Source organism: Leptodactylus fuscus, chromosome 7, assembly GCF_031893055.1.
Source record: "Leptodactylus fuscus isolate aLepFus1 chromosome 7, aLepFus1.hap2, whole genome shotgun sequence".
NCBI lineage: Eukaryota > Metazoa > Chordata > Amphibia > Anura > Leptodactylidae > Leptodactylus > Leptodactylus fuscus.
The window spans coordinates 100,745,853-100,890,031 of NC_134271.1; the positions used below are offsets into that span (position 1 = coordinate 100,745,853).

Here is a 144,179-nt window from a genome sequence, read left to right on the forward strand (position 1 = left end):
CCGACCTGGCCTGCGTAACATCTGGGACGTCACCAAACAGGAGCGTAAATAACTGTGTTTTTTTATGTTCCCTCACCTCCCCTGGCCCTCCGATCATTATACTCCAGGGTCTGAAAAGACACCAGAGTATAATGATAGCAGTCTTTGTGGAGTTCGCAGGCCTGCAGCCTCAGTTACAGATCCCCAATCCGGATCACACCCGCCTCCGCTTCCGAAGAAGGGGAAGCGCAGGCAGCTGTGAGCAGGATCAGGGATCGGTAAGTAAGTAGGGCCTGTTACCTGGTGTGGTTACTCCAGCAGGTAACGGCCTATTAAAAAAAAAAAAAAAATTGGAGGCCCACCAGCCCCCCTAATGACCCAGATCCAGTATTTACACCACCCGAGGTCACGTGGTAGCAGAAGGCAGAGGCAGAAGCGTAGTCAAGGAAGCTGGGTCATACACTGGAGGCAAACGGAGTAGCCAAAACAGAATCCAAAAGGGAGGTCAGGTGGAAGCCAAAGGTCATACACAGGAGGTCAGGAAGGTGCCAAGTCAGGATCATGAAGGAGATGTCTGTAAGGCAAGCTGGGTCATACACACCAGGGTAATCCAGGTACAGTGAAAGAGGCAGGAGGTAGCAGGACAGGAGACAGGGAACTGGAGAGAGGTTTGTCGCTAGGTGAGCTGATTTCGCAGGGAAACGAATAACTAGCAGCAAGCCAAAACCAAAATGAGGCCTAAATAGCTTCAGGTCCACCACTGACCCCCCTAACCCTGGAAGTGCTAGTCCTGGCGCTAGGGGGAAACCAGAACCCCCACACACTCAACCGGAGGCCTCCAGTCTACCCCAGCGCCGGAACCAGCAGTGATCCCGGCACTGGACAGGGATAGGTTCGGGCATCTCCGCAAATTTCCAAAAAAAAACTATGCTATGAAGGTAGCATAGTTTTATGAAGCTATGAAAGGTAGCCAGAAGTCAACAGACTTCTGCTCAAGCGGAACTGAGGAGGATTGAGCAAGCTAGACGTCAAGTGGCTCTTAGAACACCTGAAACGCTAGAGCAGACAGATCATCGACGCCAACAACACGCTCATTATTTGGCGTCCCAGCGAGCTGCTGACATGCCGCAACAATCAATGGCACGACGCAAGGAACAAGTTGAGTGGCAGGCCAGCTTGAGAGGAACAATTGCAGGAGCAATCGCGGCATTTTACAATAAGTGCAAAGTGGATGGGATTCTAGCGAATCCCATCCCCACTTTGCGGTGAAAACTGTCGTGCGGACACGCTGTGATTTCCGCAGTTTTTCTCACAGCACTTTTTTGCAGCAGGTCGTCCAGTGGGGCCTTAGCCTAAAAATGGAAAACTATATGCAGTGAGAGTGAGAGAAGAGAATACAGACAGGCAAGAGTCTTAATCCCAATCTGTGAAGTACATATTCTAAGAGGTTTTAAGTACTAGAGTACTCTATAATGACATGGATGGGAGTGGATTTAACAGAAGAGCCAAGTATAAATGTTTCATTTATATTTCTCATTAATGTTGAAACCGCTTAGCTTTGGCTAAAAAAAAAATAAAAAATCACGTGTGAAACAAAAACATAACTGTTCCACAATACGTAGCCTAAGGCTAAGGCCTCACGTTGTTAAAATGAAAAAGAAAAAAAATCCACAATCTGACATTGATGACCTATCCTAAGAATAAATGATCAAAAAAAAATTCTAGGAAAACTCTATTAATTTAAAAGTTAAGCAAATATATAACAAAAACAGAAAGCCCATGTTATTAAAATCCATATTGATGGTTTGTGAGAATGTAGCTAACAACATGGATATAAATACAAAATTAGCAACAAGGCTGAAGTACATTATTATGCCACAGAAGAACAATACAAAAAGAGAAATGCATAAAGAAACAATTATGGAAAAATAACCACAATTCAGTTAATGAGAAACAGAGTGGAAACTCATCAAAATAAGAACGCAATGACTCTAAATTTAGCACCAAACCCCCATACAAATTGTGGAAGAAGACAGTTTAGAAAATGTAAAGCAGATTTTCAGATATTGTTTCAAAGTTATTTTTTTTCCGCATTATTCATGAGAGTCTATCACCATCAAAGTTACTTCTAAACTACTAATATAGCGAACATATCTTTTTTTTGTTTCAAAGTGCACTCTTGCTGCAGAGGAAACCAACTTTAATTCTAGATGTTAGGCTCTGTTCCCACGGAGTAACTCGCCGCTCATTCTGACGCGTAAACACGTGTCAGAGTGAGGCGGTTCAAAACAGATCCCATTGACTTCAATGGGTGCCAGCTTACGTGCGCTACACATTGAACTCAATGGGAGGCTTTTTACGTGCATATCACATTTAAAGCAATAGGTAAAATAGCCTCCCATTGAGTTCAATGGGTAGCGTGCGTAAGACCCAACCCATTGAAGTCAATGGGATTCTGTTTTACTGTGCTCACGTGTTTACGTGTCAGAATGAGCAGCGCGTTACTCCGTGTGAAAGCAGTCTTAATGAGCTATTAGGTGCACCAGGGGCATGGTCACACAGGGCATTTTCTCCGGTGAGCTACTTCTCATTTTTTCTTTTTACATTGCACTGCGGGAAAAACTGTGGTGGCAACGCAACATGGTTCTTCCTGCAGCGCTTTAAACAGAAAATTTGCAGAGTTTTCCTCCGCGGACTTTCTGTTACCATTATATCTATGGGGAAACCACCAGTGTTTCCATAGGTATAATTGACATGCTGCGATTTCCAAAATTGCGCCAGTTTTGGAAATCGCTGCGTGTCCTCACAGCGGTTTTTACTGCAAAGTGGGCATGGAATCCCATCCACTTTGCCCGTACTGTAAAGTGCTGCGATTTTTCCCATGCCGTTTCCACCATGGGAAAAAAAATCGGCGTTTCCATCCCATGGGGCCCCGGCCTCAGACTAAGGCCCACATAGCAGGCTGCAGTACTTTTCACAGAAAGACTGCAGAGAATTCCGCTGCTGACTTTCTGCTTCTGTTCTAGGGAAACCGCCGGCGTTTCTGTAGGTATAGTTGAGATGCCGCGATTTCCAAAACCACAATGGTTTTGGAATTGCAGCGTTTTCGCTGCGCATATTTTTCTGCAATGTGTGGATGGGAATTGCTAGCAAATTGCATTTTCCTATATATTTTTGCTTTCCCTATTAAAGGGGCTTTATCGTTGGGAAAAGTCATTTTTAACTAATCACATCCTTGCATAGGCTTTAGAAATGCTACTTCACACCTACGTTTAGTATGTAGATTCCCTCAGTGGTTTCTGAATAAGTGAGTTTTTATTAATATGCTAATGAGCCTCCAGCCAGTACAGGAAGTTCCCAGCAGCCTCCTCCCTGCTATTATCTCCTATGTGTGTGTGCAAACAAGAAGCTGAGTCATCATCAGCAGCAGCAGCCTGTGCATAGGAAACAATAGCAAAGAGGAGTGCACGATGCATCGTGCACCAGTCTAATTAGCATATGAATAAAAACTGACTTATTCATAAACCACTGAGGCAATTTACATACTAAAGGTAGGTGTGAAATAGCCTTTCTAACGGTTATGCAAGGATGTGCTTAGTTAAAAATTACTTTTCCCAATGATAGAGCCCCTTTAAATCTATATGGAAAACACTTAAAAGTTTGCACCTAAAATTAAAATGCTGTGATTTTCAAGTTTTTCCACAACATTTCTTTCCCCAACAGTACATGAATCAGATTACATTAAAAAAAAAAGCAAAACAAACATTCACTTTGCTGGTACAGTAAAATACACCGTGTTTTTTTTTTCCTGCTATGTTTCCAAAGCAGCCAAACGTGGGGTCTTACCGAGTGGGTTCACATTACTGTTATTCAGTGTCCATTGCATTCATCCTGTGACATGAACTGACAGATGCTGATGGAGCCCCTCTGTTGGGTATCTGTCTGTATTCACCCCAATGTTAAAAAAAACTGCGGAAGAAGGCATCCGTCATCTTATTTAGATTAGAGTCAATGGGACTGGACACAGATGGAGGGGGTCCTGTCTGTGTCTGTTACTCTACCATTAATGTATGTTTTTGTCATCCTATGGTGGATGACAGCAATCCTACTAATGTGAAAGTTTGTGTGTTTGGATGTTTGCATGTTTGTGAGTTTGGATGTTTGTTCCTCAATCACGCTAAAACACCTGGACGGATTTGCGTGCAATTTTCCGCAAACATAGTTTTCCCTTGGGATTGAAACATAGGCTACTTTTGGTGCCACTAAACAACATGGCTTCCTAGCAGGAGACTCACAAAAGTAGGACTCCTAACCCCAGCTATAGACTCACACACACTGCACACTCCTTACTGTCGCCTCAGGAGTAGCCCTCACTCTACTCACTCACATTTACATATAGCTTTCCACTACACACGGAGGCCCGTTGCTCCTGCCTGCAATCAAAATAGACTGGGATTGCAGGCATTAACACTCGACCCCCCTCCCCCTCAAACACACCTTCCCCTTACCTTCAACGTTGCAGACCGGCTCCTGCCTGCTGACCTCGCATGAGCCGACCTGTTCCGTATTGAATGCTCCCACGCCTGTGTTTACAATCCTACTATCGCAGCTATGGACAGCCGCGATAGAAAAGCACACAATCTCTCATAGACGGCAATACACTTGGATTGCCGTCTATGGAGACTTGCAATCAAATGATTGCAGGTTCACACCCCTCAGTGGAACCAAGAAAAAAGTTAAAAAAAAGAAAACAATAAAAAGAAAAAAATCATCCAACAACACATATAAAACTCCAAACTACTGTGATGCATATACATATTAGTTACCATTCCACCCAAAAATGCCCCATCTACTGATAAAATATTTGCCCTACTCCCTCAACGTCACACTCACACGTAATAAACCACCATTTTGGTTCACACTTTGGACTATAATTTCAATAAAAGCTCATCTAACCAATACACATTCCCCAGAATGCTATATCTACCGTTAATCTGGACCCGCCATATTGTGGTTGCAAAAAAAAACCTTAGGGAGCCTTCACACGGCGTAAATGCGCGTGTATTTGGCCAAAATACACGTGTAAAAATACATATGTCAAAATAAGACTCCCATTCACTTCAATGATATTTTTTACACACCTGTAAAATGTCATTGAAGTCAATAGGAGTCTTATTTTTACATGTGTATTTTACACAAATACACACCTCATTTGCTCCGTGTCAAGGCTCCCATACACTCAGTTCACACCACCGTCTGCTCTCCGTTCTTGCGGTTCCATCTTCTGTTGTCACACAGTTCGCCCCTAAGCGCGGCTGATGCTGGGTTCACACTACCGTTCGGCACTCTGTATTAGGTTTCCATCTTCTACATACAGAAGCCGAAAACCTCTCAGACCGGGTCCGGCCATGAACGGCGGTGAGCATTTTATGCTTTTATGCTCTCCGCTGCAAACCCCTTTTTTTTTTTTTTTTTTTTTTTTTTTTTTTTAAATCAGACACAGAGTACTGCATGTCCGACTCTGTGTCTGCTTTACAAAAAAAGGTTTTGCAGTGGAGAGCATAAAAAAGGTCCAGTATGTACATGTCGACTTCACCATAGACCAGCTGAAAGTAAAAAAATAAAAAGCCTCTGAAAATAACAACAAATTGTCTGTATTACTACATGCACAATATAACAGATCACATTTGCTATCCCACCAAAATTTTTAAAGCACTTTCACATGTGTGTGTCCGCCCAATTCTCAAATCACCGCAGACGAAGTCGCGGGTAAAAGCTAGTGGACAATAAAAATGGTAATGTGAATGTAGCCTTAGTAGCCTCATGTATTTTGAATTTACCGTGTGCATAGAACTCTCTGCATCATTACTACTGTATTAAACTGACATAAGTCTCTAAGGCTTTAGTACAGTCATGATCAACTGCTCAGGAGCTCACTGTATCATAACTAACTATGATACAGTAAGTAATATGTATATGGCTGATTTCAGTCCAGTAAATATGGGCAACACATCGAACATGGTCATGTACATGGCCACTTAGACATTTTTTTTTAGTAACATAACCATCAAAAAAAGTAAAATAACACAATGGCCCAAACAATCATCTCAGCTTTCCATGACTCATTGCCTCTTCATAGACTGAATCTATATGTTTCCTCCTTCTATCTGCATGCAGCATAGATGATTATGAATAATTTACAGATACGCAGAGACAGGGGAGACACATATCATATGATCCTTCCTGTATCTGACAGAATAGGCCATCACTACAGTAAGAGATATCAGGGATGTTGGTTAGCAATATCTCAATGTATTACAACCTGGAAGATTCTTACAGTTATTTGTTGTTTATGATCATTTTTACTTTGAATAGTGCCAAGTATTACCTATTGCATTCCCAATAGGAAAAAAAGAGCACTGTGGTAAGCTGTAGCCAAATATATAATAATACAGAATATTACCACATGGCATACTGATTCTTCAGATATTGTAGTGAATTACAACATGTTCTGTTCGTACTATTTTTGTGTTCCCCACTCCTCAGGATAGGCCTCTTTACTTACTACTAAGCATAGTGCCAGGTATCGTGTGGTGGCTGTGCTTGGTATTGCAACTTAACACCATCCCATGTAACTGAGCTACCAATAGACCATAAAATGAATGAACAGGATATCACTGGTCAGTGAAGTTGAAGCGGCGCTCACCCAAGTGCTGCTCTTGTTTTGAGTAGCTGATACATAACCTATCGTAAAGACTTGATGACCTATGCTATGTAACTTTTAGAAAATCCCTTTAAACTTAGACCACAGAACTCACGTTCACAGCTAGGATATCACAAGTGCTTTCCTGTGCAGATAGCCATGGTTACATTGTGGAGATTGTAGAGAGTACCAGTTGCAAAAAACAGACAAAACGGTTATTTTTTTCAAAGCCATTTTATATCCATCTAGAACTGATCTTTTCAGTCTATAGAGCAGGGGTCCTCAAACTGTTCAAACAGGGGGCCAGTTCACTGTCCCTCAAACCATTGGATGGCCAAAATATAGTTTAAATTTTTTTTAAGATTACATGCTCCACAGCAGGCCCCCCACAGTATCATATGCTCCATTGTACACCCCCCACAGTATTATATGCTCCTCAGTACTCCCACCCACACAGTATTATATGCTCCTCAGTACACCCCCCACTGTATTATATGCTCCTCAGTATGCCCCCTCACACACACAGTATTATATGCTCCTCAGTACACCCCCCACAGTATTATATGCTCCTCAGTACGCCCCCACTGTATTATATGCTCCTCAGTATGCCCCCCAAACACACCGTATTATATGCTCCTCAGTACACACCTACACACACACTTACTTATACTTACCCATATAGAGTCGCCGCACATCCTCCTCCTTCAGACTGCAGGTGTGATGAGTTACGTCATCGCGTCTGCATCGGGGCAGAGGTCATACTCTGCAGTCAGTGTAGGCTGTCGTCCGCGGCCTTCATTGACAGTTTTCAGTTGTATGTGCATAGCACATGGATTAGGACCCTTAAAAAGAGCCACTCCCACTTTTGAGACCATTTTTGCTTGTGCATTACGGGGATGCCCATTGATTTCAATGGACTCCACCTAATGCCTCACATTCAAAAACAGTTGTAGGTCAAGGCCCCACGTTGCGGAAACGCAGCTTTTTTGTTGCAGATTTTGCTGTGGTTTTTTGAGCCAAAGGAAGGAGTGGATTGAGCAGACAGTAAAAGTATAAGGACTTCCTATTTATTTTCCATTCCTATTTTAGCCATTCTTGGTTTTGGCTTAAATAACCGCAGCAAAATCTGTAACAAAAAAAAAAAAAAAGCTGCATTTCTGCAACATGGGGCCTACACAGCAGCATCAGAAGAAGACCTGATCCGGTCCGTGGGTGCAAGTTCCAAGTGATCAGGCATATGATCACATGTAGATAATGCAGCAAATGAACAGCACTCCACAATGCCTCACATTGAGACTTCAAACTTGATCTAATGGCTAATGGTAAAGGAGGAAGGGGGGGAGCAGGAGAAGCAAAGAGATCAGCTACATGAAGAGTGACATAATCATGCCAAAATCTAGAACTAGGTTCTAACACTCTATAGTGACATCTATCATACTGGTGTACTCTAATGTGACATAGGGGTACCTTCAGACACTAGTGCTAGCATGTAGCTGTACCCCCTGTAGTTATACCCTGGGTCTCGTACAGTAGATTTCACCTTGACTACTATAGCTCTTTATGCTGTAGCTGTTTTACATTGCACCAGTCTCCTAGTAAAGGATCCCCCCTACAGTGACACTTGGGTAATCCTGTTACACTGGAAACACTATCCTACAGATATCCATTAACCATAGAAACTAATGGAACTGGTTTCACCCTGAAATCAGCCAGACAATTGTCCCATTATTAATAGCAGCTCCAGCCTAAGTGAGCGGCCACTACCCTGAATCATGTATTTTACATACAATACCTGCTAACTAACACTCAGTTACCTGTGTGTGATGTCATTTTTCAATAGTATGTTTCACCAAGAGGGAGGTGGGGAGTAACTTATTCATAAAATAGAGAGTTCACATATAGAAAGATGACCTCTCACTGTTCCCAGGAGAGGGTGAGGCCAGAAGACTAAATAGTATGCCAGTCATCTGTGCCAAGGTATTAATCACTCTGCCGGGCAGCATGGTATATAATTTATATATCACTACCATACTCTGACTCAGTGTGTCATGCTTAAAGAAGATCTTTCACCACCTCCAACAGAATCAATTCTTTACATTATTTAATAGAAATCAATCCACCGATTCTGGCACAGTTGGCATTTTGTCTGTTTGTTTTGATGCCTGGTGTCTCTGCATTGTCAGGAGGGGGGCATCAGACAGGAACAGGTAAGGGGTGTGATTCTGAGTTCTGACACTGTTTGCATCTGATTGGATCTCTAAGGGCTAGTTCACACGGGGTATATTGGGCCAGATTTTGATGTGGAATTTCCCGCTCGCGGAAAAAAGAAGCGACATGCTCTTTCTTCAGGCGGATTCCGCGGCTGATTCAGTTGCGGACATCCGCCTCATGACACCTCCCTCCCGACTAGGCCCATTCATTTGGGCCTAATCTGGAGCAGAATGGTGCGACTGGATGCCAATGCACTGTACCGGCATCCAGTCACGGCTAGCCATTTTTTGGACAGGAATCTGAGGCGGCCTCCACGTCAAATTCCGGTCCAAAAAACTCACGTGTGAACTAGCCCTTAATCACACCCCCTGCCTGCCATTACAGAAATTACATAGTGCATTGCACAGCAAAAGTAACTCTTCTTGTTGCTCGGAAATGGTGAGGGCTAGAGAAAAAATTCCAACTGCGCTGGAGTCAGTGGAGTGGTAAATATTTAAATTCCAGGGGAACCTAAGTATCAACACTAATATAAGTGATGAGGAGGAGGCTGCTGCTGACTCAGCAGCCTCCCTGCTCTCACCTCCCCCTGTGTATACACAGCACACAGTGCTCAGTGAACTTCCTGAGTGCTCCGTTCTGGCTAATTAGCATATAAATAAACGCGGGCTAATTCAAAAATGCCTGAGAGGATTAACAAATTAAAGGTATGTCTGGAATAGCCTTTCTAAAGGCTTTGTAAATATATGCTTAGTTAAAAATTACTTTTGCCAATGATAGAATATAGAGATGAGTGAACACTATTCGAAATAGCCGTTTTGAATAGCACGCTCCCATAGAAATGAATGGAAGCGGCTACGTCCATTCATTTCTATGGGAGCGTGCTGTTTGAAACAGCTGTTTCGAATAGTGTTTGCTCATCTCTAATAGATTCCCTTTAAACTGGGCCAATTTTCTAAAGGGTCTAATGCTGTTTGAAAATCTGGCGCACTTTTACGCTAAATTCACATTAGCCTCGGTAATCCATGGTTTCGTCACAGAACTATAACAACGAATAGGCAGACTACTAAAGTGGCAGTAGCCACATTGACAATAATGGGGTCTGTTGGGTGTCTGTCATTTTAAAAACTGAAACCAGTGTACAAAAAAGCTGTGCATCAAGGAGTTTTTGCGTCCACCAATTTCAGACTTCAATAAAGACTCCAGAGTAAATGTGAACATAGACTTAGCCTGTCTCATCTAACTTTACACCACTTATTAGGTGGCTTAGTTTCCGACACAATTTTGACTCAATATTAAAAAATTTGGATCATACTCCAGAATCATGGCATATTTTCTTGCTAACAGTTTTGCATATTTCCGCCCACTTTTCAACAAACCCAGCACACCTGTTGGGCACGGTGCAGAAACCATTTAAGGCCCCACGTTGCAAACACGCTGTGTTTTACATTAACTGCAAAGTGGATGGGATTCTGGCTAATCCCATCCACACATTGCGGAAAAAAAATCAGCAGCAGAAATGCTGCGATTTCCAAAACACTTGTGTTGTTGTATATTGCAGGATGCCAATTATGTCTACGGAAATGCTGGTGTTTTACGTATATCAGTGCCGCGGGGGGAGCGGGAGGGTGTGCAGCACTAATTTAAAACAATATCTAAGGGTGAATTCACACTGAGTAAACGCTAGCTTATTCTGAACGTAAAACACGTTCAGAATAAGCGGCGTCTAAAGCAGCTCCATTCATTTCTATGGGAGCGGGGATACGAGCGCTCCCCATAGAAATGAATGGGCTGCTTCTTTCACTCCGTGCAGTCCCATTGAAGTGAATAGGGAGTGCCGGCGTATACGGCAAGCTCTGCTCATGCCGGAGCGTACACGCCGGCACTCCCCATTCACTTCAATGGGACTGCACGGAGTGAAAGAAGCAGCCCATTCATTTCTATGGGGAGCGCTCGTATCCCCGCTCCCATAGAAATGAATGGAGCTGCTTTAGACGCCGCTTATTCTGAACGTGTTTTACGTTCAGAATAAGCTAGCGTTTACTCAGTGTGAATGCACCCTAAGACTAGGTCAGACACCTTTGCCGTTTTTGACAGTCTATGCCTCTGAAGATATGTCCGGTCATAGCTATAGAGACCGGAACATTGAAACGCGTCAGGCAAAAAATATATAAAACAACCTTGTTGACAGGCAATGAATATACAACTTTGTTGACTAAGGCAAAATATATAAAACAACTTTGTTGACAGGCAATGAATATACAACTTTGTTGACTATAGGCAAAGATTCTGTGTGTATATAATTGGCCAGTATTTGTTGATTGGTCTTAAGGTAGATTCAGACCATCAAGATATAGGGGTGATCAGTGGCAATATATTTGCTAGGGAACTATTAGCCATAATTTTATTCTTGGCGTTCTATCCCTGTATCATATGCTCCTGATAGGCATCCTTTATTTTTTGATCTGGCCAAATACTATCTAAGTGATAGTGAGGGAATTGTAATATAATAAGGACCCTCCATCCTTAGACTTTTTGCTAGTGATGAGTGGTTCACTATCTCTAGCGATTTTTTAGACTATCATAGTCTGTGTTTTGGTGTTTACACGATTTTATCTTTAATTATCCAATAAAGATTTATTTTTAGGGCTAGTTCACACGTGAGTATAAGAGGTTTTTGACAGCGGATTTTGCGTCCAAAACCTCCCCTTATAATGGTGGTCTATGGAGACCGCCGGACTTCTGTTCTCCGCTAGCGGCGAGCTGCTGCTAGCGGCGAAAAGAAAGGACATGTCCTTTCTTCAGGCGGAAGCCGCGCAGGCTCAGCCGCGCGGCTTCCGCCCTCGGCAGCTCCCTCCTATGTCGGCTCATTCATTTGAGCCGACAGCAGAGGGTTAAGCCGCGACAGCGATGGTCGCGGCGGGCGGGTTTTGACAAGAGAGAGACGTGGCTCGCCGCGTCTCTCTCTCTGTCAAAACCCGCGCGGGCAGTTCACGTGTGAACTAGCCCTTAAGCGTCCCTTGATAGATACTCACCTATCTTTTTTGTTTTACGTATAGGTATACTATATGACAGGGGTAGGCAACCTTCAGAACGCCAGCTGTTGAAAAACTACATCTTCCAGCATGCATGCTAGCTCTGCTGTTCTTGGAAATCCCTTGGAAGAGAATGCAGCATGTTGGGAGTTGTAGTTTCACAGCAGCTGGAGTGACCCCTGCTATATAATATAACAATATATCATTTTTCTTAATCACATATTTATTAGTCGGACTGCAGCATTATATGTGGCCTGTCCTGACAACCAAAGTGGTGTCACTTACAAGTACGCCTTGTCACCTATGCAGCGCCCCCTAGCTTTAGATATAAATATAGCTCTACTCAGGCCTCTATATGACAGCACAGGCCAACAATAACCCCTCGCCCCTCTCCACACAACCCCAGCTTCTATTCACAACACAGAGCCCGAGTCGCCCCTAGCAACAACAACCAGCCCCGTTCTCCAATCAATGCCGCAAACGGAGGCGACGTCACTTCCGGCGGCTGTAGCTGGGCTAGGCTATGAGGATCCGTCCGGAGGAAGCGGGGTGGCCATCTTGGATGGTGTAGTAGTAGCGGCACGGAGGGGGCAGAACGCTCTAGCTGGGGCGGATAACACACCACACGTCGCCCCCCTCCAAATGTCAATAGGAGTCCGGGAACGAGGAGGGGGCCGTACACAACGACAGCGGCGTCACCCGTGAACTCGCCCCTCTGTGTGCACGGCTTGGAGGGACCGTGAGCCTCGCCCCGGTGACATTACATCTCACTCGGGGCCTGTGGGACCGGGAGGTTCGGAGTCTGTATTATCTGCTCCACCCGGCTATGTGTACATAGAGGATAATGGAGAAAAGCGCTATCTGATCCCCTGTATAGAATGTGCCCACAGGAGCCTCCAGTGTCTGCGCTCTACAACTGACTAACCACTAGCCCTCATCTCCCCGGTACCAGACACGGCCTTTTCTCACATCACAGGGTGCTCACAAGGGAACCACATAATGTCCACTCGAACCCCTCTGCCCACCGTCAATGAACGGGACACGGAGAACGTAAGTAATTCAGACATCAACTGCAGACCCCCTCCCGAGATCTAGAGATGGTACATCCCGCTTTTATAGGCCTGTGATACTCTATAGTAGTCTATGGAATATACTATGTATATCATAAGTCAGCACTTACATTGTGTGTTCTATCTATTGTAGATAGTGCTTGTACCAAATTGTCACTTGCCCCTTTATTAAATTGAGTTGTCTACTTGGCTGTCTGTGTAGCTGATTTACTGCGATTTGTCCATATTAATTATTACGAACCTGCCATTTATAAATCTGTATCTATATTTGCATTATATCTCCCGTGTCCTCATGGAAGGGAAGAACAGACCCTGTGGGACCTGCAGACAGCTGGGACACCTTAACAAGTGGCTCATCTCCTATTTTATAGCCCCCTAAAATTATTATATATGTAATATAATATATGTATGTGTGTGTGTGTGTGTGTGTATATATATATATATTCGCAATGTGATTTTAGTTTCATGTGCTTAGTAGACGGGGGGATGTGTGACTTAGGGCTCTTTTAGATTGAGCTATTTACTACCGTTCAATGGAAAATGTGTCATTGGGTAAATGTGTTGTATTGAGTGAGGTCAGGGATTTATGACCTTATTCTGTATAGTGTTCAGGGCACTGAGAAGCCCCCATTAGGAGTAATGGCTATGGTGTGGATTTGCACAGATGTACAAGCCCGAATGTTATCCTGACAACAGACACAAAGGTCTCAGTACAGTATGAATCTTCCTCCACCTAGATAGTGGTGTCCATCTTATCCATGGTCTTGTAGCTATGGATTTTTGCATATGTGTCGTGTCTTATGTTCATAAAGTAGCAAGGGTGATGTTCTGGTCATATAACTGCTCTGAAATGCATCACATTGACCTTATGATAGGTTATGTTGAGGTTTCATGACTTGGCAGCGAGAATAGCATTACGTGTTGTACTATACTTGCTGTAAAACGTGGTTGAAACCTTGACGGGGCAAAAGTATATTTGGCCTAAACCCTATTCAGGTAAACTCTGCAGTCTCAGGCACAGTGTATGGACAGGAGGGATGAATTAACTTTCTTTGAAGGAAAGAAAAAAAACAGGTCTTTTGTCATGTTCCGCCTTAAGCAATAAAAATAGACAGATCAATGATGCAATCTAGAAACTGATTCTGACCATGGCTGGTGGTAGATGAAAGTTGACTGAACCCATTCACTTTTAGGTCGGCACAACTACCTTGTGTATGGATTGTCACTATACTCCCCTGATGGCAAAAATTGTAGGAAAGAAAGATTACACACGTTAGATTATAACATGCCTAAACCTATGTTGCTTATGCCCCTCACATGCGTGATCACCTGAGCCCAGTATTCCTGTATTTTGGGATGCATCTGGTTGGGGTAGCTGCTGGTCAGACAAGCTGAGAGCTATTGTATGTGTATAGTCTGCTTCCATTGTGGGCCACATTATTTTGGCACATGTGATTTCATTATAAAGTGTTCTGATTGGACATTGATACTTGTCAGAAGTTTTAATGTACTGTAATGTGGTATTATCGCGGCCATTGGGGCATCGCCATTTCCTACACGTCTTGGAGGTTTTCTTGTATAGAAATTTGTGTTAAGAGTAACCCTGTTGATTTAAGTCGCCGTGTTTTTTATATGCCATAAGGCATCATTAAAATAATATCCATATTGTGACGGACGTCCCACACATAGCAGTCACAGTATGTCCAAGATGCCGTTGCAGCTGAAAATTCTGACTATATGATGGTTTTAATCCAAATCGGTGAGAGAACTTTCATGGTTGATGGTAGAGAAGTTTTCTGATGTTCAGCAAAACCATGTGCCCTTTATCAATAAGTCTGAAAACAGGTTTATGTTAAATGATTTTCAGGGATGGGTCATCAATGTCACATTGGTGAGAGTCAGACACTGAGAACCTTAACAGACCACAGCACCTAACAAGCACTGTGGCCGCTTCCCTGTATACCAAGTGCTGTACGTTACGTAGGGACTGTGTGACATGTTGGGAGTATATCTAGACCCAACTCGCTTTGATATTATACAGTGTTCAGTTGGATTTTGTTCACACAAAACATTTTTGGATGCTGTTTGATATGCCAGAACCATGAATGGATTAAAGTGAAGTGTTATCTGTTCTTTCCCTCTTATCATCCACAGCTAGTTTGAACTTTAAAAAGCCTACTGAAAAAGCTTGTACATGTGAACGCACCCATGAGTAAGATTGCGTCCTGTAACAGTTTGCACCAACCTCCCTACATTTAGTGAGTTTGCTTTTTAAGGGTTAGGACACATGTTCAGTTTTTGTTTATGCAGTCTTGTAGCCATAACAATGAATTGTGAAATAACCTCCGTCATTTATAGGTTCTTATCCTTCATGATCTGCATCTGATTTTGGCCTTAAAAGCTTCAACAACAAAATCTGTCCTTAACTGACGGGTGCCATTAGGCCTCCTACACACGGGTGAATATGGGCTAGGAAATCCAGTTCAAACCCAACCAGGACTCGGACTCTTTGTATCATAGTGGCTTAGGCTAGAGCTGCATGGTGATTTTGTCAGAAAGAACCAAGATCAACATGTCTGCCTGCAGCTCCTTCACGAATTTAAGTGAATGATGTTGCAAAAAGATTGATCACTGCTGGATTTTTTTTTTTTTTGCAACTCTGTTGTATCGCCCTCAGGGTTGCAGTGTGGCTCCATAATCTTGCATTAGTGAGTCATTCTCAGGGTTATACTGTAATCTTTGGTTACTATGGGAAATGGGAGTCGTGGCCAAAATTGCCAATTAGTGGTAGTGTTATGATGGGGACAGTGGAATCTGAAAGAGGGCAGTATATTGTTTGGATTTTCTGGACCTTTTTTCTCTGGTTCATACTAACACTGACCACAAATGCAGTGCACACATGTGGGTTCAGAAAACACATGCAAGTAACTACAGCACATGTATTAGTGCCCTTAGGTGACATGCATACGACCATGTGCTTGTTGCCGAGCTGTGTTTGAAAGTCACACGCGACTGATGGATGTCATTTGTGTGTTGCCCATTCACCTGTTGTGCTTCCGCGGCCTAATTCATTGGGGCCAGTGAGCATGGTCTGCAAATTGGAAAGGAATAGGACCTATCCTGAGTGGTGTTCACGGCCCAATACACTGGACCAGGAAAATACACGGTCATATGTATAGGACCATAGAAATGAATGGGTCAGGGTGCTAGCTGTGAAAAACAGCTAGTGCATGAGGTCTTAGGCTAAGGCCCACTCTGTGGTAAGACTGCGTTTTTTTGTTTTTTTTTCTGCAGTTTTTTAAGCCACAAAAAGAATGTGAAATATAAAGGAGGCTCTTATACTTCTCCATTCAACTCAATCCACTTCTGGCTTTGGCTCAAAAAAAAAAAAAAGCTGCAAAATCTGCAACAAAAAAAAAGCTGCTTTTGTGCGAGGTGGGGCCTTAGCCTAGGAATCTGCTGGATTGATCAATATCCATAAATATCGCATATACAACTAACAATCAATTGTCTCTTGATTTATTGGCGTTATAATTGTATTGTTTCTAAAGGGAAGGCTGATCATGTTGGTTGTGACGCAGCATTCACACATGGCTGAGTATAAGGGGACATGTTAATGTGTATCCCACATCTGTGTCTTGTAGAGAGGCTGTGAAAAATGACCCTCACTCACTCAATAAGGTGTAAAGAGTTGTGCTCTTCTTAGCTTGGCATTTTGTGTGGACACTTGAGTTTTTACTCTTTACTTACAAATGCAGTAAACCCTTTTTGTGGCATTTGCAGAATTGCAGCTTGAGGTTTGTCTTCTCTAATAACATTGCCCTTGAGTAAAATACAAGTAAGAACTGAAAAATCTGTCAGTATGGGTAAGGGGGTGGTCTTTTGGAGAGGTGTCACTGTGTATACAAGATGTATAAGCTTTCTTATGAGGATTAGGGATGTGCTCCTTTGTGCTAACATTTCACTGTGAAGAGTCCTGTAAAAATTATCTCTGCATATTAAATCTGTCAGACTGGTGTGAGGTTTGCAGAGCTTCTCATTGGTGCTGGTTCTATGCCCATATAAAAATTAGGAGAGAAAAAAAGCCCCCTTGACTTTGCCAGTAGCAAGTAGTGGATTATATGTTTAGGTTGTTGTAGAATATCTGGTTACAAAGCCCCTGTCCTCTGAGCTGGCTGTCAGGAAATGCGTCAGTGCTTTGTGGGGAGAGCCCTGCAGATGACGATGTCAGTTATGCATCCCACAGACTGGCGGCTAGGCTCGGCTTTGATATGGCTTTGTTTCCTAAGCTGTATGTTACACACAGGCAGACAAGCAGCTGCTCTGCTCAGCTTACTGTACAACTGCATGTTTCAGACTGATGTAGACCTATATTTAGTCATTTGTGTTTACAGCTAAGGAATTTTTTTTTCTAATTTTTAATCTGGTTAGCTCTTCCGTTCCAGGTAGGGCTAGCTGTTCTTGGCAAACAGATAACAAGGTCATGCTGTGAATGCAGTTGCATTAAAACACTTGTGGCTGTGATATGGCAGTTGTAAATTGCAAAACACTAGTACAGAGATCGTCATGTTGAGTAACTTTATTTTATTTTGTTAGAGTGGTCCTAGACCTAAAGGACACTTAACTTGCAGCCCAATCACACACCCAAAATTTGTGACTTCAGTGTCACAGCATTTCACAGACAAATATTAAACTTTTTCAGCATAGCAGTTCAGTGGCACACTGTAGCCCTAGCCTAAAGATGTTAGAGAGACCTTAGAGATCAAGTGTTTGATCAGAAGGGTTCTGACTCTTGGGATACTTTACCGATCACAAGAAATGGGGTGCTGAATACCCCATTCCAAAGCAGTTATGCTTGCTATTCATCACTATGTGACGGGTAAAGATACCAGTGTGCTGTACTCTGCTTCTCCTCAGCGGTCCCATAGAGGTGATTGAAGTGCCAACATGCAGCAATCCAGCATCCCACTCATGTTTGCTTTTGCTCCCCCCCCCCAAATCGGACAAACACCCCCTGTCCTGTGATAGTCAAGCATGATGAAAGTAGGTTATTCTATGCATGGAAGATTGGTCCCTTATACAGCTGACCTAAGAGCCAGCCCTCAGTGGTGTAGTAAGAAGTGAGCTGGGCAGAGGAGGAATCGGGGTGCATGATTTAGACAAAATCCCTAGCAAAATTGGCAGTTGTAGGATAGACAGAGGTACTGAACACTCCTCATGTAATGTGGGGCAGCACAGCAAGATTCTCTAATCGCAGGCCAACAGTAGAAAAGCTGCGGTATTTGTTCATTAGATTTTTTATTATTGCAATATAATCCCTTCCATTACTCCTGAAGAGAGGGTGCTTGCACCCCGGCGTACACGGCTCCACTGCGGTCTATATCTTCTTCACATTACAGAGTGGGCCTGAGAAAGGTTGTTCTGGCAACTGAAACGTCACCGCCCAACGCTGCACAATCCTTTATTATGGATAACGTTATTGTATGTTGGCAGACAATTGGGCAAATTTGTTATATTGTAGCAGAATTCACAGATCTGTCACATAAGTCTGCTAGGTGTGAAAGGCCATAAAGTATAGCATAGCAGGTTGGGTGTGTCGTGCTTCCACCACTCATGGTATTATTTGTGCATCACTTTAGAATTAGTTTTCTATCCCGGTCTTTTGCAGGATGTGATAATAAATTCAGATCATTACACAGGAAATCTTCTTCTGGCGTCACTCCCTGTAGTGAGGTATACGAGTCCTGATGTGTGTGAGAACTTCCTGTTGATCATCCAGAAATACAAGCGTCTTTTCCCTCAGCACAGATCTATAGGTTTTTGCTGTAGAATTGTAGAGAAGAATCTTGATATTCTTTCTCTTATTTTTTTTTTAATAAAAGTAAATACAAAGTAGATTCAGATCTGTCCCCTACTTCTATAACTATTGCTTAGGAGTATATCTTTCACTCGGTAGATCTTAGAACACATGAACAAGCTGTGTGTTGAAGAGGCAGAAACCTAAAATAGCATGTTGGCCCTCCTGCCCCTTCTAATAACTGAAATTAAACTGAGTAAATATCCTTGCCTTCTATGAGGTGACTGCCATGTGGGACCACCTGCATCCTTAATATGTAGCCCTTGTTGGTGTTGTGATGACCAATGCTGATTCCCATTCATTGCACCAGTCAGTGCCCTACTATAAGATATGGAGCAGGCCACGTTAATCGATTTTTATAGCTGTAGAGGTCAGATCATATATTAATGTATTTTGGTTTTCTTTGTAGTGAACTTATTTCCTTTCTTCTTATTACAGCACACATCTCATGGAGATGCCCGACAAGATGTCCCAGCCCGTTCTAGCCGTTCCGGAGCTCGAAACAGGAACTCTATAGCCTCTTGTGCTGATGAGCAGCCGCACATTGGGAACTACAGACTTCTAAAAACAATCGGCAAAGGAAACTTTGCAAAAGTAAAACTGGCTCGGCATATCCTCACTGGCAGAGAGGTAAGTGTATGGGAGTACTGGTTTCATCCCTCCAGCCTGTTTCATTTACCATTCTCCCCAGTGCATAGTGTGTTACATAAGACTGAGTAGAGTACATGCATATTTCAATGTCAGTGTGTACTGGAATGTTATAAAAGCATGTCTATCGTTTGGAGACCTCATTGTGTATTCACTCCAGCACTTCGCTGTAAATCTGTGCTTTGTGCGCTCCAGTACACAATGAGCTTGTTTGCAGTAAAAGGTCACAGGAAGACTTTTTATGTAGATTCTTATAACTTTCATTTTTCTTACATTAGATACACATATAAGCGTGGAAAGACACTATCTAAGAGAATTCTTTGCTGTAAATGTGTTTTGATTTATGCATCTGGCCTAGTTTGTATGCATTTGTGCTCTGAATTCCTGTTGGTGTGTGTTCCTAGCTAAAAATGGGATTGGATACAAAGAGCGAGCACCTTCCAAAATTAAATTATGTATATGGATCACTCTTGGTCTATCACTGGGTAATGGGGAAACCCCAAGTTTGATTGTAATCCTATCCAACAAGATGGCGATGAATGGCAGTCATTTATCTCATGAACAGGCTACTGGATATCACTGAGGACAGGTAGAACAGTAAACATGCCTGGGGTCCTTCACCTGATCGATAGTGACCACTCAGGGAGATGGTAAAGGGGAGTGGCGGCGTTCAGTGTAGAGAGCTCTGAATGCTTCCTAAGGACCTAAGAGAACCGTGGCATTAGCTTGTGACTTTCTTGGTCATGCAGCCTGCTTGACCACCACCCCTGGTATGTATACACTGCTTTCTCTGGCCTTTATGTAGTGCTTAAAGGTTCCGAACTGCTGACAGACTCCCCTTTAAAAGATTTGCCTGTCTCTGAAAAGAAACTTCTTTTTCCAGTCACAGCTAGCGGTGAAGTGCAGGAAAGTATTCTGATACAGTATATATCTAAATATAGTTACCTACCTAAGACACTGGGGTGAAGGGAGACATTTCAGCTTCTGCATCTGTAAAGACTTGCCTGCCAGTATCCTTCAAAATTGTAATAAATGCTGACATTTTGTAAGGGTTTGACTAGTCCCAAGTGAAGGCACCTTACAACTCGTGTACTTACACTGAGGAAAGAGATTATTCTCACAAGGACTGTGGAGGTGAAGTCAAGAAACGTTTCCCACTCTGCTTTAAGATTATTTTTAATTGTAGGATTATTAATAGTGTAATTGGTTGCATAGTTGGTTACATATTTACTTTCAGGAAAATTGAATCATTAGCTTTTTAATGAGTGAGCAGGGGTTTACTGTTTCTTTCAAACCATTGCTGTCAGCCATTTATGAAGGAGTTGGAGCAGTAGTCAGGACAGGCTGTAACAAAATGTGAGGATTTTTTTTTTTTTGGTTTTCACAGTTGTCAAAAATATGCCTTTTCTAGTGGTATATGCAGCTTGCACATCACTAATTCTGGAGCTTGTGAAGCTGGCACACATCCCAAATGTTGGGCCCTTACTAGGCCTTCTCACATTTTGTACAATGTTATGTTAGGCCGTGTAGCACGAGATGCCAGACAGAATACCCCTTTGTTGGCCTTTTAAAGTGCTAAATAACACTTTTGGATATTGACTGGATGCAGCAGTGCTTGTCCCTCTGACCTCATTGCCAAAAAGGTGGCATCTTTCCACTATTGCCCGTTAAACCTCATATCTCCAAAATATTGAGCCTTACTGTTCCATAGAACCCACTTCTAGAAACGTGTAGAAGCGATCCCTCGTATTTTCATTTTGACACGAGATTTTCGGTGCATAGATCTCACAGCTTTAGGTGATGTAAGGCAGCATGTGGGACACAGTCAATGCCAGTGTTGGATAATCTCCAGCCGCTGAGTGTTTGGTGACTGTTTTCTTGGCCACTGGATTATTTTGTAGCGATCTAGGATTTCAGGGTAAGTATCTGTTCCCTTGTCAGAGTGGAATAGCAGAACAAGAGTGGTGAACGTGCTAGAGATTTATTATAGCAGTGTTTTTATCCTGTATATTCAGGAACTACTGTAATGTTTGCTTCCATTTATTACATACATGCGTTGAAAACCTGTCTTTTGCTGTGATTCTACATTTGTCAGGTCTGTTTATCGTATTAGTGTTTTTTTTTAATTCTATTTTTATGATCGTTAAATATTTGGGTATCAATCAGCAGTGTCTTTATGCCTTTGCTGTGGGGACCTCACTGGACTCCCAGCGGGTTTGACAGCTTATCTACCTTTCAGACACCCCCAGCCGTGCTCTCATGTGGCTGTAATCCACTGTCAGGCACTTTTGCTATAATTTAGCTTCTATATACGATGCTTTGAATAGCATCCAAGTAACTGTGTGTTCTGGGAAATATCATTGTGTGCCCTGTTAATTGATCCGGTGTCAGGTTACATTCCCATGAAATGTGCCAGTATTCAGGTGCACTGTGCGGAGAGAAGTGCAATCTCAGCACTGTATGAGCACATTTGCAAACTATTTTATCAAAGTTACTTTAAACCTTTTTTTTTTTTTTTTTTTCTCCTCCTCCTCTAGGTCGCAATAAAAATAATTGACAAAACCCAGTTAAATCCAACTAGTCTGCAAAAGGTAAGGTCCGGGCTTGTTACATATCATGGAATCAGTTTACAAGTTGGCACATGTGTTCTTTAGCTGCATTGTCTTATAATCCAGAACCGCAAGGTGACTTTTACACAGCAACTTCCTCCTGCATATTGAAGGGCACCTAATACTTATCATACGGAGGAGAAATCCACAGTGTAAACTGATTGTGGGGCAGATCTGGAAGATGTCAGCAGGTTCTTTGTCCACCCCCTCCCACCCTTACACCATGTTGTCAAGATGTATCAAGCTAAGCAGTGTCATGGCATTAACAATGTTGCCTTGTTTTTTTACAAAATATATTTCTGTGATCTTATACTGTAGTTATAATGTATTTATCTCTGAGTGCAAAAATACGCAGAAGCCATTAGAACAGCTCATTGGCCTATGTGAAGTTCCTGCTGTCCTCCTCTGTCATCATACTGCTCTGTATCTGATGCAATGCTAGTCTGACGCCAGAACTGGCCTTTGCAGTGCATTAGGGTATACTAGGTACTCAGCGTTTTCCGCACAGGCAGTATGGATTATTTAGCTGCACCCTCTCTTTATATTCCTGGAGACTATAGAAGATGTCAGCAAAGGCATTATACTGAGTTTTACTTGTAATAGAGTAGAGCAGAATAAAAGAGTTCCTAATTTGAGTGGGCCCTTAAGTTAGTGGTCAGTTAGGGTCTTGATTGGTCCTTTACTGATCCCAGTTAGTGTGTGTGTGTGCCCTAATATTGGGCTGTGTGGTGAGACGGTACACAAGGGAATTGCTCATATCCCTCTATAGGAGTGATCCATGTAATGCTTGGGCTATAGCACACATTATTCTATTAGCCCGGAGGGAGTGTGTTATACGTTTTCCTAGTACCTTGTTATCACACCACGCTATTTGTTTCAGCAATCACATTTAACTTCTTACCCCATCAATATACTTGGTTATCAAAGATTTTTCTATTAGCTTTTAACGATATTTAATAAGTTATATTTTAATGTACCCTACTTTAAGTTTTTTTTTATTGAATACTATTAGGGACATCTACCCATACTTATAATCAATCAGGTAGTTTTGTCCTAGACCTTAATCAGAGGGGGCTGCTTATTAAAAATGCCCAAATTGGATGAACTATTGGACACTCAAGTGCTGATTGTGTAGGCAGACGCTTAGGGGGCATTCACACTACCATTAGTAGCATCTGTTACTAACATCCATTGCAAAATGTTAACGGACACTAACAGTACTATCATAAATCCTTTAAAAATCCAATTATTTTTTTTTTGTCTCATGGTTGTTAAATATAACGGAAGGCAAGTGTCCATTTATTTCTTAACCTCATTGTCTGTGGGTAACTGACAGTAATGTATAAACGTCCGTTATACTGTCTATTACTTCCTGATCTTTTTTTTTTTTTTCTTCTGTGCATGTTCAGAAAGCAGAAGCAAAAAATGGAGACTAAGGGTCATTAAATGGGTCAGTTAAAGATGAACACACTAACATCAGTAAGTGTCCCTTGTGATAGGTGTCCTTTTTATTTTATGGACATTACAATGATAATCTAACGTTGGTGTGAATGCCCCCTTAGCACTAAATCCTTTTCAGTAATAGAACTTTTCACATGATGTTTTTCCTAGTTGACACTATAGCAACCACTGCTTTGATTATAAGATCACTTTGCACTTTGGCACATTGAGCATGCACTCATGGTTTATTAGACAGTAGGGTAGATAAATGAAAATACGCCAGAATTCTGGCATTATTTGCCCCCAAAAAATGGTTTACGATGTACACCTCCTTTGTTGAGTGTTTTAGAAACCCTCTAAGGCTACATGCACACAGGTAAGTATGCCATCCCAGTGGGTTCCGGTGCTCCCTGTATAGGCACACAGATGGCATCTGAAAACATTCAGCTATAAAATCTCCAAACAGACTTAAACTGTGCCAGATTTTCCAAAGTGCTTGATGTTTAGTCTACCTTTATAACACTTAGTTGTCTTTGTTTCTGATACAACTTTGAAGCACACTTCTGCATTTCAAGCCGTCCTCTTTCATTAAGCCCTTCTTACCAATTAGATGAGGCACAAACTGATAGAGAATGTTTCACACACATAGAAAAGGTGTAAAGCTTGTACGTCAGTTTGTTTTTAAATGAATTTTTTTCTTTATCTAACCATTTATGTCAAGTCTGTTTATACATTCTAAAAGTTAGGATGAGGCCACGTGACGTGGAAACGGACCCCCCCCCCCCTTCGGCTGCTTATCTTACTTTGATTTTTCAAGCCAAAGTCTCAAGAGTGGCTTGAAAAGGAATGGGAAATATAAAGAAAGCATATATATTTCTCCCTTTTGCTAAATCGATTCCTAACTGGCTCAAAAAATAGAAAAATCGTCAACCACAAAAAGCATCTTTTCTGCAGTACATGGCCTCCGCTTCAGACAGTATTCATTTATCTGCCCCAGTGTCAGTAACATCCTATTGATATGACGGCTGCAACTCGATCAATACTTGTTATAACTTTCTCCTCTATCATGCTATGGTGTCACTCGTGAGCTTTTCTCATGTTGTGCGGTTCCACACAAAGCAATGTAACGTGTGCTGACTTATTTTCAGTGTTAGTGTTTTTGGCCTGCAACTCGTGCATAGTTGAATTGTCCTTGTAAGTCCTTTACAAGAAAAGCATTTTTTGATTCATGTAGCGGTGCCCATTACAGTAGTCACATGTGGGGTCAACAGTCAGCTGTCTTTCCCATCCCCATAAAGGAAGGTAGGAAGAACAGTTCCCATAAGCACCAGTTTCCTCCCTGCTCCTGTTATCCTGCTGTCACATCAGCCAGAGAAATCTGTAAGAATGGGACAGAGGGGGAGGGGTGCAGGAATGCCATTCTCAGACAAAAGTCCTGTTCATGCCTTAGTGCCACAGACCCTGAGACATTTATCTTCTTTCTAGACTGCTGAATCTGAAGTTTCTCTCTACTAATATCATGCACGTTTAGCCCCTTTCTGATGCCAATATGCATCCTTGTGTTTTAAAGATAGCAGTTATCGACCATTTCAGGCCAGTATTGATGGAAAAACCAGTAACATTAATTTTTATATCCTGTGCTTTCTGGCCTAACCTCTATGGCCAATTTTATATATTTCTATGTATTTGTGTATTTTTCTGAATATTTTTTTAAATCTATTTAAGTTGTTCCAGGCCTGGCTCTCCAGGCACATCGGTTTTAGTGTATACCAGTATTTCTCATTAAGTTTTGCAGCCACAAACGTTCTAAATCCCCCCCCCCCCCCAAAAAAAAAAAAAAAAACCCAAAAAACCCCAAAAAACAAAAAAAAAAACCAAAAAAAAAAACCACACACACACACACACGTGACCTATCCATTGGATAATTTGTCGTCCTCTGATCTGTGAGAGTCCAACACCTGGACCCCCACATAGATCAGGTGGTCCGGCAGCCTCTGGAAATCTTTTATAGCAGACAAGAGCACGTGCAGTTTGCACCTATTCAGGTAATGGTAGTAACAGCTGATCTGTGGAGAGTCTGAGGTGTCAGATGATCACAGATAAAAACACTGGATAGGTCATCAGTGTAAAAAGTCAATGTGGGGCCCGGCAACCCAATGAATTCAAAATTCCTGAGCATCTATTCAAGGAAGTTTTGTGTTTTTCCAGTGCTGTTTAATCTGAATAATTTTTACGACTGAATGTTACTGTTACCCTTGCTAATGGGTTGCGCTCCTACAGTCTAACCATCCATGATACTTGGTCTGTGTTGGCTGGATTTACCCGCCTTAACAGTGTGCCAACTATAGCATGGTGCAGCGTGGCTGGGAGGCAGGGACTCCTAGCAGTAGCAGCTTAGATAGCTATACTGCTAGGAGTCCCTCTCCTAACATACTGTTCAGTCCAGTAAATACAGCTAACACATAGACTGCTTCACGACTGAAACTCAATCTTTGTGAATGTAGGATAAGGCTGCATTGTAAAATGGCAACAGCTGCATGCTCATGATACCACACCCGCATGCAACTTCCAATAGATAACCCAATCATATAGGTGACCTCGCACATAATCCTGCTGTCACTGGCGTCCGTATGTGAACCCCCCCCCCCCCAACTATCTGTAGAATTGTGGAAAACAGCAGTATATAGTAAAAGACCAGTGAAGAGAGCAGGCAGGTCCTCTTTAAGGCAGATAGGTTTCATATTGTGGTTGGTTAGGGATACCACTTCATTAGGTCTTGGATAATATTTAAGCTTTTCTTGGCAGGGCCAGAGATACGGAAGCAATGAACATAAAGGAGTCATAGATTTGTCAAGTGAAAATAAACCAAGCTTGCAATGCAAATGACGTGAATTGTTAGAGGCAGACATGTGTGGGCATATTAACCTGTAGCTTGCCAGGCGACCATCTGTTATGTCACCTGACTGCTGGCAGCGTTTGAGCTCTGCTATAGCCTAAAGTCACGTATCGTAGGTTTCTGTGAGTTGCTTTGAGCACCATGTTGCGTCTGCTCAGAGCTGCACACCCCCATGACTGGTTCCAGAAGGTTTGCAGATAATTAATGCTGCAGTGTTCTGCCCAGTCAGCAGTGCCCTGGATTAAGCTCATGTTTCTCTAGTGTTTGGTAAGGGCACAACCACTTCCTGTTGGAATTGTTCTAATTTACAAGTTTGATCCCGCATGTACCTTTCACTGAAGTTGAGGAAAGAGTGGCCTAAGTATGGTTTTGCAGCAAGCTGCTTGTGGCAGTTAAAGGGGCTCTATCACTAGGAAAAGTCATTTTTAACTAATCACATCCTTGCATAGCCTTTAGAAAGTCTATTCCACACCTACCTTTAGTATGTAGATTGCCTCAGTGGTTTCACTACAGACAAATTGGCACAAAAGTTGGATGTTGGCTTTTGATATGGGTTTTCACACAATTGCTGATTTCATCCTTTGCAATCCTCCCCAAGTAAGAAAATTTGTTGGCAGAAATTCTGGTACAAAAGAAGCGCCACCATGTTACTTTAAGTCTATTGGAGCTTCTCAAACCACAATGGAAGAGCAGGTTGCAATAAACGTGGAAAACACACACACCTCCCTCTTAAAGCTTTTTAGATTCCTTTCAGGAATAAAATTGCAGACAGTCATTTGCAGTCTTTATAGGCTTTAATATTTTATAAGTTCATCTAAAATTGCTTGACAGTGGATTTGCAGGAAGTAAGGGACTGTGGAAAATCAGGGTTAAAATCAATTATTCGGCATTGCTGGTCTTTGACGTCTAGTTTGTTAGCAGCTGTACCTCACTGATATACCGCTATTTAGTCCTATTCATGTAAATGAGACTAAGCTATATACAAGACTAAGCACAGCCGCTTAGGCTGGATTCACATTAGTGTTTGAACTCAGTTTGGGATTTTCGTCACCGAACCAGATTAAAAAATGCGGAGAGAAAAGCACCCTTTTTCGGACAGAAACCCGGCGGGCTCCATTATAGTCTATGGAGTCTGCGGGTAACTGCTTTTTTTTAAAACTGATTGATTAGGTTTCTGTTCGGGGGATCCAAGCGGACACCCCGAACAGGAACCCAAACGCAGGTGTGAACCTAGAGCGAGTGATGTTCAATCTGTTTGTCTTTGGGGTGCGATGAGTCCTACTGACACAAATCTGATATTGATCTGCATAGCCTATTGTTTGTAAAGTCCCAGAAAACCTATTAAGCTGAAGAATCCAATATATTCTATAAAGACCTCTGAACTTAGGTGACAACTGTTCCTGGTTAGATTAGTAATGGATATCCTACATAAAATGGCATCCCTATTATGGATGCTTAGATGTTTGTTTGCATTAGTGCCAATTTCGTGCTCCTAAGTTCTTCTAAAGCATTACTAAGCTTTCAGAAAATATTTGATTTTCCTGCATCATCTTTATCATTAAAGGGGTTGTCTGGCTTAGTTTTTCTTTATTAATAAAGCTGGGGGGGGAGGGGGGGGGTTAAAAAAAAAAAAAAAAAAAAATCAAAGACAATCATACTCTCCTTCCCTCAGTCCACTGGCGCCTCCCTGTCAGGCCGGTCCAGCAGTTCTGCTGTCCTTCGGTGGAAGTACCTGCACCCACGTGACAGCTGAGGCCAGTAAGCGACCTCGAGATCTTACTACGTGTGACGCCTGCAGTCATGAGACCACTAAGGCTAATCGACGGCCTTAGCAGAAGGAATCTTCTTGTCATAACCAGTGAGAAATTCCCTGGAGAATTTGAGGACGTGTGCGTGCGTTGAGCTGTAATCTGTACACTGCTTCTCACTAGGACATGGGCGTGCCACTTTTGTATAATGTATGGCATCCCTTGGTGTCATGAAGGATGAGTCTCATCACCAATTGTAAACTCTGACTATCTCATTTGTATTTCAACTGATATCATCTCGCAAAATAATGAGGTACCTTTTATATGATCTTGGTGTCATATGAAAGGCAACATGGTCATTTTTCACATGACACATAGAATGAAGTTCTACCTGTATTTCCAGTGGAAAACGCATTTAGGATTGGGAGCATCTGCATATAAATATGCCAAATTTTTGGCAGTTCTCTGTGCTCAACTGGTGATTTCCTCTGGAAATTTTACAGGTAGAACTGCAATTTTGTTGATATGAAAAATGAGAATCTGATGTTCTGCCTTTTTAAAATACCAGAGATATAACTGTTTAACCCCCCCAAAATCAGCCTCTGCTTCCCTCCAATGTACAACAGTCTGATCTCTGAACTCCAGCTCTCAATAGAGAAAAGGGGGCAAAAAGTGCAGACTTTCACAGAAAGGAAGCAAATGATTAATAAAGTGTGTTATATATTAGTGTCAGATATGCTACCGGTAAATCGAAAGTTGTTTGAAAGCTTAGTTACGCTTCAATGCTGAATGCGGTATTGTTTGTGCGAAATGACCATCACAGATCGGGACATCTGTCATGTGTAATGTGCCTAATGTGTATGGCAGGCTTTATTCTCCAGGATCCGTGCTTTTAATCATCAGAAGTGAGGGAACAGAAGGTGTTGTTTTGGTGAATACCAGTGAATCATCCCATCCTGCCCACACTGGTAAAGGTCTGGCAAGCAGAAACCATTCCTTCAAGCAGACACTAGATCATTGTTTTACACGAAAATGACGCCTTGGAATTAGTACTTGTGACAAACCTTAGCTCACAGTTTAGAGGTGAAGATCAACCAAGTGATTCAGAAGTGCTACTTTGTGAAAGTTACCGCTAAGACATGCAAAATGTTGTTATTCACCTTGAAGGTAGAAAGCTTGAAACTTTCCAAGTTGCTGTGTACTCCCTCGGGGATGGGCAAACTCAAACACTTCTATAAAGAGGTATTCCGATTTTCATGACTTCATTTATTTGTGTGGGTAACAGGATATCATACTTATACCGATCACACATCTTTATTGTATCAGTACAATAGCAGAACAAAAAATGGTATGGCTCCTTTTTAGTCTCATGAGCTAAACATGGGATTAACACTGCTCTTCCAAATTTTGGTATCACAAAGCTGCAAAATAGAGGTTTGCCACTTTTAGAGATTCTTCACGCAAATAAAAATTGTGACTTTTCACATTACACCACTTACTCCATTTTTAAGTGTTTGTAGAGACGGCACGGACGTAGAGCACATTATCGAGTATCAAAAAGTTGGAAAGATTGTCGCAGTACCGCCTGTGTCAGCTTTAGCATAAAGAAGGAAATCTAAAGCAAAAACTGCACTAATGGTCCTAGACTGGCAGTCTCTGGCTAGAAATACTTGTAATGTCACCATCACCAGGAATCTACAGGCTGTATATACTATAACCTGGAGGCAGAGGTGTCATAGATGGCTTCTTGGAGGTTTATTATTTATGTGGAATTAGGGAATGATTTGCTGCAAACTTTGGAGGGTTAATTTCAGGAAGATGCTGCACAGTGGGGTGAGAGGTGGAAAGGGGGAGACTATACCTGCTGTTGGGAGAGGGGACATTAGGTGGCAATGTAGCGACCAGTGATCCTAGACTGTGGTGTTTGGTGCTTTTGCTTATGGATTTGGTCATGGCAGTATTTGTTTGGCACTGCTAGGGTGAGATGTTTGGCTCTGGGAGGTATTTTCAGGTAGATGCTGGTGCTACTGGGGAGGTATTTTGTGGCATTTCGGGCATCATCTATGCTGTATCCTGCTATCTGGCTGCTATTCGTGAGGGTATTATGTACAAGACATTGGCACTCTGCGATGCCACAGAAGTGTTAAACAGATGAACTGACTAGTGAGTTTTGAGTCAAAGCAATGATCTATCCTAAGGATAGGTCATTATGTCAAAAGCCACTGAAACCCAGAAAAACCCTTTCCGTGTAATTTCTGAATATTGAGAATGGCAAGTTCTTTTTTTTTTTTTTTTTTATTTATGAATGAAGTAGAAATTTGGCTTAAAGCTTGAATATGTCATTCAAGAACAGCTGGCATGTTGCCACCTGCTCTAGAAATTGGCCATAAGGTGCTGAATATATTCACACTATATTTAAGATAATGCCGTCTGGTTTCCAGAGCGTGCAAATCAGTTTAGGAAATCTATTGAAGTGGATGCTGTGAGCTGATTCCAAAATGTATTCCACAAGGCCTGGCCTGATTTGCATCTTGGGTTAATCTGATGCCGCTGGGATCCCCACCCAGTACAAAGCTTTAATTGACCTGGTTTTTTTTAATATATTAATGAGAAGGACTTACTGACACGCTGAGATTAAACCTCCTGGTGACGGTTTCCTCAGCTTTTATTTACGTGTGCGCGGAAGAAAAGAAAATGTCTTGCCGCTCGCTTCCTCTGGTCTATCACAAGTCACTGTCTGCTCTCAGACAGCCTGGGTGGAGTAGGAAGCTCGGAATCTCATTTATAATTTAAGGCTTGCATCAATCAGCTGATGGCTAATGGAGATGATCATTTTTGTTCTAAATTTAGGAGCTAATTCAGTCCGGTTCTCCGCTTCTTTCACAATGTGAATGGCGTTTGTCCTTTATAATTACTGCAAAGAATGCAAGCCTCATGTCAGTTGTTGTAGGACTTGTTTCCTTCCAGCCTCAGATAATGCGCTTCTTGTTAGTCATGACCACAATAAGAGATTCAAGCAGAACCCAGTTTTCTTCGCTGGGTCAATCTGAAAGTTTTTAACTCGGACAAAACGTTGGCATTCATATACCTAATTTAAGCAATGGCTTGTTGGTATTTCCCCACATTAACAATCTCCCATTATCAACTTATTACAATGTAAAATAGGTGCTAGTCTGGTCACTGTAGTTAATAGCGGCACATATCTGCTGTATACAATGACTCCAGCTTTCTTTGGAAGGCGAATAATTGGCCCGTTATAATTTATAGCAAACTGTATGGCCAACCACACACTGAAAGGATAGAAAGAGGACCGGTCACCTCTTCTGACATGTCTATTAGCTTTACTATAACGAATCTGGAGCATCTTTTCTTGCCACTTTGTTGTACTGTTCCTCTGTTAATGAAGAAGTTGTCCATTGGTTTCTGCGTGTCTGTTACTGCTTTGCTAACCTTTCCGTATAGTGTTATGTTTTGCAGATTTGTAAGTTATATATTCTATTTTATTTGACAACCTATAATTGTAAAAACCCCAAAAAACTGTTACTAGGAAGGGATGATCCTACACACAATTTCTCTTCTATCATATAACAAATGAAAGAAAAGCATCTCCTTTTTCATATGACACTGAAAGCAAGTGTGTATGTTTTTATAATGTCTGAGATATAACTGAAGTGACCCTCCCCTCCCCTCATTTTCTGTACGTTTTACACTGCCTGTACTCCGTGCCTATATGTTATATCTAGTAACATTCAATGACAGGCAGGAACCCCTCTATACAGAAGCAAGGGAAAGAGTGGGGAAAAAAATCAGGATTTCACAGAAAGGAGTCATAAATGTTGTTATAAAATGTATTTATTAATGACTCAAATATTGACAAAGGTTGTCTGAAAGTTAAGTTATGCTTTAATCCAATTCTGTTATGTCTGCCTTTCTTCTCTTCTCTTACTCTAGGTTCACACCTGCATTTGGGGTTCCGATCGGGTGGTCCACTTGGGGACCCCTGAACGGAAACCTAATCCATTTAAAAAAAAAAAAAGTGGTTACCCTGCTTGCAGGTCCTTTCTCTCCACAATTTTAAAGCAGAATGGGGGAACAGAAATCCCCAGCCTTGAACCTAGCCTTAAATGGATGGGGGGTTGGAGGGGAGCAGTCACCATTCATAGCTGCAGCTCCACAGTGTTGAGTAGTATTGGAAATATCTAGAATGGCTTTTTTTTTAAGGAAATAGTTGCTCAGATGCAACACCAGTCATGCTCCCTTGCTGCAGGTATGCAATTTCCTGAAATGTCAGTGCTGGCTTACAATTGGGCTTTCTGTGTGATGCCTGTTGTGTCATTGTTAGCAGTTTTCAGTAATTTATTCTTTCTCCATTATGTCTCTTCAGCTCTTCAGGGAAGTACGGATAATGAAGATTCTGAATCATCCTAACATAGGTAAGGTTTGTTTGCCATATTGCTGAATACAGTTACAATGAATGTTATAGGAGCATCTAAGGCTCTGTTGCACTTAGCACATGCGGTTTTATATACGGCTAGAAAGCAGACAATACGCTGAAGTCAGCACACTATCTGCTTTCCTGTTATGTGTCCCTGGTGAAGTGCCATCAGTACCGTTACCGTAGCTCTTCACTGTCAGAAGGGCGTTTCTGACAGTCTGTGAGTAGAGTCCATAGCGCTGTACTGTCAGAGGGGGCGTTCCTTACCGCCAGCCATGACGCTGAGTGGTGAGGAACGCCCTCTTCTGTCAGTACTTGTCCATAGACGTCGCACGTCTGTTTGGCCTTTTTTCTGTGGCCGTTTACATGAGCGTACTGTGCCTGTAAGTGGCCACAGTAAAATGGCCAAACAGACATGCGCAGTTGGCTCTTCCCAAAGCTCGATGGCAGAGCCTACTGAGCATGCGTGGCATTTCCATCCCAAACGCACGTCGGTCTGGCGATGACGACACGGCAGAGGCATGCAGCTGAGGATGATGGAGGTTTTGCTGGAGAGTCTCCAGGCAGCACAGGGGATGCTCTCTGTGCTTTTTGCACACGGGGAACGCCCCCTTGTGCTTTCATTTGCATATGTTGAAAAACCAGGATATCAATGGAACGGCGGCGCAGAGCAGAATTATAAAGGTAGGGGAAGAATAACCTTTAAGGCTATTCCGATATGATATTACTTCAAAAAGAAATTCTAATGATAGAATCCCTTTAAGGAGGACCTGTCATCTCTCGTGATGTACTAGCAAATATTTATGAAGAGAGCACCCACAATTATTAGACTTAGTTCACATCTTCGTTAGTCCTTTCTACTTTCTATCTGAAGACCAGATGACTGTGCTGAACAGGACAGATCTGACTGACTCCAATGGATCCTAGGAGACCCCATTGATTATAATTAGGTCCATCTGATATCTGTTATGTTTAGTCATTTCAACAGCTAATGAAGTCCTGTGTGCAGGACATTGTCATCTGCAGTTTTAGGCAAACGCTGCTATCAGTGCTTCTAAATTATCCATGTGATAAATATTAAATTGGCAAAGGTCCCAGAAATCTGGTTACCACCAGTCAGCTGTTTGCTGGAACTGCTATGTACCAGAACTGTACAGCAACATACACTATAGTACTGCAAGTAACCCCATTCAGGTTGTCAGTTGTATACAACCCCTTTAAATCTGTATTAATTCCCATAACTAAGCCTTTCCACTGTTATTCCTCCTCCAAATTATTTAGGAAGAAGTTGACATCTGAGTGTTTTGCATGTCCCTACTCTGTAATATTGTCTATTCTAATTGGCTAGTGTCAGTGTGTAGGAACCTGTAGGAATTAAATAAAGAAAAAAAAAATAGACATGCACAGTACGCTCCTTTAGTTCTCCGTAGAACTACAGGAGTGTACTGCGCTGAACTACAGGAGTGTACTGCGCATGCATGCAAGAGTGGAGTGTGACCCCAGCCGGAAGAAAATGTGGTTGCTGTTGAAGATGGAGGCGTCGCTGGAGAGAGTTCTTTGGCAGCATTGGGGAAACCCCCAGTTCTGTCTTAGCTTTGGGGCCCGACCCCAGTGCTGGGAAAGAACTCATTTGCATACTGGTAAAAAACAGTATTTCTACAGAACGGTGGGCCGGAGGATAAAGGTAGGAGACAAATAGTTTTTCATAAGGCTATTCTGACGTGTCAACTAGAAAAAAAAGTGTTTAAATGATGGGATCCCTTTAAAGTATTGATGATATAGAGATGAGCAAACACTATTTGAAACAGCCGTTTCAAATAGCATGCTCCCATAGAAATGAATGGACATAGCCGGCACGCGGGGGGTTAAGCGGCCGGCTGCCGGCAAAGTTTGCGTGCCGGCCGCTTCCATTTATTTCTATGGGAGCGTGCTATTTGAAACGGCTGTTCCAAATAGCATTCGCTTATCTCTAATGATTAAGTGATTCACATATATTTGTATGGGCACATGGTCTAGTTGTCAGTCTGTTTGCTTCTAGATGACATTTCTAAGGGAGCGTTCACACTACCGTCGGTGTCCAACAGCTAGTGTCCGATGCTAATGTCCACGCCAAATCTTGCGCGGACATTAGCATCGGACACTAGCTGTATCCCTGACATTTTGCATTGAGTTAGTTCGTTCGAGTGCGTTCTTTTACAGTCTGTGTCTGTCCTTAAGTGTCCGTTCACAAAGATGTCCGATTTTTCAAGCGGACAGCAAAATCCTACATGTCCTGAGTGTGGGAACTGACTGATCAGATATTGATGTGTTTTAAGGATATACAGTATAACTCACAGAATCCAGCTAGTCTGTAGTCAGATTTCTTACAAACTCTTCATATATAGCATTTTGGTTTGTGGCTCCCCATTTCCAAAACACAGCATGCATTTTTTTTTCTGTTTTTTCTATTAGTATTTAGTAAAGCAGGCTTGTCGGGAGAGCTGACAGATTCTTTAATTCTGTTCAGAGTTTTTGGTTTCATATTCCGTGGTTTGAATTGCCTGCCTGTAGTCCGACTTGACAAAACCTGTAGCGTTCTGCTTTTATTATATTCCTGACCTCATATATGGTGTGTGTGTGTGTGTGTGTGTACAGCATTTCCTGGAAATCCCATTCTAGCAGCACAGGGGATTAATTAAACCCCTTACTCATAATTTCCTTTACTACTTGCTAAACCCCTGGATGTTGCAACATTTTGCTTTGGCTTCTGTCTTACTGTAGACAACATGCTTTTTTTTTTTTTTTTTTTTATATACACAGCCCTTGATGTACCGTAAGTTGTACTTTACAGTCTTTTTCTCTCTACAGCCTGCTATTTGAGAATTGTTTGCATTGTTAAATTATTAAATAATCAGAAAAACAGATTTACATACTTTTTTTTTTTTTTATTTCCCTGTAGTTAAATTATTTGAAGTCATTGAAACAGAAAAAACGCTCTACTTAATAATGGAATATGCAAGTGGAGGTAAGTGATCTCAATCCGCAAGCCGGCTGATCTCTTTTTAGAGAAGAGATCAGTACTCAAAAACAACAAAAAAGATATAATAGCAATTGGCATCTCAGCTAAAAAATAAATAGACAAAACACGTTGCCAAACCATATAATGCCTTGCATACAGTGGAGCAACACGGTGGCTCAGTGGTTAGCATTGCAGCACTGGAATCCTGGGTTTGTAGCCCACCAGGAACAACATCTGCAAGGAGTTTGTATGTTGTCCCCGTGTTTATGTGGATTTCCTCCCATTCTACAAAGACAAACTGATAAAGAAAAAAAAGTACATTGTGGTCCCTATATGGGGCTCACTATCTACATTTAAAAAAATAAAATAAAAAAATGCCCTGCATACAGTATTATCTCCAGTAGCATCAACACACCCTCACAGTATTATGCCTCCCAGTGGCCACACACAGTATTATGCTCCCCTGGTGCATGTTAACAATTTTGTTATATAAGGTTTAAAGTTTTTTTGTTTTTGTTTTTTTTTTAAATAAATGTTTAGTTTTAATAGCTTTTCTTTGAAGTCAGACAGTGAAGGCTCCATGCATGCAGTCATGCAGTACAGGGTAAAAGGTGACACTAGACAGAGCCATAGGGAAGCAGAGACTCGCTAACATTAATACTCCAAATTCTCACTAGTTACACACCATGACACGCGCTCTCCTGTACAAGTCAGTGGGGATCATTCAACTCTGCTGCTTTTTTTCAGTGACTCTGGCAGTATAAGTTTTGATTCAGTCCCTTGATGCAAATTGAGCAGCATAACCTGGCTCTTGCTGCAGTCGCATAAGCCTTGTACAATTTTGTAGGTAACGGTATACTAAGAAATGGTCTTAATTTTACCAAACTGCAAATGCCCAATAGAAGTGTACTTTTTTTTTTTTTAATGGGATTTTTGGAATTCCCGAATAATTCCCATATCCCCTGACAGCTACCTCCTCTTACATCCCCAGAAATGCTTTCTGATGTTAGCGCACATAAACACCAGACTGATTGCTTTCGCTATTCTCATTGTGTGTTTTAGAATTCATCAGTTTTACCCAGCTTTTTCCTTGTATGTGCAGCAATATGCAATAGTTGGAGGCGTATGTGACTAGTGGTTAATAGGTTGTTTCCTGTTCTTGTGAGAGGAAACTGCTCTGAGCATCCTCTTTGTATGAACTCAGATGTATTGTACCTAGAAGGATCAATAAATGGTGTGTAGTATACATCCATCTCCCTGTGCTTAGTACTGTTAGGGCCTATGGACGTCATTGAGCACTAATGTACTGTCCTGACCTTTTAGTACTTTTCCCCCGAGAGTTGTGATTTCTATGATGCTGCTGTTAAATTTTATAGGTTCCAACTTGGGTATGGCTAAATGCCATCTTTGGTAACAACGAAACATTGCCAGGTTGGCCTGTGACTCCTTCACTAATGTTAGTGAGTGGAGCGCGCTGCAACCGCAACTTCAAATCAAACATTGATCAACGTTTTTGTGACTAAAAGTAGCAGTCGTGGCACTGTGTGACTATTCACAAACATTAGTGAGGCAGTGACAAGGCAACCTAGCAGTGGTGGTGTGTTGTGTGGTGGTTGTTTTATTTTTATAATTTAATCTTGCAATAGGAGTCATCCTGTTTTGTATTGAAGCTGACAAGGTGAGAAACTTTTATTGCTGTTGGAAACTCCATCTTGTTTATTCCCTGTCGTTTAACATGATGGTCAGATTGAAGGCTGTTGCTTTTAGCAGCATGGTGCTATAGCTAAGAGAGGGGGTCCCGAGCAAGGCTTGCCTCTTCCCATGAGGTATATGCTCTAATAGAGGGGGCTATCCTGATTTTTCTCCTATGTACAGAGAGCCTGTCTTTGTAGTACCTGGAGGTTGCTGTCATCCTGTTAAGCCTAGTTTGTTGGCAGCAGTTCTGTCCAAGTGTGGTCAGCAGTGTTAATGAAGCACAGGGAAGGGAAGTTTATTTTACAGAGGAAAGTGCCAGATCAAGAGTTCATGTTCTGAAAGCCGAGCTTTTTAGGTGTAACCTCAATGTTCTTATTAAGGACTTGTTTTGTAAGAATGGTCTAAACCAGGGGTGGGCAATTAATTTACCCATGGGGCCGTATAAGAAATTGAAACTATGCTAGAGGGCCGTGCCACGACAAATTTAGCTCCACCCACTTCTACGTTGACTCCGCCCATTCCCAATCATCTTTCCATGTGCCCCCACACAGTATAATCCTCCTACAGTCACCCGTACATTATATGCCCCCACATTGTAATGTTCCCTTCCAACTGTCCCACAGTATTAGGTCCCTCTCCTGGTTCCCCAGTATAAACTGGTGGAAACTAGAGGGGACATGAAACTGGAGCAGCTGGAGGGGGACATTAAACAGTGGGGGTAGTTGGAGGGCGGCAATAAATTGACAGCTGGAGCGGGACATGAAACTGGGGGCAACTAGAGGGGGACATTAAAATCAGGAAGCAGACATTAAACCGTAGGGGTATCTGGAGGGTGACATTAAACTGGGGGCAACTAGAGGCAGACAGGTCCCCCTCCAGCTTCCTCCACGGTTTAATGTCCCCCCAGTCTGTGCCCTCTTCATCTACCCCCAGTTTCATGTCCCCCCCCTTCATTTCTCCCTCAGTTTCATATCCCCCTTTATTTTCCCCGTTTCATGTCCCCCCAGTTTCATGTCCCCCCCCTCCATCTGCCATCTCTGCCCTAGTATAACATTCCCCTTCCATCTCTGCCCCTAGGTTACTGAGACACACACACACACACACACACATATATAGACAGACAGACATAGACAGGCACACATGTATAGACAGGCACACATGTATAGACAGGCACACATGTATAGACAGGCACACATACACACTCTCTCTCTCCCCCCTGCAGCTCACCTTACATCTATCAGTACTTTATGACACGCTCCACATCTCCATCTTCGGCCGGCACTAAGACACGTCCCCATAGACACGCCTCCCTAGTCAAAGCTGTGCGGGCCGGACTGAATCAGTCAGAGGGCCGGATATGGCCCGCGGGCTGGACTTTGCCCAGGTCTGGTCTAAACTGTGCAAACCCAGTTATTCCTTCTATGAAGACTTCTGGGGAGCATTCCTGGTGGATCTTATGTAGCAGACCTGAATAGACTTCTGTGGACGTGTGCATGTAACAACTTTCCTGTTTAGACTCTTTGGCAATTTTTGTCTTCCTGTTAAGTGAAAATTGTTTGTTGTGTCGTGCTCATTACATTGCATGTTGCTTTGTATCTGGTTATTTTTATGTTTAGATTGTCGCGCAAGCTATCCACATTTAAGCTTTCTGGGAGATGGTGTGTGCAGGGACTTATTAGATCATACATGCCCTGCAATGAATTCTGGCAAATGAATGTGCAGATAAGCCTTTCTTGGTGGAAACAATGGAACTTGCTGTAGCACCACCTTTTGGAAGGAAGATCCCTATAGAGCAATGCCTGGTTTTCTTGACACCTAGTAGCATAATCTGGGAATAGCAGCCAAGCCAGAATAACTGTTGCAAATGAAAGACCCCAGCTTTTTTAGGGTTAGCTGGTTAAGGACCTCTCCAGCCAGGCAGTACACTGCTTTGCCCTGATGAGGGTTTGATGTATTTTTTTTATTTATTTAATTACTTTTTTTTTTGCACACAAGTTGTACCCACACCACTACAGCAAGCAGAGCTCAGAAATCCCACATGCATAAATCTACCCTAAAAGGGGTAGTAACATACACTATCTGCCTTCTTATATGCCAATTATTTTTGAAAGGTGCAGGTTCCAAATATGGGAACTGCATCTGTGTTGAAAATAGCCCCTGTTCTGAAGATGGGCGAGGCAGAGGTAGGGTATCCTGTGTCTATACCATGTCTGACATGGGTGTACTCAAGTTAAAACACCTAAATATGTCACTCTTAGGGTGCATGCACACTACGTAACGCCGGGCGTGTATGAGAGCCGTACACGCCGGCATTACGGCAGACTGCCGAACACTTCCCATTCACTTCAATGGGAGCGCTTGTAACAGCGGCGTTTACGAGCGCTCCCATTGAAGTGAATGGGAAGTGTTCGGCAGCCCTGCTGTAACGCCGGCGTGTACGGCTCTCATACACGCCCGGCGTTACTCAGTGTGCATGCACCCTTAGTCAAGACATTCTTGCCTACACTTTAACTTTGTTTTTTTGTTTTTTCGTCTGTATTTGAGCCAATTCAACATTAATTTAACCATTGCTGTCTTTACTCCATGTTTAATGAACAGTCAGGATGCAACTGAAAAAAATGGGGTACCTTTACTGAAGAGCTAATGTAATATAGTGGTATTCTATATTATCTGCATCTCATCTCTTCTCTTTACTCATTGTCTGCTCTGTAGGGGAAGTGTTTGACTATCTGGTTGCACATGGAAGAATGAAGGAAAAGGAAGCCAGAGCCAAATTCCGGCAGGTGTGTGATGTTATAGATTTCCTCTATTTTGTTTTTCCCTTGCACTGCGTCTGGGTTTGGGTTAGACATGTAAATTTACAAGTTATTTCAGGTCTCACGGCTGATTGAGACACTTGCTATGTTATTAGGGGCATTGGTTTGACTTATAGCAGTAGCAAGAGTCCCTGAATGGTCACCAAACGCTAGTGTGACTGCAGCCTAAGTGAGAGGTTTCAGTTTCATGGCTGTTGGCACTCTGCATTTGGCCTGTATAACATGTGCTACTCATTACTGCAATAAAAAACTGCATGCAGTTAAAGGGCACTGTGTAAACCCAGCCTAAGGGCAGACTCACACAGATTGTTCCCTTTTTTTTTCTCTCTTGCAGAGTGTTACTTTTTTTTTTTTTTTTGCTCCAAAGCCAAAAGTGGATTTATCAGAAGATATGCGACTCCTGTATACACGGTCTCCCAATAAGTATTTGGACACCCGTGGTAGAATAGAAAAAACATTTATTCATATTCAATAGTTGGTAGAACCCAGCAGATGCTTCATTCCAGGTGGTATTGATGGACACAATACTCCCGGATGCCTGTTGAAACTCCTGGTGTATGTGAGCCATTGGTTTGGTGCGGTTTCTCTGGTCAGCACCCGTCGGTCTCTATCTCCTAGTTTCGGGGGTCTGCCAACTCTGGGCACATTCCGACAATCAACGTTCGCCTTCCACTTCATAATCACATAGGCCACTGTTGATTTTGGATAATTCAATTCGATTGCTATGTCCCATAAGGATCGACCATTTCTGTGGTACCCCACATTTACCCCTTTTTTGAAATCGGGACAACTCTGCACTTCGTAGCATCTTCCATGCGACTAATGCCAATGCTGTTTCCTACACCATATTTAACGGTGGAAGGCGTGACACCGCAGATATCTTCATTAGTAGATGGTGTATTTCCCATTCCCTTTTTAGGCACTCTTGGCTTTTGCTCAAAAACTGTAAGAAAATTTGCAACAAGAAGCTACAAAAATACTACGGAGATTCATAGAGACTGGTGTGTTACTGGTGTTGATACCCTCTTCATCATCAGAGGGCACTCCTAATTCATGATGAGCCTGCACCTCGTGATGAATTAGGAGATTCCCATTGCTCCTATGCACAAATCTAGGGCAGCATCTTGACTGCTGTGGATTCTAAAGTCTCTTATGCCACAAAAGTGACTTAAATGAGAATTATGGTGAGAGTGGACGCTTTGGTAAGGCTGGCACACAAAAGGCCATTTGCTGCTAATTTAGTCACATGATATTAAATAGTTTCACTGACTTGTAAAAATTTGATATCCTCTCCCCCATTGTGTGACTCCAACCTAAGACCAGGACTTATATAAGTAGTTTACAATGAGGTTGGCCACATTTACAAAACAGTATGACTGTCCATTCAGCAGTTATTCAACCATCAGCACCTCTAATATGTTTAGCCACTTTAATATTTCTAGTGTTGGGGATCTTGCCATGGATATGCTCTATATGGTTTCCTGTGAGTTATGAAGAAACATCTGGAGGGCGGGTTACTGTTAATAACTTCACTTAGTCAAACTTTGCTGCCTATGATCATAGTTATGTTTGAGTGAGTTGTGTAATCTGCTCCACTAACATAGTTTATGATGAATTACATTGGAATATTCTGTGCAAAAATGAAAGTCCACCTTCACAGCACATTTATTTCCATTGCATCTAAGTTTGAACAAATGAAGCAATTTTGTTATTAGTCCTGAAAAAAGATCCTTCCATGTGTGTCTGTAGCTCTATGGGTGACCTGTAATGTGAACGTAGTTATCCATATGATGGCTGTTAGATACAATCTCTGTAAACAACTGAGGTATATCATAGCTAAAGAATCAGCAGAGAATGTTAATGTGTGAACATCATTTATAAATGGACGTCCACTTGATGATGCAAATCATGAGCTCATTTTACTGTTCTAGATTGTATCTGCGGTGCAGTACTGTCATCAGAAACACATTGTTCACAGAGACCTGAAGGTAAGTGGCATTTTTAAAAGTACTTTTTGTCTTCAGTCTCAGAACCTCTGCTGCTAACTTTGCAGGAACTTTAAGATAAAGCAGTGAGATTGAAAAAAAAAAAAAAAAAAAACAGTCTTGGACTGGATTCACATCTGTGTTGTAGTCTTGTAGTGTTGTGTTGTAGGAGACTCTGCCACAGATTCTGTAAACAGGACTTTACTCTCCGCCAGTTTCAATATAAAACTGGCGGAAACTCCGTGTACCCAATTATAGGCTATGGGGTGCACAGGTTTCCGCATTTAATCAATTCTTAAGCGGACAGGGTCTGTCTTTCGGGTCCCTATGTGGCCATGCACCATGAACAAAATAAATTACCGTATTTTTCAGACTATAAGACGCACCGGACCATAAGAAGGTTTTAGAGGAGGAAAATAGGGCAAAAAAAAATTTTAAGGAAAAAAAATTGGTGAAATATTTAATAACCTAATGTAATATTTCACCAATGTAAATAGAACCGGGGGCTTTCGGACACAGAGATACCAAATGTGTATGTTTCACAGTAATGTTTTTGTTTTATATGTATTCTAGGGATATGGGGGTGATTTGAACATTATCTATATCTATCTATCTATCTATCTATCTATCTATCTATCTATCTATCTATCTATCTATCTATTCTCATCCATGGATGGAAAGAGACACCCTGCAGTGAAGCTATGCAAGAAGAGAAAAAGGGGCGGGCCAGACGGGTGAAGGAGGTGTGGTTTTCTAAGCAAACTTGAAAACACGCCTCTTTCACCCATCTGGCTCGTCCCTCCTTCACTGCCTCTCAGATCTTGCTCCTGCAATGAAGCCACACAGGCAGGGAAGTAGGGGCGGGCCAGACGGGTGAAGGAGGCGTGGTTTCGAGCTTGCCGAGAAAACCACGCCTCCTCCTCCCGTTTGACCCGCCCCTCCTTCCCTGTCTGTGTGGCTTCATTGCAAGAGCCAGATCTGAGAGGCAGTGAAGGAGGGGCGGGCCAGACGGGAGAAGGAGGCGTGGTTTTCTCGGCAAGCTCGAAACCACGCCTCCTTCACCCGTCTGGCCCGCCCCTACTTCCCTGCCTCTCATATCTCGCTCCTGCAAACACGCGACACAGTCAGGGAAGGAGGGGCGGAGCAGGCAGGCACCGTGCTGCTCTCCTTTTGATTCTCATAGACAGGACACAGACGCTGCACACGCTGCATTCGGACTATAAGACGCACACACATTTTCCTCCCATATTGGGAGGAAAAAAAGTGCGTCTTATAGTCCGAAAAATACGGTAAATTTTTTTTATTTTTTTTTTTGCTTGCAGCAGCCTTTACATTTTTAAACTTTAATTCTAGTCTATGAATCATTCAGTGAAAATCGTAAATACAAATAAAAATTATTCTTAAATTGCTATTCTGCCATCCAAAAATACAATAAGCAGTTATATACTTCAGAATGGTACCATTAAAATGAGTCATTCTGGGGAAAAAAAAAAAAAAAAAGCCTCCACATAGCTTAGTGGCAAAATGTTTAGTCTTTTTTGCAACTTGTTTCCATTCACTTGACTGGGACAAAGCTGCAAGAAACTGTAAGGGCTAGTTAACACGGGGGCTCCGCGTGTGCACATTCCTTTGCGGCTTTCCACTCCAGATTAGGCTCTAATTAATGGGCCTAGGCCGGAGGGTGCTGTGGCGAGGAGAATACTGCGACTAAATCAGCCACAGAATCCGCCTGAAGAAAGGGCAGCTTGCTTCTTTTTTCCGCTAGTGGGAACAAACCGCTCGCGGAAAAAAGAACGCTAGCCATCTACATAGACCTCTATTGTGAGGGGGCGGATTTTGAGGAGCATTCCATGTCAAAATCCGCCCCTTCTTGCTCCGTGTGAACTAGCCCTAAAGCCCATCTACTCAAACTGTAATGGCTATCTGCCAGTCCAGTGAAAATGATCCAAGTAGTAGCATCTGTGCTTCAGCTACCAGTCTACTGAAACAATGGACAAGTAGATGGGAGATGAATTGTAGAATGGTGGAGCTCTGACTTGTGGGACTCCAGCAGATCTACAAATGATTACCTGTTTAGCGACTAGGAGAGGTCTTGAGTTTGGAATACCCCATTAAATGCACAAAGTGCCCAATGTATTTAGTAGGCTGTTAAGCATGTTTGTGTGACCTGACTGTACAGTTGCTGAGTAGTTTTGTTTTCTAATCTTACAGGCAGAAAACCTGTTACTGGATGCAGACATGAACATTAAAATAGCGGATTTTGGCTTTAGTAATGAGTTTACGGTTGGCAACAAATTGGACACTTTTTGTGGGAGTCCCCCGTACGCCGCTCCAGAACTCTTTCAGGGCAAAAAGTACGACGGGCCCGAGGTAGATGTCTGGAGCTTAGGAGTTATTCTGTACACTCTTGTCAGTGGTTCCTTGCCCTTCGATGGACAAAACTTAAAGGTATGTATACTGGTATTATAAGCTATATACTAAGGAGTAGCATCTAACAAGCAGTGACAGGAATATTGGCTGTACCTGAAGCTCAGGCTTTGTGGTGCCTTATATGTTCTGGTAGGGGATTGTGTTTATAATTTACTGTTTTGTATCTGTTACTCCATTTTAAAAGTGCGTTGAGACTGTAGGGTTGCTTAAAGAGGGCCTTTCATGTCCTCATACACATGTGGTTTTATATACCGGTAGAAAGACGAAAGTGGGCTGAATTCAGTGCGCTGTTGTGTCCTAGGGCTGGAGATATCAGAACAGTTACTGATGTCTGCCCACTGTCAGAAGGGTGTTCCTGTCAGTCTAGTTAGGCTGTGAGGAACGCCCCTCCCAACAGTACTCATCCATAGCCCTGTACTGTCGGAGGGGATGTTCCTTACTACCCAGCAGTGATCTTCACCCCTTCACAGCTTAGCATCATGGCTGGGTGGTAAGGAACACCCCCCATTTTTTTTTTTTTTTTTTTACTTATTAAAATGTATTTTAATGCATTTATTAGACCCCCTAGGGGTCTTGAACCTCAGTGGGTCTGACCACTAATGCAATGCACTGCAAAAAAAAAAAAAAAAAATTTTTTTTTTTTTTTTGTGTGTGTCAATTTTCAGTATTAGTTCAGTGATCTGGCCTCAGGAGGATGGAGTAGGATATGTTCTCTGCAGGATCCCTTGTCCTGCCACCAAAGTATATGACTTCAGTGATTTAACTAACAATCCTATCTGGTGGTGGGGGAAGGAAGCCTGCAGGGAATACTGTATATCAGACCACGCCATGTGTCATGTCACTGAACTTTACATACATTTATGTGAGTTTGGGGTTAAGTTTATTTACCATGTTCCAGTGTTGTGTAAAGCGCACTAGCAGTCTTTTCTATGTCTTGCTAGTACTAGGTTAATATTGAAACCCTGTTGTGTTTACTTAAAGGAAGCAGTATTATACTTCCTGATAAACCAGGCCAGTAGTGTTTTAGTGTGGAAGAGAACACAATGAGATACTGAAATAAGTGACATTTCATGCATACATGTGAGATAAGTAGATGGACAACTCAGCTTTACAGTAGTTGTTCTATAGGGTTTTAGGAACTGTTTGACAATTGCAATTGCAACACAGCATACCCTGAAAACTGCATGGTGTTCAGTTGCATTGTGTAAATGGGATTTTCCACATCCCTGTCATCTCAAAGGCGCATCATATCCGTGTTATTTGAAGAAAAAGATTATTTTATTCCGGTAGCAAAGCTACTTTTATCCGCATTGCAGTTAGCACTATTGAAGTACACACTAATTGGTTTTTCATGGAAGGATTTGTTTTTAATTTATTTTTTTCTTTTCTCCTAGGAATTAAGGGAAAGGGTGCTGAGGGGAAAATATAGAATTCCTTTCTATATGTCAACAGACTGTGAAAACCTTCTCAAACGTTTCCTGGTGCTAAACCCAACCAAAAGAGGCACTCTAGAGGTAACTCTCCCAAACTATGCAGATACCCCAGCATCAATTTTGTTGTCAGTTGTGTTTTTTTTGGACTCAAACACTCAGCTGTAGTTTTTGTGGCTATTTCCAGGCTGTAGTGAAGAGCTGAAAAATGTGGATTAGGTTTTATACCTGCCTGTATTTGCGAGACTGCCCACTAGACATAGATTGTAAACTCGGGCCCCGTTCACACGGGGGTTGGATGGTGTATTTTCGTCCTGATTCTGACTCGGGAAGCTTCCAACAGTCGTGGCTTCCCGCTCTGGAGTAGGCTCAAATGAATGGACCTAGTCCAGATGGTGCTGCCGCGAGGTGGAAGCCGCGGAATCCGCCTGAAGAAAGGGCAGCTCGCTTCTTTTTTCCGTGAGTGAAAGTAAGCTAGTGGTCTACATAGACCACCATTGTGAGGGGCGGATTATGATGTGGATTCCGCGCCAAAATCCGCCCCCTCTTGCCCCGTATAGCATAAACTGACTGAAGTGTCTTACCCAATACAATGCTTTATCTTGCTGCATTCATCAGATACTTCTGAATGTTTTCTTACTGGTTTTCAGACGTTTGATATCTAGCTCTAGCGGTCAGCCTGCTGATTATGTCTCTGTTCCTTGCCATCTATATTCTCTTTCTCCCTGCAAAGTGAGCCCTGATATGAACAAGAACACGGCTTGATCAGTATCTGTGTTATCTCTGTGTTCATCATGGAGCACAGTGCTGGTGTGTGAGGGGAGAGGAGACAGGAAAGCAGGAGAAACCCTGTAATGGGAATAACCCTTTAACTATCATATAGTCCCATTAACTACCATACCAAAGCTTTATACAGCCTTTCAGAATGTTACATGTTGCTCATAGAAATCAATGGACATTCCATGTAGTGTATACAGGTCCTGAGCATTGTTTATGGTGATTCTCCCCTATGGCTAACACATGGGAATCCTGAATAGGGGATCCTCCTTCCTTCACTTAGAATTCTCTAATGGAGTACTAACAGATGTCTCTGCACATTTCTCTACCATAGTAAAGAACAAAAGTACATTATGTTTTTGTTGACTAAAATGATTTATTACTACAGACATTCAGTTGCAATGATGCAAACATAGTGATTTTATCAGTTATAGTAATAAACAGCGGTGGAATGCTGGAACTGAATTTCATTTTTCATGCATGAGGTCATTTAAAAAAAAATATATATATATATATATAAATCTCAAAACATGAACCCATAGGTACTACAAATTTCTTAAGAATAAATAAATCTACAGTTAGTCCCATGAAGTCCCTAAATACCTTTGTTATAAAAATAAGTGTTTACGCTGATAGAACATTGCTGTAGTTTTTCTGCTGACCCAAAAATTCCTGTAGTATTTAATGCCAAAATTGTCCTTCATAGGGATGTTTCATAGGGATGTTTGCTACATACTTGTATGGTGTTGTTTTGTTGGCTTACCCACTGTACGGTTATAGGCAGATGTGAATATACAAAATTTGGCTCAGCAGATCTAAAGAGTATATTTGGTAAATAAGAACAGCAGGTATATCCTTGTTAAGCCGGTCACTGCTTCCCTGGATACCATCAAGTGCCGAGGACCCTACTCAGCAGGGTTGTTCTTGGAATAAGCCGCTGCATCCAGAAAATGTGGTTAATGAGCAGCGCACATTAACAATACCCCATTTGATGTCTACGTTATTTCTCTCCTTGTTAATATCTGGGTACAGGCATAATGAAGCAGAGATTGTGTAGCATTGAGAAATTGTTATAGGGTACTTTACCATTATCTTCATATTTATTTTCTCTTTTTCCCGTTAAGCAAATAATGAAGGACAGATGGATCAATGCAGGACATGAAGAGGATGAGCTAAAACCATTTGTTGAGCCAGAGCTTGATATAGCAGACCAGAAACGAATAGGTAATCTTTTATGTACATAAGGGCATCATCTTCCACTCCCGCCAACTTAGGGGTTGTGATATTAAGGCTACTTAGCCCCTTTCCACAGAATTAGGGAAAAAGTGTCAGATGAATGGGGCTGCAATCTTCCAGAGATAGCAGGAAGGATTCAGAGGGACTTTCTCTTCCCCCTTCTTCTGATTATTAGGGATCTCTGAGGTTGAGCACTGGACAATCTTATACCCTTCTTACAGAATTGGGAATAAGTGTAAGTGTCTCTAGTGCCACCACTTCCCACTTTTAATTAATATGTATTTCCTGCTTGTAGGTTACAGAGGAGAGGAAGGAGTTTTCTAGTTTTGTGCCTGTTCTCTTGGTATTCCAAATAAAAGTTAATTTTCGTGACACTTCCTAGCATTCCACTATCAGATGAAAAGCATATCTCCTCTTTGCTAGTCAGCAAACCTTGGTAACCAGGACTTGTCACCAGGTTTATAGCTCCTCATGGGCTTCAGAACCCCAAACCTAGTGACCCCAATCCTGTCTTCTGCTCTCACTGGTTTTCAGAAGTTTGATCCTGTCAGAGAAGAGTGTTGACTCAACTTGAGCAGCTCTTTGCACATGTGCAGTTAAAGAGGACCTTTCACCACTTTTGGGCACATGCAGTGTTATATACTGCCAGAAAGCCGACAGTGCGCTGAGTTCAGCGCACTGTCGGCTTTCCCGATCTGTGCCCGGTGTACAGAGCTTACGGTGCCGGTACCGTAGTGCTCTATGGTCAGAAGGGCGTTTCTGACCATTAGCCAGAGACGTCCTTCTGCCTCGCGGCGCCAATCGCGCTGTGCTGTGGAGCGAGGACGAACTCCCCCCTCCCTCTCCTGATAATTCTCGTCTATGGACGAGCGCTGTGAGCAGAGGGAGGGGGCGTTCCTCCCCGCTCCACAGCACAGCGCGATAGGCGCCGCGAGGCAGAAGGACGTCTCTGGCTAATGGTCAGCTCTTTACACCGGGCACAGATCGGGAAAGCCGACAGTGCGCTGAACTCAGCGCACTGTCAGCTTTCTGGCAGTATATAACACTGCATGTGCCCAAAAGTGGTGAAAGGTCCTCTTTAAGGCAAAGAGTATATCTGGCTTAGTTGCAGTGGTGCAATGAAGTGAGGAATACACTCTCTGGGCTCCTGTGACTTCCCATAGACTTTTAGCGTGAGATCCTGCCATACCATTGCAAGGTGGATTCATCAGAGGTTTCGGTTTAGGTGGGGGAGGAGGGCAGAAAGAGCCACATAAGTGGTGAAAGACACTTAGTTTTTATTTTTGCCTCTGATGACCTATATTACGATTTTGGTTTTTACTTGCTTATAAAGTAAAGCTTGACCAAAGGTTTGTGATCATTTGAGTTACCAGTTCACTAGTAGGCTGGGGGTTCTAGCACATAAAATATATTGATAAACTGACACCCTCAGTGCAGAGTCTAGGATAATTTTTATCGGCCTGATTCTGCAAGCTGTTAGGTTGTACTTTTACCGCTCAGTCATTGAAATATTCCCCTTAAGATTCCTACTAAGATCTTAGGAAGGGTTAATTATCTTTTTTTTTGTGATTTTCAGATATAATGGTTGGAATGGGTTATTCAAGAGAAGAGATTCAGGAATCTCTCAGCAAGATGAAATATGATGAAATCACTGCTACGTATTTGTTACTTGGAAGGAAATCCTCTGAGGTATTAAGCTATTGCTGTTGTAGACTTCAGCTTTAAGCAGATGTAGAGTATTTTCATTGTAAGAATGGTGCTGAAGTAATTTCTTCATATGTGGACGTGTATTTTATCGACAGTTGGATGCTAGTGACTCCAGCTCTAGCAGCAATTTGTCACTTGCTAAAGTCAGACCAAGCAGTGATCTGAACAATAGCACTGGACAGTCCCCTCTCCATAAGGTGCAGCGAAGCATCTCTTCCAGTCAGAAACAGAGACGGTACAGTGATCACGGTGAGTAGGCTCCACACCATTTACTCACTGCCTTTCAGAAAATATATACACGTACTTATAGTCATATACCTTTCATTTCTATGGGAAATTGTTGGCTAGTTCCAATATTAGAAATGTCAGATCTTCCTTCACTCCTATGAATAGATTCAGTCATAGGAATTTGCAGTGACTTGAGTGGGCCATAAAGCTGTTAATGCATTAGGGGTAGCTTGGCCTGACTCAGGTTTCCACTGGCTTGTGCTATCCTTTTGTAAATAGTGGGACGTTGAGGCAAGTGTGTGCTGAGACAACGGGTATATCCATGTTTTGCCTAATTTCCTGGTTTAGGCGTAAGGAATCAAATTGTTTCATAACTTAATCTTTTTCTTCTGGTTGTAGCTGGCCCTGCCATCCCTGCTGTTACAGTTTACCCAAAACGAAGCCAGACAAGCACCACAGATAATGATCTGAAGGAAGAGGTGCAGTCCCGGAAATCAAGTAGTAGTGCGGTTAGTGGGCGAGGAGTCACTCCTCCTAGCCCAATGCTTGGCAATGCAAACAACCCCAATAAAGCCGATATCCCTGAAAGGAAGAAGAGTTCAGTTGTTACCAGTGTAAGTGTCTTGTGAAATATTCCTCTGCTTGTAGTGATGGTGACGTTTATGTAACTTCAAGATTTTGACATATTTTAAGACGTAACTAAACTTTCCAACGACTTTTTTTATTTTTTGGGGGAATTTTTGTCATTAACTCCCCCTACAGTTTTGGATGAGCAGAATTCGGGACTTGAGTGAGGTGTATTCCTGTTCATGCAGAACACAGCTTATTCAGAGACACCAACTATAAACAACTCTAAACCGTTTTAAAATAAGACCAAGATCATGTCTTTACCTCCCATAGATTTAGAGCTATTGACTGGTTAAAATGGAGGTGCATATAACCGCACTTTCGTTTTAATCTGTTAGTAGGAGAACACGAACAGCTGAAAGTGCTGGGAGAGGAGAAAATAATTTTATTCTTTTTGTCACTTCAGATTCTCTTCTTTGCTTATATTATGTATTCCATTATATACTATCTGCAGTGCTATATAAGTTATTTCCAGAGATCTTTTTTTTTTTTTTTTTTCCTCTCATTTACTGTAATGGAGTCTGCGAAAAATCTTGGATGCCCGCTTCACCCTTTTTGCTGTGGGAAAATAGCTAGCTGGGCAGAGGAATAGAAATTTTAAACAGGATTAGATTGTTTGCTGCCACAAAATGCTCCAAACCATCCTGACAAGTTGTAAATGTTAAAGGTGGATGTGTAGGTCAGTTTACAAGAATTGAGTAGGGAGAGCATTTTCACAGCGTTTCCTTATGTATTGCTCTTTGTATGGTCAGTACAGTAAGCAACCGTGTTCTGTCTCCTGCAGAATAACTCTACGTCTAGTGGGATGACCCGTCGAAATACTTACGTGTGCAGCGAGCGCGCTTCCACCGATCGACATTCGGTCATTCAAAATGGCAAAGAAAACAGGTAAGTTTTATTTTTCATGGGGGGTGTCGAGTCAGTCCTAGTTAGTAGATGATTCCGGTTATACACCAGACAGGATGTTTGTAAACCTTTATAATGGTCCTTTCCTCTAGCGTTGGGTAAAGGTGGCTATGCTTAGAAATTTTTCTGTGGAAATTTGCATAATATCAATTGACATGGCACAGAGATGTCTGTGAATTGAAATCGGCAGCCGATTGCATATCCCATGGCAGTCAGTGCACAAGCAGAGGATTCTAGATTAAAGAAAAACTTTTTACATTTTTAGTGACATTTCCCTCTTTAAAGTTTCAGATGTATTTTTAGTGATGCCCAGAAGCCATAAAAGCTTGTATTTTGTAGCGTTTGCAGAAGAATGAAATAAGGGATCAGCAATGATGGACAAATGTAAATGTGTGGGAATTTCTGTAGTGGAAATGGAATTTCAGTTGTATGACTGTACTTTTGTATGGAAATATAAATTGTATTTTTTTTTTGTTTTTGTTTTTTAAAATATATCTTTAACCTTTTAGACGTTGGTGCTTTTTGCTATCATTTGCGCCTGTGTTATTGGTCCATTATACTTTTCTGTCTGCCCAAACCTATTCTACCCCCTTCCCATCACAGCCTGACAGGAATTTTCGCTTATGCAACTAGTCCTGCCTCAGTATGTGCCATATCTTCAATCTTTGCTCGGCTGCGGCATCCGAAATCGATGTCCATGTCAGCCTCCAGGCACTCCGAGATGTTACCAACAAATGCCAGTGAAGCAGATAACTTCGGGCCTGCGTAAGAATATTTAAAAAGAACACACAAAATACCCTTTCAAAAAGTATCTGTTCAACTAACATATTACCCATTGCCCTTAAGTGTCATACTGTCCCCCAGTCGTGATGCAAGGCCTCTGTTACATTTCCCATTTGGGTCCATTATCATTTTTTCCTTTCTCCTAGCTAAAGCTGTTGAATTTGTCCTTCATGGTAATAATGTCATCTGTGGAATCCCTTCTAAAATATATTTCTCTTGGTCCCTGCCTTAACCCTGGCACTGTTATCTATGTTGCGCTTTTAATAATGGTGATAATAAAGCGCAACAGGGTCATGCTGAATACAAAGCACGTCTGTAAATCTGTGACACATGACCAGTGGTGTTTATAACACTTGTAGTTAACGTCCTTGTGCATTCGGACTACATTCAGATGTTTTCCCATTATCTTCCCTTTGTTTTAATTCTAGTTCATCTGCCGTTTCTCTTCATTGCATTGTATTTACTTAAAGCGCACCTCCAATGAAAACTGAAAAATTCCTGTGGAAGTGAAATTTATCTTGTTCTTTGCTCCTCCAGCCATGTACTAGTCATAGTTCACCAGGAAGCAGAAATGTGGGATCCTTTATGGAGACACCTCACATTGGAGAGCCTATAGACCTGATATGGTGGAAGAAAGCTAGTGACCACAATACTAAATCAGTCCTTACAGTGCAAGGACCTTGCTTACAGTAAAGCTATGGACCCTTATCTATAATAGATGAAGGATATAGCGTTTAGTTCCTGTTAGACATTAGCTTTCTGGGTGGAGTTGTGCTTTAAGGTTCCAGTTCTGAATTTGTTTGCATTGCTCGAATAACTTAACGGGGTCATTCACACACACACAATTCAGCACATCATCTCCATTGCCCCAGTGGTCTAGCACAGATGCTTCAGCTTCCCCTTAAGTTCTTGTTTTTCCCTTCCTTTTTGTGGGCTGTGTACAGTACTACTTGTCACACTACTTGGTGATAGCAGTAAGGCTGTTGTCACACTGCATTTGTTGGCTGTGTTCAGCATATGCACTGTGTAAACATCCTGCATGTGCTGATCATAGCCTGCTAAAGGCTCGTTCACATCTGCGTCCCAGTCTCTGTTCTGCAGGTTTCTGTTTCCTGCATGCAACTGGGCAGGAGACGAAAACCTAGTCATGTTTCAAAACCATTCATTTGAATGGGTTTGAAAAGCGTCCAGCCGTGAGCACCAGTGAGCATTTTTATGCTCTCCACGGCGAAACAGAGTTTTTTTTTTTTTTTTTTTTTTTTTTTACCAGATACAAAGTGGGACATGCAGGACTTTGTGTCCGGTTAAAAAAAAACAAAAAACCTGTTGCTCCCCGGAGAGCATAAAACGCTCACTGCCATTCACGGTATGACAGGCCTCCGTCTTCTGTCTGCAGAAGACGGAAACCTCAGAACAGAGACCGAACGCTGGTATGAACCCAGTGAAAACCCAGTTGGGGGGGGGGGGGGGGGGGTCTTCTTTTGTCTGACTGGGAATCCTGGAGCATCTGCACTGGCAGGGGTTTGATGGTGTTCTTGCTATTCTTTTGTTTCAAGGCCATTCCTCATAGATGAAGATATTGATATCCATGTCTTGCATTTCTCATGCAGGTCCTATCCTTGTAAATACTGCTGTTATTCTTGTTATATGGAGACATTTCTATATTCAGACTAATCGAGCACTGCAATAATCTATATTTCATTAAAGACCCGATTGTAAGATTTAGTTCAACTGTCTCCTCTCATCACAGCACAATCCCCGAACAACGAACATCAGTGGCCTCAACGCACAGTATAACAAGCACCACTACTCCAGACCGCATGCGCTTCCCCCGAGGAACCGCCAGCCGAAGCACTTTCCACGGCCAGCTCCGTGAGCGACGCACTGCAACCTACAATGGACCACCCGCCTCCCCCAGTTTATCTCACGAAGCCACACCTCTGTCACAGACTCGAAGTAGAGGCTCCACTAATCTTTTTAGTAAATTAACTTCAAAATTAACTAGAAGGTAAGTTTATGGTGGTTTGGGAATTCTTTCACCCGTCACTCACTGCGTGTCATCACTCCCCAAAGATCCCAATGTCAGAGTTTGACTTCTGTTGTATGTTTTGTATCTATATGTATATTTTGTGCCATATTTATAGGTTTTTGTCCTGTGTTTGGTTTTCCCTTGTTATGTAAACTTTATAGACATATATGATATTTCTTTTGTTGGGCCAGTTTACATTCATCATGTAAGCGCTGACCATTTGTACATATATGTTCATGTACTTAAAGCACTGATAACTGGCAAAACCAGCTTCTGACCCATTCCATGTAAGATTCTACCAACCAGCAGCTTTTTTTTTTTTTTTTTTCTCTTATCATTTTCATGGACTGTGGATGGCATTCATTCACTCCACTCATGTCAAGAACTGTGGGGAAAAATGGCAAATCACGCTTTTTTGTGGGAAAGCTATGGTTACTTTGGTTACGGTGTTTAGTTTTATACATAAAGTGGTTGTGTGTAGGACAGTTAGCTATAAGGCCTATGCTTAACAAGCAGTAAATGGTTTTTTTTTTGTTGTTTTTTTTTTTTTAAGGTGGCCGTAGACCTGTAAATTACTGGTTGAACAATTGTCTGGTGATTGATTGTTCTTCCGACACTGCCTATCACGTTTTGGTCCATATTACATTAGTTGGTCACACATTGTTCAGCAGCACCTATGGTAGCTAAAAATAAACAATTGTCCTTTTTTTCATGAAAAGATTGTTCGGAAACTATCAAAGACAAACTTCAAACACTTTGTTCAAGGCGTTGAATTAGTGATTTGGTCATATTAAATGATCAGTTAATATTTTTTCTTATTGAAATCATCCTTTATGATCTAATTTAGATCATGTCTATGTCCGCCTTTTAAAAGGGACAGGCACCTTTTTAGCCTTTTGAATTTGCTCCAAGTCTTGTGAAAATGGAATTACTGGGAATAATCGCACTCACAAACTACCTTCTGACTAAAGTACAAGACAGGAGTTCCGTGGGTTCGAACACCTTCCACACTCATGAGGCAATGTGTTGCGATCTCTTATCAATTCTGCACAAAGTAGAGCAGTTTCTACAGTAGACTTTTTTTTAACCCCTAGGTTGGGAGGCACTTTATAGGGGTGAATTCCACCACTTATTTGTAAAAAGCTGTAATCTATAAATCATTTCTGCGCTCGTTGTTTTTCAACTTGTATTTCAGCTATCAGGTCTAGTAGAGGACGGTTGTTTTGCCCCTCTGGATCCCTTTGTTCCTATGGCCAGCACAGTGCTGAGTCAACCCCTATGTGACTCATCTCTGATCATTTTGCAATGAGAACTTTAGTATAAGCATCTTCCAGGAACATAGTGGCACGAGTGGAAAGATCACCCCCTCCCCTTCCCTTAATGATATATAGTTTTATTTACTGCTTGTTAAGTATTTTGCCATTGATGTGTATCGCAGTGCAATATTAAACCAGATGCCTTCTATTTCCTTTCAATCTGGACCAGGGATGAGAGCGCAGCCCGCTGAGCCATTGAGACACTGTAAAGTATCAATGTGTTGTCTCTGTTTTGTAGAGTAGAGTTTTTGCTAGCATAAAGTATTATTTAGAACATATAAATGCATTTAACACTTCCAATATCTTGGGCGGTGAAAGCTGCTCAAGCTTTAATACTACAGTGTCGTCTTGTTCATTCCTAGTAAACCTCTCACTTGTGTATCTACTTCTTGTAATAGTCTCTTGAATATGCAACAACTTTGACACAAATGTAACTTTAACACTAAATCTACCTCCAAGTTTTACTTGCTAGTGTAATCTGGTATTGCACATAAATTTGTTCATTTAAAGTTGTAGTGTTTTGAATTGAGGGGACAAAGTTTATTTTGGTCTTGAAGAGGAACATTTTTGAAGCTTACATCTAGATTGTTCACTTTTTTTACACACTGGTTGGTCTTTAAAAGCAGGCAAGGAGGGGAAGAAGCTGTACTCTGCGCATATATCTATAGTTTTATATTGTTTGGAACAGGATTCTTAAAGGATAAAAGTGCACTGTAAATCCAGACCTCCTAAGAAGGACGATGAGAGTCCAGTGCTTACACACAGCCTGACAGGTTTCCCTCGATCGGTGTATGGAGAAAGCTGTCAATCAATCATTGTTAGTTAAATCCTGCTTCAAATCATAAAATCCTATATATTTCAGAGCTCAGTTTTTCTCCCTCTCATATGCGACTTCAGATAGAGCACCCTAAGTCATGTGACAAGTTCTCTTTAAGTTTCCTTTGCACCCACACCATTATACGTCTATTAAAGAGGACCTTTCACCGATTTGGGCACAGGCAGTTCTATATACTGCTGGAAAGCTGACAGTGCACTGAATTCAGCGCACTGTCGTCTTTCCTGATTTGGACCCCGGGTGAAGAGCTATCGGTGCCAGTACCGTAGCTCTTCACAGACAGAAGGGTGTTCCTGACAGTCAGGTACATCCGTCTTCACAGCAGCACCTATTGCGCTGTACAGTGTGAGCGGGGAGGAACGCCCCCTCCTCTACTGATAATACTAGTCTATGGACAAGCACTGTGAGCAGAGGAAGGGGGCATTCCTCTCCGCTCACACTGTACAGCACGAAAGGCTCTGCTATGGAGGAGGATGTACCTGACTGACTGTCAGGAACGCCCTTCTGACTGTAAAGAGCTACGGTACCGAGACCGATGGCTCTTTACCCTGGGCACAGATCGGGAAAGCCGACAGTGCGCTGAATACAGTGCACTGTCAGCTTTCCAGCAGTATATAGAACTGCCTGTGCCCAATCTGATGAAAGGTCCTCTTTAATATAACATTTTGTGCAGCTTTACTTTGATTATCCTGTAAATACATCTCTAGAGTTTTCCATCTCTTCAGCAGCCCTTCCTGCTTGTTCAGTGTCTGTACAGAGCACACATTGTCATTTATTCTGCAACACGTAGCATTTGCACTGGGTACATGTAGAAAACCTTTAAATGTTAACTAGCTGAGTTTGTCAGTCATAAACTTTTGGTAGAATGGCCGGACCTGATGGATTGGTGAAAATACTTTACTCTGAAGTACCTTTTTAAGGCAACCCCAGTCCATACTGACTAATAGACCATATAGCCATAGAAGTGGGCCTCCCCTTTATTAGGCACATCTGAGAGTCCCTGCAAAGAGTATCTGTTGCTGTAGCTGGTCTTGGAGCAACAGCAGATTTTTTCCCTTGGGCTGGACTAAGCTTCGCTCATCACTGTGGTTCTGTCTATCAGCAGAGGTGTAAGCAAAGACTGGTATTGGGATGTAACACTGCTGAAAGTGTATGTTCACCCTGCTGAACCTTTTTGTGGTGGTGAATTTACAGCTTTTTTTTTTTGTGACAGCAGTAACTGGTAAAAATACATTTTAATATCTGCAGTTTACATTCTGCTTATGAGGCTGTAAAAGGGCCTATCTTCTCTGTAGGGAATATTATTGAAAGTCAAGAAGATCCAGAAATTCTGAAAGATGTGACATTATATGGCTTTATGCCCAAAAGCCATTTTGCAGGTGCAGTTGTGGACTAGATGAACTAGTTACTACATGATGGGCGTTTTCTTCCTACTTGATCACAGTTTCCAACATAGCTGCTTTCTTCATTACGTTATATTCACACATGATTTGTTGCAGAAATTTCTGCGCCTAGAAGTGAATTCTATACTTCTGAATGAGGTTGTTCTAGCAGGAAGCTCATACGCTTTCTGCACGCAGCTTCTGGGCCAATGCAGAGTATTTCGGCATTCTCAAATAAATGTGCTGCACCCTTAAAGAGGATCGGTCACCTCATGACACAGGACAGCTTTAATTTTTTTTTGTTGTTGTTGTTATGCATACCTCTCTAGGAGGAATGGTGCAAACTGTACAAGTGTCCGCTCAGGTCACCGTTTTAAGCTGATATGCTTTACACTGCAGCTTTGCTTGCTCAGATTGATTGTAGTATATATTCACAAACTTACCAGTGTAGTCTGAAATTTTGTGTACTTAAAACGTACCTCCAGTTATAACCAACTTTTCAGAAAACAATAGTACATGTTAGATCCCCCCTCCATATCCAGCATCACAACTCTCTGCAGAAGGGAGGGGTTGAGTAAGGGGCCGATTGTATACTTAGAGTTGTGAAGCTGGATATGGAGGGGGGAATCTTACATGTACTATAGTTTTGGTTTTTTTTTAAAAAAAAAAGTTGGTTATAATTGGAGGCACGCTTTAGTTGTACAACCTGTCCAATTGATAGCATCTAGTGACATTGGAGGCAAATGCAGAATACCTGTCTCCTCTGGCGACCAGTAGGTTTCATGAATGTTCCTCTTTATCTGATGGCTTCTGTCATGATCACTTTACCACAATTGTCATGTACTTTAGTGGAAAGAGTGATCAAATTTGTAGTCAGAGTATTTATTCCTAAAAGTTTATTTTTCATGTGCTGCTGGGTGTCCAGTCCTTGAACAAAGACTAACTTGTATTGTATTTTATGTCTGTACCTTTGAATTCTGAAAGTATTACTTGCTGCCTTAATGTTCACTTTATGCTTTCATTATTTTCCTTACAACCATGATAGAAAACTAACATTTTACCAGTTCTGAGAACATTTGAGGCCAATGATTGTTTTATTGTGTACTGTATATTACAATTTATCTTTTTCAAAGTAGTTTACACCAGTCTGTTAACAGTGATACATAATGTCAATGGTATGTGTGTTCTCAGCGATTTACATGAACTCTAACAGGAAAAAAAAAAAAAATTCTCAGGGCCAAATAATCAACTCTAAGTTACGTTCCAAATCCAACTTAAGACCCTTTCGTCAGAGAGCAGCCCGACATCTGGCAGGTCCAGAGGCTCTAACATTGAAGAATCTAATCCTTCTGCCGCGGCTTAGTTAACTATCTTGAATTAAGATGTCTGTAAAAACAACATTTTTGGACATATTTACATAGTTTCCAACCTAACCTGCTTGTAACAAAGTTTAATAAAACTTATAAGAAACACCCTGTTTGTGTGACACTTAGTTTTATAGTAAATTTAAGATGATTTTTTATATGCTTTACCATATATTGTTATAACAACACGTTAGAGTAAATGTAAAATTCCTGATAATCTGTTGCAAACTCACAAGATCAGAATGTGTGTGTGTATATAATATAATCTTAATTCAAAGATGTCTGTAAATAGAAAAAAAGAATTGCCTTATTTGCATGAAGCGGCTCCACGTCTGTATATGGGCACCGCCTGGTAATGTACCTCCACCTCATATAATGGAGTAAACTACAGTACCAGAGCAGCCCATAAATAGCAGTCCGTTTAATGTGGACTTGCCATCTCGCGTCTTTTGTAATAAATTATATCCCCCATAAAGGAACAGTCTCAAGTTTTTCCTCCTAGAAATTTGTGAATAAATTGAAAGTGGGTGTTACCAGTCAATTCTGACATTAAAAAGGAAGAATGGTAACCCCTAGTTGTCAATTTATTCACACATTTCTCACAGGATTAATGAGAACAGGATAACACAAATTGAAAAATTGCTCCAGCATTATGTGCAAGTATTTTCTAAAAATCATTTCATGAGTGCTGACAGGTCTACAGGTATCTGCCATGTACACGCCAAGTATAACCTATCAACATACACACATTGGGGGGCTAAGGTATAGAAACACTCTGGCCAAACAGATGCTTATATATACCTAATACAGGGCCTAAGGCAGGTGGTGTGTGACAAAAGGATACTAGCAAAGACAACATTGTGTCATGCGTTGTGCTGTGTACACCAGTACGTTTGTACAGGCTTCTCTTAGGGTGGGTGTACAGATGCAGGGAAGACAAACCTGAATGCGTATGGTGGTGTAGAGGGGTTTGGTAGGGTCTTTCTCCCCATTTAAGATTGTTTGAATGCTCAGTCGAGCATGCATTTGTAGAAGGATAGCAGGGATAGAAATTGAAAGTGTATATGAAGCTTAAAGCATAACTAAACTCTTGGACAACTTTTTTATTTTCTGGCAGTATTTGTCTCATTAATACATTTTGTCATAGACTTTAACACCTTTCGTTTCCCTTCTGTGAAATCCTGCATTTTTTCACTCTTCCCCCTTGCTTCTGTATTAAGATTTGTTTCTGCCTCTCACTGAATGTTACTGTGTAGTGGGGTAGGGGGCTGTGTAAAATGTTGGGAAAATGAGGGGAGGGTCACTTCAAACAGTTATATCTGACATTATAAAACATTGAACTTGATTGCGTTTTGTGTTGTCATATTTTTATAATGTCTGAGGTTTCACTGTTTGAAGTGACCCTCCCCTCATTTTCTCCACACTTTACACAGCCCCCTACTCCTGTACCCAGTAAAGTTATTTATTATTATTTATTTATATAGCACCATTAATTCCATGGTGCTTTACTTAAAAGCCGAAACGGCTCTAAAAATAAAAAAAAAATGAAAAAATGCAGGATTTCACTGAAAGGATCCAAAATCTGTTAAAGTACATTACAAAATGTATTAAAGGGGTTGTCCAGGAAAAACTCATAATTAACCTAATTAAACTAAACTCCCTCCCCCCGCCTAACTTCTAATTTACATCAATTGAAATAAAATGTACAATTACCCATATCCCTGGAGTGGTTATGTGATCGCTCCAGGGACACTTTCTGATAATTCAGTGACGTTTCATTTCACTGCTTCAAAAACGGAATGTAACTGTCATTCTTCCCCTATGCCCTGCAATACTTACCAAGCCTTCCTGTGTTCGGGGACTGCTCCTCCCTGTCTTCTACAGTGGGCAGAATAGATTAGCTAGGGAGAGTGGGAGGGGCTAGTAATGGGTGGGATTGCTAGTCATTGAGTAGGTGGGGCTAGGCTTTGTGAATGAGGGTGGAATTGGCTAAGCTAGTGAGAGGCAAGGTTGTTGTAATGGAGTAGGGGGGGGGGGGACAGAGGGGGTTAGTGCAGCAGCTACACAGGAAATTGCACAGCAGGAAGTAACACCATGTCAATAAACAGAGGATGCAGCAGCAACCAGAGACACTCAGAAATCACTCCAAACCCTGCTAAAGGTATATGGGTGTACTTATTAACCCATCACTGGCACTAACAGACCTTTTATTTAAAAAAATAAATAAATAATAAAAATATTGGCAGGAAAACCCCTCTGCTACACATAGTGGCAGAAAATCAACCTTATCTTAAAGTTACACTTTAAGTCTAAGGCCCCACGTGGAATCATGCAGCCAAAAAAAAACTCTGAGAAAAACCACGGCAGCAACGCATCGCAGTTCTTCCTGCAGTGCTTTGCACAGAAAGTTTGCAGTTTTCCTCTGCAGACTTTCTGCTTCCATTATACCTACAGGGAAACCATCAGCATTTCCATAGGTATAATTGACATGCTGCGATTTTTCCAAAAGTGCAACAGTTTTGGAAATTGCAGCATTTACACTGCGCGTGTCCTATCTCAAACTGGAGATGAGATTCACTAGGCTGGTGTGACTGTAAAATGCTGCTTTCCCAAACCCCCCCCCCCCCCCCCCCCCCGCTGCATTTATGCTACGTGGGGCCCCAGTTTCAAGGCGTTTTCCACCTTCAAAGCAAAGTTTCTTACTGATGACCTATCCACAGTATAGATGATCAGTATGTGGTCTGTGGGCTCCTGCAGGTAGTGGAGACTATAGAAGTGTATATGGGAGTGTGTTAGGAGTGGCAGTGTAATTTCCCAATACTGCTGCTCCTATTACTAGAATAGGAGATCCTTCATTCCTCGTCCATTGCTATATCTTCCAGTGCCCGGAAGCTGCCAGAACAGCTGATCTGTATGTGTACAGGTGTCCAGATGAAATACTGATGGCCTTTTCTGTGGATAAGTAAAAAATCAGTTTGGGACAGGAGAATGTTTCTATATGCTCTCTATATTGTATAGTCATTCATTAGCTAGAACACAGTTGATAAATTTTGCTTAGAGGTTTCCCTTTAATCTTGTAAAAGGTTGTACTTCTTCAGGTTATTTGTGAGTAAAGGCAACCAACGCTGCCCATAAGTGGAAGTGTATGAAAGTGTGAAAAAGACCCTTTTAAATGATTAGTTTTAAAAACTTTTATTTTTTCTAGTCTAACTAAAATGTTAAAAACAATTACTTTTTGACCTTCACCAATACTTTTAGGTCTCCTCACTCACTACATTTACTTATTCCAAATATGTCAATCTTATCCATTGATCAGCCTTGAGGGGTTGAGTTCCTTTCCTATATTTTATGCAGAGACCATACTATTTACATTTTACACATCCATTTTTTTTCTCATAAGTCATGTCACTTGGGCTGAAAGCAGCACAGAGTATCTTTACTGAGTAATGGCTACACTTTCTCTACCCCCGGCTCTAAACAGAGGGGTTTCACAATCTACTGTAGTATACATGATTGTAAATTAATGTTTTATGTTTTAGCTGTTTATTATATTTCTCCCATCCTCTAACTGTGTTCTCTTAAAGGGAACCCTGTCACATTGAGCATGCAATCTTGTCAGCCAGCAACATGCTGTTGAGCAGATTGTTAAATCAATAAAAAAATTTCCACTAAACTATATCAGACTACTGCTGCTATGCTCTTGTGGGCTGTCTTATTGAGATTGGCAGCCACCCACTGGACTCCTAAGCATAGATATCTCAGCTTTTTCCTGCTCTATAACTTGATGCATTTTCATGGTGGCAGGTTACCTTTAGTGGATTTTTGGGATAACAGAATATAGATAATGATCCATCGGTTACTCTTCACCCAGACTTCCTATTTGAAAGATCTGGTTACTAAATTTACCAGATTTACATTTAGGTGGAGAATCTGGAGCTCCCAAAAATCTAAGCAATATTTGATTAATCAAAAATGAACATTAGCAGTCTTTTTTTTTTTTTTTTTTTTTTATATAAAATCTCAGCATGCCTGTGTAACCCATCTTTTTCTCCGCTTATGTTCTCATCAGAATCAGTGACTCAGGAGGTATTAATTTCTGGATATAATAGTTACATAATACAAATAATCTGATTTTGCTTTTTTATTTTAATTTTTTTGCATTTTAATTTTTTTTTACTTTGATTTCTTGTTTTTTTTTTTTAGAAACATGTCATTCAGATTTATAAAAAGGTAGGATTTAAGTTGCTATGTATTTTTTTTTTTCCCTATATAACTTGTCTTCCTGGATCTGATTTTTCTGAATACTAAACTTTCTGCTGAAAAAACTAAATTTTATCGGGGCGGCGCTCTTCCTACTTTTTACTGGATGATATAACTTAATCAGCTGAGCATGTCCTGTGCACTTTGCAACCATTAGTCACGAGTGTCATAAACTTTCATGTTTCATTTTTACTAATATACACTTGGCATGCAAACAGCAGACGGTTTGTGGTGTAAATGTTAAAAATCCATTTACTGTAATAAGGTAAGTTTGTGGAATTTTTTTTTTAAGAATACAAATTGCTTCCCTTGTTCTAGTCTAGTTTAGCAGAAACATGCACACCTACACATTATACCAAGTTTAGGCAACAATGGGCACTCCAGCTGTTGTATAACTACAACTCCCAGCATGCATATTAGCTCTGCATTTCTTGGAACTTCCATGTAGGTGAATGGAGCATGATGGAAATTGTAGTTTCTCAGCAGCTGGAGTGCTGAAGGTTGCTGACCCCTATCACATGAAGAGAGAAGTAACAAATGGGCTTAAATGTCCATTACCTATAAATCAGGGGTTCCATGCTCAGAAGTGTGGTGCTTACATAGTATTTTCTTCTCTCTTATTCCTGATGTCTTAGCCGCTGCTGCAATGTAAATGTTGTGCTCGCTCTGACCCCTCTCTTCCCATCAATGCTAGATGTTAGGAGAAAAAAAAAAATTAATGCGTCTGATCTTTTCATGTCATGTGGGGACACCTGTAAAAGCCTTTAGGGTATATTCACACACAGGAATTTGTTGTGGGTTTAGGGGTGGATTCTGAACCCGAATCCGCAGCAAATTCTGACTTGAATCTGCCTCCCATTGAAAATAGTGGGAGGCAGAGATAGCAGTAGGATGCTGAGAAATAAGTGTCCTGCTTGATCTTGTTACGAATTCTGGGGTTGATTCAGCCACGGTGTCTGCGGCTCCAGGTTTCCTGCTGATTCATCTGGTGCTCATCCGTAGCGGCTATCCTGCAGCCAAATACAGCAGCAGAGGATGAAGAGGAATTTCTCTTCATTTTCCACCATGTAAACATACCCCAGGCCTTCAAAACACTATCAGTTTTATCTAATCTCAAATTGTCATATATTTTTACTAGTTTCATACAGATGCAACTTTTATCATTATAATCTGTAAGTAAAAAGCGCTTTGGTTCAAAACCCAATCCATCAGGAGCCGACTGCCCACAGCAACCGAGCACGTTCCAGGTCTTAAAGGAGCTCTATCAGCAAAATCATGCTGATAGAGCCCCACATATGCGTGAATAGCCTTTAAAAAGGCTATTCAGGCACCGCTAAAGTTATATTAAACTACCCCCCAGCTTTAAAATAATACCCTAAAAAAGAATGTGATCAACTTACCCATCGTGGACGGTGGGCGGGCATTCAGGGTCCGCCGTCGTCTTCATCCACGCCTCCTCTTCCTGCGATGTCCTCGGGTCCAGTCTTCCTCCGGCGCTCGCGAACTGACATTACTAAAAAAAAAATAATAAAAAAAAAATGGCGTGGGCGCATGCGCAGTAGCCGTAGTAGAAGCAGCATGCTACTGCGCATGCGCCCAGGCCATTTTTTTGTTTGTTTGTTTTTAGCAATGTCAGTTCGCGAGCGCCAGAGGAGGACGGGACCCGAGGACATGGCAGGAAAAGGAGGCATGGATGAAGAAGACGGCGCACCCTGAATGCCCGCCCAGTGTGCACGATGCGTAAGTTGATCACATTCTTTTTTAGGGTATTATTTTAAAACTGGGGGGTAGTTTAATATAACTTTAGTGGGGCCTGAATAGTCTTTTTAAAGGCTATTCAAACATATGTAGGGCTCTAAGTTTCCTTTGCCCATTGTATCTTGATTGCTTTGGTCAACTTCTCCCCTTTTTCCTTTGCACTAGCTTTAGAAGTCTGCCTTCCCCACCTCCATCTTTTAGGCCATAAGAACCCTGCAGTGTCACAGGTTAATTTAATAAGGTTACAAGCTTTAAAGGAATTGTAATAACCCACGGACCGTGGCCAGCGCTAATAACGTTGTTGGTGCTGAACTGCAATACCACGCTAAGTGTTTAGTTTTTTTTTCCCCAAAATGCAGCCGTTTATTCCTATTCTACCATTGTATTTTTGCTTTACAAGAGGAAATGAATGACTCCAGGACAACCCCGTTGAGGTGCCCCGCACACCTCTGCGCCTCCATTGTGTACACATGACAGCTACTTCATACTGTAAATGATTCTAGATCTCCTGTGATGTCTTCATTTTGATACCTTTGTTATAAATCTGATCAGCTGACTCGGTCTAAGCATATGAACACCAGTGTAAGATCTCTCTTCTCTTCTGCTTGTCTTTGCTTTTTGCACTGTTTTCAATAAGGCTCCCGACTGAATCTGAGAGAAACGGGAGATATGAGGGCTCCAGGTGAGGGCAATATATTTACTTTTTTTTTTTTTTTTTTTTTTTTTACTTTAACATCACCCATAAAGCATTCAGTTAACCCTTTAATGAGAATGTATTTGCATGTCTTTCTTGCATCCAATACTTTTTTTTTTCAAATGTTTTTGCGGATGTCTGCATGTGAATCTGTCTCATTGTATGTCAGGGGTTTCTGTGTTAGAAGCTAGCTACTAGTGTTTCCTATTACAGGACATTTTCATTGTTAAAGGTGCATTGGTTGGCTCCATGGGACATACCCCATTGGCTTATTACTAATCTCTTTCTGGTTATGTTTAGGAGAGGCACTTTGTAGCTATTAAATGTTCTGTCCTTGAAGAATATTTCCACATCAGCCTTATTATTCCACAGCATATAACATTTCAGCAACTTTGCAAATGCAACCATTTTTGTATATACAACTGTGCAGACCTATGTGTCGGTGAACTGCTGTTACTCCACTTCCCCCTCTTGCCATTCTACAGACTGCACAATAACAGGGGTAAAGAGAAGGCAGTAGTAAATGACTACTGGATCAGACTGACTACATAGACTTGCTTGTAGTCTGTAACCATGGAGATGCCTAGGTCTGCATAAGAGCTGTATACTAGTGACTAGTTGCCATAGCATTCTTCTTAATTTCAGATGTGTTGGAGCCATAAAATCTGGTTGCAAAATTACACATTTTTAGAATGAGCTCCTTGAGGCTTTGTGCTAGTAGAATTATGGGGATCATATTTAAGGTAGATACGTGTCTATACAATGAAAGCAAATGACTCTTCAATTCTCTACAATTATGTATCACCACTTCTATAAAGTAGCTTACAATAAGAATTTTACAGTTTTGTGGGGAGACCACTTGTGTGACCCCAATAACTAACCACTTGTACATTAGGAGGGTATTCTTTCTGTCTAGTTTAGTTGTTTGGAGTGTATCTTTGTATCAGGCCAGTATTTGAGGTTTTGGAAAGCTAGGTGGCCACTACGTGACTGCTGTTAGAGAGGCCATATTGTTTGCAGTAAAGACTGACTCTCCTGGTCCCTTTATATTTGTAAAGGATCTCTAGTGTAAGGGTAAGCAGAGAACTTTTGTGTTTGCCCATCTTGACCATTCGCCCTTGAGTGACTGCCTACAAAAGAGTAACTTCTCTTTTCTTCTAGTCGTAATGTGTCAGGGGACCAGAAAGATGAGAACAAAGAATCAAAGCCAAGGTCGCTGCGGTTTACCTGGAGTATGAAAACCACCAGTTCAATGGACCCCAACGACATGATGCGCGAGATTCGCAAGGTTCTAGACGCCAACAATTGTGACTATGAGCAGAGAGAGCGCTTCTTACTCTTCTGCGTCCATGGTGACGGCCATGCTGAAAATCTCGTCCAATGGGAGATGGAAGTGTGCAAACTGCCAAGGCTCTCTCTAAATGGGGTTCGCTTCAAGCGGATATCTGGGACATCCATAGCTTTCAAAAACATTGCTTCCAAAATTGCCAATGAGTTAAAACTGTAAAATAAGGGGGGAAAAGGCGAACAATCACGTTGTAAATTACGTAGCAATTCAAAAAGTGTTTTCCCCGAGAACACTGGTTTAATGTATAGAATTATTTAGGCAATAATTCCTGCATCTCCTGAATTATGATATTACAAACGGAACAAGCTGCTGGAACGGGGGGAGAGTTGGACTTTTTTTTTTTTTATTTTATATAAATATATATATAAGTGCACTACAGCATTAAAGTTGCCTACCATGTAAATTATTTACCTTTTTGGCTTTTTTCTGTTCATGATGATTATCACCTAATATTTCTATACTGATATCCATCATGTATGTGAGTGCAAGTATGGATGTTATGTTTGCATTGAGCACACAATTGTCCCCCCCCCCCCCCAAAAAAAAAAAGGCTGTTATTAAACACAGACCTCTTACACCAAATCATTTTTTTTTTATTTGTTCTTCTTATATATAATTAGTTTGATTTTTTTTTTTTTTTTTTTTTTTTTTATAAAACACTCCTTTAGATTGTACAAGTGTTAGCTGCACTGCACATGTTGTCTTCTAACAAGTATTTTCATTGTTCTGTTTGGGAAGGTAAAAAAAAAAATAATAATAATTCAGTGATGGTGTGCGAGAATTGTTAATTTATGAGTGACATGGGCAGCGATTAAACAGTGTTCCTGCTAAAGAAGCCTGACATGAAGTCTGTATTCCTTGCTAGGCACATGGCTCTAAATCTAGATCTTGAATTCCTATTTTCTTAAAATCCCAAACTTTGATGTGAAGGTTAACCACAAATTCCAACTCGCTGTATGGTTGTCCAATGGATGGTAGAGAGTCAAGGTACAGTGCATGTAGCCTACTACTCAACACGCTTGTGACTGGTCATGATCCCATCATTCCTACAAAGAAAACATTCAGCCACCATTGTCTATTGGTAAAATGTTTTATAAAACACCAGGAGATTCTGGATTGGACTTTTCCTTGGCTGGAGTTGCCCAGAAGAACATACAGTAGTATACCAAGTAGATCCACATGAATTGGACACTAGTTAACAAATGGCAGGATCATTGGAGGTTTGTAATTTAGAAAGATTCCTTGTTGAGGCTTCAGCATTCAGATTGAGATTTCATTTACAATGAAGTCACGGTAGAGATGAGCGAGTAGTATTGGATCCAATACCATTATAGTCTATGGGAAAAACAGGAATGTTGTTCTGATTTCCATGGAAACCAAATTTCGACACATTGGATCCTCCAAGTTCAGGAAATATCAGGACGAGGAGGTTTTTGAATTGAATTCAATGGAATTTTCCTGTGTGGTATTCGACCGATACGAGTATTCGATCGAATAGTAGCATTCAATCATCTCTAGGTCAGGGTCACAATTTAGTTTTAAGCAATGTTGATGGAAGTGTAATGGTGTCTACTCGGTACAACCTCATATACAACAGGATATTTATCAAAAATGGTACCCACCCACCCCCTCCTTTTGCATACTACACCTCATATTTATACGCCACTGAATTTTGAGTATTCACATAGTGACTTGCTTTGACCAATGGCAGTGTGAGGCAGGATGGCAAGGGGCGGGGGCGTTTTGGATGTATATTTTATTGTAGTGGTTAAGGCTTTACAACAGGGTTTCACCACAGCGTTACGGTTTCTTTTATAAACTGAAACCAAAATGCCAACCGACCTCATTGATTGTGGCCTATTATTATGTTGGTCATTGTGACCCGAAGAATAGTGCTGCATGCTGTGCTTTTCCCTCTGTGAGATATGATGGGATTTTCAATGCAGATGTGAACATAGTCTAATCCTATATCCACATCACAGGAAAAAAAAAAAAAAAAGCTACATAATTTTCACCTGTGAATGGGAACTATTTGTATGAATGATATTATAAAGATCTGTTAAAATGGACAATCAAAATGTCATGTTCTATTTTTGTCCGGTTTCGTGGCTCCCCCTCTCTGCCTAAATAAATGGGGGAGCTGTAAAAACAGCTTTGTCTTACGCATCCATTTTTCACAGACACTTTGCATCTAGAACATTTGACCCATTCATTTCTATTTTAATTTTTTTTTGTATGCAGCCCTGAGAATGAGGCAAAACTCGGACAAGGATCAGTGAATGGGGCTGTGGAGGCACAGGCAGAACACAGATATCCTTCATGTTTAATCACAGCACATGCACACGGATGAATTAGCAGTTCATGAAAACCAGCATACTCATTGAGAAATAGCTGGGAGTCTGGAACCCTTCCTTAAAGGGTTCATCCAAGACTGGAAATACATGGCTGCTTACTCCCAGAATCAGCACCACACCTCCATAGGTTGTATCTGATACTATAGCTAAGATAGATTGAAATGAATGAAGCTGAGCTGCAATATAGCATACAACATGTGGACATATGGAAGAAAGCAGCCTGCACACCTTCTTTATACCTGTGCATAGAATGATCATCTATTACCATAGCAGAAGATCTGATGTCATCTACTGCTCAAGTGTGTTTGTCATTACAGAACCCAAGTCATGTGCTATTTTGGATCTATGGGTATCAATTATGCATAATGTCTTCAATTTCTTATGTATACTGTATTGGTAAGGTATTAAAGGGGCTGTACAAAAATAGAAAAATGGACAAGCAAAAGAGCTCTATCGCACCAACTATTCTGGCCATTTGCTATCCCTGACATCACACGTTACTGTAATTGGAGTCATTTACACGTCTGGTTTTCAATAACACTGAAGGGAAATATATATATGGGCTACAGTGATTCTAAATTTTTTATTTATATATATACACTCACCGGCCACTTTATTAGGTACACCATGCTAGTAACGGGTTGGACCCCCTTTTGCCTTCAGAACTGCCTCAATTCTTCGTGGCATAGATTCAACAAGGTGCTGGAAGCATTCCTCAGAGATTTTGGTCCATATTGACATGATGGCATCACACAGTTGCCGCAGATTTGTCGGCTGCACATCCATGATGCGAATCTCCCGTTCCACCGCATCCCAAAGATGCTCTATTGGATTGAGATCTGGTGACTGTGGAGGCCATTGGAGTACAGTGAACTCATTGTCATGTTCAAGAAACCAGTCTGAGATGATTCCAGCTTTATGACATGGCGCATTATCCTGCTGAAAGTAGCCATCAGATTTTGGGTACATTGTGGTCATAAAGGGATGGACATGGTCAGCAACAATACTCAGGTAGGCTTTGGCGTTGCAACGATGCTCAATTGGTACCAAGGGGCCCAAAGAGTGCCAAGAAAATATTCCCCACACCATGACACCACCACCACCAGCCTGAACCGTTGATACAAGGCAGGATGGATCCATGCTTTCATGTTGTTGACGCCAAATTCTGACCCTACCATCCGAATGTCGCAGCAGAAATCGAGACTCATCAGACCAGGCAACGTTTTTCCAATCTTCAATTGTCCAATTTCGATGAGCTTATGCAAATTGTAGCCTCAGTTTCCTGTTCTTAGCTGAAAGGAGTGGCACCCGGTGTGGTCTTCTGCTGCTGTAGCCCATCTGCCTCAAAGTTCGACGTACTGTGCGTTCAGAGATGCTCTTCTGGCTACCTTGGTTGTAACGGGTGGCTATTTGAGTCACTGTTGCCTTTCTATCAGCTCGAACCAGTCTGGCCATTCTCCTCTGAACTCTGGCATCAACAACGCATTTCCGCCCACAGAACTGCCGCTCACTGGATGTTTTTTCTTTTTCGGACCATTCTCTGTAAACCCTAGAGATGGTTGTGCGTGAAAATCCCAGTAGATCAGCAGTTTCTGAAATACTCAGACCAGCCCTTCTGTCACCAACAACCATGCCACGTTCAAAGGCACTCAAATCACCTTTCTTCCCCATACTGATGCTCGGTTTGAACTGCAGGAGATTGTCTTGACCATGTCTACATGCCTAAATGCACTGAGTTACCGCCATGTGATTGGCTGATTAGAAATTAAGTGTTAACGAGCAGTTGGACAGGTGTACCTAATAAAGTGGTCGGTGAGTGTATATATATATATATATATATATATATATATATATATATATGAAGAGCTCAACGGAAAAATGGCCTAAGTCCACATTTTGTCATATTTCAAATTATTACCTAGAAAGCTTCTTTGTACCTCGTTCTATGCATTGGGTTTACAAGGTACCTAGGATTAATGACCTAAGTCCATATATTTCAATGCAGAAGAATTTACATTCAATGGAATAATGGCCTAAGTCCAATACAAACTTACTTCACTCTCGTTGGTCATTTTTTCATTGAAATCGTGACTTCCGGTCTGTTGTTTATATTAAGTGTAAAAACTTTGTCTTATTGTTTAAAAGGCTCTAAATCGACTTTTGCACATATTTAGCGCCGAAAAGGGAGGCAGGTAATTATTATTCTTCATCGTTTAATAATTTTTACAGTATATTTGACGATATTAGCATAAGATTGCACTTAAGCCGACTGCTGCGGCAACCATAAAGATACGTGTATATATATTAACGGTGTTCATTAGCTGATTACATTGGATAGATATATTCCACAATAATGCCCGTTTGCTTTAGGCTAAAACTTTAAATTTAGTTTTTCTCACAATATTGATTTTTGGACTTAGGCCATTTTTCCGTTGAGCTCTACATACATATATATATATATATATATATATATATATATATATATTTCCCCACAATAATGGTGAAATGCATGAATGCTACACATTGAATCACTCAGCTTTTACATAAAAATAATGAAAAGTTTTATTAGACTGTTGCCTCCTAATAATGTCACCATGATGGTAACTTCTCTCTGCCAGTGGGATTTCTTAAGTTATAACCGACAAGATGAATCTTTACAGTCAAGCAGAGTCTGGGTAGTTTGATTAGTTTTGGCTTTACAGATGACAAAGTTTGGGAGACACCTAGTGGCTGCATTCTAAACTACACCTGCTATAAAAGGGAAGATTCAAAACTACAGTCATGGCCAAAAGTTTTGAGAATGATACAAATATTAATTTTTACAAAGTCTACTGCTTCAGTTTTTCTAATGGCGATTTGCATATACTCCAGAATGTTATAAAGAGTGATCAGCTTAACAGCAATTACTTGCAAAGTCAATATTTGCCTAGAAAATGAACTTTATACCCCAAAACACATTTCAACATCATTGCAGCCCTGCCTTAAAAGGACCAGCTAACATCATTTCAGTGATTGCTCCATTAACACAGGTGTGGGTGTTGATGAGGACAGGGCTGGAGATCAATCTGTCATGATTAAGTAAGAATGAAACCACTGGACACTTTAAAAGGAGGCTGATGCTTGGCATCATTATTTCTCTTCTGTTAACCATGGTTATCTCTAAAGAAACATGTACACTTATCATTGCACTGCACAAAAATGGCCTAACAGGGAAGAGTATCGCAGCTAGAAAGATTACACCTCAGTCAACAATCTATCGCATCATCAAGAACTTCAAGGAGAGAGGTTCCATTGTTGGCAAAAAGGCTCCAGGGCGCCCAAAAAAGACCAGCAAGCGCCAGGACCGTCTCTTAAAAGTGTTTCAGCTGCGGGATTGGGCTACCAGCAGTGCAGAGCTTGCTCAGGAATGGCAGCAGGCAGGTGTGAGTGCATCTGCACACACTGTGAGGCGGAGACTCTTGGAGCAAGGCCTGGTCTCAAGGAGGGCAGCAAAGAAGCCACTTCTCTCCAGAAAAAACATCAGGGACAGACTGATATTCTGCAAAAGGTACAGGGAGTGGACTGCTGAGGACTGGGGTAGAGTCATTTTCTCTGATGAATCCCCTTTTCGATTGTTTGGGACATCTAGAAAACGGCTTATTCGGAGAAGACGAGGTAAGCGCTACCACCAGTCTTGTCTCATGAATTGCAGAGGTCCTGAAGAAGAAGGGTCAACACTGCAAATATTGACTTGCTGCATTAACTCATTCTAACTGTCAATATAAGCTTTTGTTACTCATAATATGATTGCAATTCTATTTCTGTATGTGATAAAAACATCTGACAAACACACATAAAAACCAGAGGGTAGCAGATCATGTGAAAATATAATATTTGTGTCATTCTCAAAACTTTTGGCCATGACTGTACATCAAAAGGCATATTTATAAATTACATATCTCAGGGGTGACCATTACAGGCAGGTCTGAATCTGGTTTACCTTATGTACAATATCCTGTGAGATTGTTGTGCACCATAGCTTTACAATCCATAGCTATTCTCAATATCTCTAGGTACTGGAGGTTATGACATGGTTACATATTTATCACAGCTGAGATACAGACTTCATGTCCATCGAGTTCAACCAAGAAATGGGAAAGAAAGAGCACGACGGAAGGGACAAGTGAAGGAAATAAGTATTCTGTGCATTTCCATAAACATCAATACTATTTCTCTCTAAAAGGACATCTAATCCTTTTCTGAAGCTGTGACCAGCTGTTGGGTAGGCTATTCTACAGATTCACAGTCCTTACAGTGAAGAAGCCTTGTCAGCTCTTGAGATTAAACCTTTTTAGCTCTCCTGAGGGAGGGAGAGTCCCCTTGTCTTTATAGGGAATTTTACGTAGAACAGCTTTTCCCCATATTTCTTGTATGGGCTATTTATACGAGTTTATCATATCTCCCCTTACACACCTCTTCTACAGACTAAACTGATTTATCTCCTTTAACCCCTTCCCGACATGCGCTGTAATAGTACGGCGCATGTCGGGTCTGTAACTATGGCGACCGCCCGGGAGCCGGGCGGCCGCCATAGCCGCTGGGTGTCTACTGCTTTAAGCAGTAGACAACCGGCTCTAATGCCTCCGATCGGTCCCTGGACCGATCGGAGGCATTAACCCCTCCGGCGCCGGAGGCGCCATTTTCCCGGCGGTGCATGGGCGCCGCCATTTTGCCCTTGATCGCCGGCTCCTGGAGCATGCTCCAGGGCCGACGTCATGTTGCCACGACAGCCGGGAGCCTGTACAAGGCTCCCAGGCTTGTCTGCAAATTGGATGATTTTTTGCAATGCATTAGCATTGTAATGCATTGCATTAGTGATAAGACCCCCTGGGGTTCAACACCCATAGGGGGTCTAATAAATGCAAAAAAAAAAAATTTTTTTAAAAAGTATTAAAAGTTCAAATCACCCCCCTTTCCCTAGAACACATATAAAAGTAGTTAAAAACTGTGAAACATATACATGTTAGGTATCCCCGCGTCTGAAATCGCCCGCTCTACAAATCTATAAAAATATTTTTCCTGTTCGGTAAACGTCGTAGCGGGAAAAATAGTCAAAAGTGCCAAACCGCCGTTTTTTCACTGTTTTGATTCTGATAAAAATTTGAATAAAAAGTGATCAAAGCAATAACATTTCCCGAAAATGGTAGAACTAAAAAGTACACCCGGTCCCGCAAAAAAAGACGCCTTATGCATCCCCGTACACATACATATAAAAAAGTTACGGCCGTCGGAATATGGCGACTTTTAGAAAAAATTTTTTTTAACAGTTTTGGATTTTTTTTTAAGGGGTCAAAATGTAAATAAAACCATATAAATTTGGTATCCCTGGAACCGTACCGAAACACAGAATATAGGGGACATGTCATTTTGGCTGCACAGTGAACGCCGTAAAACCAAAGCCCGTAAGAAAGTCGCAGAAATGCATTTTTTCTTCAAATCCACCCCATTCTGAATTTTTTTCCTGCTTCCCAGTACATTATATAGAATAATTAATGATGGCATCATGAAGAAAAATTTGTCCCGCAAAAATGAAGACCTCATATGGCTCTGGGAGCGGATAAATAAAAAAGTTATTAGGTTTAGAAGGAGGGGAGTCAAAAACGAAAATCAAAAAATGCCATCGGCGGGAAGGGGTTAAAGGGGTTGTCCAGTTTCAGCAAGCTAATGTTTCATTATACAAATGACAACATTTAATAATTTTCCAATCTACTTTCTGTATCAACTCACAGTTTTCTAGATCTCCGCTTGCTGTCATTCTTTCTTTACTGCCAGTGGATAAAAATTAGGCCTTGATCATGTGATGGACACACTGGTGCACAGCTCGTTACAGTGACAGCACAGTTAGGGCGGGTTCACATTTGCGCCTGTGCTCGCTTTAGCCAATCCAACTGAGTTTCTGTCTCCTGCCCCGAGATGGGTTTGAAAAGTGAGCGCCCGTGAGCATTTTGCACCTGTCCGCGGTGAAACCGTGTTTTTTTTTTTTTTTTTTTTTTAACCGGACACAAAGTCCTGCATGCCCGACTTTGTGTCCAGTTAAAAAAAAACGGTTGTGCACCTGTGTCCGTCACATGACCATGGACTGGTTTTTATCCACTGGCAGGTAAGTAAAGGTGGCCATACACTGCTTGTGGGCATTAAAAAAAGGGGTTATATACTGTAGGGGGTATAAAAGGAGATCATAAACTGTTTTAGGGCCATAAGTAGGGGATCGTATGCTGTGGGGGTGGGGCCAAAATAAAGGGATGTTATACTTTGTGGGGGCCAAATAAGAGTTTGTTTTTGTTTTTTTTATATGCAAATGGGGGTGTCCAAATTAGGGGCAGGCTCCATCATGCAACCAAAGATAACCGGGTGTGTATCTTTTTTTTTTTTTTTTTTTGGCCTTTCTGACTGACATTGCATGCTGTAATGTCCTCTATGATCTACAAGTGCACCCAGTGACTCCCCAGCTTTACTGCCCCTTGCATTTGCGTTATTTTTACCCAGATGCATAACTTTCCATTTACCCACAGTGAACTGACTGTTCATTTAGCTGTTGGCTTTGTCTAGAGTGATGAATCCAGGGGCATAGCTATAGGGGATGCACAGGTAGCAATTATTACTGGGCCTTGGAGCCTGAGGGAGCCCAAAGGCTTCTCTACAATATAAGAAGGCTCCAGTATTACAGATAGCACATAGTAAGTGGGGGACCTGGAACTTCAAGTTATATCTCTGGGTGGAACCTTGATTTAATAAGACTCAGAAGGTCCTGTGAAAAGACTATTTGATGTCGCTGCAAGAATCAGGTGATGGTGTAACACAATTTCTATAGCATCAATCACTATACCCTACCAACTCTCAGGAATCAGTGCTGTCATTAAAGGATAATCTCATAGCGACAATCCTGAAGTAAAATTACATTTCCAAAGTGCTTCCATTGTAGGGTTTATACCACAACACTTCATAATCTAAATGGTAATGGGTTGAACTAGATGATGGTGTCCTTGTTCTCCTTTCTATGTACTTAATTCAGACATGAAGCATTTACATGCAATGTCCACCAGAGGGCAGTAGAATAAAGTTGGTAGAATTGTGCTATCCTGATAGAGAAAATGTAGGTAAATGTTTTCTACCGCTGAACATTTGTATGAGACCATGAATGATAGAATCTTGATTTGTAATACCACTCTATATATCACAGTGTATTCTGAGTCCTGAATTGGTGCTGGACAATAGGTACAAAAAGTGCGCAATGATCCAGGATTGGACACAGAGGGCGCTTTGCTCACTAGTAGTTCATTGCAGGGTTTTCCGCCTTAAATCCCACTACAGAAAGGATTAGCAACCTTTGGCACTCCAGCTGCTGTGATACTACAACTCCCAACATGCTCCATTCACTTCTATGGGAGTTCCAAGTACAGCAGTGCAAGTATGCATGCTGGGAGTTGTAGTTTTACAACAGTGCCAAAGGTTCCCTACCCCTGCACTACAGCTTAGCTACTATTCAAGTGAATGGGAACTGACCTGCAGTACCTGGTCTGGCCACAACACAGAGAACAGAGCTGTCTGTTTCCTGTGCCAGTCTGTTTCCTCTGTGTATCAGCCTCTGAGAATAACTGATCGGTGAGAGTGCTAGATGTTGGTCCCCCACCAATATGATATTGATGATCTATCTTTAGTCTAAGTGAGGAATTTTGTTTTAGCCTGGAAATCCCTTTAACCCCTTCCCGACATCCGCCGTAATAGTACGGCGCATGTCGGGTGTGTAACTATGGCAACCGCCCGGGAGCCGGGCGGCCGCCATAGCCACTGGGTGTCTGGTCCCCAGAGGCGCCATTTTGCCGGTGATTGACGGCTCCTGGAGCATGCTCCAGGGCCGATGTCACGTTGGCATGACAGCCGGGAGCCTTTACAAGGCTTCCCAGCCAGTCTGCAATCTGTTTCTTTTGCAGGGTGGTCTATGCAGCCTGAAAAAGAAAGGATGATTTTTTGCAATGCATTAGCATTGTAATGCATTGCATTAGTGATCAGACCCCCTGGGGTTCAACACCCCTAGGGGGTCTAATAAATGCAAAAAAAAAAAAAAAAAAAGTAAAAAAAATATAAAAAAATAAAAGTATTAAAAATTCAAATCACCCCCCCCCCTTTCCCCAGAACACATATAAAAGTAGTTAAAAACTATGAAACACATACATGTTAGGTATCCCCGTGTTCAAAATCCCGTACACGGACGTATAAAAAAGTTACGGCTGTCGGAATACGATGACTTTTAGAAAAAAATTTTTTAACAGTTTTGGATTTTTTTTAAGGGGTCAAAATGTAAATAAAACCATATAAATTTGGTATCCCTGGAACCGTACTGAAACACAGAATACAGGGGACATGTAATTTTGGCTGCACAGTGAACGCTGTAAAACCAAAGCCCGTAAGAAAGTCGCAGAAATGCATTTTTTCTTCAAATCCACCCCATTCTGAATTTTTTTCCTGCTTCCCAGTACATTATATAGAATAATTCATGGTGGCATCATGAAGAAAAAATTCTCCCGCAAAAATGAAGACCTCATATGGCTCTGGGAGCGGAGAAATACAAAAGTTATGGGGTTTAGAAGGAGGGGAGTGAAAAACGAAAATCAAAAATGCCATCGGCGGGAAAGGGTTAAGCTAGTACAGGGCCCCTCTTAACAACTAGGTCAATACACAAACTGCACCATTTGCACAGTCCATGCAGTGAGCTTTCAGTCTGACCGCACAAGATACAGATGCAGACTACATCAGGAGTAAAGGGACTTATAAAGCCATGTGTTACAATGAATGTGAATGGGCTTCCAAAACATCATGCAGTGGAAAAAATCCTTCTAAATGTTTTAAAATCCAGAGTTTACTCTCTTCTACCCCCTAGTGTCCATGAACGTCATCTTCTTTACCAAACAGCATTGTAATAAATATCATCTGAATACATAATTGTTATATAATGCTTTACGTTACTTGAACCCATCCAATGATAATCAGTCTCCCCAGTCTATGAACCCCTGAGTCATATAGAGAAAGCTTTCTGAGAATTAGCCATTGTAGCATATGGCTAGGGTGTAACAACTGTGCCCCCTTTCTTGCCAGCCACTATAATAAAGTTACACAGGCTGCTGAGGTGTATCATGTTATTTACCTCCTAAAGGCTTGTTCACATGGAGTTTTTGTGGCCTTTTACCAGACACTATTGTATTAGCTTGGCTAGCATCATGTCTTATATTGGCTAGCCCCCACATGTATTATAATAGTTCCCCCATATTGTTCCTATATGTAATATAATGAGACCTCCACAGCGCCCCCATGCTCAATGATTAGGGATTGAGTAGTAAGCAGCACTCTGCTCCATATATTCTCTCTACTTCGGGTCTTGCCGTGATAACAGAAAGGGGCAGTGCCATACAATGTGTAGTGGTTGTGCATGGTATTACAGCTCAATTCACTTTCAAGAGTCAGAGCTACTGAAAGGCCATGTGACCACTGAGCATGACATCAAAAGCCCTTAGGATAGGCCCAGTGGCGTAACTAGGAATGGCGGGACCCCGTGGCGAACTTTTGACATGCCCCCCACCCCAACCGACACCGACGTCGAAGACCTCAACCGACCCCCTCCTCCGCACTCTATTATGTCCGTTAGTAAGCCCTGCACACAGTATTATCCCCCATAGTGGCCCCTGCACACAGTATTGTACCCCATAGTGTTCCCTGCACACAGTATTATGTCCCTTACTGGCCCCTGCACACAGTATTATGTCCCTTACTGGCCCCTGCACACAGTATTATGCCCAATAGTGTCCCCTGCACATACTAATATGCCCCACAGTGGCCCCTACACACAGTATTATCCCCCATAGTGTCCCCTGCACACAGTGTTATAGCCCATAGTGTCCCCTGCACATACTAATATGCCCCACAGTGGCCCCTACACACAGTATTATCCCCCATAGTGTCCCCTGCACACAGTATTATCCCCCATAGTGGCCCCTGCACACAGTATTATCCACCATAGGGGTCCCTGCACACAGTATTATACCCCATAGTGGACACCCATAAACAATTATTATACTCTGGGGTCTTTTCAGACCCCAGAGTATAATAATCGGAGACCCGGGGGAATAAAAACATAAAAAATTACTGTTTCTTACCTGTCTCCGGCTCCTAGGCGGTCTTCTCTGCTGGTGTCCTTATGAAATGACGTCAGACGTCACATGACCCAGGACGCAGGCCGGGTTCATGTGACGTCAGAGATGTCAGAAAGGAGGCCTGGCAGGATCATGGAGAGGTAAGTAACACTTATGTTTCTTACCCCAAGTATAATGAAAGTATTTGTGGGGCCCGCGGTGTCCCTTACCGATCCCGGCCCAGCCAGGATCGGCAAGTGAATAGGCCCCGTAACGGCCTATTTAAAAAAAAAAAAAAAACGCAGCGGTAGCGGCTGTCATCGGGCCCTGTGGCAGCCGCCTCCGCTGCCTCTATGGTAGTTACGCCCCTGGATAGGCCTATTATGGACTGTATTGTTGAAGGATGACATACTAGAAAGTGAGAATGCTTCAAAAAGGTTTCCTGGAGTTTAAAGGGGTTTCCCAGTTTCTACTATTAATGGCCGTCCTTAGGACTGGTCATTCATTTTAGATATGCGAATGCCGGGACCCCCACAATGCAGCTACACAGTTTATGTATGTAATGTTTACATGCTGGGAGCTGCATGACACTACCTACCCCCACCACCACCAGATTTCATATTGATGAATTTGGATCTTTCCAAGTATACTTTATTGATTTACAAAAACATAATCAGAACAAATTAACCAAAAACACAGGACTATGCAGCTTCCCAATAACAACTTAAAGGGATTCTATCATTAAAATGCTATTTTTTCTCACTAACACATAGGAATAGCCTTAAGAAAGGCTATTCTCCTACCTTTAGATGTCTTCTCCGCGCCGCTGTTCGGTAGAAATCCGGGTTTTCTTCAATATGCAAATGAGTACTGAAGAGCAATCCAAGGACCTTCTTGAAGGGCCAGTCTGGGCATTGAGTCTGGGCAATGAAGCCCTCCATTCCATAGAGGAGATCAACTTATGCAAACCACTCCTCCACTGTCAGTACCAATTGGTTCTTCCAATACTGGGGTAGTCTGCTGTCTACAGCAGAAAGCTGGTAAAAAAGCATTTATAGTTGGAGAAACCATTTGGAATCATGAATAAGAACAAGGCCTCCAGAATGTTAAGGAGCATGGCACCTGATATAGTAGATGTATATGATATAACCTGGGGCCTATTGCCCTGTAGGACTGGGCATCCTCACCAGATATGAGACATTGTTCCTTCCTCCCAACCACAATACCAGAAGAGTCTGAGCTCCTGATGACCTATCTTAACCCTCTATAAACTCCAATAAAACCTCTTTAAATTGTAAGCTTTTTCACACTGCAATATGTCCTTCAGCAGTACAGTCCATAACAGGTTTTAGGGATCATGGCTTTAAGGAGTTTTTCTACATTGATGACCTCTTCACAGGATAGGTCACATCAGTGTATAAGCTGTGAGGGTCTGACACTTCGACTGTGTTCAGATCAGCTACTCCAGCAGGCTCTAGTTGGCAGAAGTTACAGCAGCGGACAGCGAGCGCACACAGGTTCTCCTATTCAAAAAATAGGAAAGGAGCTGTAGTTTCCTGGAGCTATCACTATGCAATGGACAGGACTACTTGCCCTGCTCCTATAGCTTGAATAGAAGAACCTGCTCACAACTGCCTCGAAGCTGCCAGAAAAGCTTATCTGTCAGGGGTCCTGGTGTCAGACCCCTAGAGGTCACATACTGAAGAACTATCCTATGAATAGATCATCAGCTTGAAAAATCCATTTGGGCTGGACAACCCCTTTAAGGTATTGTAGTTTTTGTGTCTTTGTATATCCTGGAAAAACAATGTCTCCAAAGATTTCTTTATTTATACTGTCCTAGAGAGCTCCATTAAAGAGGCTCTGTCACCTCTTCGGACGTTGCTCTTTTAGGAAATACTTGTATTCCCAATGATATAACAATTTTCGAGCATCCTTTCTTATCTCTCTGCTGTGCTATTGTTAGCATTGCTTGAAATGCATGCATACATTGATAACTGGATTTTAGTATTGCCCTTACCAAAACAGTTTGCCCAATACAGTCAAAGATGGCTGTCACACTAGTATTCGGGGACTCCATCCCCCATTCCACTTAAAATATTTGGAGAGAAAAGTCCTACAAGCAGGGCTTTTCTCTCCCCCAATTTTTGGCAGAAACACTGCAGCCCCATTATAGTCAATGGTATCCATGGGTTTCAATGAGTAACTGATTTTTAAGCAGATAGGATTACCATTTTTTGGTTCCCCAAGCGCACCCAAGGAACGTAAACCCAAACACCAGTGTGATTCGAGCGTCACATTATTAGCTCTGATTGAACAGCTCCAGACTGTGTAGCGACACACCCCATTGACAAGCATAATGGTAACACCCAATTGTCAATTTCTCCTTTAAATTTCAGGAATATTAATAGTGCAATACCATAAAGAAAGGTGTTTCAACATTGTTATTTTATGGGCAATGCAAGTATTCACAACTGCAGACAAGTCAAGAGAAGCGATGGGTTTCCTTTAAGGATAAAGGTTTTTATACCTTGAACAAGCTTACTGAAAGTCACTGGTGACCTTGGCAGTGTCCTTGACAGATGGAGCTCAATATTTCATGCTATATCAACCTGTGAATGTTTGATCAAGCAGTCTTTGTTTGATTTCTAATCGCTTCTGGTAGCCTAGCAGCATATCTAAAAAATGTTCCGCACCATTAGGAAGACGTACATTGAACAGGCATGAATGATTGCTCTATGAGGCCCAGCTTTGTCTATTAAGATTGTAGAACTTTGGACAACAGCCAGTAAGTGACTAAAATCCACGTACAGTTACAATGTACCGGCCTGCTGATACAATGTGAGATCAAATTAATGCTGAGGTCATTATATAATATTCCATTTATAATAGGACATTGACAGGGTCCAGTATATGGTTAGGAGTAGGACGGACGGTCTGCTTTTCATAGCATTATGGGACGTTTATACACAAATTATTACAAAATCTACTTCTCTTTCTATTCAAATAAAGGGCATCTAATAGTAAGGTAAGTACCAGGGACAAAGTGTGACTGCCACCTCTGTATCCGCTTTGTACAAAGCCCCGCAAAAGGTACTTATGTAGTATTGTGGTTTAAGACATTAAATAAAGATGGTTTTACATGGACATGCATCGATATACATTGTAAACCGCAATCCCTAATGGGATGTAGCGATAAATTCTGTCTTTCAATCCCAACTATGAGAGGGAGGCAGGGTGCTGAATGATCCCATAACCCAGGAGCAGACACTGATGGAGACCCTTATAATGGTTAGGTATAGACAGCTAGGAGAAACTTAGGGAGGGGTCATGCCACTTTTATTCTTTCCTGCAACAGGTTTGGGTAGTCACTAACTAATTTCTAAAAGTCGTCCTTTATTTCATAGTCTAGAATAAAAGTATCCCCAGGAGGGAGGAGCAGTAAAGCAATGAGGCGACGGCCACTTTGTGCTATTCGGCGCTTCTTCTGGTCTCCATAATGAACGCCTCACTGTCACCTCAATGGTCCACCCTCCTGAGACTAACTTTATTTTGGACTATGAAATAAAGGATGATTTTTGGAAATAAATTGGCGACTACCCCCTCTTATTTTCTTCTATGTGGTTTGCAATTACATTCACAGTTGTTACTTACTAGGGAGAGCACCACCGATCTTTTAGGTATATACCTTTCTTCTTGCATTTGGAATTTATTTAGAAATAAGAATACACCACTGACAAGTCTACCTTGTGAAGGTTGACATCTATTCCAGGAGTAGGCAACCCCCGACACTGCAACTGTTGTAAAACTACAACTCCCAGCATGCATACTTACTCTGCTGTTTTTGGAACTCCCATGGAAGTGAATGGAGCATGTTGGGAGTTGTAGTTTCACAGCAGCTGCAATGACAAAGGTTGAATGCTGACCCCTGATCTATCCCATACGCAGGGCTCACACAAGTTAATCGCTCTGTACATTACGTTGCCTACATCTGCCAAGGTAGTTAAATATTAACATATTCATATTCAAAGGGATTTCTAACCTTGGGGACATTAACATGATTTCCATGGTAACTACATATAGCTCTTTTGCAGAGAGATGCATTTATGGAGCAGATATTTTTGCTGTTCTGCAGCTCAGAAGCCCGGGGGGTGAAAAGCCAGGAAATGTTGTGTAATTAATTTTGTGGGTTTTTAGAAGATGGATGTATTAGGACTTTGTAAACTTCAATCACAATTAGTGGTTAACACATCTTAGGAATGGCACTTGGAGCATGAGAAGAAGATTCACTGTCAGGGACTCTGCCATGACCTGGGTGCACCATGCTGGTGGCATAAGCAAAACAAGACTGGACAGGACTCCATAGATAAATGATTAACAAGAGGAACTGGGTGAAGTTCAATCTGTACTTCCTTGTAGGTGTTAAGTCGTGTTAGGCTGGCGTTCCTCAGGTCTTTGAGGTCCAATATTGTATCAGAGAATAGGCCCAGATACTTCTCAGTAAAACTCAGTAATAGGACCAATACTAGATGTGGCTTCTCAGAAAAAAAGAAGTGGCATGGCGTAAGTGTGACAAAGCAGTCATAAAATTCTGGTGTAAAGTAAGCCAACTAAAAAGTGGTATAAAATTAGTTTAGACCACTAATGGCGAACCTATGACGTGTGTCAAAGGTGATAATCCAAGATATTTTGGGTGTCACACATTGTCCAAATCAAGTGGCAGCCGTAGAGAAGCACCTACCATGAGGAGACCTGAAACGATTGCCTCAGGCGGCGCCTCATGGAATAAACTGGGCTTGGCATTTTTTTAATCGGCAGCTAATTATTGTTATTACAATAAGCAGCTGCTAATAATTTTTACTCACCTATCCTCACTCCTGTCCTGGCCACTCTCTGCTGGATCTGCTAGATGCCGCTACAATTATGTCCCGCTCAAGCAGGTACAGCATCCTGGCATTTTTCAGTGTTAGCTAAAGCGTACCGTGGAGCGTGGCTGGTGAGCAAAAGTTATCAGCTGCTACTCTGTGTAGGGGTGGTGCGAGTGGGGTGGGGTGGGGTGGTTGAGGTAGTCATTTACTGTGGGTGTGCTTTTTTTTTTTTTTTTTAACAAGTTTTGACACTCCAAGCCATCCCTGGTCTATTTTCGAGATATGCTATATTGAACATCCAGCATTTGCCACTGTGATAAATCTTTATTTACACCATTAGTAAATCTAGGCTAGTAGGTTCTGCTGTATTTAATATGTGTACATTGCCAGCTTTGTGTGCAGAAGATTTGGTTATCTCTACTGAATGCCTATTATATTATTTGACAGATAAATGGAAAGCACATTAAGGAAGCCTTCACACGGAGTTACGGTGCGCTCATTTTGATCGTAAAAACACGTTCAGAATGAGCGCATAAAAAGCAGCTGCCATTGACTTGAATGGGAGCCGGCATACGTGCGCTCCCCCTTGGAATCAATGGGAGGCTTTTTTCCCTATTGCTTTCAATGTATTACACTGACTAGGCTGGCTATGCTGCCGTAGTTTTTGCCACAATTCACATGTGTTATTGGTATTACTGAACTTCAACCTTCTTCATAGAATTCTATACTAATGTAACTATTACCGGTAGAGATTTTTACTGTGGTTTCTCTTATCAGAAACCGCGTTGTTACCGTTAAAATTGCAATAGTGAGAAAATAATGAGCAAAACAGTCATTTACTAATGATCATCTCATAGGAACAACATGCACTTAGATTGCTGCTCCAGAGCTCAGTGCTTGCAGTCCAATGTGGGACCCGAACATCAGATGTGGTTTTTACTGCATTGCCTTTCTATAGGCCATAATACATTGATGGAGGGGTCTTAAACAAACTCTCTTCATGACAACTACAGAAAGACACCTACCTGTATGTGACCACTTGTAAGTCTCCAGACAAGTATGCAAATGGGGGCAAGGGGGGGGGGGGGAATGAAGTGTCCTTCACACTATTAGGCTCCATTCACACAAGCCTGTACTTTGTGTGCTAGTGTTTTGTTTTTTAAACAGCTAGAACTCTGGCCCCATACACACAGCTCTTTATTATCACTGCTAAGGCCCAGTTCACTTCTCTGTTCAATATTCCAGTCGGGAAATTCACTTGGGGACCCCCTGAACGGAATACTGAACGCATTGAAAACCAATGAGCTAAGAAACCACACAGACCCCATAGATTATAATGTGGTCCATGTGTTTTCCACACGATGTCTGCACAAATCATGCGGAGAGAAAAGCAGCATGATTCGTGTGGAAAAACCATGGACCCCATTATAGTCTATGGAGTCCGTGTGGTTTCACCATTTTTTAATGCTTTTGGTATTCCATTCAGGGGGTCCTTAAGTGGATTCCCCGATCGGAATACCGAGCACAGATGTGAACCAGACCTAAGGAGCAAAACTCAGGATAGGTTCTATTCCTGTCAGTTTTTCAGCTTGGGCCTTTTAACAAAATCATTGGCCCCATGGAAAGCACATAGATATCACCCATGTGCCATTGTGTCATAGACCCATACGTGCACATGTAGCCTTAAAGGGAGTCTGTCAGCAGGACATTATAACACCAACAGTACCTTGAAGAGGCGATTCTACAGTTTCCAATGAAGTCTGTTTAATGGTGGAGCTCCATTCACATGTAAATCTCCATTATAGGATAGGTAGGCCTGAGAATGTAAAAGCCAAGGCAAACCAAAGAAGTTTCTCTCATTGCATATGAAGAAGTCAGCTATTTACATCAAAATGGGGTTCCAAAACTGAACAGACATAATGTGAGCGTATAGGATCTCCTCTATAAAGCATTGATTTATCAGGAATGGTGGGGGATGGGAATTGAAGTGGCCCAGGATCAGTGGTGAAAGGTCCTCTAATGTAGATATTTAGCAAGGTTTTTCTTAATCTGTGGTAAATAGTTTGACAGCTTCTTGCTCCCCCTTTGGCACCAAGCACAGTCACCAACAGTCCCCTCTTAAAGCTTTGTTTTCATATAGCAATTGTGCCTGGAATGGTCCTAATACTGCAGGTCTCAGACAACAGAAGTAGACAAATCCCACTTGGACAACTTGTTGGTTGCAGACTTCCACAATGTGATGTATTCTAGCATCTTTACAGATCTGAATATGGTCTTATCATAGTTGTCTTTGTCAAAGGTTTGCTCTAGCAAGGAACTGGATATTGAAGTCTCTGTAGATTCATGCAGCTACTTTGTGGTCTATGCTATAAGTTCAGACATCACCCTTATCTCCCATAGTCCCTGTTCATACAGGGCAGCTTTGTAGACAGCAGTTAGCCTAAACAGACTGCATGCAAAAATAAAAAAATAAGTTCTCCTTGTAAGACCAAGGGAACATACAGCTTCTCATTTGTAGCAGACTTGACCATTAAAGGAAGTCTATCATGCGCATGCACGAGATTTCAACGGCTCGGAGTGAGACAACAGAAGATATAGGAATACAAACACAAAACTGGAACAGGCCAGATGGTTATCGACACTCAACATATCCACTACAGGTTCAAGTATAAAAAATATATACCTTTATTAACACAATGTTAAAAATTATATACATCAATATAGAGACATACACATATACTGGACAGATGCAAAACACCGTATAAAACAGTACACATAGATGAATCAGTGAAATAGTATTGCACATATATATATAGTAAGATGAACTACACCTGATGCAACCTCCACAAACAATTTATTAAATAATCACACTACCCGAATGCAGCTAAACTACTCTCCTAGTATTGACTAAGGGTGCATTCACACTGAGTAAACGCTAGCTTATTATGTAGAGTAAAATTACACTTGTAAATTTTGCTATCCCATTGACTTCAATGACATTTTACAGGCGTATTTTTACAGGCGTATTTTTTACAGGCGTATTTTTTACAGGCGTATTTTTACACTTGTAAAAAAAATATCATTGAAGTCAATGGGATAGCAAAATTTACAAGTGTAATTTTACTCTACAAAATAAGCTAGCGTTTACTCAGTGTGAATGCACCCTAAGCATGTATATAGTCATAATATCCTGATTGCAGAAAGAACACTCTCCTTAATTCCACATAAAGTCAGAAAATGACCAATAAGGGTGCATTCACACTGAGTAAACGCTAGCTTATTTTGTAGAGTAAAATTACACTTGTAAATTTTGCTATCCCATTGACTTCAATGACATTTTACAGGCGTATTTTTACAGGCGTATTTTTTACAGGCGTATTTTTACACTTGTAAAAAAATATCATTGAAGTCAATGGGATAGCAAAATTTACAAGTGTAATTTTACTCTACAAAATAAGCTAGCGTTTACTCAGTGTGAATGCACCCTAATATGTATTTCCGAAGCAGGAACAGGGATAAACCCATGTTTACAACATATTGTCATCAGGGAGGCAGAGCCGCAGGTATAATGCACACATAATGTAAAATACAATAAGGATAGGTCTACATCAAGAAGAAATATGCCATCTTACCCATATAGAATCACTGTGATGTAGAGCAAGAACACCTAGTGTCTGTTTGTCAGCCCGACGCACGTTTCGGCACGCTAAGCCTTCTTCCGTGCCGAAACGTGCGTCGGGCTGACAAACAGACACTAGGTGTTCTTGCTCTACATCACAGTGATTCTATATGGGTAAGATGGCATATTTCTTCTTGATGTAGACCTATCCTTATTGTATTTTACATTATGTGTGCATTATACCTGCGGCTCTGCCTCTCTGATGACAATATGTTGTAAACATGGGTTTATCCCTGTTCCTGCTTCGGAAATACATATTATTGGTCATTTTCTGACTTTATGTGGAATTAAGGAGAGTGTTCTTTCTGCAATCAGGATATTATGACTATATACATGCTTAGTCAATACTAGGAGAGTAGTTTAGCTGCATTCGGGTAGTGTGATTATTTAATAAATTGTTTGTGGAGGTTGCATCAGGTGTAGTTCATCTTACTATATATATATATATATATGTGCAATACTATTTCACTGATTCATCTATGTGTACTGTTTTATACGGTGTTTTGCATCTGTCCAGTATATGTGTATTTCTCTATATTGATGTATATAATTTTTAACATTGTGTTAATAAAGGTATATATTTTTTATACTTGAACCTGTAGTGGATATGTTGAGTGTTGATAACCATCTGGCATGTTCCAGTTTTGTGTTTGTATATCTATGTTTGTGGTTTAAGACATGCTAGGTTTGAAGGGCTTAATGAGGGAGGGAGGTAGGATTGAATTATGATGGGTTATACCTATTCCTCCAATAGACGTGCTATACTTTTGGTATATTTAGAAGATATAGGAAGTAGTCTTTTGGAGTACAAGCAACGGAGGGGCGCTTCAGAGGTTTTTAAAGGTTTTTCAGGCATATGCTTACATAAAAAATAAAAACACAAACACTTTTCTAAATGATCGAATCCCTTTAACACAGAATTGTCCTGAAGTCCCATTCCATAAACCCTAATCAGAAAAATAAAACAAACACAGACAAACAGCAAGGCAAGACCATTGTTTTATTTTCTATTTTTCAGTAACATTGCAGCCACCAAGAGAAAAAAAAAAAATAAAAAACTCTAAACAAAATCCATGAACAGATGGAAGACATTTATACACTGTTACTAAGCAGGAGTTGGGTCCCAAGATCTCAGTGAGGCTATTGATCCAATAAATTAGAAAGCATGGCCATTAAAGTGCATTCATTTTTGTGCGGGGATGAGGTCATCAATGGACTGGCCTTTCTCCAGGCGCTTTTCCATCTCGATAAGGAGTTTCACACCATCAACCACCATCTGAACCAGCTCTACCTCTGAAAAGCCCAGACGATCGGCATTTGAAACATCAAAGACTCCACCAACAGCTGCGGTGTCAACACCACCTTATGGAGAGGAGAAAAAAAAAAACAAAAAAAAAAACAAACAAACCAAGGGTTAAAAAGAATTTTGCCAAAGCAGGGAGACCTCTTCAAATTGTTTAGACAAGATTATTGTACAATAAAGTGGTCAGCACTTTAAGCAAAGTCAGAGAGATCAATGGCAGCCATTAGAGATTGCCCTACAGCCCGAGGCTGGGAAACTTACTTCTATCCAGAAATATATTAGGACATATGTATTACAAGGTTTTTCAGGATCTTTAAGGTTCTGAAAAACTACTGCTATGGTTGACATGACTTTTGAGCTGTCTAGAAGACCAAGACAGAGATCCAAGGTGAAGAGTTGTCATACAGGAACACAGAATAGTCAAGTCTGACAAGTTAGGTGACCCAAGAAGCCCTTAATGGAAAAGGTAGGATACTAGACAGTTATAAGAAGTTACCTGTTCCTCTCTTCTGCAGTCTCAGCCTCTTCAGAATTTCACCAAACTTTTCATTTTTGCTCAGATTTGGCAGCTTAATGTGGACTCCAGCACGAAGACCAGTTCCAAGGTTGGAGGGGCAGGTCAAGATGTAGCCAAGGTGCTGATTCCACATGAACTGATATCCCTTGTTCTTGAACAAAGACTCAATCTGGAAAGAACCACAAGTTATTAGGGGAGATTTATCATAAGGGGAATTTTAGTCAGTTTTGCTGAAAACAAGACAAAGTTATCACAATTCCACTCCATTGAGTCCATGGAGTACAATGGAGTAACATCTTGGGACAGAAATAGAAGAGTATCTTAATCATACAACATTTGACAAGTTTAGAAATAAATAGTGACAGACTCCTGCAAAACTGAATGCCCCCCCATCCCATTAGCTGTGTATTGCAGTTTTTTTAGAAAAAAAAATAAAAAATAAAATTCCCTAATCACTAGGAACCTGCAAAAATGGCATAAAAGGTTCAGTCCAACCATATTTAGGTCTACAGTGAAGTACTAAGAGTACAAGGACTAAAGATTGGTCACTTACAGTTGTCAAGCCATCACAGAACCTTTTGAAGACCTCTTTCATGTTGCCACCCTTCTGCATAGAAATCACACGAAGATGGTCCTCTTCATTGACCCAGACAAGGAAAGTCTTATTGTCATTGTGCCTTTAAATACAGTAGGAAAGTAAGTTAGAAAGTCCGCATTTGACCCTTGATCTACTCTACATTATAAAACAATCTAGTAAATGCAGAGGTTCTGCTATATGTTGCCACCATGTTGCAAACCTGGTGCCCGATTGGATTTACTAAGCCAAATACTGTCATAATGTCAGTTGTTAAATCAACCCTGTGGAGTTTTGAAGCAAGCAATTTAAGCTGTCAGTCTACATGCACATCTACCACTCCTGTTTTATCACATACACCAATGATTTACCTATTGTATAGTCATTCATCTGCAGATATCTGCCCGACATTGTTATGTTGCTCAGCTTGGGAGCATTTAAGTGTTTTCTCCAGTCCCAAATAGACTTTTTTCATACTGATGGCCTATCCTGTGGATAAGTCTTCAGTATGTGATATTGTGGGGGATCTGGGTGTCAGACCAACACAAATCACTTGCTAATGGAGAAGTGAGGGGCCAGACAAACCCCATTATGCACTTCACTTTGAGCTATAGAAAGGCACCTTAGAGGAGTTGTCCAAACTTTTAACATTAGTTTCTTCAAAAACCATCAACACTCCTGAGCCTGGGTAATGATTGGTGTTGCAGTCAATTACTTGTGCGACTAAGCTGCAATACCACATATAGCCTACAGACAGGAGTGGTGCAGTTTCTGGAAGAAAGCCACCATCCCCCTTCCAGACTCAGCAGTGCCACTACATACCAAGGCTACAAACAGCATAAATGATCTACATCTCAGCCTATATAATGCTACATTATCTTATTCTCCTTTGAGTTGCTTTCCTTTGAGCAACTCATTTTACCCTATTGGCGCCATTCTTAAGTGGAAGGTTTTAGTACAGGTCAAGGTGCAGTTATGAAGAGAAGCTGAGATTAGGCCATTATCCAGGCTTTAGCCGGCTTAATGTGATAGCCAGCATACATGAGATAACTGAGCAGACATTGACAGCCCTACAGAATGACGACATGCAGGTTACTATCAGACTGCACGTAGGAGGGTTAAATCCTATAAGTGAATAAGGGTCCAGGCTGGGAGTAGAATATAATATATGCAACACTTGAATGATTTACACACCCAATTCATATCACGCTACATATTTCTCCATGATGTCCTTGGCTATTATGCTAGTCACATGAACAGTTTAGGCAATAGGGGTACTTAATGAATTGCCACAGAAGATACTTACCAGATACCCCTGGCATCAGGCCAATCCCTGGCCATTCCAGAAGCCAACAGAAGAGGAGAGACAGGCTTGTCGAAGAGGAAGTGATCATCAATAAGCTGCTGTTGCTCTTGATCACTCATGTTCTTCAGGGCATAGTATTTGCCTTTCAAGTCACCATCCAGGCTAGCGAGAGCTGAGAAAAGGAAAAAACCCTTAAGTTCACACAGGAACTATAAATATTAGTGTGGAAAAAAAGATTAAACATATCACCTTCACTGGCTCATGTCTTGTAACCTCAGTTCCACCCATTCAGGAGCCAGTGAACCAGAAACTTATTTAGCAGCCCCCTCCTTCCCACAGAGATACAAGTGTTCATTCAGTGTTAAGCTATGCTCCATTACCACAAGAGACGCTCGACTGTAAACAGGTTGTGAGGACACTGGCCAAGAGACATGTCCTAGGGACCTTTCTGCTGCTTCCACTTCTAACAGATACAGGTGAAACCCACAACACAGTAATCCATGTATGTGGTATAATGGGGTTGTCACTGTGCAGGGGCAAACAGGGGGAAGATATTAAACAGAGTCATGGCTCTAAAGTAAAGACTTTGCCAGTCCACAAGGAAAGGAGTCACTAACAGTTACATGTAAAGCTAACTGACACACGGCGTGTCCACGCCATACCATGAAACATCGCATAATTCTCTCCAGATGGTGCAAGAATCTAAGATTTACATGCATGTTATGGAGCCACAGCTGTCAGTGGGTATATGATACCTAAAGCAACTCCATAATCCTTAGGAAGTACAGGGCAGAATCAATGCTTTGACTGTGGTTTCTTACAGTTCTTTTAGCAGTATTTAAGGGGAATTGAGGGGTATCGATCTGCTGTCTTACATTACATGGAAATGAGAGTAGAGCGACTGCTGCCCGATTCACACATGTGGATGATCAGAAATACAAGAAAGTATCTAGCCAAGCAATTCATGGCTTCAGGTCCTAATCACTCATCCCAAGAATCTAATCATTTATACAGCTTTAGCAATATGCAGCACACTATGGCATAGGATAGGGGCACGTAGAGAAGGAATCGGACAATACCATTGCTCGGAGAAGCCACAAACCTAGTAAACAGACTGGAAACACTTGAATGCTTCATGGTAATAGCAAATATCAGTTTGCAGCCCATTTATCTGCATGACTTACAAACAACCTCCATAGCTGTCTTTGGACTAAACAAGCCATAGCTTATTTTATTATGGATGTCAAAGGGGTGTACAAGCATAGATGAACACAGCGGCTTTTATCTGACAGCTCTATACTGGTCCTCAGGTTGTGCCTTGAATTGCAATTCCATCTCATTCACTTCAGTGGTGCACAGCTGCAAAGTCAAACAAGATGACTTTTTTTTTGCAGAAAACCTTTATGTCCAACCCTTTTTGTGGCCTCTTCATAAGAGATGGTATCACTTCCTTGTGGCCCAGTCTTTAGCAAACTGTTCGTTACAGCCTTAGAAACACGGAGCTATTGGTTTGCTGTGACCTATAGCTGCCAAGTTTACCATGTCAGGCTATAAGTTACTTTATATTAGAGTTAGATGGAAAGAATTTCTTTTTATTACAAGCCAAGACAGACTTTGTTCCATTACCATATACAGCCAGGTATTCAATAGGGTTTGCTCAATGGAAGGCACGTCCTTAAAAGGCCTGTTGAAGTACACAACTTGCAGCTTCCAAATCCCTGAACCCTATGGAATTGAATAGTCTCCATACAGCAGGGTCTGTTAATGGCCTGCCCTCAGTACTAACACACCGGCATCTCTTACAGCCATGACCTGCTTACGGTTACATTTTGTCCTGTTTACAGATTCTGCTGATGGAAACTTTGTCATTGAGCATGTGGAAGGAATACCTGAAGAAGCAGAACTTCTAATTAAAGGAAAAGCTCATTATTATTTATTCACAACAGAAAGACTACCTTCAACGGAGAGGCGCTCAATGGCTCGTCTTTCCCCACGGCTACAGTGAGGTGGGAGGCAGAATCCCCGGATGCTCCTGCCAGTTCTAACACGTGAGCTGATAACATAGTTTGGATCCAGGTCATCACCACCCTGAAAAAAAAGAAATAAAAATAACGTAGTCACTAATTTGATGAGGTTCCTATGGTAAATCTTAGAACAGTTTAAGCTTCCTATGCTATCTTAGCTTGTACCTTCAGCAAAGTCTGTGATAATGCAACCATCTAAAGAACCATAATGGATCTCCACACGCCAAGACCAGCAAGGTCACCATCTAGGTTACTGAAGTGCTACTATGTGTTTCATATGCCCAATTGGCATCCAACTCCCAAACATTTTGTAGACCACCTGCGATAGTGCTACCCTTGTTCACATAATAAGTTATAAATATTCTTGGTTAGATTCCTATTGGACATCTGTATCTTAAATACTGATTTAAAGGTGTTATCCATTTAGATCACTTTACGGTCAAGGGCCTCTACAAACAAGTAGTCCTACAGCAGGGATCCCCAATGATATGTGGGATCCTGCTAGGAAGTGTTCAGTCTCCCTGTAGGACCACCACAACAGGTGAAACAAAGCATTCCATGATGCTTACTAAAATGGATGGGTTGTCAGTAATGTGTGACATGTCATTCACAGAATTTGGAGTCCTCATCTTAGCCAGATGTTACAAAAAAGTTAGGTTCTTAAAGTGATCAGACAACGATTTCACTTAGGACATACTAAGTAGACAACCCAGGGGCGTAGTTATATGAGGTACAATGGTAGCAGCCTCTCAAGGCCCTGGAATCTGAGGGCCCCCCCCCAAACAAGATATACCACTATTGTAATTGGCACAAAGTAGGGGCACTGAAACAGAAGTGCAAGAAGAAAATCTATACCAATTACCTTCAAGTTTTCAGAATTCAGATCAGTTTTGTGCTGGTCTGTTGGCTTGTATCCCCCATGTCTGTCCTCAATGATGGGGTCAAGAAGTTCACAGAACACATCATAACACTCTTCATCTCCAGCCACAGCTCCCACGGTCATAATATAGGGGTGGCCTACACAAGTACAACAGGTCTTTATCACATACAGAACATGAGTACAGGTACACCATTTACACATTTAGTACAAAGGCTTTTGTGAGGGGAATTCGAAGTCTCTGCAAGTATCTAGAAAGTAGGATAAGCTCACCAATAGCAATGGTTAGTACAAGTTAGACCAGCCAATAGCAGGGTGCGTTTACATGTTAAGATGCAGTTCTTGAAGCCAAAACCATATGGGTCATAGAGGGGAAATTAGGATCTATTCATTACATTTTTTTTTTCCAGTCTACTGTTTGTCCTTATATTTTCTATTACCATGAAGCATTCAAGTGTTTCCTGGTTTTGGCTTTGAAAACTGCATTTGAAGCCCTAAACACCCTTCGAGAAGGAATAAGAGGATATAAGTAGTAATAACCAAAGACCTCAAAGACACAAAAACCTACTATAAGTGTTGTATACTTTTAAGGTAGGTCATCACCTTGTCCCCAACTGTCACCACGTTACAAAGTACATTACAGTGAACCCACACTTGCTTTGCATGGGACTTTTCTAGATTTGGAGAAGTCTTATACAAATAAGGTAGTTGGTGCACTGCTCTTGCTACTTGGACTCCCTACCCCTCGCATCTGCACTACTGCATCACATCACCCATCCCACTTGAGCAGCAAGTGCAACCCTCCTAGGGCTAACCCCATTGTGTATCAACTGCCTTACTTCCATAAGATAGATTTGGAGAAAAACTACACAAGTGACATAGGGAAGGTATGTTTATCACTAATGTGGTGGGAGCCGAGTATAGTTGGAGAGGTGATAGACTCCCTTTAAGTGAGCACCAATTCTATACATATAATACTATGGGCGTACATTAGCTGTCAGACTAGTGGTCTCATCTTTTCCAAATGACCACATGTTATACAGCAGATTTATAGTTTTGTGGGGAAAGGATCAGTATAACATGTCATTTATCCAATTAAACCTCTGCACTATGTTGAGAATGAAGGAGGTGGTCCTTCCAGTGATTCCTAATAGCAACACCTCCTTGACTTCAGAGAAGTCATTGGATAAATGGCAAATTAGTCTGAATCTTATCCCACAGACCTATAGATTAACCTACTCAGTAACTCCTACTCTTTAACAAGTTGCCTGCAGATGAGAAAAAGATGTCCAGGTTCCCTTTAAGAATCCTGAGTTTGTCCAGATTGTTGGAAGCACCACATTTTCTAGAGGATCTGTGCTCAATAAGAATCATGACCACTTGTTAAGTATGTGACTAGGCTCTGAAGAACAACTTGATGTGTATTGCATACTCCTCAGGGCTAGTCAATAGTCAGACACCAACATCTGTCGTAATGTAGGCTGATCTCAGCACATACGACAGCCCCTTGAATGAGAGTAAAAGCTACTGGATTTTTAGGGTGTGCTTTATCTTTATCTGAGTTAGATGTGGTAGCCATGTAAACTTATGTAGGCAAACTAAAGTATGTGAGGAGTTTCTATGAGGTCTGATCATTTCATCTTTTCTAAGCAATGGAAATAAAGTCTAAAAATATTCAAGAAATAGAGGAAAAGAAATGACATATTGATGGACATGTCAGATACATGCAGAGTTAAAGGACAGAAAATCGCTACAGGTTAATACAGATGTTTACTTCACTTTTTTAAAGTTATGGCAGCAACATGCACTGTAATCCAGATTAGGCTATACAACATGGCCATCTTTAAGCACTAGGCCAATGGAAGATGCATCACATACACTTAGTGGAGAAGGCCATCTTGTGCACGGCTCAGAAGGCAGCCAATAGATTCCTTAGAACCTAGTGCATCTTACATCATCAATACTAGGCAAACCACATCAGATATGGATATTGTACAAAATGGCTGCCTCCCCTGTGTGGAGGTCACAGGTAAATTTTGAAGTCATGCGGAAAAGGGAATGCTGGTCTTTACCAGGATTGTCCACCCCAGTCTGTATTACATCATCCAGGGTGAAGCCACTGGGTGTCATCCTGCTTCTTAATTTCTTGTACAAGTCAAAGATCAACACCTTGGCCATATGATTGTTGTGATTACGGAGGTCAGGAAATTCTTCCTCAGCAGAAAGCCTCACAATGATTGGCCGGGCCATACTGACTTTACTAGAGTGAGAATAAACACTGTACAAGTTAATGTCTGTTCCCCTTGTCAATAGAAGTGCTGTACCATATTAGAAGTATGCACTCGTGAAATTGCAAAGAAAGTTTTCAATGCCCTTTAAATCACGGGATTGCTGAACAAACTGGAAAGATGGGTCTGAACACTTCCAGTAATGAGGGTGAACAGATGGCAAAGTGGATGAAAGGACAGAGGTAGAGAGGATGAAACGCTTTACCTGGGTTGTCAACCCCAGTTTGAATGACATCATCCACAGTAAATCCACTTGGTGTCTTTTTGGACCTCAGTCTTCCATACATCTCCTTAGTCAGCACCTTGGCCATATGATTGTTATGTTGACTCAAGTCTGGATACTCATCCTCGACAGTGTACTTCAGTTTCAGATCGTTGTGAGAGTTGCCGAAAGGCATGATTGCACTTTACTGCAAGATTATGGGGAAAAAAAAGGGTAAAACTTCACAAATCCATATATGACCTTTGCAATGACCTTGGAAAAAATGTTCATTGTTGCACTACATAACCAGCACTTTATCCAAGGCTTATGGCTATTAATCTAGATAACTAGTAAGCTTTAGGGCAAGTTGTTGAAGACTACTTTGCCCAGAGTCAAGAATCACTAGTAAATGTGAGGTCTTGCCTTGTCCTATTAAAGGAAAGTTAGAGGCCAACACCTTTACCACTCAACATTCCTGGGGTGAATATGCTGTACAGTTATGGGTCATCATTTATTTATGGGAGGTGGAGAATAAGTTCTGTAAGATATTGAAGAAGCCATTTTAGTATCACTACATAGTCAATAGTATTCAATCTGCTTGATAAATGCAAGTCCAAGTCTTGTAATATACAGCAGGACCTGCAGATGCACAAGGGGGGGGGGGGGGTGTTGGCAGGTACTGTGTAAATGCAATGGATGGGGCATATTAGTTTAAGTTGCCATTTGGCTTTACACAATGGCTATACATTGAGGATAATGGCAAAGACAGTCCTGCAGTATAGCCATGACTTAACAGATTTAAGACACTGCAATGATCAGTCACCCCAAATGCTGCTGGCCCTGAGCCCACTGGCTGCACCACTGATACAAGTAGTACCAGTAGGGGGCAGTGCAGACCTGGGACAGAGGAAAAAAAAAACTTGCATTAACTCTTTCACATAATATTCCATGTATAGACATTTGTGTTTGCACAGAACTCCCTCCCGTCTTGTGGGATTGAGCAGCACATTCCTGCAGCAGAGGAGTGATAGTCTGCAGATCTCTGCACCAGCATTACACTGACAGTCAATACAAGGGAGAAAAACTGCTAAAGGCAAAAAGCAGCAACGCCCCAATCTGAGTAAGGGACAAATCTCAAGGACATGCGCTATTACACACAGCTCCCCTGTTTGGGAGCCCCAAGAACTTCCCATCACAGGCTGCACAACCCCCGGACCACCCCAATCTGGAGGGATGCTGGGATCCCTGCTTACCATTCTGATGCTGACTTGTAAGTAAATGAATCCTCAGATCTCAGGAAAGCAAAGGAGCTGCAACGCGTCCATTAACCCTCTTAATGCCAGAGCAGTGCTCAGTGCATTGATACATTGTAGCCATAATAATGCAAACAGCAATAATACATTCTATGCTATGCAGAAGCTGCAGCAGAGGGGAGAGCCACAGTGACCAGCAAGGACAGGGTGGTTACTTACCAGGTATTTATGTTACTGGAGGCAAAAAAAATTAAGGACCCTGAATGACTTCAGGACCAACAACTCCCCAGACCTAAAGGGATGTGTGTGAGAGAGGGGCTCCCAACCCCTTTATATATCAAGGTCAGGGTAAGCAGCCATTGGCTGATATTTATATTCCATTCATTGGATTGGTAGGCTGGCAGAGGGAAGTGCCAGCAAGACCTAATCAATGCTCTTCCATTTTCTCATTGCTGGAACTGCCTGCATTCTGCACAATGCAATAGAATGACATGAAGAGCAAAGAGATGCACATTAGAAGCATAGCCATGATATCCACTAGGAATATGGAACTGATGGCCAGGACAATCCACTATGCACATACATATATAAACTGCTCTTATTGAGAAAGGGATTTAACATAACAAAAGGCTTAACCCTTAATAGTCTTTGTAAATGCATGTCATTTTCTGTAGTGCAATATGAGATTCTGTGGTGAAATTTCATGCATTGCAAGAGACCACAGCCATGTGTCATGCAACACGTGTGACAATATAATGGCATTTCAACTAACTGTAAAATGCCAGACAAATGGCAGTGGTTAGAAGAATGCAAATAATCCATTACAACCCATTACAAATGCCCTAAGGCTGGTTTCACACACAGCTTGTAATTTTAACATGCAGAGCCATAACAGTTATAGCAGCTGCTATGGGCCCTGTGAATTTACGGGGCCCCCAATGGCTTTTTTTCTTTTGTTTCTTTAAATAGACTGATACTAGCGAATAGCGGACAATTTTCACTTACCTATCACCACTTTTTGCCACTGGTCCATTCATTTCAACTCACCACCTAACCGTGAGAACCAATCATTTCCATGGAATGTGTATTCCTTTACACCCCAGCAGTAAGGAAAGCCTTCCCACAGAATGAGTACCCAAGTAGTGCAAAAGTAATGTGTTCCAAAGCAACCAGACAGATTTTTAAGGATCCATACGTATTTTGACATATATAGACCTAATACGATAGCAAAGGGAGTATCTATGTGCCTGTATTGTGCAGTAGGTTCATATAGACTACATGCATTGACTTAAAGTGCCCCTGAACAACTGGGATCTCCATAATATGGCAAACATTCTCAGATATACAGATATATACAGTATATATATATATATATATATATATATATATATATATGTTTAGTATGAATATATCAGAATACAAACACCAAGGCAAAGTATCCCTTCTGTGACACAAAATCCAGTTGGGATAAGGAACCGCGCTCACTCCAGTTTCACATCACACGTTACTTTATTAAAGAACAGCAACAAACCAACAGTATGAATATATGGCAGGCTATGGGTGCCATACGACAGATCCATAATGATGTCTTATCCATATTATGACACTTTAAGACCCTAGCCCCCCCCCCCCCTGCCAATATTTTATGGAATTATATTAAGAATTTAAGAGCAACGGGGAATGCACTTGGTGAACATGCTACATAGATAGCATTTAAATAACACATGTAGAGCCCATACATTTATCATGAATGCTGCTGGAAAGCGGGATTCTAATGCAGTGGCCCGGAAATAGTGCTAATGAATCCCTGATCTGAATACCAACGATCCTGAGGGCCTCAAAGGAACCTCTGCCAAATAAAATATACCACTATCCTAAAATGGCACCATGTAGGTACGGGTCCCCATTACAGATTTTGCATTGGGGCCCAGGACCTTCAAGTTACACCTCTGTAAGGGGCTATATACTGTGTCTGCTTTTCAAATGGATTGTATATCTGAAATGTATAGCATGGGGATCAATGTCCCCCTACAGAATCTTTCAGAAGGACATACCTACGTGTTAGCCATTGTCAAGTGGAGACTGACAATGGCCAGTTCCCGAACTCCCAGTCAATAAAGAGTGACCATGCATTCAAATCTTTGTTTCCCATGATCCCCTCCCCATTGTCACTCTTTAACTCAGGCTCCACTACTGTGATCTTAGGGACTGTTCACATGATATAAAGTGAAGAGGCATGTGAGCAGTCTTCCACCTCAGATTCCTCCATGTGCTTCCCACTCGAATCACGAGCAGCCTAATGCTACAGACATACAGTGCCAGAGCCAGAAGGACCCAGGTGGAGGAATACTTGTAGTGGTGAGGAATATGGCCAAAAAAAAGGGTAATGGCTCTCTAAATAGGCTTATTTAAAAATAAAATGGTATATCTACCTACTGTACTATGACACATAGATTTTATAGACAGTATGGGTCCACATATGGCCTTCAGACATTGGGAATTGGGAATACTCTGCTTTATTTGGTACTAGCTGGTACCCGCGACTTCGTCTGCAGTGATTGTAGAAGTTGGTATATACAGGCATGGGTAAGGTTTTCGTAGTGTGTATAAGGTATGGGATATGAAATGTAACTTTGTATCTTGTTTTTGCTGTAATTCAGAGAATACGTAAGACTTTTGTGTTGAAGGTAATTTGTATTTGAGCTGCTATACGGTGATCTGAGAAACTTTACATAGTGACTTTGGGACAGAAGTATTTGAAGTTAACCCTTTCCCGCCGATGGCATTTTTTGATTTTCGTTTTTGACTCCCCTCCTTCTAAACCCCATAACTTTTTTATTTCTCCGCTCCCAGAGCCATATGAGGTCTTAATTTTTCCTGGGACAAATTTTTCTTTATGATGCCACCATTAATTATTCTGTATAATGTACTGGGAAGCAGGGAAAAAATTCAGAATGGGGTGGATTTGAAGATAAAATGCATTTCTGCGACTTTCTTACGGGCTTTGGTTTTACGGCGTTCACTGTGCAACCAAAATGACATGTCCCCTGTATTCTGTGTTTCGGTACGATTCCGGGGATAACAAATTTATATGGTTTTATTTACATTTTGACCCCTTAAAAAAAATCCAAAACTGTGTTAAAAAATTATTTTTTGAAAAGTCGCCATATTCCGACAGCCGTAACTTTTTTATACGTGCGTGTACGGGGATGTATAGGGCGTCTTTTTTTGTGGGACCGGGTGTACTTTGTAGTTCTACTATTTTTGGGAAATGTTATTGCTTAGATCACTTTTTTTATTCAAATTTTTATCAGAATCAAAACAGTGAAAAAATGGCGGTTTGGCACTTTTGACCATTTTTGCCGCTACGGCGTTTACCGAACAGGAAAAATATTTGTAAAGCTTTGTAGAGCGGGCGATTTCGGACGTGGGGATACCTAACATGTATGTGTTTCACAGTTTTTAACTACTTTTATATGTGTTCTAGGGAAAGGGGGGTGATTTGAATTTTTAATCCTTTTTATTTATTTTTTTATATTTTTTTACTTTTTTTAAACTTTTTTTTTTGCATTTATTAGACCGCCTAGGGTTATTGACATGTGTGGGCGGTGTCGTGGATTGTCAGAGCGGTGGGGGTCAGCAAACATGGCTGCTCCAGAGCGTTAAAGAGAGCCTCCTGGAGTATCGTTAAGGTGAGGGGCAAAGTGGTAAGGTATATGTGAGTGTGATTGTGTGGGGTTAGGGGCGAGGCTGTAGAGGGCAATATGATTTTTGGAACTTGCTATGGTCCAAAGTGTGTGAGATTGCAGAGATGGTGGTGTGAGTTTGGGTTTTGTGGGGGTCCTGGCACAAACGTATGTGCGTTATTGTGACGAAAAGTAGCCTATTGTTTAATCGGGTGTATTAACTATGTTTGTGGAAACTTTCAGCCAAATCGGTGGAGCGGTTTTTCCGTGATTGAGGAACAAACATCCGAACATGCGAACATCCAAACACACAAACTCACAAACTTTCACATTTATAATATTAATAGGATGCACAGTATTTAGTAGAAGGCTTCCCATGCCTCTCTAAATCCCCTGAGCTAAGTGAAGATACATAGATAATAAATGAATAACATACGGATTTACTTGTACTGGAAAAACAAGGATTCCAAGACTTTAACACATACTACTCAAGTGGGGGGCATCAGAAGTACTGCAGCACAAGATAGACAAAGCATGATGTTTGTGTCTAATGATATAATTATATAAATTGTCCTTCAACAAACCCTCCATGATTATATGAAGTATTTTTCCATATATATGTTACCATCCACTGGAGATTTTCAGGGGAACATCGAAAGAACAGGGGTCCATTGTCTCACATCATCCATATTGATGAAGCGGTAGGTCGCATATACACACCATCACTACATTCATTTCTACAGAACTGCTGAAGGCAAGTACAACAGTCAGATATCTCAAGTAGTTTCATAGCATTGAATGGAGGGTCAGCATGCATGTGCGACCACCCCTCCATTTATAAAGGACACACTGGACCCTTGTTCTTATGATTGGTGGGGATCATATCAGCCAGGTCCCACCAATTTAAAGAGTATCCTACTTCATTAAAGAGTATCTTTCATGTCCTCTGATTTTCACACTATTGTATACCAGTAGAAAGCTCAACGTGAGCGGATGTCAGCACCCTGTTAGCTTTGCTGTTATGTGCCTGGTTGCAGTTATTGGTGCCATTAGTTTTGGTTAATTATATGCCTGCACTTTCAGAGTGGCCAACCTTACAGCTCAAAGTCATCGCTTGGCATGACCCCCTGACAAGGCTATGGAAGAGTACTGACTCACAACCTCACAACCCAGTGATCACATTGAGCCTTAGGCTGGCCCCTCTGACATGGTATGCCCCTCTGATATGGGTGCCAAAACTAGCATCACCGATATCTCTGCAAATGGGTTACATACCAGCAAAGCTGACAGTATGCTGAATTCAGAGGACATGAAAGGTCTTATTTAACAATAACACAGGTGATCCACTCTTAACCTTGCAATGCGGCATCAATGATGCAGTTCCACTTCTAGTCCCGTGGAAACATGACTACTGGGGTTGGGAACTGCATGAGCAGCATTGGAGGCTACATTCTTCCTGTAACTGGGGTCACTACCATACCCACTTCACAGGATCTAGTCCCGTCCGCAGCTATACAACAGTAAGTAAAAATGACCTTAATGCAGAGGAATAACTAATTAAAGATTTTTTTCCGAAGTACCTTGTGCTACTAAAAAAAAAACAAACACAAACAGGATGCAAAAATTATTTGACTTAACTAGGAAAAAAATGTCATAGGCTTCAAAATCGCCTATACGAAAAAACAAACAAACATTAAATTGTGACCTGTCCTAAACCAGGGAAATGGCCCAGTCCTCAACTGGCTAAAAGGATTCTGTCAGCAGTAAAATAGAAATCAAATTCCAGTACTATTAATCTGCAAATTATGCTTGATTCACACTAGTGTTGGGGTTCCATTATTTGGGATTCCAATCCGTTTAAAACTATAGTGGAGTCTGCCCTGTTTCCACCCAAAAAATTCGGAGAGAAATGTCCTGCTTGCAAGGTCACTGAACGCAAGGGTGACCGAAGCTTTAGGGTCCATTCACATGGAGGAAAATGGTGAGGAATTTGGTGTGGAATTTCAGCGCTGAAAAAAAAATCCTCCCATTGACTTCAACGGGTTCCTTTTTCTGCAGAAAAAGGAACCCATTAAAGTCAATGGAAGACTTTTTTTTTCAGAACTGAAATTCCACACCAAATTCCTCACCACTTTCTTTCGTGTGAATGGACCCTTTAGGGTTTCTGTTTGGGAAGTCCGCTTGGGGACCCCCCGATCGGAAACCTATACGCATTAAAAAACGGTTACCTAAGGAAACCACATGGACCCCATAGACTATAATGAGGTCCATGTGGTTTCCGCACGAAACATGTGGAGAGAAAAGTGCAGCATGCAGAGAAGAAATATATCCATCATGTAACATATTTTTCTTTACATTTTTGAGCAGTTTTTTTTTTTTGATGACTACATTATACATTGTATTACCACATTTCAGAAGAACACATGATTTTACGTTAGCAGAAAGGACCTCTTACCTTTTCCATACTCATATTAATAGCACATACATCCAAAACATGAACTGTCTAATTCCTGTATTTGGCCAGAAAAACTGAGTCACAAAGAGGAAGCATACCTTTCAATATGCATAAATGCAAACACAAACATTTTTTTTTCGCAATAGTATTCTGCTAACACTAAGCGCAATACTGCCATTAATGAAGGGTTAAATGATAGTTTTATGTGAGAGACCAATAGATTGTATGGGTTTTTTTCCCAACAAAGTAACTTAATGACTCAGTCATGAGAACCTGATTTGTTAGACTGTGCAACCTTGGAATTTGGCCCATGTATTGTGCTGTCTTATCTGTAAAGTAATATAGAATGCTGGACCCTGTTACAATAAATTGGGACATTTATGCATATCCTGAGACTGTGTATATCTGTGTCCCCCAAGCTCAGAATCAATTTAATAAATAGGTTTTCACAGAAGGTATTCAGCAGAAATTTGTCTGCACATCAAATTACTACAACGCTAAAATGTCTACTGTGCATAGGAATATATAAGAATTAGACCAAATTGTGAGAGCCCATCGTCAGGGACAAGGTATCCTTATTAGATGGGACCCAACACTATGAAGATTCACTCTCTCTTGGCCTAGGCCTCTAAATTAATTCAGGGGTGTGTAATTCAGCCACATTATGCTCTAAATGAAACCAGCCATGGGCAGTCTGTTGCATTATATAGTTATGGGAAAAACAAAGTACACCCTCTGGTCCTTAGAAGGTCTTAAAATGAGGTATATGCAACCACACAGGACATATTACACTGTGTCATTTATTTATTTAACAAAAACTAGGTCAAAATACAGAAAGAGTGCATGAAAAATTAAGTACACCCTTACTGCTTTCATTGGTAAGCAGCACCCATATAAAAGCCGAACTTTGTGAAGTCTGCTGGTCTGGAGCATTCAGGTTGAGGTTAACACAATGTCAAGGAGAAATGGTTTAAGATTGCAAAGTTGTGCCTGAACAAACAACAAGACTTCTGGAACACTGCCCTTTAGACCAATGAAACCAAAATCATGATAGGCTTTAATGGTCAGCGCCATGATTGACAAAGAACAAATATAGCATATTGACACACCGCATACCATCTGTCAAGCATGGTGGTGGAGGAGCAGAGGTGCAACTGACATGAGGTGACCTAAGGTGGTTGCCTCATGCGGTGCCAACTGGTGAAAATGGTGAGGCAGTCTGCAGATAGTGATGTGGGTGCTGTGTCTACTGCCCGAGGACAGGTTGTGCTCACTGCCTGGGATGGTAGACATGGCACCTGAATCACTATTAAGGTGTGATTTTGAACAGTACAGTATACAATGATCTTCTACTTGGGGAGCGAACCATGATGCAGTGTGCATGGGACCTGCTGGGACACACAAGGTCTATTCTCCTAGCTTCAGCACCAAGGCTATGATACTGCAGGAGTCAGAAAGAAAATACATAGTGTGCAGAGGCAGCTTCCGTGCAAACCGCATCAGTGTTCATTCTCCAGGTAGAAGATGATTATATACAGTCCTATGAAAAAGTTTGGGCACCCCTATTAATCTTAATCATTTTTAGTTCTAAATATTTTGGTGTTTGCAACAGCCATTTCAGTTTGATATATCTAATAACTGATGGACACAGTAATATTTCAGGATTGAAATGAGGTTTATTGTACTAACAGAAAATGCGCAATATGCATTAAACCAAAATTTGACCGCTGCAAAAATATGGGCACCTCAACAGAAAAGTGACATTAATATTTAGTACATCTTCCTTTTGCAAAGATAACAGCCTCTAGTCGCTTCCTGTAGCTTTTAATCAGTTCCTGGATCCTGGATGAAGGTATTTTGGACCATTTCTTTCTACAAAACAATTCAAGTTCAGTTAAGTTAGATGGTCACCGAACATGGACAGCCCGCTCTCAAATGATCTGAAAACAAAGATTGTTCAACATAGTTGTTCAGGGGAAGGATACAAAACGTTGTCTCAGAGATTTAACCTGTCAGTTTCCACTGTGAGGAACATAGTAAGGAAATGGAAGACCACAGGGACAGTTCTTGTTAAGCCCAGAAGTGGCAGGCCAAGAAAAATATCAGAAAGGCAGAGAAGAAGAATGGTGAGAACAGTCAAGGACAATCCACAGATCACCTGCAAAGAGCTGCAGCATCATCTTGCTGCAGATGGTGTCACTGTGCATCAGTCAGCAATACAGCGCACTTTGCACAAAGAGAAGCTGTATGGGAGAGTGATGAGAAAGAAGCCGTTTCTGCACGTACGCCACAAATAGAGTTGCCTGAGGTATGCAAAAGCACATTTGGAGAAGCCAACTTCATTTTGGAAACAAAGATTGAGTTGTTTGGTTATAAAAAAAAGGCGTTATGCATGGCGTCCAAAAAGAAACAGCATTCCAAGAAAAACACTTGCTACCCACTGTAAAATTTGGTGGAGGTTCCATCATGCTTTGGGGCTGTGTGGACAATGCCGGCACCGGGAATCTTGTTAAAGTTGAGGGTCGCATGGATTCCACTCAGTATCAGCAGATTCTTGAGAATAATGTTCAAGAATCAGTGACGAAGTTGAAGTTACGCCGGGGATGGATATTTCAGCAAGACAATGATCCAAAACACTGCTCCAAATCAACTCAGGCATTCATGCAGAGGAACAATTACAATGTTCTGGAATGGCCATCCCAGTCCCCAGACCTGAATATCATTGAACATCTGTGGGATGATTTGAAGCGGGCTGTCCATGCTCGGCGACCATCTAACTTAACTGAACTTGAATTGTTTGTCCAAAATACCTTTATCCAGGATCCAGGAACTGATTAAAAGCTACAGGAAGCGACTAGAGGCTGTTATCTTTGCAAAAGGAGGATCTACTAAATATTAATGTCACTTTTCTGTTGAGGTGCCCATACTTTTGCACCGGTCAAATTTTGGTTTAATGCATATTGCACATTTTCTGTTAGTACAATAAACCTCATTTCAATCCTGAAATATTACTGTGTCCATCAGTTATTTGATATATCAAACTGAAATGGCTGTTGCAAATACCAAAATATTTAGAACTAAAAATGATTAAGATTAATAGGGGTGCCCAAACTTTTTCATAGGACTGTATACTTCAACAAAGGGTAGAGGGGCAATTGTTAGTGAATTATTAAAGTAACCCTCCCCATAAGTAATAGTATTACTTATGAATGGTGGGTGGCTATTACCTGAGTAGAGGTGCTGCAATGGCACTATTACAGTAAGAGTGCCCCCTTACACATAAGTAATATTATTACATATGTGGGGGAACTATTACCTGGGGAGGCACTATTCCCTTGGTGGGAGGGGACTGTCTCCTGTCGACGGCTGCTATTAGGGCACTATTACAGTAAGCCTAAAGTGAAGTGAAAGGGAGTGCCAGATATAGCTAAGTGTTTTACATCTTCAGCACCACCATTAAAGTGAATGGGACGCCATCCAACACAAGTCACACCTACATTCAGCATGGCTGCGGTCAGGCTAAATGGTGGTGGGAAGGACCCCCATTCTTGAGATCATTGGGGTCTCAGCAGTCAGATCTCAACCGATAAGGTATTTTTCCTCTATCCTATTGTTAGAGGATAAATATGTTTCAGTAGCTAGCACTGCTTTTGATGTATTCCAGAGGAAAATGCTATTATGTTTTTGGGGCTGATGATTTCAATGTTAATTACTTTTGGTCACAGGAGAACCGAGACAGATAAGGAGGATATGAAAATGCAAGACACACAAACGGATTCAGCACATCAGAGCAGTCAGAGGGGGGAGGTCTGGAGGACACATTTCAAACTCCATCCCATATGGAGGGTGAAATAAGTAGGAAACATGATTCAGAAGGCTCGATGTGAAATGTAGAAAACAGGGCACTCACCGCCACGGGATACATAAAACATTCGTTTTTATTTCATCCTCTTAAAAAAAGGTCAAACCTTGACCATCGGGGTACAGAAGACGGAATGATGCAAAGAAACAAACAGCGACGATCGTTTCGTGCTTAGTGCACTTCGTCAGGCTTCCCTTTCTCTTTTTTTTAAGAGGATGAAATAAAAACGAATGTTTTATGTATCCCGTGGCGGGTGAGTGCCCTGTTTTCTACATTTCACATCGATATGTCACTGCCTGTCTAGGTTTTTTCACAGTGAGCACCACCCTAGGATTTAATTTATTCCATGGTTTTTTGGCTGTTGCAGCCGGGAATTTTTGCCAATACTGACACAAGATTGTGAATACAAGCGTTGCCGCAGTAGTGCCGCTGACTACTTTGTTCTTTGCAATATATGATTCAGAAGGCCATCTCTGAAACATGAGACATGTTCTAACGTTATGAAAACTGATGATGTCCAGAAAAAAAATGTTGTCACTCCTTGGAGCTAGCTGTGCTGCATGGAAGCTATCTTAGGATGTGTTGTCACGACGGAAAATGGATTCCGCGTTTGAACATACTGCACAGCTAGCCGCGACAGAATGCCGATGCAGTGCACCAGCATCCTGTCATGACATTCCACTCCGGATTAGGCCCAAATGAATGTCTCGGGGGGAGTTTCACGCTGTGGACACTGTGGCTGAGTCAGAATCCGTCGCTCCTTTTTTTCCACTATTAGCTAGCAGAAAAAAGAAGTGAATGGCTCCCATTGAAGTCAATGGGAGCTGTTTTTGGCAGCGGATTTTGAGGCGGATTCCACGCCAAAAAAAAACGTGTGAACATGCCCTTAAGATTCTTTCCAAGCTCCTACGGTTCAGAATAACTGCAGCTTGTAAATTTTCTCACTTTTTATTTTAGAACTGTTTTGTTTATTTGTTATTTTTGTTTTGTCTTTTTTGTAAGTACTGAACCTTTTTCTATTAAAGTGTTCCCTTTAGTGTTGGTCCCTGTGTGGTGCACAGATCCCCCCCCCCCCCAAAAAAAAAAAAAAAAAAAAAAAAAAGAGGACATATACTGTGTAGCGTCATATAAACCAGAGGGTCATATACTTTTGCCATAAATTTCAGAGTCGCTATTACAAAGGAGGGCATCTGGATTAGACTGGTGTGGATTTTTAATTCAGAGTTTACTGCACATTACTTTGCAAAAATAAATTTTACATATATGAAAATGAAACAACTGATGACTTCTTCAGAGGATAGGCTATCAGTATGTGATCTGTCATGCTCATCTGGACTCCACTATGATCATATGATGCAGCTTCCTCTGAGCAACGAAAGCTATAGTGATGTATGGAGCCAGAAGGTGTTGAACTGAAGTCCTGTCCAACGTATAGCGGTGGTGATGGGGTACTGCAGCTCTGGTCTATCACTTGAATAGAATCAAAGCTACTTCTGGTTCCATCTATCTGTATATAGCTTCTGGCACCAAGGTCAGCTAACCAGTGTGAAAACTGGGTGTAAGACCATACCTCCCAATCTGAAAAATGGTATCAGACTAATGACAGTACCTTGTGCCACTTTCCAAAGATGTCTTTTTTTCTGTCATGCATCATCACTTTCATTTAAATCAGCATTTTATTATGAAAATTATCTGAAAAGGGCTTTAGGTGTTTCGTCTCATGCCAGGGATTGATACTTAGAGCAGAGAGAGAGAAGCCTCAGCAAGATAAGATATGCCCTTAAAAAGCCCTTTTCAGTTAATTTGCATTAGAATAAAGCACTGATTTTCATGAAAATAGAGCTGCAATGCAAAATAAGAAAGGCATATTTGGAAAGTGTAGAAGCTGCTTTACAAGGTACTGTCATTAGTCTGATACCATTTTTCCCGCTGATAGACTCCCTTTAAACTGAGACAGGAGTTTATACAAAGAGACTTTTATAGGAATGAGCAAAGCCAAAGTGGGTGGGGCTCGAGGTGGGTCTTACTAAATGTAATTCCACCAAAGTGTCAATAGTCCACTGCACATGTGATAAATCGCTGTGCAGAACTGCTGCAGGTATTTTTTGCACTAAATTTTATATAACGAATGTCTTGTATAAAATATGTACATTCATAAAACGTGGCAGATATCTATCCAATCCGAAACAAGATTTTACTTTTACATTGAAAAATTAGAAGCTAAAAGGAGCAATTTGATTGGCTGCAATAGTCAAGTCCCTTTATCTATCAATATTATACCCTGCCACTGGCGAGCGCCTGGCTGCCGAGCTTGTGTCTGCTCCATATCCAAAGAAGACTGTGATATGAAGTACCATGCTAAATCTGAAGGGGGGGGTTTCCTGGACAATAAAGCTTATTACGTGACCTGGAAATGGCACCCACATGTATGGAGTTTCTTCTGGTAGGTCCTCCCTCCAGAAACTCCAATCTAGTCACCTCACTAGTGAACGCTCTAGAATGGAGTTGCTGGTGGAAGGACCAACCAAGAGGAACTCCATTGTAGACTATTCATTACTGAGGTGACTGGAGTTGCTGGGGGTCGGACCTGCTAGAACAACACCAATGTAGACTGTTCATTACTGAAATCTCTAGACCCCTGCTCCCCCTTAGATACCAGCATCACCCCACACACCCCTGCCTGCCCTTTAGATATCAGCAGTACCCTACAGACCCCTGCCCCCGTACTCCCTAAGTTCACACGGAGTAAAATGGAGTGTATTTTGGAGTGTAATTTTACACGTGTAAAAAAATTTACGCGCGTATTTTGGAGCGTTTTTTTACACGTGACGTTTACAGAACGTTTACGCGTGTAGAAAAACACGCTTCCATAAACGCTCCGTAAACGTCACGTGTAAAAAAACGTTCCAAAATACGCGCGTAAATTTTTTTACACATGTAAAATTACACTCCAAAATACACTCCATTTTACTCCGTGTGAACTTACCCTTAGATGCCAACAACACCCCATGGACCCCTGCCCCCTCCTCTTAGATGCCAGCAGCACCCCACAGACCCCTGCTTCTCCCCTCCCTTAGATGCCAGCAGAACGCCACTGACTTCTGACCCCCTAGATGTCAGCAGCAGCACCCCACAGACCCTTGGCCCCCCTTAGATGCCAGCAGCAACCCACAGACCCCTGCGCCCCCTTAGATGCCAGCAGCACCCCAAACACCCCTGCCCGCCTTTTGATGTCAGCAGAACCCATAGGACCCAGTATCCCTCCATGCCAAATGGCACTACAGGGGCTCCTATCCCACCCTAAACATCAAACCAATCCCCCAGCCCCTCCAGGATACAGTCCCATGTAAACATCACTTTCTCTTCAACTGCAGAACATGCAGTCCCATGTAAATACAGGTCTCCTCCAACAAGCAGTCCTATGTAAATACATCACTCCCTCCCCTCAGTCTCCTCCAACATGCAGTCCCATGTAAATACATCACTCCCTCCCCTCAGCCTCCTCTAACATGCAGCCCCATGTAAAACAATCCTATCACTTCCCTTCTATCATACAGTCCCATTAACCATCTCTCTGCTTTCTGTTTTCTATCTACACGTGTTCAGCTCCTTCCTCCTCTATAGAGAACAGAATAGAAGCCGCCCCGCCCCTTCCTGTGACGTCATTCATACCTACCAGGAACTACTCCACTGCAGACACGAGCCCACGTGTATGACAGACTGGGACCATAAATCTGTATTCTGTGCTGTATGACAGGTAAGGCATTGCACTGCCGCTGTATAGAGTATAGAGGACGCTGCTTCTTTGATGCGCTGTTTGGAATCCACATAGACTTGTACACTGCACCTTGTTGTCTTATATAATGTGCTGGCCCTGCATTTCTCATTTACTTTCATGTGTTGTGTTACTTAGGATGATCAGCAATGCCAAAGAACACGTAAAGAATGTTCATTCCATTCAGACATGCGATATTCACGTTCACTTTGATGTAGTACAAATCTGACAGATTAGAATTGGACTGCACATGGATCCATTGTACTATATGCCACCATACACACTTCACTTTTCTCATGTAGACTCACAGTTCTTGTGAACAATGTAAATCTATGTCCTATTCTGATTTGCATTTCCTGATCACAGTACACGTTCAGTGTCTGACCCCTGCACACAGTATTATGCCCCATAGTGGCCCCTGCACACAGTATTATGCCCCATAGTGGCCCCTGCACACAGTATTATGCCCCATAGTGGCCCCTGCACACAGTATTATGCCCCATAGTGTCCCCTGCACACAGTATTATGCCCCATAGAGGCCCCTGCACACAGTATTATGCCCCATAGTGTCCCCTGCACACAGTATTATGCCCCATAGTGGCCCCTGCACACAGTATTATGCCCCATAGTGGCCCCTGCACACAGTATTATGCCCCATAGTGGCCCCTGCACACAGTATTATGCCCCATAGTGGCCCCTGCACACAGTATTATGCCCCATAGTGGCCCCTGCACACAGTATTATGCCCCATAGTGGCCCCTGCACACAGTATTATGCTCCATTGTGGACACCCATGAACAATTATCATATCCTGGGGTCTTTTCAGACCTCAGAGTATAATAATCGGAACCCGGGGGGGGGGATAAAAACATAAAAAAACACTGCTACTTACTTATCACTGGCTCCGATGCACTCTCCGCCGCTGTCGGCCATCTTCAATGACGTCTGGGACGTCATGTGACTAGGGGGCCTGCGTTGCGACACATATGGACGTCCCGGTCATATGACGTCAGGGATGTCACGCAAGTAGGCCCGAAGCCTGCCCGGAGAAGTAAGTAACACTGTTTTTTATGTTCCGTTAACTCTCCTGGGCCTCCGATCATTATACTTGGGGTCTGAAAAGACCCCCTGAGTATAGTAGTGCTTGTGGGGCCCACAGCGTCACTTACCGATCCCGGCCCCTGCCAGGATCAGTAAGTAAGGAGGGCCCGTTACCGGGTGGAGTAACTCCAGCTGTTAACGGCCTATTTAAAAAAACAAAACACAGTGGTAGCGGCTGTTGCCAGGCCCCCTAATGTCCTGGGCCCTGTGGCAGCCGCTACCACTGCTACACGGTAGTTACGCCCATGGGTCCATTATTACAGATGTATTATAATAATACTTTTTTCATATATAGAACCAACATATTCCACATCACTTTACTAATCTTGTGCAGACAAAATGAGTCTTTACAGAGCAATAAATCAATTCAGACAATAGGAGTGAGGCCCCTGCTTACAGAGTAATAAAGCAGCAACCCCCAACCTTTTTTGTACCAGGGACCAATTACATGTGAGGGGAGGCATTATTACTGTAATAGAGCCTTTCACAGGTAATATTACTACCTGGGGGGAGGGGGGGCACTATTACAGTTATAATGCCCCCCACACACTTCGTAACATTACCTTTGTGTGTGGGGCTGTTATTAACTGGGGGTCGGGCACTATAACTATATTAGGGTACTATTCCAGTTATAATTACACACAAACACACACACACTTAATAACACTGTTAATAGTCCCCCCTCATACTGTAACTATAATTACAATGACATTATACTTACCTGGTCACTAAAGCAGCTCTCCAGGGATCTGTTCTTGTACACGGGATATGGGCGTCTTCTATTCTGCTCCCCAGTGGATCCGTATCGAAGGTTTTGGGAGCAGCATAGAATATGCAGACATCTTGTGTGCAAGAAGAGGTCCTGGCAACTGCATTAATACTTGGTAAGTGGAATGTGGTTTGCTAGTGTAGGCTACACCAACAGATCACTCTCAAAGACATGTCCTGTACTAGGTGTCTGACGATGCTCCTGTGCTGCTGCTTACACACAGCATAGGAGAATCAGCCGACACCTTGTAGCATACAGCGATCCCCGATGGCTCGGCTGGCCTGGTACCAAGTGATCCACAGCCCTGTCTTTGGGGACCTCTGTAATAAAGGATAGCATGTGGGCCCTTAAAGGGGTATTCCCATGTACATAATTATTTTAAAATTTGTAGATAATTAAAAGTTAAACATTTTTGCAAATATAAGTAATTAAACATTTTGCAGCATTTTAAAGATTTTCTCTAAATATCTTGTGGTCACAAATTGTTATCTTGATCGGTTGCCAGTGGATACGATCATGAATGAGGAACCTTCTAAGGTCAGAACATCCGTCATGATTTCCTTATTGTGGACAGGATATCTCCTCATACATGTAGTGTCCCTGCATGATACCCCGGCTACAATAAGAAAATCATGGCTGGGTTTTTGACAAGTCCCAGACCATAGAAAGCTTCTGCATTTGTGGTCGTAACCATTGGCAACCGATCAAGACAACAGACTGTCACCACTAAGATAGTTAAATAAAATCTTTAAAACTTTTCAGAATTTTTAACTACTTATATTTTCAAGAATGCTTAACTTTTAATTATCTACAAATATGGATATGATTATGTCCATGGGAATACCTCTTTAAACACATTCATATCCGCAAAATAAAAAGCAGGTCCTATTCCTGTCTATTCTTACAGCTCAGTCCATCTATCTATTTCTGTTGTAAAGCACTCATGTGCCTGTATTCTAGACATTGATCCCCCCCCATAAGAATCCTATCCATACTGCAAGCTTATGTAAATTGAAGAGTTTTCCAATATGCATTGCTTTATCAATGCTGCTTAGGTTTCCTGCTATGTGAAATTATTCCTCCCATTGTTTACACATCGTTGTCAAGGCACCTGGCCTATATCTGATAACACAGGTTGGAGGATGAGTCACTGCTGCTATGCATTCAGGACAATCAGGGCAGCTTAGGCCTTGTTCACACAGGCAAGACCTCACAATAGAGGTCTATGCAGACCGCTAGCGTTCTTTTTTCCACTAGCGGTTTGTTCCCACTAGCGGAAAAAAGAAGCCAGCTGCCCTTTCTTCAGGCGGATTCCGCAACTGATTCAGCTGCAGCGTCCGCCTCACAACAGCACTCTCCGGACTAGGCCCATTCATTTGGGCCTAATCCGGAGCGGAAAGCCGCGACGGAATTGGTCCACGCGGATTCCCCATGTGAACTAGCCCTTATTTCAGTTTGGTGATAAAGGATCAGACAGTGTCAGTGTCTCTTTATGTAAACACAAAGATAACATTGAGTTTATGGCAAGTCCATTCTCTCCTCTGCAGTATGTAAGGTTTTTTTCTAGGATAAGTTGAAATACCCAGATCTGTAAGAGCCTTATGCATGCAACAAAAGATTTTTTTTAATTATTAAACTCTTTCAAGGTATCTACCGTATTTTCCGGACTATAAGGCGCACATAAAAACCTACGATTTCCTCAGAAATCGTAAGTGCGGCTTATAGTCCAGTGCGCCTTATATATGGATGGAAGCGGCGGCAAAGTCTGCGTGCCGCTTCCATACATACATAAAAGGCACCGTAAGGGTGCATTCACACTACGGAGCAGGGCTGCCGGACACTTCCTATTCATTTCTATGGGAGCCGGCATGCGAGCGCTCCCCATAGAAATGAATGGACAGACACTTCCCATTCATTTCTATGGGAGCTGGCATGCGAGCGCTCCCCATAGAAATGAATGGAAAAAAGCAGTCCATTCATTTCTATGGGGAGCGCTCGCATGCCGGCTCCCATAGAAATGAATAGGAAGTGTCCGGCAGCCCTGCTGTCACGCCGGCCTGAAACAGAACGTGAAACTTACCGAGCTGTGCAGGGCGGGCGGGCATTCAGGCCTCCTCTTCCTCCGATGTCCTGACCACTTCCTCTGGCGCTCGCGAATTGATAATGGCCTGGGCGCATGCGCAATATCATAATGCTTCTACTAAGGCTACTGCGCATGCGCCCAGGCCATTATCAGTTAGCTTATTAGTTAGCGAGCGCCGGAGGAGGAGGACGGAACATCGGAGGAAGAGGAGGCCTGAATGCCCGCCCACCCTGCACCGCTCGGTAAGTTTCACATTCTGTTTCAGGGTTTTATTTTAAAATGGGGGGTTAGTTTAATATAACTTTTACGGTTGGGCTCTATCAGCATGATTTTGCTGATAGAGCCCCTCCTCGCCTGCCGAGCGCTTCCAATAGAAGCGGCTGGCACGCGGGGGGTTAAGCGGCCGCTGGCAAAGTCTGTCTGCCGCCGCTTTCAATAACATATAATGCGCACCGGACTGCGGCTTATAGTCCGGTGCGCCTTATATATGAACCGAGACGGACTATAAGGCGCTCATGGGCAATGCGCCTTATAGTCCGTAAAATACGGGTACTTTTTTTTTTTCTTTTCTATACATTGTCTGCATTGATCTTTAAAATGGGTATTTAGTGTTTAGAAAAATTTGGCCAGAAATAGAGAATTGGATGGGGAAAACATGCAAAGTTGAAATGCTTTGGGTATTTGACCCCTGCAAACAGTCACTTACCATACATGGCTGGCATCTCGACTGAGGCAAGTTTTTGACTGCATTAGTTACTTGCATATGTACATCATGTTACTGATGCAGGAAGTAAGAGATTGACAGGGACCTCCAAACAGGTGAAGAATTGAAGAGATGGGTATAGATTTTTCTTTGTACAAGTATACGTACCAATTAAACATTACAATTGGCCTTTTGCTCAGTAAGAGTGGGGGAGACCAAAATCTTGCAACTTTATTCTTTTACTGTGGATAATGTATTTAGCCTCCTATAGAGCAGAATACTTTATATGTGACTTTTGTGGTCATTTTTCGTCTTTTATATAAATTAAACTGTTTTTCAGGGTGTGATCATCAACATGAGCTTTGTGGAGTACAGAGAACTTATTCAAGATGGAGACACAGCTATTGTGTTTTTGGGTCACGACTCCATGTTCCCAGTGACCATCCAACATGGAGGCCAGACTCAGACTAAATATGGAGTCATCAGACATTCAACTGACTTAATAGGGAAACGATTTGGCTCCAAGGTTACCTGCAGCAAAGGAGGCTGGGTGTACATTTTATATCCAACCCCGGAATTATGGACCTTGAATCTTCCACATCGCACTCAGATTCTCTATTCAACGGATATTTCTATGATCACTATGATGCTGGAGCTGAAACCGGGATCAGTGGTCTGTGAATCAGGTAATGCTATTTTTTGCTATAACATGCTTTTTAGAATGTTATGCTATGTACCCTTGTAGCAATGCCAGGTTTCTAGATGTCCTTGCAATTTGGGTGTCCTATAATAAAGGGATTTTCATAATGGATGGAACACTATATATGGTGTAGGTAGTGATTTGTTGGTATGGTCAAAAGATATCATTATATCAGAATCTGAACAATTGAGCGGGAGGGTACTGAAGGAGTCTGGAGCACAATTTCAAAGGTACCGTAAGTATTTTGTATCCCTTGTCCATATATTCTAATAGCCAAATTAAAGAGCAACTGCATATAGAGGATCCCTCATTGTGTGACACAATGTGACAATGTATAACACAAGCAAACATTCTTTTAAATTGAGAAGAGCACAAAAACTGTGCTCCCCAGTGTAGAAACCTCCAGAACAGAAAAGAGCCAAGGATAGGAGAAAGTCCTGGACAAGACAACAGGTTCAACTCCGCTTCAGTATTTATTAAACCAGCTGCTAGACCAGTCGTGTATCAAGGCAGTCACATCATGGATGCACAGAATATGTGGGGGCTGCAGGGTGAGTACTGTGCACCCTCAGCTTGTTATGGCTGACCCCCAATGATGGCTGCTTTGCATTAGTGTATCCTGTAGGCAGTGTTGGACATCCTAGTGGTTAGACCCATTTCTTACTGATGTGCTGTACAGTCAGTTCTTGTACAGTATGGGGAATCTATTATGGTGAATTATATATATTATGTTGGTGTGTAGTCCTAGATGTCCTCTGACTACTTTTAATCATATGTGGTTCGTGGACGCACCCTGGAAGATTAACCCATTTATGACTAGAGTTCCATTATTCGAACTGAAAAATATATAACCTCTGGCATAAATGGGTTAAAGGGACTCTATCATTGGAATAACGTGTTTTTTGATATTCATATGCCTGAATAGTCTTTAAAAAGGCTATTCAGGTGCTGCTACTCTTTTTTTAAAAAAAAAACCCCCCCATCCGTTTTTATTACATACTGGTAAAACCGATATTTAAATGAGCCTGTCCGTGCACCCTGGGTGTTCCTACAAACCTCCGTGCACCCCCCTGTGTCATACCTTCAAACCGCCCCCTCTTTTGCTTGCGCTCCGAAAATTCCTCCTCCTATCTCCCTGTAACTGCCTCAAGCATCTCTCATCTCGCTCCTGTACATTGAAATTTCGTGCTTGCACAGTAACGCTCCCTTCTGAGCACTACTGCACGTGCCTGAGCGCCATTTTCTTGTGTACTGTGGAAGAAAGCCCACAAGAAAATGGCGCTCGGGCATGTGCAGTAGCACTCAGAAGGGAGCGTTACTGCACATGCCCAAAATTTCAATGTACAAGAGCGAGATAAGAGATTTTGGAGGCGGTTACAGGGAGAGAGGAGGAGGAATTTTGTTTTTGCAAACAAAAGATGGGGCGGTTTGAAGGTATGAGGCAGGGGGTGCACGGAGGCTTGGGGGAACGCCCATGGTGCACGGACAGGCTCATTTACATATTGGTTTTACCGATATGTAATTAAAAAGGGGGGGGGGGGGGGGTCTTTATAAAAAAAAAAAAAATTGTACCAGCAACTGAATAACCTTTTTAAAGGCTTTTCAGGCATATAAATATCAAAAAACATGTTATTCCAATGATAGAGTCCCTTTAAACACAACTGATTTCTGAATCCTTATTACCAATTGTTCTGACAACCCAATTGTATGCCATTAATTTCTATATTGACAGCACTATTTCATAGATCTTCCCCAGACATGTGCCGTTCTGTCAGCGCCATGCTGCACCTTACTGTATTTCATTTTGATAATGGGCTACGGCTTGCAAGCTTCTCTATAAGCCGGTGTTCAGAGAGCTTAGTCAGGACATGTGATCTGCGCTCTGCTCGAGGTCACAGATGGTATCTCAGCGGCAGCAAAGGAACATTTTATTTGGAGAATCGCAGTCTGCTTTGCTCCTTCAGCTATCCAGATTAACCCCTCCGCTGCAGAGGTAGTGGGTGAAAACATCAGATTAGTAGTGATAAGACATCATATCAGTAAAGCTTCTGTAAGTTATTTCAATGTTACATGCCCTTGTATAAGTGGAAAATTCCACTATGCTCTTAAAGGAACAATAGTGTATCTGTAGAATCCTATAATACCAAACGGCAATCAGTCTCTCCTTACCAGTTTACTGTTCCTTTAAGAAGACTTAGAATCTGTATTATTTTTGCCTTGGTCACAAGCAGGAGTTCTCTTCGTTTTTTTCCATCAGAAATTTGAAGCAGATTTTTCTGTTTGTCCAAATTCTGCATCAAAATCAGCATCAAATTCCTCACCTACTTGGTGGTATTTTTTGCCTCCTATTCACTTCAATGGGAGTTATCAGGAAGAATCTGCCTGAAGATCAAGCATGACTCTAAAAAATCTGATAATGGCTGATGTGTTATAACAGGGGTAGGCAACCTTCGGCACTCCAGCTGTTGTAAAACTACAACTCCCAGTATGCATACCTGCTCTGCTGTTCTTGGAACTCCCATGGTAGTGAATGGAGGATTTTGGGAGTTGTAGTTGCACAGCAGCTAGAGTGCCGAAGGTTGCTGACCCTTGTGTTAGAAGATCTCAAATGGGTCCCACATATACTCGTACATAAGAACACAACTGGTTCTATACATAAGATTACATACATATCTCTCCCCATGTAGAAAGTAATAGGGTGCAATAATATTAGGGCTAGTTTACATGGGGCAAAATGGCACGGATTTTGCTGCGGAATCCGTCTCAAAATCCGCCTCCTCACAATAGAGTCCTACGTAAACCGCTGGCATTCTTTTTTCCACTAGCGGAAAAAGAAGCAACATGACCTTTCTTCAGGCAGATTCCGCCTGCAAAAACCAACGGGAGTCAATGGGAGGCGGAAAAACCACTAGAGGTTTTTGACACTGTAAAAAATACTCCAAAAAATGCCTCATGTCAAAAAAACCATTTCCTGGTTCCTGAAGCGGATTTTTTCCTGATCAAATTCATCGACACCTAACTACGTGTGAATTAGCCTTAGGACTCGTTCACATGGGGGCGGTGGGGGCAGATTTTGACACAGAGAGTGACGTGGGAGCCACGTCACTCTCGGGTCAAAACCCGCCTGCCACAACCATCGCGGTCGCGGCTTTCCTCTCCGTAGCCGGCTCAAATGAATGAGCCGACATCAGAGGGTGCTGCCGCTAGGCGGAAGAAAGGGCAGCTTGCATCTTTTTTCACCTAGCGTTAAAAAACGCTTGCGAAAAAAAAAGAGCTAGCCCTCTACATAGACTAGCATTATATGGAGGCGGATTTTGACATGGATTCCGCTGTCAAAATCCGCCTCCATGTCCCCGTGTGAACTAGCCCTTAAACTCCAATTCTAAGGTATACTGATTTTGATGTCAAAAGTACAACCTCATTGCGATCTATAAAAAAATATCAGATCCACAAAATCAAAAGGGCAGAACGATGTAAAAATGATATGCAGTGAGAAATGTAAATGAAGGACCATTTGTGTTCTTATGTGTATATATGGGATATGGGACTCATTCAGCATCTTCTAATGCATCATACTATTGTGACACTATATGGATCTCTCCTCCATAACTTTCACTAGATAGCAGGCATATGTTGTATCATGGATTCTATTTTGATGTATATATCTGTATATTCATATATACAGCTGGTGACTGAATATTACAGTTTCAGTTACATAGTTGATGAGGTTGGGTAAAGACATCAGTCCATCAAGTCCAACCTATAACCCTACAATCCAGGGGAACACAAAAAACCCATGTAGGCTCATGCCAATTGCCTCATTTCAGGGGAGAAAAATTCCATCCTGACTCCAATCTTGCAGTCAGTATAAAAAAACCCTTATATGACCGTGTATCAGTGCCGGTAAAACACCATCCAGGAGTCTATGCGGCAAAGATCACAGAAGATTGTCTAAACTGGATAGAACTGTAGCAGACAATTGTTTGATCTGTGGGTTTTCAGTTTGCTGTCGATTTCCTGACAGCTAGCATAGATTTTAATGGTATAACATTTTAGTTATATAAAACTGGAAAAATCTGAACAGTAGAATGTCCTGGAGTGATCCAGCGGGTTCCTCCTATACATTGTTACTGTAATCTCTGTCTGTGTAACCTGATTCACAGGCCACCAGGCTGAAATCTCTTGGGTTACTTTAGAGGCCGCAGGAACGTAGCGCCTCGTGTCACTCACACATTGTTCTTGGAACAAGAGACAAAGAGAACGTGATGGGAGCTTGTGGATGAATGCAGAACCTTCAGACGCGTCTCACCACACACACACACTATACTGCTTCAAGTTTCACCCAGTAAACAGCCTTATTGTTAAATTCCATTAATCTCCTCTGCTTTGATTTATCTGTTCTGAGTCTTGCCAAACCAAATACACTTTGTAGGCCTGTAAGTCTATAGAGACTACTACATAAATTATCCACGCCTCGCTGGGGCTTATTGTGCATTTATTATTTATCTCCCCTGCAAAGCTATGCCAGCCCAGCTCTTTCTATGGAGACTACATCTCTGTTCATCCTGAGTTTCCTGGTTCTTGGATGTGTCACAGATAATATAGTAGCATAGGAGGGCTGGCACTCTGCATAGCTATGTAGATTTACGTGCAATTCAGCTTATAGGGCAAGCTGAGTGACAATTTAAAGGAGTTTTCCAGGAATTTGACTGATTAAGCAGAAAAAAATAATTTGTAACCTGGTACCTCTAAAAAAAAAAATAAAAAATTGATGCAATAACTTACGGCATGTCGCGCTGATCTCTTTCAGCATGGGAATTTTATAAACCATTCTAATCCCTTTTTAAAAGAAAGCCCCTTCTCTCCACTGAGGCTAGGTTCACACTTGTGCTGTTCTCTAAAAAAGTCCATGCAGAACATTTCTCTCCACTGAATTTCAGCGAAATTTGTGATAGAGTCTCTTACGGAGAACGTAAGTTTTAGGAGACTGTCCATAAAAATGAAATTAAAATAAAAGGAAAAGAGCAACTATGCAAATGATATTGATTCATATATATTCATAAGATAATCCTTTAATATTCCCAACAAGGGGAAATTCAGTGTATGCCAGCAGCATGGATAAAACAGTAATATATTCAAGAAAGAACACATACAAGCTCATAGCAGATAGAAAAAGATACTAGGAGTCAAGGCAACTAGGAAGAAAAAGAACGACTTAGGATCATTTAGTTCTCTGTGCGGAGTGATCTTCACTTGGCCTGATGTTGATTATACAGCCTGACAACAGTTGGAAGGAAGGACCTCACATAGCTCTCCTTCTCACACTTGGGGTGAAGCAGTCGGTCGCTGACAGTACTGCCCATTGCTGTCACAGTCTCATACATGGGATGGGAGCTATTATCCAGCATGGAGCTCATCACGGGCAGTATCCTTCTGTCACCCACCACCTGTAGTTGGTCCAGGATACCCCCCAGGACAGAGCTGACCCTTCTAACCAGCCTGTCAAGTCTATTCCTATCCCTAGCTGGTATGCCACTCCCCCAGCAGCCCCCTCCGAAGAAGATGGCTGATGCTACTACAGAGTTGAAAAAGGCCTAAGAAGTGCCCCCAGGACTCCAAAAGCCCTCAGCCTCCTGAGCAGGTAGAGTCTGCTGTGGTCCTTTCTGTTCAGCACATCCAGGTGATCAGCCCAGTCTAGTTTATTATTGAGGAGCACACCCAGGTACTTATAGGTCTTGACTATCTCAATGCATGTCCCCTGGATGTCCATGGGATTCGAGGGTACTCCTCCACTTACTAAAGTCCACCACCAACTCCTTGGTCTTCCCAGCATTAATCTTGAGGTGGTTCTGCTGACTCCATTCCACAAAGTCCCAGTTTAAATCTCTGTACTCCTGTCGTCTTTGTCTGTGATGAGGCCTAATATTGCAGAGTCATCGGAGTATTTTTGCAAGTAACAGCTGGATGAATTGCATCTAAAGTAAGCAGTGCACAGTGTGAAAAGGAAAGGGGCAAAAACTGTACCTTGGGGTGCTCCTGTACTACAGATCACATGGTGATGGTCCACTCCAGCAAGGTTCAGCTTGTCTCTCAGTAGCCCTGGCTGAATGGTGTAAAAGCACTGGAGAAATCAAAGAACGTTATTCTCACAATGTTCCCTGGTTTCTCCAGGTGGGAAAGAGCTTTGTGTAGACGGTGGATGATGACACCCCAATGCCCAGCCGGTAAGCAAACTGGAGGGGGTCCATAGCAGAGCTCACTAGAGGTCAGAGATGTGTCCAGACCAGTCTCTCTAGGACCTTCATCAGGTGGAATGTCAGTGCTATAGGTCGGTAGTCATTGAAGTCCATCGGATGAGGTGTCTTTGGAACTGGTACCACACAAGATGTTTTCCACAGTTGTGGTACCACTCCCAGCTTCAGGCTCATATTGTACATGCGTGTAATAACACCACACAGCTGGTCTGTGTCTACAGCTCCTATGCAGACCTCTGTGTCACCTTGGTAACAGACTACAAATAAACGTGTGGTCTAGTTCTGCAGTCAAATTGCCTCTGATTTCTTCCCTACCATTGACTATGTACCAAATTGCTTTCACTTAGAAGTAGGGACACACAGAAGGAAGTATGACTGCGGGATCAGAGTGCAAAGCATTCCTACCATGGAGATACATAGATTTGCATATTAGCATATAGTAACAGTTTGGTTGCTTGAGACTAGAATAAAATATCTGCCTTTTTTCATAAATAATGACTGGTCCAGTATTGCAGTATTCCCTTGAATGGCACTAACCTGCAATACCAGGCATCGCCCTTGGACAAGGACAGTGCTGTTTCTCACACTACCCCGCTGTGCCTGTGGCTTCAGTGTGCAAATGAGAGGTGCTAGGAACATAAAATCACCAAAACTGGACAATTAAAGTAATTTTTAAGTATATCTTTATAATGTGAAGGTTTAGGTGATATTTTATTAGATATGATGGCAATTTGTCACAGAGAGAACAGAATCTATAAATAAGAAATGTAATGTGGTGTGTTGTGCCCTTTTATTTTAAAGATTGATGCTGCGGCACATAATAAATCCGGCTGCAGGCTCAGACATCACGCCTCTCCTTTATGAACGTGCTAGGAGGCAATTTTTTTTCTGGAGATACTGTGGCTGCTTGTGCTATGATGGAAACAGTATCATTTTTAACTCTTGACATCCCAATCAAAGTGGCATTGTTTTGCACTAAAATTTACCAAACACCTAGAATTCGATAGACTAGTACCAGCATTGTTAATGCACATTTGGGTACAGGCCCAGCCAACCTGATCTGAAGTTCCATGCTGTTGGATCCGTCCTTGTTTTTCTGGATTAATAAAATTCATCTTTATGGTATAAAAAGTCATATTGTCCAGCATTGTTTAGTTCTGTGAATTCCAGACTATTGGAATCTTGCCCTATGTAGACACCTGTGTGCTCGACTGTTCCTTATAGAAATGACTAAAGAGAACTATGCATGCTTGGCCACTACCGTTCACAACAGCGGTGGTGACAACAGGCAGGAGTGGACCGGTGATCCCTGTTTTGGAGATGGAAGTAGATGACACACCTATCAGATATTTATAGTATTCTCAAAGATTGGAAAAGCTGCTTTAGGTTGAAGTCCCATGTTGTGGAAGCGCAGCTTTTTTTGTTGCAGATTTTGCAGCAGTTTTTCAGACAAACCCAGGTGTGGCTACAAAATGAAAGGGAAATGTATAGGAAGCTCTTATACTTCTCCCATCTGCTCAATCCACTCATGGTTTTGGCTTAAAAATAAAATGCCGCAAAATCTGCAACAAAAAAAGCTGCTTTTTTGCAACGTGGGGCCTCAGCCTTAAATGTATTTTCAATCCTTAAAGGGATTCTACCATTAAAACCTTTTTTTGTGTGGATAAGACGACGGAATAGCCTTTAGAAAGGCTATTCGTCTCTTACCTGCACAGTATTGTTAGCGGCCATTTTCCCATGGCCTGCGCAGTCTGCTCTGCTCAAGGCCCGAGGCCTAGAAGTTACGAGTCTGGGCCAGAAGAAGACATTGAAGCTGACGCTGCGGATGAAGAAGGAGGCGGTGCTGGAGACGCTTCTCTGGCAGCGGTGGGGACGCCCCCATCGCTGTTTGAGCGCTGGGGCCTGCCCCCATCGCTGCGAGAGAGCTCATTTGCATACTGGTAAAAACCGGTATTTCTAAGGAACGGCGCAGCGGAGACCACGTCTAAAGGTAAGCGACAAATAGCCTTTCTAAAGGATATTCCAACGTCTTATTCACAAAAAAAAGGTTTTAATGGTAGAATCCCTTTAAGACCTGTGTAGACATTTAATGTTTATGGTACAATCAGATGCTGACAAACCGACCCATGACCAACTGTTTTGTTCTTGTTTTTTTTTCATATGCAGGTTCAGAATAGCATGTGAGTATGTAATCTAGGATATAATCGGACTGTATGGCGCATACACATTAGAAAATAATCCTTTGTGTGAATGCAGTTTTATTCTGAGCTGTGTCAGATCGACTGGGTCCTGGTTTTCAGGTCTTACATGAAAATGTTATTATTTCCATTAACTGACAACTAACAGAGATTGTGAATTGTGAGGTTGTGATATTCGGAAATTGCACCATTTTTGGCAAATCCTATTTCTCCTATTATCACTCATTTCTATCACTTACTGTATATTATAATACGTTGAATTTAAGGTCTTCAGAGCCCTAACTTTTTTTTCTCTTGTTTTTGGTTTAGGTACAGGCAGTGGTTCGCTTTCCCATGCTATCATTCGCACCGTGGCTCCTACAGGACATCTTTACACGGTGGAGTTCCATCAGCAGAGAGCTGAGAAAGCTATGGAAGAGTTTCGGCAACATAAAGTAGATCATCTTGTAACCGTAAAGAACCAGGATGTGTGTAAAAATGGATTTGGAGTGTCTCGCATTGCAGATGCTGTATTCCTAGACATACCGTCTCCCTGGGAGGCTATTGGTCATGCAAAGGATGCTTTAAAGATTGAAGGTAAGGTTTATAGGGTCACTAACTTTTCACACAACGTAGTATCATTTAATACAGCAATTTATTCCAAAATGTTGCTGTTTTCAGCCTGAAAAACCTCTTTAGGCTGAGGCCCCACGTTGTGGAAACGCAGCTTTTTTTTTTTGTTGCAGATTTTTGAGCCAAAGTCAGGAGTGGATTAAGCAAAAAGGTAGAAGTATAAGAAGTTCCTATGTATTTCCCATCTTTTTGAAGCCATTCTTGACTTGGGATAAAAAAAAAAAAACGCAACAAAATCTACAGCAAAGATGCTGCATTTCCACAATGTGGGGCCCCAGCCTTAAAGTTCCTGCCGCTTCCTGTTGCTAGGGATGTTCCAACTTTAGAAACCAGTAGACAAGAGCACAGTGAGTGAAGGGTCTCTATTCACGGCCTCTGCACAAAGGTTTCCCAGCTTGTATACCGCACAGAGAGGAATCTACAGCTTGTCACTGCTCACAGAGTATGAGAGGACAGTCTATGTACTTCTATATACTTCTGACTAGCTGCTTGTTTTATTGCTGATGGATATCAGTCATAGACAAAAGTTGTTCCCTGGCGATCCCTCAAGGAAAACCACATGTGAGTGCTCATGCCATCTGTGTAATGGCAAGGATGATCAAGACCCACCAGTGTGTGAGCTGCTTCTACTGGGTAACCCTCCATTCTGGCTGGTAAGGGTGTCCTGTTGTCCATATCACATACTACACGTGTTTTATGCGGCTGAAACTCATTGCCTTTCATCTAAATGGGATTGTTCTGGAAAGTACATGAATTTCTGCAAATTCCATTCAGAGACATACTCCTAATATTTCAATTAGAAAAAGACGGGGTCACTGCTTCCACATATTCTGAATTATGGTGTGGATACCCATTGAAAATAATGTGCGGTGGAATTGAAGTGTGTTTCAGCATTGAAACGACTTGTGTGAAGAGTAAGCCATGTGAACACGCTCTGAATAGGCAATTTGCCTGACGGCACATCGCTACTAATGATCAGTGCATTAGGTTTCATATATGACCGCCAGCATGTAGCAAATGGTGATAGGATAATTGAATTCCTGCTTCTCTAATAAACGTCCCGGCACATTTATCTTCCGCATACTGGTAATTATACCCTGAAGTTTGAGCGGTACTGAAGCTATAGAGAAAATAGGTGCTTATAAATAGGCCAGTGTTTCTAGTGCATTTGCGTACATCCGTGGCTAAGGTTCCTCTGATGATTTTATTTAAAGGCCCCTTTGAACCACAGCAGTCTTTTATTTACCGCTATAGCTGCCTGAAATTAATCTATATTGATGTTGGTGACTCTAAGTAATCAAATGTATTCCCCTAATGGATGCCGTCTGCTGGATGGAAAAGCTGATTTTAGAAGGATGGAAATGGTTCTTATAAAGGAAAACCAGATTATGCTGCAGGGATTTGGAATATTACTGATAGAAGCTCCCAGCAAAGGGATGTCCAATATGGTGTCTGTCTGTATTCTCCTAACCTTGAGGAGGTCTGTTTAGTAAGATGGGCTGTGGAATTGCCGATCATCCACATCCTGCGCCATTCCAAGACTCTCTGCGGATTTGCTTTTCTCTGCAGCTGCGTTTTACCTGCACGTCCATGAAATGCTAATTGTCCCGAGCTGCAGACGGTGTCTAGCGTTTTATAAATAAGTCATATACCTGTCTGTATTCCAGCAAAACACAGAGCAATAAGCGATTTCTCCTAAATTATCCATATCTATATCTGGGTAAGCTAGTTAATAACCCATATAACTTATCTGGCTGCTCTGACAGCGATTGTGACCTGCCCCTACATATATGACTACATACCCTGGCATCCAGGATGCTGGTTGTCAACAGACTTTCAATGGTGTATGCAATAAAGCACTAAATTAATTTGCCGCTCTTCCTTTATTTGTGTCAGTCTTTACTGATGATTGGGCATTCTGTTCATGAGTCAGAAAACTCAGGATAAACAATACTAGAAGTCCCATTCAATTAGAAAATTGTAAAATTTCTAAATGAAATAAAATTGCAAAATATCCACAAAATCTTCAAATAATGCTTGCATGCAGAAGACCTATATCTATTTCTGAGCCAATAGCAGTCAGCATGGCACATAACCGGTTACTGAGTTTATTTTATTATGTTCCTTACACTTGTGATTTTTACATTTTTTTATAGGATTTTGACTCTTGTTTCTTGTAGTTGTAATGGCAGCCCCCACCCCTCGCCCACATGCAGGAATTGGTGACGTGGAGGGAGCAGCTGGTCAGCTTTGCAAACACTGTTTTGTCTAATGCTGGATGAATCTGTGGTCTGCGGATTGGGGAGGTTGCAAAATTTATTATAAAACTGAATCCAAACCCTGTTCTGCAGAAGTATTCCTATATTAAGCACGTAGTTATTATGAGGTCACCCTGATATAATGTGTCACCTGATTATAACGCTCGGAGCCAGGATGGGGACCAATCCTAAGCAGACACAGTTTTTTTTTATTATAATGTGACCTTTCTGATTTACATTGGATACAAGCGCTTTATTAACCAGGTTGTTGGATTTTTTTCTTATTTCTGCTACTGTGAGCAGATGTGTATATGTGTGTGTGTAATCTATCTATCTATCTATCTATCTATCTATCTATCTATCTATCTATCATTAGTATCTTTCATCCAGCCAAAATATATAAAGAGGCAGTCCAGTGTACAATAAGTGGCGTACACCTGCTGTGTAATAAGGAGCTACTAATTTAATGGGGGGAATATACCAATGCTGCTATGTCAGTGTATCTTATACACAGGCCCTGATTGGCGCCATATCCGTATGCCTCTGCCTGTCACATTTATTATAACTCATGCCAGAATGCTTACGTGCGTTAAACCAATGGGGCAATGGAAATGTTAATCTTAATAAATTCCCCCGTTGTGTTTCAGTTTCTTAAAGGGATAGTCCCATCTTATAAAGTGATGATCTGCTACTGGCATGTACCAACCATCACTTCATGATCATTGGGGTCTGCTCTCTGGGAGACAGTGCAGGCCATTTAATTCTCAGGATCTATGGATGTCCCAGAGGTTAGAAAACCACAGGACGTGAAATAGGAATACCCCTTTAATTGTTAGGATGTACTCAAGTGACCATTTTGTCCATAGTTCCCTATGCTTGTCACAAACTGATCTGAATGGTACTGATTCTGAGATTCTGCATATACTGTATAATATTCCAGAGCTGCGTTTGCAATTCTGCTATTTCTCGTCATAATCCATCCACAAGTGTTTAGAAGGATGTAGTCCGATATTGAGAGGTGGTTGAAACCCAGTCAAACACTATAAAAATGTATACCTGCATTCTTACTGTTTCTGATATTTAAAGGTTAAACACATTTATTTAAAGGGAATTTTTCACCTGAATCCATTGTCACAGATAGATTAGTATTTCCCCTTTTGATAAGCCAATTGTAGCAGGTGAACTATATGAGGGTCACCCCCACTCTGAATGTTGTTTTGGCTTGTGTTTTTCCTGATGACCAGTGTCAAGGTGGCCATAGACAATAGTTCCCTGCATCTTATTTTTAATAAAGCGAATACCAAGGCCAGTAGATGACTCTTATCGGGCAAAAAACTGACCTGGGTCCTGTCATGCTCCATTGTCAATAGATTGTGTTGAAACTCCAGCTAGAATTGGTGGAAGTTGCATATTTTTTTAAGAATAAGCTTGTGAATGAGATTGTCCTGTGAACTGTGAAGTCATTTTTGCAGAATGTGTCAGTGTAGGGGATTAAGCGTTTTAGTAGGATAAGTGATCTGTTAGCAGAATGTAGGATCATTACGTCACCAGCATATGCTGCACTGCTTCACCTTCTTATCCTTTTAACCTATCGGTAACATGGCTTCAAAGATCATTCCTTTATCTTCTCTTTTGAGCTTCAGTCCAGAATTGTACATTACATTTCCCGCTATGCTCAATCCCCCCCCCCCCTCTGGTTTCACTTCTGCAAAGAGGAAATTAAAGGGATTGTCTCATGATGAGAATCCCATTTTAAAGGGAGTCTGGTGTAACAATTAGCTGATCCTTGCAAGTCTACCCTCTCAGGCCCTGTAATTACCTACTGTTAGCGTCCGTCATTATTTACTAATGGGTCATATAGGCAGGGGGTTGTAATGAGGAGACAATTCCTGTAAGAGATGTAAAGTGGATAAGGGTGGCAGCAGAATGATAGTGATTCCGATACCAGACATTGTGGCTAATGCATGGGAGATGAGGTGAAAGAGAAACTCTAGTGTAAAAACACCTGTAATGATGATTCACACCAATAACATCTAAGCCGAGTATGCCTGGGCCATTGGATAGCAACAGTCCAAGAGTGACAGCTATAAATCTGCAAATATATATATTTTTTTTTTTTTGCTGTTATCACTAAATCTCTTCCAGGCAGTAAAAACTTGCCAGCCAGTCATCCCTGTCTCTTCCCGCAGTGACCTTGACTTTGCAGACTGCGTCTGCCGTGTCTTTTTTGCATGGAGGTAGTGCTGAGTAAGGGTCTCCATATGCCCATTAAGGTGCTCAGAATGAACATGTAAATATATCTTTAAAGAGGACCTTTCACCACCTCACTTAAGCGCTGCTCCACTGATTCCAGCGCAGTTGTAATTTTTTCTCTAGCCCCCACTGTTGCTGAGCTGTTGGTGCACTACGGTATATGTTCTTTGGTTTTTGTACTGTCAGGTGGACAGTGCTTGGCAAAAATGGACAGGGGGGGGTGTGAGTTTGAGCTCTGACACCTTTCCTGCTCCTGCCTGACACTGCCCACCTGACAGTTGAGGTCCTAAGTAGCATGTCGGGCACTAAAACTAACTTCTTTGATTGCTCAAGAATAGAGAAAGTCAGTGGGAGGCAGCAACTAGAATCAGACGCTAAACTAGAGTTGATAGATGTGGTGAAAAGTCCTCTTTAATGGCTGCACCCCAGAGCAGATCTGATAATGAAAGTTTGCTAGAGTTATGGTTCAATTTTCCACCAAAAACCTGCCATATATGCTTTACACCAAATTTATTAACTGTGTGTACCATCTCTGTACCTTGGCTGACAAGGAGGTATGGCCTAGCGGGGTAAGACTTACGTCATGGTCACTTATCCACAGGATAGGGAATAAGTGCCCATAAATGGGCAACCCCTGTCAGGAGGGGCATTCCTCACTGCCCAGGTAGACTGTCAGGAATGCCCTTCTGATGGTGGGCAGAGATCAGTGCCCAAACTAACAGCACCGATGTCTCCAGCCTGGGGGAACATAACTAGAATTCAGCGCACTGTCTGCTTTCTAGCGTTGTGTAAAACCGCATGTGCCTGAGGACATGAAAGGTCTGCTATAAGATTGGCATTTTGTATGCTAGCCTTCATAAAGGGAACAACTGATCTGTGAAGAGGCTCCAGCCCTTCTGCCAGAATGGAGATTTACACCAGTTAGGAATTGGGGCGTAGATTTCCATTATAATTCACGCCAGAAAACTGTGGGGCCTAGGCATCTACTTCCTTTCAGTTTAGTGGGAGGTTTGGCGGAATTCTTCCGAAGATCAGGCAGAATACTTTTTCTCACTGGCTGATTTTTGAAAGGTGGATTTTGCATGGGGTTTCCGTCTCCAGTACTCTGTCATGTCAGCTTACCAGTAGGCAGTATTAGAAATTCTTACAATGCTTACCAAAACAAAAATGCATTTTTTCCTCTTCTATTGCAGATTACTATATTTCAGACTGCAAACTAGGTGTTGACTTTTGGCAACATTAAAATTGTAAATGTTGCACTGCCAGTTGCACCTCATATTAGTGAAAAAGTTGTGGGATGCACAAGAGGACCTTTCACCACCTCCACCTGTTAATAGGCACCGCTCTCCTGATACCAGCATATTTGGTTTTTACTCTCTAGCTTCCAGTGTTCCTCAGAAAAAAAGCGCAGTTGTTGTTTGGGTTTTTTTTTTTGTTGCTTTTTGTGCTATTTCAGCTCCGTACTGTCAGGCAGTCGCAGGAAAGGGGGAGGACTCAGAGCTCCAATCAGGGGCAGCCAGTGTCAGAGGTCAGAATCCCACCCCTCGTCTGCTCCTGTCTGACACCGCCCTCCTGACAGTACAGAGACTAATAGTTAGGGCACCAAAACTATCGCTTCAGGAACAAATTCCAACTGGGCCAGAATCCGTAGAGCAACAGCTATAAATTGATGCAAAGAGCTGGACTTATTGGAGGAGGTGAATGGTCCTCTTTAAGCCTATGATTGTTGATGTTGACTTGTGCTGCCTTATTTTTCTTTCCTTTGAAGATGTTATCTGCAGCACTATTTTAAGAAAAATGTCAAGCTTTATTGTTTCTGCGCTATTATTTGCATTCATTTGGAAATGCTAAAAAAGGAATATCTCCAGGAGAAAAATGCCACACAAAGCGAAGAGCATAATCTCTCTAGAGAAATTCTGTATACAAGTAAAATTGCTTCTATTATGTTATATGCTGTGACATTCATTTTTTTTTTTTTCTCTTTTTATTTTTAAAGTTGTATTCTCATAATCCAATGTAATGGTATTTTGCTAGGATATACCATAACATTCTGATCAGTAGGACCCCAGCAGGTCTAGGAATAAAGGGAGTGAGAACCCTTCGACCTTTCTAGGGCACAGAGGTGCACCTGACACCACAGTCCCATTCTGCCCTATTCTAAGGCCTTGCAATATGTTTTTTAGGTCTACGTAAATTTTGTACTATAATTTTGGTGGTTAAAACAGCCTTTTATCATTTGTTCAGCCTCAGGGACCATAGAGGACGTTCATTGCGTTATGGTGTAAAACTGGATGGAACTGGAGAAGATAGAGTAGGGACTGTGCGATCCAATAAAGCCAGGGTGACAATTTGACTAAATTAGAGTTCAGAGCTGAGAAAATGGCTGCTAGCTAATACCTGGAGGAGGGTTATTGTGACTGTTGCAGATTTTTTGCAGCTTGATTTTAGGAATCCCTCTGAAGCCCTGTTGTCTGTAACTCACCAGCTAAGTTGTTTGTAAAGCTCATTGAATTTAACACTATTTTTCTACCGCCGAGTCACCTACAGGGCCACAGCTACTGCTATAGACACAATTGTTTTAATTTTGCCTTGTTAAGCTATAGCACTGCAGAACACGCCAAATTAATTCCTTGTTAATCTTGTTAATTAGCTGAGTCGCGAATGCCAAAAAAAATCTTGTCTGCCCTCCGTATGGCAGCAAGTGCTTGAGCTGTGTCTGGCCCTTTATAATGTGCTGATAAGACTTTAGTTAGGAACTGGAAGCAGATGGCTCCACACATTGTATAGAGGCCTAGATGCACTATTATAGCTCAATCTCCATTCACTTCAGTGGAGGCAGAGCTGCATTAATGCAGCATGGCTACTACACAGTGTACAGAGCCACTTGCTTCCAGATCTGTATGCAGGGCACCAAATAGCAATCAAAATGCAGGCTGGGTTTTGGCCACATGTAGATACTGCAAAGTTAGTACACACCCTAAGCCTTTTTTCAGGAATGTAAATGATTTTCAGGTTGAAAGTTTCCAGCTGTGAGGAGAAGGAATCCAAAAAAGAATGGAGATGTGGGCAGCCGTGAACAGTAAGGCTAAATGCACCCAAATAGGGGTGCAGCAACAGGTGCTTGGATATCTGTGTGCCATCCCTACCTCCACAGAATCATGCAGTGAGCCCAAATCACAAAACAGATATTAATAGAACCTGTCCTGAGTTTTGCCTGGGGCTCATAGCCCCCCTACACAGACCTGTGATAATATATGGGCCTTTGTATGGGACCCCAACAAACATTAGGTCTGTGTGTAGACCACATGTCCTGTACTGAATGGAACTCATGAAGCAACAAACTCACTCCACACACCCATATTCAGTTTGGGATCTATGGCCCCAACGTAGAAAGAGTATCCCCCGAGTTCACTTAGATAATATACTCAAAAAAAAATTGACCATCATACATATAAATTTGGCAATTAAAAATGTGTCTTTCCAGTTTAGGAGCCAATGGCTGCTAGGTGTTCTTTAGTCTGGAGCACTGTGTATAGTATGATGCCTGGTACAATCTTAAACAGCTGATCGTGCAGGTGCCGGGCTTCCTATTGATTAAAGAGAGTCTATCATTGGCTCAATTGTTTTAAAATAAGCATAATATCTTTATGCTAATGTAAATATCTTTACATAGGTTGTTTTTTTTTTTTGTTTGTTTTTTTCAGTATCCCCAACCTTAGTTTTCCAGTAAATCCTTGCAGGTGTTTTCTGTGATAGATGCTGGCAGGTATAAATCTTCTCACCATTCTCTCCATACTTCTTAGGATGGTTTAAGCTTTCCTGTGCTGTGAAAATGAAAGGTAATCTATCTGACATTTTCACCACTTACTTCGCTCCCTGAGGATTGCGCACAGCAGACATTTTGGAATGTGGACAGGTATAGATGCAGGTTCATTATGTCTTCTCTATCGCACGGTGAGCTGCCTGTATAACATGCCAGCAGGCTGAATATGTGACTGGCGCCAGGTTGAGGCTCAATGTTTGGGAGCTGCTGAGAAGACAATAAAGCATAAAAACTATAAAAAATACATCCCCAGCGTTGCCTTATTCCCTCAGCATCTCCTTCCAAAATCACTTGTCATTTCAGAGTGAAATCTACTTGATGGTTACAAGTCACTGAGCTGTCAGCAGACTCCTGTATACTAGACATATCATCCAGTTTTAGACTTCACTGACAAAATCTTGACAATGACCTTTGGGCCAGTGATTGGCTAGAATGTTATTTGGCACTGGCAATTAAAAGGGTCAGGATTTTGGTACAAATATTCTGCAGTCACCTGTTCACATGGAAATCTCTCTACATATTTATTTTAATATTGCTTCACTTGGGCTTAGTTCATATTTATGTTCACAGCCCCCATTGTCCTTTCCGTTGGCATTTCAAGTGCAGCATGCAGCGCTGTTCTTCCAGGACGGGTCCTTCCCACGTTCTTGGCGGGAATCTGGAGGGGAGGGCCTTATTTAAAGGCACTTCTGGTTCTGAGGCCTGTGCTTCTCTGCAGCCTCAGTAGGATCCTCTGGCAGTTTGTCCGCAGCGGTGGGTGACGGGCTCCTTCCAATAGTCCAGTAGGCCCCTCTGGGGTTGTTTTCAGTGCCATGTCTTCTCATGAGGAGACTTCCCAGGTCCCTGGTGTGAAGTGGAAGAGTGTCATCCTCTTGTTTCTTCTTTGCCTAGGGTCCTGGCGTTTGTGCAGTCCGGCCTGGACCGGGGTCTTGGTCTGTCTACCCTGAGGGGCCAGGTCTCGGCGCTTTCCATTCTTTTCCAGAAGGCTATTGCCTTCTTACCTCAGGTAAAGACTTTTCTTCAGGGGCTAGCGCATTGTGTTCCTCCCTACCAGCCTCCTATTGATCCTTGGGATCTCAATCTCGTCTTAGAGGTTCTACAGGCTCCTCCTTTTGAGCCGCTAAGGGAAATCTCTCTTCGCCTGCTTTCTTGGAAAGTGGCACTTTTGGTCGCTATCACTTCTATTCGTAGGGTTTCTGAGCTAGCGGTTTTGTCACGCCAACCCCCCTTCCTGGTTATACATAAGGACAAGATTGTGCTTCGTCTCCCTCCATCCTTTCTTCCCAAAGTGGTGTCCTCTTTCCATCTCAATGAGGACATTGTCCTGCCATCTTTTTGTCCGGAACCAAAGCATCCTTAGGAGCAATCCCTCCACTGCCTGGATGTGGTCCGGGCAGTCAGAGTCTACCTGGCTCTCACAGAGCCATTTCGGTGCTGTGATTCTCTTTTTGTTCTTCCAGAAGGATCCAGGAAGGGCTTACCTGCTTCCAAGGTGTCCATCGCTGGATGGATCCGGTCTGTCATCAGGGAAGCCTATCGGCTTAAAGGTAGGGATCCTCCCTTCCGGGTGACGACTCATTCGACTAGGGCTGTTGGTGCCTCCTGGGCTGTTCGGCATTAGGCCTCCATTTCCCAGGTCTGCAAGGCTGCCACCTGGTCTTCGGTTCACACTTTCGCTCTGTTTTATCAGATTCATTCTGTGTCTTCTGCCGATGCCAGTTTGGGACGAAAAGTTCTTCAGGCAGCAGTGCGCTGATTGTTCGCAAGGTTGTCTGGGTTTTCCCTCCCTCTGGGACTGCTGTTGGACGTCCCATGGTTACTGTGTTCCCCAGTGAAATATTGCAAGAAAAAGGGATTTTTGTGTACTCACCTGTAAAATCCTTTTCTCGTTGTTTCACTGGGGGACACAGGTCCCCCGTATTAAGTTTAATCACAGGGTTGGGGTTTTCTTTTTCCCTTCACGGGTTTAGGTTTTTTGGTGGTTTTTGGTTCCATATATATTGTTCATTTGGGATCTCTCTCCTACTGCTGTGGTACAAAACTGCCTGAGCATTCTACCAGTGAGAGGGTAAAGCCTGCGTAGGCAGAGCCAACCACTTTTTTGTTTCCTAGTGTCCGCCTCCTAATGACCAGGTCTATACCCATGGTTACTGTCCCCAGTGAAACAACGAGAAAAGGATTTTACAGGTGAGTACACAAAAATCCCTTTTTTATGGTGTGTCCAGTGCTCTTCAGATATAAGGCCCAGGAGATTGCAGTGTCTGTTAGTCCATGACTCCAGGTCAAGGACTTCTTCCTAGAACAATACGACAAATTGGCAAGACCACAGCAGATGTATAAAGCCTGCACGTACCCAGCACATCGATGACGACCACCCATGTGTATAACGAATATAAGGCCATCCGAGCCTTGGCAGCAGCAGACCACTGTGGAGAGTGTTGGAGATAAAGACCCCATCTCTGTGGCATATCACAAGATTCTTAGATTTCATTTAGTGAGAGAGGGGCTCACCCTTGACCAGTCCTGAAAGTTTCTGATGGGAGAAAACTCTAAAGTAAACCAAAAGGGTGTTTCTGTCATAGCAAGTACAGTAATTTAAAAAAAAAAAAATTATATTGTGACATTTATGCAGTGCTATTTACAGGGTAGACCCGCCTAGCAGACTTTGCTGTACTGCCGGCTGAAAGAAATGGAAACCCTGCTGAGCACAGGCCAAAGACTTCTTTTGGCATTTACTACCAGAAGAATCCCATTGAATACAATGAGGTGGTTAAAGGAAACGATTGAGGAAGTATGTGCATATGCTGGAAGACCTGTCACCTCCGCGCTGTCCTATTTTCTGAGCAGGGAAGAACCTCAGGCCAAAAATACTCTGGTGAAGAAGGTCACTGACTTGCTTTTTCTTACTGTAAGTCGCTATGGCAGCCTGATGGGCGATTTCCTCAGAGAAAAATGCTCGCTGTGCACTAGATATCTATTTCCCACAGAGGTCAATGACCACATAGACTGGAATTGAAAACCCGATGCTGGCTCTCCGTTACCTAGAAGACAGAGCAGAGACAATAACTTTCTACATACTAAATCCAGATGAAAATATTTTATCTGTACTCATGAAATGAAATTATGTCATATTCTGAGATATATTTGGATATATTTGGCTTTTTTCTGAAATTGCTGTGTGGGCAGGAGCACAGGATCTCCATAGTAGCATAAAGTATATGTTCCATTTCCATATGATTCATAATACAAAGCATGAAGTTACAAATACCTGTGTGTGTGTGTGTATGTGTATATATATATATATATATATATATATATATATATATATATATATACCTGTGTGTGTGAACTCACTTATGCAAAATATAATTTGTTGCTTTATCACCTTGCGGAAACACAGCTTCTTTTGTTGCAGATTTTGCTATTTTTTTTTTTTTTGGGGGGGGGGGGGTGTTTAGCCAAATTTAGGTGTGACCACAAACAGGAATGGTAAATACATAGGATGCTCCTAAACTTCTCCCTTCTGCTCAATCCTCTCCTGACTTTGGCTCAAAAACACCACAACAAAATCTACAACAAAAAAGGTTGTATTTCTGCAACGTGGGGCCTTAGCGTAAGGCTGAAGCCCCACATTGCGGAAACGCAGCTTTTTTTGTTGCAGTTTTTTGAGCCAAAGCCAGGAATGAATTAAGCAGAAAGAATAAGTATAAGAACTTCCTGTATATCTCCCATTCCTTTTGTAGCCACTCCTGACTTTGGCTCAAAAAAACGCAACAAAATTTGTAGCAAAAAAAGCTGCGGAATCGCAGATTTTTTTTGCTGCAGATTTTACTGTGGTTTCTTGAGCCAAACCTTGGAGTGGATTGAGCAGAACGTAGAAGTATCAGAAATTCCTATATATTTCCCATTCCTTTTGCAGTCATTCTTGGCTTTGGTTCAAAAAAGACAGATAAAAAAGCTGTGTTTCCGCAACATGGGGCCTTAGCTTAAAGGCGCTTTTCAGGGAAGATCTAAAAATGGGGTCCTAATAATCATAAAAATGATCACTCTCAGCCGTGCCCCAGTGTTTTGATCTCTACTAGACTTGAAGGAAATGTTTCAAGATACGTCACCCTTTTTTTTTTTTTTTTTTTTTAAATTAAAGAGGACCTTTCACCATATCTGGGCACAGGCAGTGTTATATACTGCCAGAAAGCTGACAGTGCGCTGAATTCAGCGCACTGTCGGCTTTCCCGATCCGTGCCCGGTGTAAAGCGCTATCGGTCCCGGTACCGTAGCGCTTTACAGTCAGAAGGGCGTTTCTGACCATTAGCCAGGAACGTCCTTCTGCCTCGCGGCGCCAATCGCGCTGTGCTGTGTAGCGGGGAGGAACTCCCCCTCCCTCTCCTGATAATGCTAGTCTACGGACAAGCTGTGTGAGCAGAGAGAGGGGGCGTTCCTCCCCGCTCCACAGCACAGAGCGATTGGCGCCGCGAGGCAGAAGGACGTCTCTGGCTAATGGTCAGAAACGCCCTTCTGACCATAGAAGAGCTACGGTACCGGGCCGTAAGCTCTTCACACCGGGCACAGATCGGGAAAGCCGACAGTGCGCTGAATTCAGCGCACTGTCAGCTTTCTGGCAGTATATAACACTGCATGTGCCCAAAAGTGGTGAAAGGTCCCCTTTAAGCTGTGATTTGCCAAGTGGGGCCTTAGTCTCAGTGACTTTGTACAGCGTTAGAAAAACATAGTTGCTGGAGAACTTCCCAGACTAGAATCATCAGGGTTTTGCTCTTTTCCTTCATGATTAAAAACTATTTTGGTTCTATTTGGTTCTTAAAATGTAATTTTAAGGCTTTTTCTCTACTGGCCAGTAACAGGTAGGTCATTATGAGATCCATGTATGTGATCTACCTGTTTTGTTGATGATGATTGTATATTATAGGTGATCCAGGAAGCTGAGATATGGGATGATTTTTAGGGCTGTGATATGTCTGAAACACTGTGGCCGCTGGTGTTTTGGTTTTTATTGAGGTATGGCAGCTGAATATGGCTGAACCACCTGCATGTAGCCATGAATGTGCTCACAATTATACTACATAAGGATTCCCTCATTGGTGAGTGGGATATCCTCATGTGTCTACTGCCCCGGAGGCATGGACCCTTACATAGAAACAATTGACTACACTGTATGGACCACATCAAATAGCAACTCCTATCTCTGCATGCAGAAACCATGTGCATGTGTGTTGTGAAGGAGTAGGACAATGAAGTGAACAAGAATCTCATGTGAATTGTCAGGTTCTGAGTAACATATGGAGCAGCTTTATTATGCCTTGTACACCAGTAAATCGGCTCCGCCATAAATCTCATACACCTCATTTATGAGAGAGTATGTATTTCGTTATGAGGCGCACCCCCACCCCCCCAACACTGGAGCTATGAAGACTGGTGTGAGTAATCTGCCCCAAAGGTATCTTCTTCACCCAAAGACATTTTTGCTTCTTGGACTTTGTGCCTATTTAATGATCTTTTAGGATCCTCTGTCGCAGATTGTCATATTTAATGGAAATAATACTATGACTTGCATTACAATTAATCTACACTGACATCACAGAGGAACCCCTTAGACCACATAATTCAGAGGGGGTCCACTGAATGCTGTTGGTAATAGTCATGTAATGAATCCAGCAAAGCAGTATAGATTCCATTGTAAACTGAAGCCATGATTCTAATCTGAATAGAGCCTTATCATTATTGCTGTCTATATAAGCTATCTCTGCATGTCTGTAGTCTTATAAATGGTGAATCCCATCAACACTTGTATTTCCCTCAGAACAAAGAGCACATTGTATACTGACATTTAATTGAATCTGATGTTTCCTACACTGTATACAGCACCTAATGGATGACAGTCTGTAGGGTGTCTGCTGGTATCTCGGAGACCCTCTCTTACATTGGCCATGTGTTCAGGATTTTAGTTTTGTGAATGGGCATCTGTGTTGATACATACAGAGGTTGGTTGGACCCTTTGTACTCCTCCCAAATTCAGCTGAATGTGTACTGTACATGGTATAACCTGTGAACCCTCCATCTATAACTATGACGGGTGTTCCTGGTCCATTCCTACAGTGTTTCTGCCTATTGATTCTTAAAGAGAACCTACATGAAATGAAATATTTAATTTAGTATTATGTCATTTCTATTATAGAGGTTGTTGAGAATTAGGAAAACCTTCTTCCAGAAATAACATCATTCCTGTGCATGGGTTGTGTCTGGAATTGCAGCTCAGCTCTATTGACATACATGGATCTCAGCTACAGAAGTTGTGGCTAGGCGGGGCATGATTTTTGGAAATAAAGCAGCATGTTTTTCTAATCCAGGCAGACCCCTTCCTGACCTCAGCCTCACATGTACGTATCTGCTGGGATGGAGTTCCCGAATTCCTCTGCACTTGCTTCTTAATAAAGTAGTTGTATTTCGCCCTCTGCGTACTGGAACGTCTATGACAACTAAAGCCGCATAATTTGAGCTTTAACTTATACCAGTTTCTGGCATATATATTTGTAAAACTTGTTAGTCTGTTGGAGGCCACACCCCTTTAGCCAAGCCCTACCCACATTCTAGTAATGTTGCCAGCAGAATGAAACAATAAAAAGTCAATTTATTTATTTTTTACTTCTAAAAACAACTTATAAATTCCTGCTACCGTCATTATAGAAACTATCATACGTGTCCACAGGTTATGTAGTGTTGCAGCTGCAGTACCAGACACCACCTGTGCCCAAGAGAGGTGCTAGAACAAAGCAACCCTTTTAGGGGGCGTTCACACCAGTGTCTGCAGTCCGCCCAGGGGTTTCCATCCTAATCCCTGGAGAAACTGGATAGGGGACAGCTTACTGGAGGTCAGTTTTAAAACCCATTCATTAGAATATTTTTTTTTGTTTTTTAAGTTTAATTTTTATTAAACTTTCAAAAATAAATTATACATACAGACAAAAAACATAACATAAACAATAAAACAGTAATAAAACAAACAAACAGAGAACACTTAAACGTAAAGGGAACAAAAGGGAGAAGAAGAGGAAAGAAGGGACATGGGTTAAGAGTCAGAGACCATGAACAATACAATATATATCCCACGGACATTTGGGTTTTTAAAGCAAACTGTCAGTGTCCGTATGCAGCCTCTCTGCGGTGAGACCGTTTTTTTGTTTTGTTTTTTTGGATGGACACAAAGTTGGACATGCAGGACTTTGTGTCCGTCCAAAAAAAAAGCGGAGAGGCCGCATACGGACACCAGCTGTTTGCTTTAAAAACCCCTTCAAATGAATGGGTTTTAAAACTGACCACCGGCAAGCCGTCCCCTGTCCAGTTTCTCTGGGAAATAGGACAGAAACCCCTGGGCAGACATAGGCGCATGAATGCTGCATTAGTGATACCACTTTTTTTATTATTTTATGGTTTTTTTTGTTTGTTTGGTCTTTTTTGCCAATAGCTTCATCTACTTGAGGTATTTGAGGCCCTATTTCCGTATGAGAGCAGAGCTGTGATGTCCAAACAATAATCCCTTTGATTAATTCAGCTACAAATCTGAGGATTAAACTTTGATCAGACAAGTTTGCAAACTAAAATGGACTTGTCCAATCTTTTATGAGCTTTTTTTTTTTTTTACCAAACTGTACAGAACACTATAGTGTTATGAAAATAAATACTGTCCCCTACTTTTCATTTTAGGTATATATTTAGAATATGGATTTCTGTACAGTCTTTTACCTTATTGGGGACATGGAAATGTACTCTAGTGTAGATGTATCCACAAAATGGTAGCACCCATGATATGCATTAGATCACTGCTGAGCAAGGTGGGAACAGTCGCCCTAGTTTGCCAACAGTTCAATGGGTGACAGTTGGCCCACTTTCTGGATGTGTACATAAGAGAATTGTGTCCACCTACACTTACCCTGTTTTTAAAGGGATTGTCCCATAACAAGGATCCTATCTATACTGCTAGTTTATGTGGATATAAGACTTTTTCTAAATATATTGCTTTATCAAAACTGCTTTGTTTGGCCGCTATCTTAATTTATTCACTTCATTGTTTACATGCGTTTCTATGACAACATGCGTAGCTGCCTGCTCTCAGGGGGGGAGGGAGGGGCTGAGTGCTGGGAGCAGCTCTGAGCTGTGTATGTCTCTGCCATAGACAAGCAATGGAGCTCCTCAGATAGGGGAGTGTGGAGGTGAGAGCTGATTTCTGAGCTCTTATCTCCTGCTCTTCCACTTATCAGTCGGTTTAATTTAATTTGGCTGATAAGGGCTGAGATAGGGAATCCGGTACCTCTGTATGTATTACAAACTGACTCAACCAATCCCTCATTACTGACTGCAAACATAGCAGATAGCAGAGCTAATGAAACCCCGTCCACCAATGTGCCGAGAAAACCAGGAAGTGAAGAGAGCACACAGCCTGCAGGTTGGTGAACAAGCGTGATGGGAATACCCCTTTAATAATTATTTTAAAGGGATCCTATCATTAAAATTCAATTTTTTTTCTGCCTACCACAGAGGAATAGCCTTAAGAAAAGCTATTTTTCTCCTACCCTTTAGATGTCTTATCCGCGCCGCCGTTTGGTATATAATTCCGGTTTTCGTCAGTATGCAAATGAGTTCTCTCGCAGCACTGGGGCAGTCCTCCGTGTTCAAACAGCACTGGGGGAGTCCCCAATGCTGCGAGAGAACTTTCCAGCGCCGCCTCTATCTTCTTCAGGAATGGGTATTCTTCGCGTCTTCTTCCGGCAGCGGCTTCAAACTTCTAGGCCTCGGGCCTGAAGAAGATGGAGGCAGCGCTGGAGAGTTCTCTCGCAGCATTGGGGGCGCCCTAGGGCTGCGAGAGAACTCATTTGCATACCAACGAATACCGGCTTATATACCGAACGGAGTCGCGGAGAAGCCATCTAAGGGTAGGAGAAGAATAGCCTTTCTTAAGGTTATTCCTACGTGGAAGGCAGAAAAAATTTAGTTTTAA

The 144,179-nt window shown here is 41.9% G+C and overlaps 3 protein-coding genes across 9 annotated transcripts in view; 2 read left to right on the forward strand and 1 right to left on the reverse strand.

The window, feature by feature from the left end:
* The first annotated feature begins 12,435 nt into the window (after positions 1 to 12,435).
* On the forward strand, positions 12,436 to 67,638 carry MARK3 (microtubule affinity regulating kinase 3). Of its 7 annotated transcripts, XM_075282655.1 has the most exons (19): positions 12,436 to 12,975; positions 19,291 to 19,482; positions 22,038 to 22,091; positions 32,578 to 32,626; positions 35,567 to 35,632; positions 40,034 to 40,104; positions 42,069 to 42,125; positions 44,334 to 44,570; positions 45,947 to 46,066; positions 47,884 to 47,983; positions 49,572 to 49,684; positions 49,798 to 49,951; positions 50,330 to 50,544; positions 51,342 to 51,445; positions 52,067 to 52,228; positions 53,997 to 54,254; positions 63,376 to 63,402; positions 65,828 to 65,872; positions 67,046 to 67,638. In XM_075282655.1, exons 1-19 carry the CDS (start codon positions 12,925 to 12,927, stop codon positions 67,389 to 67,391), a joined length of 2,421 nt encoding a protein of 806 aa, XP_075138756.1. In that variant the 5' UTR covers positions 12,436 to 12,924; the 3' UTR covers positions 67,392 to 67,638. The 7 variants fall into 7 exon arrangements, with proteins under 7 accessions (XP_075138756.1, XP_075138757.1, XP_075138750.1 ...); XM_075282656.1 differs by lacking the exon at positions 63,376 to 63,402; XM_075282649.1 differs by lacking the exon at positions 52,067 to 52,228 and having other exon boundaries at positions 12,438 to 12,975.
* A 21,639-nt stretch (positions 67,639 to 89,277) lies between these two features.
* On the reverse strand, positions 89,278 to 98,955 carry CKB (creatine kinase B). Its single transcript, XM_075282682.1, has 8 exons — positions 98,860 to 98,955; positions 97,391 to 97,595; positions 94,883 to 95,037; positions 93,952 to 94,084; positions 91,997 to 92,168; positions 90,670 to 90,793; positions 90,096 to 90,285; positions 89,278 to 89,658 (listed from the first exon to the last, which is right to left on the reverse strand). Exons 2-8 carry the CDS (start codon positions 97,581 to 97,583, stop codon positions 89,480 to 89,482), a joined length of 1,146 nt encoding a protein of 381 aa, XP_075138783.1. The 5' UTR covers positions 97,584 to 97,595; positions 98,860 to 98,955; the 3' UTR covers positions 89,278 to 89,479.
* Positions 98,956 to 112,323: 13,368 nt separating this feature from the next.
* Positions 112,324 to 144,179, forward strand: part of TRMT61A (tRNA methyltransferase 61A) — a 33,290-nt gene continuing 1,434 nt past the window's right edge. The window contains exons 1-3 of the mRNA XM_075282686.1: positions 112,324 to 112,400; positions 117,415 to 117,760; positions 126,536 to 126,802. Of these exons, the coding sequence (XP_075138787.1) occupies positions 117,430 to 117,760; positions 126,536 to 126,802 (598 nt within the window). The 5' untranslated portion in view covers positions 112,324 to 112,400; positions 117,415 to 117,429. The remainder of the gene's footprint in view (positions 112,401 to 117,414; positions 117,761 to 126,535; positions 126,803 to 144,179) is intronic.

What these genes read in the sequence shown, in the direction of transcription:
- MARK3 (XM_075282655.1), top strand. Translation starts at nt 12,925, where the DNA reads ATGTCCACTCGAACCCCTCTGCCCACCGTCAATGAACGGGACACGGAG. An exon ending in ATGAACGGGACACGGAGAAC is followed by an intron (nt 12,976 to 19,290) that starts GTAAGTAATTCA and finishes TTCTTATTACAG; the next exon opens with CACACATCTCATGGAGATGC. An exon ending in TCGATGGACAAAACTTAAAG is followed by an intron (nt 44,571 to 45,946) that starts GTATGTATACTG and finishes CTTTTCTCCTAG; the next exon opens with GAATTAAGGGAAAGGGTGCT.
- CKB (XM_075282682.1), bottom strand. Translation starts at nt 97,583, where the DNA reads ATGCCTTTCGGCAACTCTCACAACGATCTGAAACTGAAGTACACTGTC. An exon ending in CCTGATGCCAGGGGTATCTG is followed by an intron (nt 90,794 to 91,996) that starts GTAAGTATCTTC and finishes CTGTATTTAAAG; the next exon opens with GCACAATGACAATAAGACTT. An exon ending in TCTGTGATGGCTTGACAACT is followed by an intron (nt 90,286 to 90,669) that starts GTAAGTGACCAA and finishes GGTTCTTTCCAG; the next exon opens with ATTGAGTCTTTGTTCAAGAA.